Source organism: Malus sylvestris, chromosome 9, assembly GCF_916048215.2.
Source record: "Malus sylvestris chromosome 9, drMalSylv7.2, whole genome shotgun sequence".
Classification (NCBI taxonomy): domain Eukaryota; kingdom Viridiplantae; phylum Streptophyta; class Magnoliopsida; order Rosales; family Rosaceae; genus Malus; species Malus sylvestris.
This window is the reverse complement of record NC_062268.1, coordinates 20286571-20430749: the sequence shown is the minus strand read 5'-3', so window position 1 is coordinate 20430749 and position 144179 is coordinate 20286571. Positions and strand designations below refer to the sequence as shown.

Below are 144179 nucleotides of genomic sequence, written 5' to 3'. Positions count from 1 at the left end.
TGATGCAAATTCGTAGGGTTTTCTCACTCATACTTCCCAATGTTGTTTCTTGATGTTTTTAGGTGTTTTTAAGCTGTTTTGGTGTGTTTTAATGTGTTTTGATTCAAAAATCCGAAAATCCCATAAAAATTTGAAAATTTGTTTTAAAAAAACCCAAAAAGAGTTGTTTTTGTGTGGTTGTTTGTGTCTTAGGGTACCTTCCAACACAATGATGAGGATTCGGTTTTTAATTGCATGACTGTTAAAGAGAGTTATAAACATGGATGAAAGTTTGATTTACTCTTGGTTTATGCTTGGTTGTGGTTATAACTTATGAATTCACATGTAATCATAAAGAAAAAAAAATTAGTTTTTGTAACATGTTTGAAGGAAGGAACTCAAACTAACGCTACATCCCTGAGAGATTTGAGCCTAAACTTTATTTGGAGAGTTAAAATCTGTGCATTCTTGTTTTCTAAAGTCGTTGCATGATCTCATTATTCTTTGCTTGGTTGTTACTTAGAATGCGTTTCATCACTTTAGTTCCAAATGCTAGAACTCATGCCAATTTCATTCAAAACATTTCATTGAATTGCATAACACGTATTCAAGATGAAGTTGTAGTTATCACCATAGCCAAAAAGCCTTCATTCCATACATTTGTTTTTGTAGGTTTTAGCCCCGTTGAGCCTTGTTTAGCCTATATTGTTTGTTAACCCACATTATCCTTACCTAGCCTAGATTAGGACCATCTATACCCTTGTTCTTAAAGCATAATAAGCATGACTTAAAATGAATTCCTTTTGATTGAGGGTGTGCAGAAAACAAGTGTGGGGGAATGTGAGCCTTGTGTAGTATGTACCAAAGTCTTAAATGAGGCACGAGAAAAGAAAAAAAGAAAAGAAAAAGAAATTCGTAGCACAAAAGAAGAAAAAAAAAAAAGAAAGATGTTTGTGAAAAGTGTGAAAAAGAGTAAAAGAGCATGAAAATGAGCTCTAAGGTGTTGGTTGTTGAAGAAGGGGTCCAAAACATTGACTTTGACCCTAAGTGTTGCATGAATTTTCCCTTTGAGCTTAAAAAGTGATTTTTGCACCCAAAAGTGAATTCTAAGTGTCAATTTCATTGCTTTGCTTATTATTGTTTTAAGAACGTTTGTTTACCCGTCACCTTTCTTTGTTAACCAATATCCCCGCGCCCCGTTACAACCCTTAACTTCTATCTTGAGTGTTGTGTATTTCAATTTGTGGAGTTTGGGATTGGTATGAGCATATGGTGTCACTGGTTCTCGCGTCTAAGTAGTAGCATTCCTTTCATGAGATCATATGCATGCTTATTAATTCAGAAAAAGCTTTCCTTGTTATAACATATGTGAGCATTCGTTTTCATATTTACATCAATCTTCTCACATATAACTAGTATAGGGTGTGTAGTCAGAGAATCTGTGTGAAAATTGAGTGCATATCTAGTGAGGAATTGAGCAAATTCTCTAAGGCATGTTACTAAAGTCAAAATCATGTTTTAATTGGTTAAATGTGAACTAGTACGTGGTGACTATGATTAAGTGTGTGCTTAAGTGTAAAGATGGCTAAAATCTGTGGGAATGATGATTTTTAATATGTCATGTGCATTGGAAATCCCTGAGGCAAACGTTGGAAGGTTTAGGTTGTTTTTGTTTGTTTTGTTTCGTTTTGTTTTTCTTTTGTTTCTTTGTTTTGCTCGAGGACTAGCAAAAGCTAAGTGTGGGGGAATTTGATAGGAGCATATTTATGCGCCTTAGTTAGCTAGTTCTTATGCATTTTCGTTATGTTTTCTTAGTTAAAGTAGTCTTTTGAGCTACTTTCATGTGTTTTCAGGTTCAAAGGGCATATGACATAAAAGATGGCAAAATGGAGCTTAGATTGGAAAGTACATGCTTGGAACAAGGAATGGACGAGTTTGAAGGTTGAGGGAGCTTAAGAAATGAAGAAATGAAAGTAAAGAACAAAGAAGTCGGAATTGGCAACTAAAGTTTCTAAAGTTGGAAGTTTCTATTCTTGGAGGTTTCCATTTTCGAGAGTTTCTATTCTTGGCTTTGGGCTTTTGGATGACCCATCTTTGCCTCTTGGACCTATGCCGCACCTAACCCTAACCCTAGCCCACTTAATCAGCCGCACCTAGGCCTTGTTCACATGAAAAAAATCTGATTACTTACCCTAAGCCCATGCCGCACCTAATGTTCTAGAAACCCTAGTTTTTGGTGGATTTCCTAACCCTAGCCGCACCTAAACCCTAGCCCATTTGTCTAACCTGATTTCTTTAGGGTTTGGCTGCCTATATATATGTGTTTTACCTCCCTTGGCCGAAGATCACCTCCCATATTCATTCTACACGCCAAAACCCTAGTTCTAGTTCTTGCCGCAGCCTTCCATCCCCAAACTCCTAACTTTCTGCCCAAATTCAACCTTGCCGCAACCTTCCATTCAAATAACCATTCATCCACCATAGCCGCACCTTTCCACCACCATCACCACCTTGTGCAGCCACCATTGGAGGAGGAAGAAGGAGTGCCGTGCAGCCCAAAGGAGGAAGACACCTTGCACATGCAATCTGCCATTAGTGGAGTGTTTGGAGTTCTTTCTTTCTTTGTTTCTGTTTTCATGTTTAATTTAACTTGCTTTTCAATTATGTTAGACATGTGGAACTAATTTCTTTATAGTTAGAGGTGAATTTGAAGCCATGGACATATGTTTTATATGATTTGATTTCTTCCAATTATGATTTCAGAAATTGTGAATGTGATTTACTTATCTATTTGATTGATAACTTGTTTATGTATGTGGGTTGAGGGTCGACACTTAATTTGCATGCTTAAACTTGATGCTAGGGTATAAGGGAATTTCACCTAATCGTTATTAACTTATATTCATAAGTAGTGAAAGTCGCTAGTCACGATTGTGTTAAGTAAATCCTAGGCAAGAGTAACATGCGTATCCCATAGTTATGAATGCCTCGTCAATGCTTATGATGTCCATTGAACTTAATGATCTTTGATATGTGTCTCTATCATGCGTATTCCATAGTTAGGGTCCTTGATAAGAATAATTTGGTTGTAATGCGTATTCCATTCAATTCAATGAATCTAGGGAAATCTGAGAATTAATTGGTGCAATCTAGTTAATTTGGGGCATTGTCATTCATGATTTGTTGAAAGAGTAATTGGAGATTGAGTTGTATGCATATGTTCATGTGTGGATAAGGAACCCTCTAACTAGCTTCTCACCATTCTATTTAATCACAATCTGTTTTTCTTTACATTTGTTTTTAAAGTTTGAGTTTTAAAGTTTTAATTTCGTCAAAATCATTCCCCCATCTATTTTAAAGTGTTAGATTAGTTAGAAATCCATTTAGTTGTGTTTCTAAGTGTTTTGAGTCAAGTCATAGTCCAAATTCGTCCAAAGTAGTGTAGGTGCTCAAAACTGCCCAGAAAGTGGTTTTTAGGCAGTTTTGAGCCTTCTAGTTGCTGTTTTGAGTTTTTAGTTTGTTTAGGTGTTTTAAACCCTAGTTTTGCATTAATTGAGTCTAGTTTAGTGTTCTACATTATATTTTTATGTTCTTGAGTCAGTTTTACATTGATTAGCATCCCTAGTTAATCCCCGGTTAGAACGATCCCTATTTGCTCATATACTACAATTGTCATCCATAGGGTTTAATTTGTGTGTCAAGTTAATTTTCACATCAGATAGATCTTGTACGTCACTTACCCTCTCCTACTTCGGTTAGAGAGGTTCGTTCTTTTCTTGGTCATGCAGGTTTCTATCGTAGGTTCATCAAAGACTTCTCAAAAGTTACCCAACCTCTTTGTCGACTCCTACAAAAAGATGTGGCGTTTGATTTCAATGGGGAATGCACGGCATCATTCAACCAACTCAAGGAGTTGTTGACCACGGCACCAATCATTGTCCCACCTGATTGGAGCCTACCTTTTGAGCTTATGTGTGATGCGTCCGATTATGCTTTAGGGGCTGTTTTAGGACAAAGGAAAGACAAGAGGTCGCATGTCATCTACTATGACTCCCAAAGATAACAGACTACTTTCCAAATGTTCTGATGAGTTGGCTGTTAAGGATTCTCTGGCTCTCAGTGTGCAGTGTGCAGGTTCTGTGTCTAATATGGCCCAACGCCTATTTGCTCGAACCCGTCAAGTTGAATCATTGGCGGCTGAAGTGATGAGTCTCAAGCAGGAGATTAGAGGGCTCAAGCATGAGAATAAACAGTTGCACAGGCTCGCACATAACTATGCTACAAACATGAAGAGGAAGATTGACCAGATGCAGGAATCTGATGGTCAGATTTTACTGGATCATCAGAGATTTGTGGGTATGTTCCGTACCGTGTACTGAAGCTCCAAATGATCAACCTCCGATACCTCCTCCTTCTAGGGCTCCGCCGACTTCTGAGGCTCCACCAATTACTGAGACTTCTTCTAAGCAGCCTTTGTAAAGGCTCTATCTCTTGTATTTTTCTGCCTCCTATTCATTTTCAATGAATTTTAATGTAAAAATACCTTACATATCTGTCAATGTTTCAAAAATAAACCTACACCCAAAAATAATTAAATAAGCAACAAATAAAAATGACAATCATGGCAAAATAAAAATGCAGAAAAAGGAAGGTTTTTAGAAACGCAAAACTGATTGTGAAGCAATTCATAGATCTTCCTTATTTGAACACATGGGTTGCCTCCCAAGAAGCGTTTTCTTTAACGTCTTGCAGCCGGACGATACCTCATTTTAAACTCCATTAGGGCTCACAGCATGGAGGGGTATTTCCTCCACCATATGCTCCTCAAACAGGTTGTAATAGGGCTTCAAATGATGCCCATTCACCTTAAATTCATGACCGGTTTTCATGCTTTGGACTTGGACTGCACCATGGGTAAAAACATTAGTAATAAAAAATGGTCCAATCCACTTAGAGCGTAACTTATCGGGGAATAACCAAAGGCGAGAATCAAATAGGAGCACTTTCTGCCCCTTGGAAAATGTCTTTGTACAAAGCATCTTGTCGTGATATGCCTTGGTCTTATCCTTGTAAATCTGAGCATTCTCGTATGCCTCGTGCCTAATCTCCTCAAGTTCATTTAATTGGAGCTTTCTATGCACCTCGGCGGCATCTATATCCATGTTGAAGGTCTTTACAGCCCAATGTGCCTTGTGCTTTAACTCGACGAGCAAATGACATGGCTTACCATAGATGAGCCGAAAAGGGGACATGCCAAAGGGAGTTTTGTAGGCCGTACGATAAGCCCACAATGCATCGTCTAAGCGCAAGCTCCAATCCTTCCTTATTGGCCCCACAGTTTTCTCAAGGATTTGCTTGATCTCTCTGTTTGAAACCTCGGCTTGCCCATTGGTCTGAGGATGATAAGGTGTTAAAACCTTATGTGTAACGTTGTACTTTTTGAGCAAAGCCTCAATGGTTCAATTACAAAAGTGGGAGCCTCCATCATTAATGAGAACTCTAGGAATTCCAAACCTAGCAAAAATGTTATTTTTCACAAAATCTGTAACAACCTTAGAATCGTTAGTACGAGTGGCTTTTGCTTCCACCCATTTTGAAACGTAATGAACAGCTAGCAAGATATAACTGAAACCATAAGATGGAGGGAAAGGACCCATGAAATCAATACCCTAAACGTCAAAAATTTCAACAAAGGATAGGGGTTGCTGCGGTATTTGATCCTTGGTACCTATGTTTCCCATTCTTTGGCACCGATCACACGTTAGACAATAAGTTCTAGCATCTTTAAACAACGTGGGCCAATAAAATCCACATTCAAGAGCCTTTAATGCCGTTCTTTGAGTGCCAAAATGTCCACCACAAGCATAAGTGTGACAAAATCTTAGGATCGAAAGAAATTCACAATCATGCACACATCTACGGAAAATATGATCAGAGCAATACTTCCATAAATAGGGATCATCCCAAACATAGAAACGTGCATCTTTTCGAAGTTTACACATTGGTGCTTGGTGAGAGTGCTAGGAACTTGTTTAGACACTAAGTAATTCACTAGATCGGCATACCATGGTTCACTCACCTCAATGGACAGTAGCTGCTCATCGGGGAAAGTTTTAGGGATAGGCACGTCATGTTCATGCTCCTCATGGACCATTCGGCTTAAGTGGTCAGCCACCACATTCTCGCTTCCTTTCTTGTCTCGGATTTTGATGTCAGACTCTTGAAGAAGAAGCATCCAACGAATAAGCCTCGGTTTTGCTTCCTTCTTCATTAGTAAGTACTTTAAAGCTGCATGATCAGTATAAACAATCACTTTAGTTCCAATTAAGTAAGATCGAAATTTATCTAAAGCAAAGACAACAGCTAGAAGTTCTTTTTCCGTTGTTGAGTAGTTCAATTGGGCATCATTGAGAGTCCGAGAGGCATAGTATATAACATGCGGTTGCTTGTCTTTTCTTTGCCCCAAAACAGCGCCTAATGCATAGTCGGATGCATCACACATAAGCTCGAAATGAAGGCTCCAATCGGGAGGAAAAATGATAGGGGCCGAAGTGAGCTTCTCCTTGAGCTGCTTGAATGCTGATTCACACTCCTTATCAAACTGGAAGGGCACATCTTTTTGAAGCAATCGGCAAAGGGGGTTTGACATCTTGGAAAAATCCTTGATGAAATGCCTATAGAACCCTGCATGACCAAGAAATGAACGAACCTCTCTAACCGAAGTAGGATAAGGTAAGTGACGTACAAAGTCTATTTTTGATTTATCAACTTCAATTCCTTTTTCTGAAACAATATGGCCTAAAACTATACCTTGTTTAACCATAAAGTGGCATTTTTCCCAATTCAACACAAGGTTAGTTTTAACACATCGTTTCAAGATCAAGGTCAGATTATCCAAACAATTATCAAAAGACTCTCCAAATACACTAAAATCATCCATAAATACCTCAATTATCTTCTCAACATAATCGGAGAATATACTTGCCATACACCTTTGGAAAGTGGCAGGTGCGTTGCATAAGCCGAATGGCATGCGACGATAGGCAAAAGTTCCAAAGGGACATGTGAATGTGGTCTTCTCTTGGTCATCCGATGCTATTGCAATTTGGTTATATCTAGAATATCCATCAAGAAAACAATAAAATGCACGACTGGCTAACCTTTCAAGCATTTGGTCGATGAATGGCAAAGGAAAGTGATATTTCCTTGTTGTAGCGTTTAGCTTCCTATAGTCAATACAAACACGCCATCCGGTTTGAATTCGTGTAGGTACCAACTCATTCTCATCATTCTTGACAACGGTAACTCCAGATTTCTTGGGAATGACTTGAACTGGTGAAACCCAATGGCTATCGGAGATAGGATAGATCATGCCACAATCTAAGAGCTTGATTATTTCCTTCTTCACAACTTCCATCATAGGAGGGTTGAGACGGCGTTGAGCCTCTCGGGATGGTTTAGTCCCCTCTTCAAGAAGTATACGGTGCATGCAAGTGGTGGGGCTAATTCCCCTAATGTCGGCCAAGGTCCACCCTATGGCTGTTTTGTGCTCTCGTAGCACCCTCACAAGCTTTTCTTCCTCATGTGCCGTGAGACTTGAAGAAACAATGATGGGCAATGTCTCGTCATCTCCCAAAAACACATACTTCAAATGGTCCAGCAATGGCTTAAGTTCAAGAGTAGGTGCCTGAACAATAGAAGGTAACATTTTAGTAAAAACTAAACTTGAAATTGAGAGCGGAACCTTTCCATATTGTCGTGGAATTGACTCAAGGGCAGCCACAACCTCCACAACTTCCTCATTAAAGGGTACGGCATTGGGATCCCAAATCTGGCCGTGGGTTTGCATTGCCCCAAGTTCGCGGTTTTTGAATTCTATGCCCTTCGTAATGACTATTTCAAGGGCATCCTCATTCAATTCCTCCAGATACTCCTGCGCCAAAGAATCAATAACATCAATAGAAAAGCAAGAGTGATCATCAACGGGATATCTCATAGTTTCAGAAATATTAAAATCGATAACTTCCCCATCGAATTCCATCGTCAAAGTTCCTTTGAATACATCAATCTTTGTACGGGCTGTCTTCATGAATGGCCTACCAAGGAGAATCAGCAATGAGGTGGAATGGACTGAATCTTCCATGTCTAAAACGTAAAAATCAGCCGGAAAGATCAAATGGTTCACCTGCACTAAAACATCCTCCAAAACACCTTTTGGGTATGCGTTAGAACGATCAACCAATTGTATAATCACACCATCCTTTTTCAGTTCACCCAAGTTCATAGATGCATAAATAGAGTAAGGCATGACATTTATAGATGCACCTAAATCTAGCATTGCATTTTCAAATCGAGTATAGCCAATCATACAGGGAATCGTAAAACTTCCTGGGTCTTTGCATTTAGTGGGCAGTTTACGTTGCAATACAGCTGAAACATTTTCACTTACCTTAACTACCTCTTTGTTCGACATTCTTCTCTTGGTTGTGCACAACACTTTGAGAAATTTGGCATATTTCGGGACTTGCTTAATTGCATCCAAAAGTGGTATATTGACTTGAACTTTTCTAAACGTTTCCAAAATATCCTTTTCAACCTCTTTCTTCTTTGATTGCATAAACCTACGAGGAAAGGGTACATTTGGAGGAACAACGTTAGAATTAATCAAAATTGGAACTTCCTTACCTTTGTTGGCTGAATTGGATGGTTTAGGAGCATTTGGGGCCTGCGGCAAAAGTGTTTCCACCCTTTCCGTGGGGGTGCTTTGCTCCTTCTCTTCAATTATCAACTCTTCAACCTCATTGGAATGTGATTTGGAAGGTTGGGGATCAGATCCAACTTGTTTTCCACTTCGCAAACTCATGGCTTTGGCAGATTCGAATCCTACCTTCGGGTTGACAACGGTTGAACTAGGCAACTTACCTTGCTCCCTAAATTGTCCCACAAACTCCGCAATCTGCCCAATTTGCTTCTCCATTTGGTCCACCCTTTTGTCTTGGTTTTGCATTGCTTTGGCTTGATTTTCTTACCCCTGAGACAAATTGGTGAGTAACTTAAGAAGTGTCTCATTATCTAAAGATGTACCTGAGGTATTTTGGGCAGGTTGTTGTGGGGCTTGTGTTGGTGCGTATTGCTTGGTATAGAAGCGTAGAGGTTGCTGCCTAAAGCCTCCTTATTGTTGGGGTTGTTGGGGCTCCTTCCACCTGAAATTTGGATGGTCTCTCCAACCTGGATTGTACGTATTAGAATATGGATCGTTCCTTGGCTGGTTTTGGCCTTGAAATCCAATTGCATTGGCGCTTTCCCATCCACCATTTTCAATCAATTGAGGGCACTTTTCAGAGGCATGTCCTTGGATAGAACACACACCACATACACTTGGTTCTTTCATCCTCATTCCTTCAGCCATCTGAGACACAATGGAAGTAAGATTAGCTAATTGCGATTGGATGTCGGATGTGGAACTTACCTCATTCACTTGCTGCCGTGGGGTGTCCCTTTGACCAACGCCTTCATATTGTTGAGCATTCAATGCTCAGTTAGCAATTAAGGTCTTGGCAGCCATGGGTGTTTTGTCCACCAAAGCTCATCCCGTTGAGGCGTCTAGCATTTGGTGTTCAATTGGTAGAAGCCCTTCGTAGAAATATTGAAGAAGAAGCTTCTCCTTCATCTGGTACTGTGGACATGAAGCAACAAAGGTTTTAAAAGGCTCATAGTAAGTGGGAAATGATTCACCTTGATTTTGTTGAATGCCACTAATCCTTTTGCGTAGTAGAATGACTCGAGAAGTTGGGAAAAATTTCTCCAAAAATGCCCATTTCATACTCTCCCATGATGTGACAGTTCCGGGGGCTAGCTCATACAACCAATGTTTAGTCTTTTTTAAGAGAGAAAAGGGAAAAGCCTTCATTTTCAGAATGCTCCCATCAACGTTTACAGGGGTGATGCTCGAGCAAACAACCTCAAACTCTTTCAAGTGTTTATTAGGATCTTCCATGGACATCCCGTGGAACTTAGGAATGTGATGCAACAAACTTGATTTCAACTTGAACTCATCCGTCTTCCCTAGGGTAGCCATGGGGTATTGGATGCATAGGGGAGCAACATTGTCCAATCCTGAAGCGGAAAGCTCCTTGATTGTTCGATTGTCCACTGCCATGTTGGAATCTTCCTCTACAACCTGTGTCGTGGGCTCCTCTTGCTCTTCTACTTTGTCTTCTCCAAGATCTGGTGTAGGTTGAGATGGTTGGGGTTCTTGTTGATTCCTTGCTCGTCTCAAAGTTCGTTCAAAATCGTCGTCAAAGTCACGGATGTGCTTATGAATAGGTTGAGAACTTCGAGTCATAAACCACCTAAAACAAGAAAACAAGTAAAGTCATCGACTAGGAACAAAAACACATGAAAATAAACAAAAATAAATAACAAGGGATTAGCAAAATTTCTAATCCTCGGCAACGGCGCCAAAATTTGATGCGATGAAAGTTAAGCATTCAAATTAAACCCTCTTGTTGTCAAATTGTAGTAATAATGCAAGTAGGGATCGTTCTAAACCGGGGATTAGGAGGGCTTGCTAAAACCTCTAAACTAACTCAAAAACATAAAAACAAAGTTAAAAACGTTTGAATAGACTTAAAGAACTCAAAACAGGTTCACAAGACTCAAAATAACTTAAAGACACTCAAAACTGCCTAAAAACACAAACTAGGCAGTTTCTGACTCTAACACAACTTTGGACGAAATTTGGGTTTTGACTTGACTCAAAACACTCTATAACACAAACAAAACAAATTTTAAACACTTTGAAACAACAAAGTAAAGGGGGGATTTTGGTTTTGACGAATTCGAAACAAACAAACAACTTATAAAATTAGACAGATTGTAGAACGAATTTAAGAAATAAGATGATGGATAGATTAGTTAGAGGTCCGTTCTTCACACATGACACACTTGTATATGAATCGATTTCCAATTGCTTTTCAATAAACTATGATGCTCAACACCCCTGATTAACCGTGATGCACAAATTAACCCTCAGATTTTCCTTTACTCATTGAATTGGATGAATGCATGCGACAACCCAAATCATTCTCTAAAAGTCCCCTATATGAATGCATAATAGAGATACAATCAGGGATCACTACGTTCAATGAAAATCATAAGTGTTGACGAGGCAATTATAACTATGAATGCATGATACAATTGCCAAGAATTCAATTAACGCGATTGTGATAAACAACCTTCACTACTCATGAATATAAACTTGTAACGATTAGGTGAAACTCATTTATATTCTAGCATCTAATTCATGCATGAAAACTAAGTATGCATCCTTAATAAACATACAAGAATCAGTTATGAATAAAATAGATAATTGAATTGCAATCACAACTTATCAAATCACAATTGGAAGAAATCAATTCAAATCTCAAGCATGTTCATAGCTTCAAACTTCCCCCTAACTAAATAGGGGTTTAGCCACTCATAATTGCAACAAAATTAGAAAATAACAAACTAGACATTGAAAGCAAGAACGAAGTACACCTAAAACGCTTCAAAGCTCCAAGCTTGAAACGCCAAGGACCTTTGTTTTCACCACCTTGTTGTAGCACAAGTGTGTAGGATGTGTATGGATATATGGATGGAATGGATTTGCACGGCTAAGAGATGAAAGTGTATGGATTGGTGAGATGTAGTATGGCTAGATGAATGATGGAATGGATTTGCACGGCTAAGAGATGAAAGTGTATGGATTGGTGAGATGTAGTATGGCTAGATGAATGGATGGATGTCACTACAAGGAAATTGTGTTTGTGAATGAAGCTCTTTTGATGGATCAAGATTGTTCTTAGGAAGGGGAATGGTGGATGTATTTATAGGTTAAGGAGATGACCACTTCAATTCCTTGCATGTGCAGTTTGTATGGGTGTGTGATGTCCATTCCCTTTACATTTGCACACACATGACCTTCATCATTTCAACCACAAATCAACCCATTTTCTACCCATGTGTGTGTGTTTCCTTTGCCCATGTGTGTGTGTTTTTCCTTTACATTTGCACACACATATTCTTCATTATTTCAGCCAACAATCCACCCATTTTCTGCCCATGTCAAACTGTCCATGCCATGCCTTTCTCTTGGTGTGTGTGTTTTCCATGTTTCTTCCATGTGCCTTGTTCATCTTCTAGCTGTGCATTTCCACTTGCTCCAAAGCCAAATGAGTGCAATCATAACCCCATTTGCTGTTGAGTGTTGATGACAAAGCAAAACACAAAACAAGTGCCTTTACTTTCTCACTTTATTAGCCAAATCTGCTTAGCCCTTTTTCTGAACCTTTCAGTGTTACAATGCCCATAACTTCTTCTAGAAAAATGATATTAACAATCCGTAAATTGCTCCAGAAAATAGACATCCGTAGATTTCCAAGAATATAAGGTTCATTCTCTCATTCATTCTGATCTGTTCGTAACATGCTTCCAAAGTCAGCTAATCTGCACAGGCAGTTTTGACGAATTTGTTACTTAATAACTCACTTGTGCTACTTTTCTTTTGTTTGCTTGATAAATCACACAAAACACAAAAACATAGTAAATAGCTCAAAAATATAAGGAACTAACTAAGAAAAGACAAGTGAATTTTATGTAAAATATATATAAATATGAGCTTATCAAAGATTCATTTACATCTTTATGAGAAATCAAACGATTTGATCTTTTCTCTCATAAGACGCTTATAGCTCCCACTAGCTTGCTAAGAGTCATAAAGTTCAAACCATTCAACTGAGACGGTTTATAAATCCTTCTCGACTACTTTGGAGCTTGTGGTATAGGAACTAGGTTGTTATATTTGTTGATCACTGAAGGGAAATCTATGAGATTCTAGCATGGGATTTCATAATGACTATCATGCATATACAAATCAAATTTAATATACGAAAGCAGCGGAAGCATTTATAACAATTTATCAAAGCTATAGTCATGCAAATCCCCTTCAAGGTTCATAGGTTTATATATAATGCATCAAAACAAATTTTAGAATCAAGAACAAAGTGAAGGTTAGTCTTATACCTCTTGATCTAGACTTGAGACCAAGGATGGACCACCTCCAAGCCCTTTGCTCCTTGAAATCCTTGAGCCTAGCTTCCCTCCTTGCCTCCTCCACTTTGAAAGAATGAGTGCTCCTAGGTTCTCTTCAAGTTTCCAAAGTAGGAAACCTCTAAAGATCCTCACCCACTAGTATAGTGAGAAGGATGAAGGAATAACCAAAGGGGTGAAAGATTGTTAGCTAAATCACCCTCTTTGGTGGCCGGCCTTTGTTGTGATTTTAGAGAGATATTCTTTTGCCCCTTTATTGTTTTAACCACACAAAAAACCCTAATGAACAATATCTCATAAAGTTCCTTATATAGACAAAAGAAAACTTAGTCAACACTTGACTAAATATCTCACCCTTTCCACCTTAAAGTGGCCGGCCTCTTTGTTGTTTGTTTGGGCTTTGGGCTTTTATTATTTCAAGTCATCCAATGCTTGAATAAAAGCCCAATGGGTTTAGGCCCAATGGGCCCAATTAAACCCGAACGTTTCTTAAGCCCAAAACGATCTTTATCGCTTTTATGATTTCTTTAGACTTTCTAAATTAATCACAACAATTAATTAATCCAATTAATTATTTCCATCATCCATTAGTTACTCACTACAATAGTGTATTGGTGAACAATCTTTTAGGTTCTAATTAGCAAGGCAGTGAGGTGATTGGCACCAATCCAATTTAATTCAATCACTTAGTGAATTGAAACTTCATTTCAATTCACCTTTCTTCTTTGATGACTACATTTAATCATCTAGAAGAACTCACAAGCTATGAGTGACATCTAACCATATGTCATAGCTACCCAAGCTAATGTAGAAGTTTATTCGGAGAACCTATTCAGTTGGAATTACAATGTAATTCGATCCTTCTCTAATACAATACTCTCAATCACATCATTAGGGTATGGATATATTATGTCAAACCCCTAATGTGATTATTCCTTCTTATATGATTCAATTGAGTCGTATAGGAACGCTTTCCTTTATTACGCTCGATACTTCGGCCGAAGATTCCCGAATCATATCTTAGAGTATTCTTCCTCTCTTATCGAGGATTAGAGATTCCTTGTTGCGCATACACTTGCCTTCATGACTAAGTGGCTTAACCCCAATTATGCCATGGACACCCTCGAATGGGGAGACTTTGACATAATCAAAGGTTAAGTACTTAACCACAAGATAACGACGATGCCTCAGGTCTAAGGATCACTTACATCTTTCCAACCATTAGAGTTACTTGCTTGACATGTGAGTAGACCTCCATGCAAGTACTCTCGTTCGATTGTGTTCAGTGAACTCATTCCCCTAATGAGCACCTACATACTTGTCTTAGTGTCACAACACGAATGGGATGAGACTTTCCATCCTTCCAATTGAAGCAGACATAGTATGTACCGGTCTACGCATTGTCAGTATCCCTCCGACAATCCAACGACCTGGAACCTTTTAGACATAATGGTTATGTGAAGAAGGTATCTGTAGTCTAACATCATTAGATTACTTCTTCAATCGATCCATTGTCCATGGATACACTATTTAGGACATATTTCAATGATTGAGATAGTCCTAATTCGTGTCTTTGCCATTTGATGTATAAGATTCATCCATACATCGATTCATTTGTCCTGAAAGATTTCTTCCAAAGATTGACTTTCAGGGCATATTTCCAACAATCTCCCACTTGCACTAAAGTCAATCACTAGTGTATCTTATACATCTTGTCGAGAGAGTTTATGCTCGTAGGTTAACTTGGTTATGTATTAATCTCTTTTATATTTAAAAGGGATTTACTTATCAAATGTTTCCAAGACATTTGATGATGTCTCTTTAATGTGTTCGAATACTTTGATGAGACCTTGATTCCATGGCTTGAGCTATCGCCCCATTACGTCGTAGTACTCTACTAACGACCTTATGGTTTGGATTCAATCATGGGTTCTAAAAGAACCCCTTTCATTCAAAACACCTTTTTAAAGCAGTTTCTAAAACTATATATCTACATATATTTCGTTTGTATACTTTATACAAACTTTGCTCCAAGCTTGAGACCATTGTAGTACAATACTAACAATTCATTCATATGATTAGTACTTCATCCATTATGAAGTTCCATTTGTTAAAATGGCTTATTTTCACTTTGGTTAACAACCTAAGTGAATGCACGCTTCCAGAGTCCCACTCTGATGTTTCTTTCTCAAAGGCAATAATACTCTATCAGTTGCTTTGGTTCTGATCCTGGGATATAGTAATATCTTAAAGTGATAAACTCAGTGGTTTCTTCACCTTTGGATATCTACTTCACAAGTCAATACATGTGTCCCTTTTGTGATTTTATGACACATTCATTATAAGGGCTTTGAAAGTGATTTCCTATCACATAGGAAAATGCTTTCTTAAATCTTCAACATTTGAGATTTAATTCCCATATAACATTATTGAGATAGCCTTGCTATATCAGTAAGTCCAATTTCAAGTCTATACTTCAAAATTGACCGTGTCATGTTTGGTCATTTTCGAGTAACATCTATGTTTCATCAAGTCTATCAAATAGACTTTATTCACATCTTGTTGCTCAAATTATGACATCACTCCCACTGGCCTTGTTGTAACTTAGCATTCATTCAAAAATTAACAATTATATTTTCTTGATTTGAATGCATATTGCTCCCACTCAATTTAAATGAATCATACATAAAAGAATTCCTTCTCAAGCAATTCCATGAAATGTGTGACTTGCTTTATCAAATCTATTCATTTAAATTATATGGTGTCATACACCATATTTCAAGTTTTAGTCATACTAAGACCTTTAATGTAGTCATATAAGAATTATCTAAGTCTTTAGTGGAAGCATGGCTCCTACTAAGGATATAGAAACTCAACCATTCCTTCTAGGTGGTTGATATAATTCTTTATCAAAATTACATAGAGCAATATCGTTACATGAGATGTTGAATTTGGATTGTCTTGTTGTTAAATCATATATTGCGACTCATTTTGAAACTTATTCCCTTTTTGTTTCATCAACTTGTCCATATGCTTTGTTATTTAGCATGTTCTCATAAAAGAGAATGATGGACAACTCCCAACATATAACCATTTTATGCTAGGTTGACGAAACCAACATTCAAAGACTATTCTTTAAATGTTACACAACATAGAATTTTAACGTTTAAAGAGCTTGAGTCCTTTTAACAATTAAAATTACAAACTCTTAATAATAGTCAAGTACTATTATTCTTTAGACAACTATAATCCAATCACATTTAAGTTTATATCCATTTTCACACCTCCCACTATTTCTCATGACTTTAATGAGAAATCATTTCATACATTCAAAATGTATAAAAGTGGATTATATTGGTAGAAGACATTGTGTAGTAGCTTTAAAAAAACTTTTCAAGCTCATTTGTTTCATTCTTCACTAAGTTAATGTCTTGTTATTAAGTGACTAAAGTCTTTAAACCTTTTATAGATTTAGACACTTCTTTCTTGGTTTAATCACTAACACATTTGACATTTTTAAAACAATTTTAAGAATGCCCAATTAATTGTTCAAAACTACTAATTGAATCAAGAGTGATCTTGATCATTGTGTTTCAAGTGATAACCATATAAGAAACGTTTTCTTATTACTTATATCATTATAATGTGATCTTCCTTTTCTTCAAGAAAGGATTCTCTAGACTTTTGTCAATTCATATAGAACTCATAAGTAGACAATGTTGGAAATGTGCCCTAAAACCAATCATATGATGATACTTTACGGACATTTCAAATGTTAAACTAATCTAGTTTAACATATAAAGGGCAAAGATTATTGTTTGAGCCGTCTCATATAAATGTTATATGCTTAAACGATAAAGTCCAAGGAATATGTGATTGGGAGAATGCAATCTAATGAAGTTAGATTAATGAGACCATTCTTTCGTAGACACATCCTAAATGTTCCTGATCATAGGATTACCAATTGGGCATTGACAGTCCGTTAAGATCAGTACGTACTGTGTCTTCTCTCAGGGAGAGTGACTAGTCTCGAGTCATTGGTGTGTGTGACATCAAGACAAGTACGTAGGTGCTCAATAAGAGAATGAGTTCACTGAACGTGATCAACGAAGAGTTCTTATATTCCATGTCACATGAGAACTCATGGTTGGGATAATGCAAAGTAGTCCTTTGACCTGAGGCATCACAGTTGTCTTGTGGTTAAGTCCTTAATCTTTGATTATGTCTAATTCACCCCCTAGGGGTGTCACGGCATCGTTGGGGTTAAGCCACTTAGCTATGGAGACAAGTAAATGCGCAACAAGGGATCTCTAACCTTCAAACAGTTGAGGGAGAATACTCTATGATATGATTTGGAATCTCTGGCCAGAGTATGAATGAGATTGGGGAATGCGTTCCAAATCACATTCAAGGAAATCATATAAGCAAATGAATCACATTGGATAGTAGACATGAATAAATAAACTATCATACCAAACAATGTGGTCAAGAGTATTAGATTAGAGAAGGACCGTATTGCATTTGTAATCCCGAACTGAATAGGTTCTCTAACCTCTTCTGATTAGCTTGGGTAACCATGACATGCTGCTAGGCGTCAACCATGGTTTGTGGAAGCCCTATACGTGTATAACCACTAAAGGGAGAATTGAAAATTGTTTCAATTCACAATCGATGTAAAATTGTTTTAATCGCCCACTGCCTCGCTAAAAGGAACCTAATGGATCGCACACCGTAAAAGGTAGAGATTGGAGATTAAACGGAAATGAGTAAGAATGATTAAATGGTTTAATCATTTAATTTATGGCAAGGATTAATTAATATGTTAATTAATCAAACGAATAAGTTCGTTAAAGACCTCGGGATAGTTTTGGACCTTAAGGCCCAATGGGCTTCGAACGTCAAGCCCATTGACTTAAGTTGTATGACAACTTAATGAATAAAGATTCACAAAGGCCCAAAAGCCCAAAATTCCCAAGGTAGGCCGGCCATGAAGATGAATTGGGGTTGTTTGGTTATTTAGGTCACTTAAAGAAGTGACTATATAAATGACTTTATAACAAAATATTCATTAATGTGATTAAGGGTTTATTTTGGGTGAAAATGGGTGAGAATTGTCTCTCCATTTTCTCTCTAAAGAAGCTAACACCTTGGAGGGTACATCTAGCAATCCTACTACTCCAAGGTCACTCATTTCTTCTACAATCAAACCTTGGTGAAGAGACTTAGAGGTTCTCAATTTTGGGAACTTAGAGAACCTATTCTTCCATCCAAATCCATGGATCTAAGAAGCAAGGAATGAAGGCCCTATCTCTTTGGGTGATTAGCCTTTGCTTATGCAAAGAGGAATCTACAAAGGTATTAATTTCAACTCACTTTGTTTTGAGTTGATTATTGGTTCACCAATCTACTAGGCTTTGAATTTCATGGTAATGTTTTGTTTTTGAGTGCATGCAAGCATGATTCCGCCTTTTAATTGTTAATTGCATGCTATATGATGTTGCTCAAATGAACATGTTTTTCAAAATAAATCCTTCAAGTGGTATCAGAGCCTAGGTCTAGTAGTTGGTGAATCCTTTTGGGTTTTGTAGTTCATAAGTTTATGATTTAAAAGTTGTAATTGTTACAAGCTTTATTCTTGCTTCTTTGAATGTAAATTTTGTTTGAAAATTTGCCATCTCAAATGTTGTAGATGTAGTTCATATGAGGATGAATATTGGAGCTAAAATTTGGTGCCATGATTTTGGGAATTTTCGGCCAAATCCAAAGGGTGATTTTTTGGGTTCATGTTTGTCTTGTTAAAATGGTTTTAAGGTGACTTTTGGAACCCCTAAGTACCCTAGGATGTTAGCCTCATTTTGAATGATGAAAATTTGAGTTTTATGGCTTGAAAACATTCATGGAGCTCTTATGGGTTTTCATGGATGTTCTTCATTGTTCTTGATGTTCTTGCCAAGAACAAAAAGGTTTTGTGTTTTGATTCAAAGTTTTGAATATTTCATAAAGTTTATGTTATATGTTTTTCAAATGATTTATCATGTATTTAAAGTGTTAAATATTTGAATAAATGATGATGGAAACATCAATCATCAAAACATATATTAATTTTATGAAAGTATTTAAAGTGTTAAATATTTGAATAAATGATGATGGAAACATCAATCATCAAAACATATATTAATTTTATGAAAGTATTTAAAGTGTTAAATATTTGTATAAATGATGATGGAAACATCAATCATCAAAACATATATTAATTTTATGAAAGGTGAAAGCACTACTTGATTGTTTTTGACAAAACTAATAAATCAAAACACCCACCACTCATTTTTATCCCTAAAAACCGGCCACCCTAATAAAATAGGGTATTTTTGGGGCTTTTATGCAATTACATAAAGTTTTGATACTTTTGTGTATTTGTACTTTGACCCGAAAGTTTACGTTTTGACGTTAAGGCCTAAAAACGCTAAAGGACAAATTGTTTTGCTCCTTTAATGAAGTTTTTGAATTTATTTAAATTTTGGGTTCTAGCTGTATTTACATGAAGTAGTGACTTTTGTGTTTTTACAAAGTGACCCCAAAAGTTTATGTTTTCGCAATATGGCCCAAAAAGTTGTGGTTATTGCATGATGGCCCAAATAGGATGAGAACAAAATTGTTTTGTCTCTTTAAATGAGAATTGGATTTTCATTTTGTTTAGCTCCACTTAAATCAATTTTATGGATACAAAAACCAAATGAAAATGTTGCATTCAATTAATTAGTTAAAACGTTAATTAATTAAAGGATGATTATGAACCTAAGCCTAATATAATTGAGCTATGTGAAAGGCGTTTCAAATTTGTTTGAACCATGGGAATGTGTAGATTAGATTTTGGTTGTAATTTGATTTGATCAAATGTTGTAAAAGGGCATAAGTCCTTCTTTACTTTAAGGTAATTTGTTTTATGCAAATGTTGTAATGAGCATAAGCTCATCCTTTACTTTGAAGTATTTCTTTCTTGCTTTATATGATATGCATGAAAATGAAGTAATTGGGTCCAACGCCCCTAAGACAACACGCCTTAATGTGATTAAACGCGTAACTAAAATCAATCTCCATCCCTAGACCGAGATTCAACACAAGGCTCGTGTTGAATCTAAACAAAGGTTCATAGTCATCCTAAGGCCCTAAGGCAACTATATAGTCCATCAAATGAATGCAAACCTAATGTTAGTAGTAACATATACTCTTGCTTTAAAAACCGTTTTAAAAGTATAGTGAGAGTATTATGTACAACTAAAACAATCATATGGACCAATAGTTGTAATAGGACCAAAATAGTTTTAATAGAGATTAAAATGTATGTTTATATGTGATGAGACCTAAAACCCTCAACCAAACTATTATTAAGTTGATAAGCGTGAGAGTGCTTAGAACACTCTTTCGTGGCCTTCCACCGTGGTGGGCTTCAATCGTTTGTGACTCGTACAATGTATTCGTCCAGTTCTGGGGTTGCAAAGTATGTGCTTACATTCAGGAGAAGCCTATAAACATATGATGAAGTGAAAGGTAGGCAACGAGTGTGGCCAATATGGAGTTCTTCTGAGGCCATTCTTGAACCCCTACTTGAACTAGCATGGTGGGAATGACTTAACTAAGTGCAATGGTGCCAATATGGAGTTCTTCTGAGGCATCATTCTCTAGAGGCCAAACAAGATGGGTACTTGCATTAGTTGCAAATGAGTAAGCGTACTCTCTCATTATTATTGTTGCTAGCCAATATGGAGTTCTTCTGAGGTGGGCTTGGTAATAGTGAGCCTCCCATAACCTACTAAGAGTTTCATCCAAAACTCTCGAATTCCAATGAGGGATATGGAATTTGCCAAAAATAGTGGGTGATGCTATTTGATTTAAAGACCCGAATCAAATGGCTTAAAATCAATCAATTTATATACGTTATGTATTTGTTTACCAATATATTTGCAAACGCTATCCAACACTTGACAAATAAAAGCCGAACGTTTAGTTTACGGACTTGGTACTACAAAACCATAGATTGTCTTTAATGGCTTGTAAATGTACCTAAGTAGTCTCATCCTCACAATCTTCCTATTGATAATGTATCATTAGAAGAATATGTTAGAAAAGGTCTATCATAGAGAGGACAACACTTTTAATGTCATAATTCTTCAATTACAAATTGTTGTATGAAGAAATAAGAGTTGCTTTGAACAACCCTTAGTCAATACAAACACTTAGTGCTTATTTCTTTGTTAATTGAACAAAGAACTTGAGAAGTAAGCACAAGGGCATGGACACTTTATGTGCCATGATTCTTCACTTACAAATTGTTGAATGAAGAAATGAGAGTTGCCTTGTACAACTCTTGAAAGTTTGTAATTATGTTTAGAACATAATGGTTGGTTGACAAAAATAGTCCATTAACATGGACTTATGATGATTTTGAATCATTGAGTGTTGAAGTGTTAAACCACTTAACGAGACGGAAACTAGGCAAGGACTTCACCTTAGTTTCCCTATCCTAATGGTTCACTAAGTTTATGGTAAACTATGTAGTGAACAATAACCACATACTCTCCAAATTGTTTGATGTGTATAACACAATTGAAAAAGGTTTCAAGAGAGATAGTGGGAGTTTAGGGACCATGACTAATGTAGTCAAAGGTGAAAGTCAAATAAAGAAGATAAATAACTCCAAGGGAACAAACTTTCTTTATGAAAGGATGGACATTGGAAGGGGTATTTGCAAGAAATGTCTTGCAAGTGTCAAGAACACACCTTTCGAAGGTGTTGTAAATTGTTCTTGAATAGTTCAAAACAGTTGGTTCTTCTACTTGAATGTATGATTCCGTATTAGTAACTATGTTTTACAAATCGTTGTAAAAGTGTGACTAATAAGAAGTAGAAGATATATGAGAGAAGAAAAGGTGCTTCACATACGGAACGTGAATAAGATATAGATCTCTGCGAAAGCAGATAGTACTTACTTCCTCATATGAACTACCAAAGAAATTGGATTATAGTAATCTAATTGATTGTCTCTATAGTAGAGATGATATGGTAGTGTTAACTGTTTAGAATATAATGATGCTTAAAACCCAAAAGGTTGCAAGGTAGTGACTAATCCCAACTAAATTGTGATACCTCTAAAACATAAGTTACGAGTTGGTGAAACAAGGATGCTTTGGATCGATAGATCCGGATCCAATACCTTCTTGTTAAAATTGTATAGAGACGAAATGTTCGAATCTTTATTCTTTTGGAAAGAAGAAAGAATCACAAAGTTGTTGAGGTTAATTCACTTAGATGTTAGTGGCACTTGTCCACAACATAATACTACTCATGTTATATGACATTCACCGAAGATCACTCTCGGTTGGACTATAGTTTATTTTGAATAAACACAAGTCCGAATACTTTGCAAAAGGTTTCAAAGAATTCAAGAAATGTAAATAGATGAGTAAGATATCTAAAGTATTTACCTCCTTAGATTTGATCCAAGGAAAGGTAACACTTTAGATAAGTTTCCTTGAAAGATATCAAGGAAAATAGCATCATAAGATAATGTATTTCTCCATTAGGAGAAGAACGAACTCGAATAAGATTTAGTTCGTTTAATGTTATCTATTACCCATATATAGGATATATACTTCTAAAACAATATGATTGTCAATGAGAAGATCTTCCAATATTTTCATGACTCCATAAGATGTAGTTGGAAAAGAAAGACAAATCTTAAGCATGTTAAAGATTTGGGGTTGTGTGCTAATAAGCAATATTCGTTTGATAACAATCTTGTAGGATATCCTTAAAATAACTTTTGGATATCGCTTCTATAAACCAACTAACAAATGTTGTTTTGGTTGGGAAGTTCATTGTAATCCTACAATGTGATTTGCCTAAGAGCAAATGAACGAGAGATAGAACTCAAAGAATGGTTCTTTGAGAGACAAGGAAGTAATCAACAAATATAACAACCTAGTTCCTATACCACAAGCTCCAAGGTAGTCGATAAGAATGAAAATCCTTATGACTACATTGAGTGCATATACGATATATACTCAAGGAAATGGTAAAGTACCATTTGACTCGAAATAATGAAACCTTCATAGCTAATTGGTAGCTTAAGGTAACTACAATCAAAGAGAATGGTTGACTTTGAAGAAACCATCTTTGAGATAGGCTTGGTTTCAATTAATTCGAAGATTGCTAGCTACAACTAAAATGGTGATTCAATGTTTTGACATAATATGGGTTTCCAAAACCATTATTAAGATAGTCTTGATAATATATGTCCAAAACTATAAATCACAAGACATGTAAGTTGTAGAGATCCATCCATCATGGATCTTAGCAAGTTAGTGGGAGCTATTTGCATTTTATGAGGAAAAAGGTTCAAATCGTTTGATTTCTCATCAAGATGTAAATAAATCTTTTGTTTACGAGTTTTACAAAAGATTAGTGGGAGTTAATCATGTTCCTAAAATTTAAGTATATATGATATATTAATTTTGGAAATGAAAAGAATACTTCTTCGTTAAAGTTATGACTTTAATACATTATATGAAGATAGAATGTATATGGGAGATATAGTCTACATACATGGGATGGAAATCTATAATGATATATTTCATGATATAATTGGATTATATCAATCCCTAATAATAGACAATGGATGCTAGGAAGTTTCTCATATGATGATAAACTTCAATAAGAAGGACGATTCTAGTGAGACTAGCAAGTTGCCCTTCTCAAAGGGAACGTACCCTTTGACTCCCATAGAAATAATGCGTAAATTGAATCCTTTATGCATAAGCAGAAAGGTGATTTATGTATTTCATATTGTATGAAAAAATTGATATGAGTTGTACCTAGAACGGTACAAGACGATATCAGTGCAAGCCCAGGATCAGAACCGTGGCAACTGTCAAGTGAGTCCTTAAGTATTTAAGAAATACTAAAGGATAGATTCCTCAAAGAATGAGGAAGAATTAGAGTAACGTAATGGAAGCGTAAATGTATTAGATTATGAATCTAATCCATCATTGGATGTTTCTTCATTATGAATGAAGAGATAAACAAATATCTCTTTATTATGACTAAAGAGATATTTGGATGGAAACATTAAAGTAATGACTTTAGTGTGTTCCATTATGAATGCAAGATATATTGCCATATAGAAGTTTACAACAATGTTGTTTGGATGGGAAAGTTCATTTATGAACTCTCTATTCGATTCCAACCAGAAAGTGTATGACACTAATGGGGCGATAGCTCAAGCCTGGGAATCAAGGTCTCATCAAGATCCGAACACAAATGAGAGACTGAACCACATGATTGAGAATCATGTATAATGGTGACGTCGTTATTCTCAAGGTTGCTTCTGTGGATAACACATATAGATATCCACTGTCTAAGGCCTACTATTCAGCCATTTATGAAATGACTACAGAAGAGGTATCATCAAGATGACCTAGCTGATTGGCTCTAGTGCAAGTGGGAGATTGTTGGAAATGTGCCCTAAAACCAATCATATGATGATACTTTACGGACATTTCAAATGTTAAACTAATCTAGTTTAACATATAAAGGGCAAAGATTATTGTTTGAGCCGTCTCATATAAATGTTATATGCTTAAACGATAAAGTCCAAGGAATATGTGATTGGGAGAATGCAATCTAATGAAGTTAGATTAATGAGACCATTCTTTCGTAGACACATCCTAAATGTTCCTGATCATAGGATTACCAATTGGGCATTGACAGTCCGTTAAGATCAGTACGTACTGTGTCTTCTCTCAGGGAGAGTGACTAGTCTCGAGTCATTGGTGTGTGTGACATCAAGACAAGTACGTAGGTGCTCAATAAGAGAATGAGTTCACTGAACGTGATCAACGAAGAGTTCTTATATTCCATGTCACATGAGAACTCATGGTTGGGATAATGCAAAGTAGTCCTTTGACCTGAGGCATCACAGTTGTCTTGTGGTTAAGTCCTTAATCTTTGATTATGTCTAATTCACCCCCTAGGGGTGTCACGGCATCGTTGGGGTTAAGCCACTTAGCTATGGAGACAAGTAAATGCGCAACAAGGGATCTCTAACCTTCAAACAGTTGAGGGAGAATACTCTATGATATGATTTGGAATCTCTGGCCAGAGTATGAATGAGATTGGGGAATGCGTTCCAAATCACATTCAAGGAAATCATATAAGCAAATGAATCACATTGGATAGTAGACATGAATAAATAAACTATCATACCAAACAATGTGGTCAAGAGTATTAGATTAGAGAAGGACCGTATTGCATTTGTAATCCCGAACTGAATAGGTTCTCTAACCTCTTCTGATTAGCTTGGGTAACCATGACATGCTGCTAGGCGTCAACCATGGTTTGTGGAAGCCCTATACGTGTATAACCACTAAAGGGAGAATTGAAAATTGTTTCAATTCACAATCGATGTAAAATTGTTTTAATCGCCCACTGCCTCGCTAAAAGGAACCTAATGGATCGCACACCGTAAAAGGTAGAGATTGGAGATTAAACGGAAATGAGTAAGAATGATTAAATGGTTTAATCATTTAATTTATGGCAAGGATTAATTAATATGTTAATTAATCAAACGAATAAGTTCGTTAAAGACCTCGGGATAGTTTTGGACCTTAAGGCCCAATGGGCTTCGAACGTCAAGCCCATTGACTTAAGTTGTATGACAACTTAATGAATAAAGATTCACAAAGGCCCAAAAGCCCAAAATTCCCAAGGTAGGCCGGCCATGAAGATGAATTGGGGTTGTTTGGTTATTTAGGTCACTTAAAGAAGTGACTATATAAATGACTTTATAACAAAATATTCATTAATGTGATTAAGGGTTTATTTTGGGTGAAAATGGGTGAGAATTGTCTCTCCATTTTCTCTCTAAAGAAGCTAACACCTTGGAGGGTACATCTAGCAATCCTACTACTCCAAGGTCACTCATTTCTTCTACAATCAAACCTTGGTGAAGAGACTTAGAGGTTCTCAATTTTGGGAACTTAGAGAACCTATTCTTCCATCCAAATCCATGGATCTAAGAAGCAAGGAATGAAGGCCCTATCTCTTTGGGTGATTAGCCTTTGCTTATGCAAAGAGGAATCTACAAAGGTATTAATTTCAACTCACTTTGTTTTGAGTTGATTATTGGTTCACCAATCTACTAGGCTTTGAATTTCATGGTAATGTTTTGTTTTTGAGTGCATGCAAGCATGATTCCGCCTTTTAATTGTTAATTGCATGCTATATGATGTTGCTCAAATGAACATGTTTTTCAAAATAAATCCTTCAGACAAATGGAACCAAATCTAAAGATTCATTGTATCCTTTTATGTCCTACATGTGAGATCTATCCATGATTGATAAATCTAAAGTTTGGTTTATCACATTATAATTAAGTGATATAACTCTTGTATCTCATCTAGGATACAACAAGACAATTTTCAATTCATAACACTACTTTAAGGAAATAGTATATTAAAAAGGCATACTTCACATTACATTAATATGATAGTTCAAACATTCATAATGTTTAATACAAAAAAGTATTAGCTCTATACATTTAGAGACTAATATAAATACCTTTATACATTTAGGCACTATATAGTGGTCTTCCATCACATGAAGCCACATAATAAGTTCTTATCAAAATAAGAAAGTTTAAAGACAATCTTTAATGCCTAACAAACTTCCTAAGTAGTGAGCAAAAAATATAGTGGCCGAACCCTTCACCACGTTTTCCTTGCTTGTTCATCTTCTACTTGGCTTCTCCACCTATATACAATTATACAAGTGATTAGCTCTTTATATCAAATATAAATATTTAGAAGATCTAACATTTAGAATTGAAGATAAGAACATAAACCATACCTTGTGGCTTGTCCTTAAGACTTGCAAGGTATAACCTGCAATTCCTCCTCCAATGCCCTTCCTTTCCACAGTGGTGGCAAGTCCCTTTGGGCTCATTTGCCTTCTTTTTCCTCACTCCTCCTTTCGGCTTAGGAGTGGGGGACTTCTTCTCCTTCCCTTTGCCTTTGCCTTGCGGCACGGCCTTGGAAGAGGATGGCTTATTGTAGGCTACTGCAGCAGTCCCTACAACATTCTCTTTCTTCATAGTCTTCTCGGCAGTTACTAACATATTTAGTAACTCAGAGAGAGAACTATCCATCTTATTCATATTGTAGTTCATTACGAACTGCGCAAATGAATCAGAAAGAGAAGCCAATACGAAGTCCTGGGCCAATTCCCCGTCAAGTGGAGTACCAAGGTTCTCCAATTGTTCAATGAATCCTATCATCTTCAGTACATGTTGGTGTACTGGAGCCCCCTTGACCATCTTGGTCTTTATAAGCTCACAGACAGTGCTAAAGCGACGGTTGCGCGTCCCTTCGCCATATAACTCCGTAAGATGGAGTATTATGGAAAATGCACTGTCCATGCCCTCGTGCTGTCTCTGTAGCTCCTCATTCATGGAAGCCAACAAATAGCACTTGGCTTGTATATCATCCTCAACGTGCTTGTCATACTTAGCACGTTCATCCTCAGTAGCCTCAGGGCTAAGAGGTATGTGAGGTGGAGCCTTGTCTAGTACGTAAACAATCTTCTCCAATGTTAGGAGAATCTTGACATTACGATACCACGATGGGAAATTGTGCCCTTCAAGGCAATGTTTGTCGAGTATTTTCGCGAGTGTGCTTCCAACCATATCTATATACATAAACAAATAAAATAATTTGATTGATTGTTGATTAAGTCAAACGATTCGGGTCTTTAAACCGAATGACACCACCCACCATTTTTGGAAAATTCCATATCCCCCATAATGGAATCCGGAAGATTTCAAAGAAAGCTCCTAGCGGGTTATGGGAGGCTCACTATTACCAAGCCCACCTCACGATTATACGATGTTGGCTAGCAAAAATAATAATGAGAGGGTACGCTTACCCATTCACAACAACCTCTTGTGATTACCCATCCTTTTGGCCTCTAGAGAACAATGCCTCACGATTATACGATGTTGGCACCATTTCTCTTAGTTAAGTTCTTTCCCACCATGCCGGTTTAGATAGGGGTTCAAGCATGACCTCACGATTATACGATGTTGGCCACACTCGTTGCCTACCTTCACCTCATCAAATGTTTTAAATAAACTCCTCCTGAATATAAGCATGCACTTTGTCACTTCCCCATTATAGGGTGAAGGCGGTGTACAAGTCATAAACGCTTGGAGCCTACCACGGTGGAAGGCCACGAAAAAGTGTTCTAAGCACTCTTACGTTTACAACTTAATATGATTGTTGTTTGAGGGATTTTTAAGGTCTCATCATTTTATTTATTTAATCACAATCAAATAAATTGTCCTATTATAACTACTAGTCCAAAGTTAATGAAATTAGTAGCATATGATATCCCCACTATTCGTTTTCATAAAACAAATCAATATCAAAACATTTTTCAAAATATTGGAGATATATATAACTACTAATTGTATTCATTATTGTTTAGTACCGTATGATACTCCCACTATTTGTTTTGAGAAAAACAAATCAATATCAAAAACGAATTTTTCAAATATTGGAAGTAACTACTACTACTAAGGTTTTTGCATTCCTTTGAAATTGGACTTTATAGTTACCTTAGGCTCTTGGATGACCATGGACTTATTAGGTTATTGCAACAACGAGCCATCATTGTTGAATATAAACTCGGGGAGATTGTGTCAATTTAATTACGTGCTTATCAATCCAATTAAAACCATTTTCATTGAGCCATTAGAAATGAAAGACAATCATTCATTGCTAATTAGGGCATTTGACCCTTTTTAATCTTTAATCTCATGTCAAAACCCACTTTTAGTTATGTCTCCTTTACCAATAGTTAAAGAAACTCTAGTCTAGCACTAGAGGGAATCCACTAACAAATAGAGATTAAGAAGCAATAAGAATTACAAACCGATTTGTACAAATTCCTATAAATTACATATACTAAAAGGGGAGAGAAAGATTAACGTCAAACGTGACAAGGTCCAATTAAACAGTAATTAAAACACATTCCCAAGGTTCAAACAATTTGATTTTAGCGCCTTATCTCATAGCTCAATTATCGTTTAAGGCATAAGTCCATAGTCACCCATTTTATAACTACTTAAACACATTTAAATAAACATAATGGAATGCAACATAAACATTTAGATTTAGTGCATATGGGCATAATATAATTATGAGTTTAAACAACTAACAAAATTAAAATCAAATATTTTAACTTTCTAGTTAGTAGGGGCCTAAATGTAAATATGAAAAGTTAGGGGTAAAACCGTAAATATTTCAAAGTAAATATCAATTTTTCAAAGATTACAAAATAGCCCCACAAGTGGATAAATCCACTAGGGAGGCCGGCCACATTAAGGGGATGGGAGTTCTCTTACACAATCTTACACAAATGCATTAAAAGCCACATTATGTAAGAAAAATTAAATTTTGCTTGTCACTTGGTTTTGCCATTAAAACTTAGGTGAGATGGGTGATGGAAATCCTCCTAGTCAAGTCTAGGGTTTTATAAGTTTTTAATATGGTTATGGATGGTAAGAACATCATCCAAAACCATAAAACCATGCATGAAAACCAATTAAAACCATTTTCACCCAAAACTAAACCATGAACACCAAGAACAAAACCATGAACACAATTTCAAGATTTGTACATTCTTGGTGATTTTTCAAACCCAAAAACAAAAGTGACAAGAACTTTTCTTTTAAGCTTTAAAAGGATGTGTGAGTGGTTTACAATAAAACACAAACACAACCCAAAACCACCCCCAAAACCGTGCCTACCCTTAGCAACAAAACCCCAAATTTTGTTCATGACTTATTCTTCATTCATGCATACAAAACAACTTTTACATGCATATCTTTTTCAACTCTTGATTTATATTTTTCAACCATTGAAAAACAAAAGACAAACATACTTTTAAATGAAGAAATAATTTGTCAAACTAGTTTTAAACTCATTTTTCATTCATGCATACAAAACATCTTTTGCATACATATCTTTCTCAACTTTTGACTAACATTTTTCAACTATTGAAAAACAAAAGATAAACATACTTTGAATGAAACAATAATATGTCATACATAACATTAATACCCATATGCATAAAATCCAAAAGGACACATTATACATAAACCATTGGCTCTGATACCACTTGAAGGGAAATCTATGAGATTCTAGCATGGGATTTCATAATGACTATCATGCATATACAAATCAAATTTAATATACGAAAGCAGCGGAAGCATTTATAACAATTTATCAAAGCTATAGTCATGCAAATCCCCTTCAAGGTTCATAGGTTTATATATAATGCATCAAAACAAATTTTAGAATCAAGAACAAAGTGAAGGTTAGTCTTATACCTCTTGATCTAGACTTGAGACCAAGGATGGACCACCTCCAAGCCCTTTGCTCCTTGAAATCCTTGAGCCTAGCTTCCCTCCTTGCCTCCTCCACTTTGAAAGAATGAGTGCTCCTAGGTTCTCTTCAAGTTTCCAAAGTAGGAAACCTCTAAAGATCCTCACCCACTAGTATAGTGAGAAGGATGAAGGAATAACCAAAGGGGTGAAAGATTGTTAGCTAAATCATCCTCTTTGGTGGCCGGCCTTTGTTGTGATTTTAGAGAGATATTCTTTTGCCTCTTTATTGTTTTAATCACACAAAAAACCCTAATGAACAATATCTCATAAAGTTCCTTATATAGACAAAAGAAAACTTAGTCAACACTTGACTAAATATCTCACCCTTTCCACCTTAAAGTGGCCGGCCTCTTTGTTGTTTGTTTGGGCTTTGGGCTTTTATTATTTCAAGTCATCCAATGCTTGAATAAAAGCCCAATGGGTTTAGGCCCAATGGGCCCAATTAAACCCGAACGTTTCTTAAGCCCAAAACGATCTTTATCGCTTTTATGATTTCTTTAGACTTTCTAAATTAATCACAACAATTAATTAATCCAATTAATTATTTCCATCATCCATTAGTTACTCACTACAATAGTGTATTGGTGAACAATCTTTTAGGTTCTAATTAGCAAGGCAGTGAGGTGATTGGCACCAATCCAATTTAATTCAATCACTTAGTGAATTGAAACTTCATTTCAATTCACCTTTCTTCTTTGATGACTACATTTAATCATCTAGAAGAACTCACAAGCTATGAGTGACATCTAACCATATGTCATAGCTACTCAAGCTAATGTAGAAGTTTATTCGGAGAACCTATTCAGTTGGAATTACAATGTAATTCGATCCTTCTCTAATACAATATTCTCAATCACATCATTAGGGTATGGATATATTATGTCAAACCCCTAATGTGATTATTCCTTCTTATATGATTCAATTGAGTCGTATAGGAACGCTTTCCTTTATTACGCTCGATACTTCGGCCGAAGATTCCCGAATCATATCTTAGAGTATTCTTCCTCTCTTATCGAGGATTAGAGATTCCTTGTTGCGCATACACTTGCCTTCATGACTAAGTGGCTTAACCCCAATTATGCCGTGGACACCCTCGAATGGGGAGACTTTGACATAATCAAAGATTAAGTACCTAACCACAAGACAACGACGATGCCTCAGGTCTAAGGATCACTTACATCTTTCCAACCATTAGAGTTACTTGCTTGACATGTGAGTAGACCTCCATGCAAGTACTCTCGTTCGATTGTGTTCAGTGAACTCATTCCCCTAATGAGCACCTACATACTTGTCTTAGTGTCACAACACGAATGGGATGAGACTTTCCATCCTTCCAATTGAAGCAGACATAGTATGTACCGGTCTACGCATTGTCAGTATCCCTCCGACAATCCAACGACCAGGAACCTTATAGACATAATGGTTATGTGAAGAAGGTCTCTGTAGTCTAACATCATTAGATTACTTCTTCAATCGATCCATTGTCCATGGATACACTATTTAGGACATATTTCGTTGATTGAGATAGTCCTAATTCGTGTCTTTGCCATTTGATGTATAAGATTCATCCATACATCGATTCATTTGTCCTGAAAGATTTCTTCCAAAGATTGACTTTCAGGGCATATTTCCAACAATCACTATCTTGTTTCTCAAAGAACCCATTCTTTGAGTTCTATCCCTCGTTTATTTGCTCTATCTTAGGCAAATCCTAGTGTAGGATTACAATGAACTACCCAACAAACAACATTTGTTAGTTGGTTTATAGAAGTGATATCCAAATGTTAATTTAAGGATACCCACAAGATAATTCTTAAACAAATATTGCTTATTAGCACACAACCCCAAATCTTAACATGATTAAGATTTGTCTTTCTTTCCAACTACATCCTATGGAGTCATGAAAATTTTGGAAGATCTTCTAATTGACAATCATATTGTCTTATAAGTATATATCCTATATATGGGTAATTGATAACATCCAACGAACTAAATCTTATTCGAGTTCGTTCTTTTCTCAATGGAGAAGTCCATTATCTTATGATGCTTCTTTCCTTGATATTTTTCAAGGAAACTGTTCTAAAGTGTTATCTTTCCTTGGATCAAATCTAAGGAGGTAAATACTTTAGACATCTTACTCATCAACTTACATTTCTTGAATTCTTTGAAACCTTTTGCAAAGTATTCGGACTTGTGTTTATTCAAAAATAAACTATAGTCCAACCGAGAGTGATCTTCGGTGAATGTCATACAACATGAGTAGTATTATGTTGTGGACAAGTGCCACGAACATCTAAGTGAATTAACCTCAATAACTTTGTGATTCTTTCTTCCTTTCCAAAAGAATAAAGATTCAAACATTTTGCCTCTATACAATTTTAACAAGAAGGCATTGGATCCGGATCTAACGATCCAAAGCATCCATCTATGACCAACTCGTAATTTATGTTTTAGAGGTATCACAACTCAGTTGGGATTAGTCACCACCTTGCAACCTTTTGGGTTTTAAGCATCGTTATATTCTAAACAGTTAACACTACCATATCATCTCTACTATAGGGATAATCAATTAGATTACAATAATCTAATCATTCATTAATAAAGAACAATGTTTTGTCAAACAAAACATTTATCCATTTCTCATACGGAATTAAGTTCCTTTATTCAATTGGAATGTAAAGACAATTTTTGTTTTTCCATTTTCTTTGGTAGTTCATATGAGGAAGTAAGTACTAACTGCTTTCGCAGAGATCTACATTTGATTCACGTTCCGAATGTGAAGCACTTTCTCTTCTCTCATTAATCTTCTACTTCTTATTAGCCACACTTTTACAACGATTGTAAAACATAGTTACTAATACGGAATCAAGCATTCAAGTAGAAGAACCAACTGTTTTGAACTTTTCAAGAACAATTTACAACACCTTCGAAAGGTGTGTTCTTGACACTTGCAAGACATTTCTTGCAAATACCCCTTCCAATGTCCATCCTTTCATAAAGAAAGTTTGTTCCCTTGGAGTTATTTTCCCTTCTTCATTTGACTTCTCCTTTGACTACAATAGTCATGGTCTCTAAACTCCCACTGTCTCTCTTGAAACTTATTTCAATTGTGTTATACACATCAAACGATTTGGAGAGCATGTGGTTATTGTTCACTATACAGTTTACAAGAAACTTAGTGAACCATTTGCATAGGGACACAAAGGTGAAGTCCTTGCCTAGTTTCCGTCTCGTGAAGTGGTTTAACACTTCAACATTCAATGATTCAAAATCATAATAAGTCCATGTTGATGGACTATTTTTGTCAACCAACCATTATGTTCTAAACATAATTACAAACTTTCAAGAGTTGTTCAAGGCAACTCTCATTTCTTCATACAACAATTTGTAAGTGAAGAATCATGGCACATAAAGTGTCCATGCCCTTGTGCTTACTTCTCAAGTTCTTTGTCCATTTAACAAAGAAACAAGCACTAGTGTTTGCATTAACTAAGGGTTGTTCAAAGCAACTCTTATTTCTTCATACAACGATTTGTAAGTGAAGAACTATAACACTAAAATTGTCCTTGTCTTTATGCTAATCTTCGTAAGTTCCTTTGTTTATGCTAATCTTCGTAAGTTCCTTTGTTCATATAACGAAGGAATAAGCATTGGTTGTTTGTGTTGTCCTCTTCATGATAGACTTATCTAACATGTTCTTCCAATGATACATTACCAATAGGAAGATTTGGAGGATGAGACTACTTAGGTACATATACAATCCATTTAAGACAATCTTTGGGATTGTGGTACCAACTCCGGAAACTAAAGCATTCGGCTTTTCTTTGTCAAGTTTTGGATAGAGTTTGCAAATATATCGGTAATTAAATACATAATGAATATAAATTGATTGATTTTAAGCCATTTGATCCAAATCTTTAAATCAAATAGCACCGCCCACTATTTTTGGCAAATTCCATATCCCTCATTGGAATTCGAGAGTTTTGGAGGAAACTCTTAGTAGGGTATGGGAGACTCACTATTACCAAGCCCACTTCACAATGATATGATGTTGGCTAGCATTAATAATAATGAGAGAGTACGCTTACTCATTTGCATCTCTTGCAAGTACCCATCTTATTTGGCCTCTAGAGAATGAAGCCTCACAATGATATGATGTTGGCTCCATTGCACTTAGTTAAGTCATTCCCACCATGCAAGTTCGAGTAGGGGTTCAAGAACAACCTCACAATGATATGATGTTGGCTATTCTCGTTGCCTACTTTCACAACATCATGTATGCATATAGAACTCCTCCTCTTTGTACTCCCTCATGATAGGGTGAAGCTGGTGTACGAGTCACAAATGATCGGAGCCTACCACGGTAGAAGGCCACGAAAGAGTGTTCAAAGCACTCTCACGCTTATCAACTTAATAATTGTTTGGTTGAGGGTTTTAGGTCTCATCATATAAAAACATACATTTTAATCTTATTAAAACAATTTGGTCCTATTACAACTATTGGTCCATGTGATTGATTTAGTAGTATATAATACTCCCATAATACTCCTACTAAGCTTGTAAAACGGTTTTTAAAGCAAGAGTATATGGTACTACTAACATAAGGTTTGCATTCATTGGTGGACTATATAGTTGCCATAGGGCCTTAGGATGACTATGAACCTTTGATTAGATCCAACACGAGCCTAGTGTTGAATCTCGGTCTAGGGATGGTGATTGATTTTAGTTACGCATTTAATCATATTAAGGCGTGTTTTTCCTATTGGGCGTTGGACCCAACTACTCCAATTTCATGCATATCAAATAAAACAAGAAAATGAGTACTTCAAAGTAAAGAAGAGCTTATGCTCTTTTACAACATTTGATCAAAACAAATTACTTTAAAGTAAAGAAGAGCTTATGTTCTTTTACAACATTTGATCATATCAAATTACAACCAAAATCTAATCTACACATTCCCATGGTTCAAACAAATTTGAGACGGCCCTTCACATAGCTCAATTATCGTAGGCTTAGGTTCATAATCACCCTTTAATTAATTAACGCTTTAACTAATTAAACTTGTATGCAACATTGTCATTTGGTTTTTGTATCCATATAATTGATTTAAATGGAGCTAAATGAAATGAAAATCCAATTCTCATTTAAAGAGACAAAACCATTTTGTTCTCAACCTAATTTGGGCCAAAATGCAATAACCACAACTTTTGGGCTATGTTGCAAAACTTAAACTTTTGAGCTCATTTTGTAAAAACACAAAAGTCCACTACTTCATGTAATTACAACTAGAACCCAAAAATTTCAACAAATTGAAAAACTTCATTAAAGGAACAAAACAATTTGTCCTTTAATGATTTTGGGCCTTTACGTAAAAATGCAAACTTTTGGGTCAAACTACAAATACACAAAAGTATCAAAACTTTATGTAATTGCATAAAAGCCCCAAAAGTACCCTACTTGTAGGGTGGCCGGTTTTGGAGTAGTGTGAAGCCATAAAATTTTTGAAAATTTTTCAACAAAGTCATAAAGCCATGCAAGTGGAAATGGGTTGGTGGGAAACATGTGTGTAAGAAAAAATATCAATTATGTACATTAATTCAAACACTCTATCAACATTTCCATCACCTTTTAAAATAAATGTCTTGTTGATAGAAAAGTCACACCAACCAATACAAAACAAAGACTTTATGAAATTAACTAAAACTTTGAATCAAAACACCAAACCTTTTGTTCTTGGTAAGAACATCAAGAACAATGAAGAACATCCATGAAAATCCATAAGAGTTCCATGAACATTTTCACTCAATAAAACTCAAATTTTCACTACTCAAAATGGGGTTAACATCCTAGGGTACTTAGGGGTTCCAAAAGTCACCTTAAAACACTTTTAACAAGACAAACATGAACCCAAAAAATCACCCTTTGGATTTGGCCGAATTTCCCCAAAAACATGGCACCAAATTTTAGCTCCAAAATTCATGCTCATATGAACTACATCTACAACATTTGAGATGGCAAATTTTCTAACAAAATTTACATTCAAAGAAGCAAGAATATAGCTTGTAATAATTACAACATTCAAATCATAAACTATGAAAATACAAAACCCAAAAGGATTCACCAACTACTAGACCTAGGCTCTGATACCACTTGAAAGAAATTTTGTGAAAAACATGTTCATTTGAGAAACATCTATAGCATGCAATTAACAATTAAAGGCGGAATCATGCTTGTATGCACTCAAAAACAAAACATTACCCATGAAATTCAAAGCCTAGTAGTTAGGTGAACCATGACTCAACTCAAAACAAAGTGAGTTGAGAAATTTATACCTTTGTTGATTCCTCTTTGCATAAGCAAAGGATAATCACCCAAGAGATAAGGCCTTCATTCCTTGCTTCTTAACTCCATGGATTTGGATGGAAGAATTGGTTTCTCCAAGTTCTCAAAGTTGAGAACCTCTAAGTCTCCACACCAAGGAAAGATTGATGAAGAAATGAGTGACCTAGAGGAAGTAAGATTGCTGGCTATTTTCCTCTAGGGTGGCCGGCCTCTTAGAGAGCAAAGAGAGTTTTTTGTTCTCATCTTTTCTCCCAAAAGAAACCCTAAATGAATTTTGGCTATAAAGTCATATTTATACCTACATTCATTGGAGTGGCAAACTTGTAATAAGTCCAAAACCCACTCCTTTATTAATATGGCCGGCAATAGGGTTTTATTGGGCTATTTGGGCCTTTGTGAATTATTAGTCATTAAGTTGTCAAACAACTTAAGTCAATGGGCTTGACATTCAAAGCCCATTGGGCCTTGAGGCCCAAAACTAACCCAAGGTCTTTAACGAACTTTATTCATTTGATTAATTAATCCTTGCCATAAATAATTAAACCATTTAATTATCCTTACCCATCTCCGTTGTTTCTTCAATCTCTACCTTACACGGTGTACGATCCATTAGGTTCCTTTTAACGAGGCAGTGGGCAATTAGAACTCTTTCAAATCGATTGTGAATTGAAACTTGCTTTCAATTCTCCCTTTAGTGATTATACACGTTTAGGGCTTCCACAAACCATGAGTGACACCTAGCAGTATGTCATGGTTACCCAAGATAATCAGAAGAGGTGGAGAACCTATTCAGTTTAGGATTACAATGCAATACGGTCTTTCTCTAATACAATACTCTTGGCCACATTGTTTGGTTTGATAGTTTATTCATGTCTACTATCCAATGTGATTCATTTACTTATATGATTACCTTGAATGTGATTTGGAACGACTTCCTAAATCTCATTCATACTATGGCCAGAGATTCTTAATCATATCATAGAGTATTCTCCCTCAAATGGTTTGAAGGTTGGAGATCCCTTGTTGCGAATTCACTTGCCTCCATGGTTAAGTGGCTTAACCCCAACTATGCCGTGGACACCCTCTGATGGGGTGACTTTGACATAGTCAAAGATCAAGGACCTAACCACAAGACAACTATGATGCCTCAGGTCAAAGGACTACTTTGCATTATCCCAACTATGAGTTCTCATGTAACATGAGTATGAGAACTCATCGTTGATCGTGTTCAGTGGACTCATTCTCAATTGAGCACCTACATGCTTGTCTTGGTGTCAATCACACCAATGACTCGAGACCAGTCACTCTCCTTGAGAGAAGACACAGCACGTACTGATCTTAACAGACTGTCAATGCCCAATTGGCAATCCTATGATCAGGAACGTTTAAGATATGTATACGAAAGAGAATGGTCTCATTAATCTAACTTGTTTAAATTACATATTCCTTAGACTTATCGTTTAAGCATATAACATTTATATGAGAAGGCTTAAAACAATAATCTTTGCCCTTGATATTAAACTAGATTAGTTTAACATGTGAAATGTCCGTAAAGTATCATCATATGATTGGTTTTAGGGCACATTTCCAACATCCACATGCTTCCTTGTATCCTTCTCACTTGCCCTATCTGTTCCTCAGGCAAACGTAGTATCTTCTCAGGAAGCATAAGATGTTAAAGATGAGTACTCGAGAGCAATGCCAGGTAAGTAATCAAGTAAGGGGTTCCAGGTGGTCAGTTCCTAACTGGAAGCTTGATTCTAAGTGCTGACTGATTGCTCTCTTTCTCCTTATCTTGCAAGTAAGAACAAGGCCAAAGGAAAAGACAGGGAAAAAGCATGATATGGGATACTCTTGCTTTTAACCCTGATGATATGAGATATTCTTGCTCTGGTGTAGCTTGTTTGCAGAAGTATTATCGGAGGGAAAGAAAGCTGAGTATTTCGAGAGGCTTTGTTGGGAGTGCCCTCTCAGATATGAGGAAAGGCTGAGCATTTTTGCAAGTCTGCATGTCCGTTGAGGATGGAGGTCGACATATATAGGAGCTTCCCTAACAACAAATAGTAATGTTATTCCTTTACCCTGCTTGGTCATAGCACTGTAGTGGGAGCTGCCAGCTTCACGTGTTTTAACTCTGTCAGAGCACTTTGAAAAAGTGGTCTGTGGTATCTGGAAAGCTAATGTTGCGTGTGAAGATTACAGACAAGCTTTATCCAAGGAGATCTGGCTCTCGAAGTTGAGAAAGAGGTGCCTCTTCAGTTTTTGGACAAGCAATCATGTCGGGGATCTGGCTTTCGAGATTCGGAGAACGGTGCCTCTTCGATTTTTGAGAAAGCAATCTTGCTGGGAGTCTGGCTCTCGAGATTCAGAGAACGGTGTCTCTTCGATTTTTGAGAACGTAATCATGTTGGGAGTCTGGCTCTTGAGATTCGGAGGACGGTGCCTCTTCGATTTTGGAGCAAGCAATCTTGTTGGGAGTGTTTTCTCGAATGTGAGTAAAGGTTGGGCATGTTTGCTAGTCTACCTTGCCATGGAGCACAGAGGTTGACACACAGGGACTTTCCAATTATCCAGCAGTGGTGCTGTTCCTTTACCCTTGTGGGTAATAATATGGTAGCTAGACCTTCAAAATTTATATGTCTAAACTTTGTTAGTGCTGTTTCTTTGCTATTCTTTTACCCTTCTTGGTCATAGCGATGTAGTGGAAGCTGCAAGCTTCATGTGTCTAAACTTTGTCAGAGATCTTTGGCAAAGTTATCTATGGTACCCATGAGCTGATCTTGCGTGTGGAAAGTGGATGATTGAACAGTAAGATTCATGTGCTTTCTACTTCACCAGAAATCTTCGACAGCCCGTAATTTCCGCAAAGCTGAGTGTGCATGTGACAGGTGCTGACAAGGCTGAAAAAGCAGGTGCCTATTCGATTTCTGAGATTGGCCCTCGTGGTCTCTAAGCAGCCCAACTTTTGAGAAAGCAAGCGCCTCTTCGATTTCTGAGATTGGCCTTCGTGGTCTTTGAGTAGCCCAGCTTTTGAGAAAGCAAACGCGTCTTCGATTTCTGAGATCGGCCCTCGTGGTCTCTTAGCAGCCCAGCTTTTGAGAAAGCAAACACCTCTTCGATTTCTGAGCAGGCACCTCTTCGATTTCTGAGCAGGCACCTCTTCGATTTCTGAAGCTCCGTTGAGTGTAGATTTTTATAGAGGCTGGCATTAAGTTCCAAAGTACACTTGAATCTCCACCAGTAGAAGCTCCTTTCTTGCACATCTAAGATCTTGATTTGTCCGACCTCTTCTCTCTTCAACACCTTTGAAAATGTATGGCCGCTCCGACCATCGTTTTGACTTGAACCTTGTTGAAGAGGTAGCCACGCCTTCTCCAGACAACATATGGCGCCCATCCTTCTTATCCCCTACTGGTTCTCTTACCGTTAGGGATTCCGTGATGAAGAATGATATAACCGCTATGGTGGTGGCCAGGAACCTTCTCACTCCCAAAGATAACAGACTACTTTCCAAACGGTCTAATGAGTTAACTGTTAAGGATTTTATGGCTCTCAGTGTTCAATGTGCAGGTTCTGTGTCTAATATGGCCCAACGCCTATTTTCTCAAACCCGCAAAGTTGAATCATTGGCGGCTGAAGTGATGAGTCTCAAACAGGAGATTAGAGGGCTCAAGCATGAGAATAAGCAGTTGCACCGGCTGCACATGACTATGCTACAAACATGAAGAGGAAGCTTGACCAAATGAAGGAATCTGATGGTTAGATTTTCCTTGATCATCAGAGGTTTGTGGGTTTGTTCCAAAGGTATTTATTGCCTTCATCTTCTGGGGCTGTACCACGTAATGAAGCTCTAAATGATCAACCTCTGATGCCTCCTCCTTCTAGGGTTCTGTCCAGTACTGAGGCTCCGAATGATCCCCCTCCGGTGCCTTCTCTTTCTAGGGCTCTACTAACTGCTGAGACTTCTCCTAAGCAACCTTTGTGAAGGCACCCTCTTGTTTGTTTATTTTGACTCATGTATATGTACATATTTGTAACTTATCGGAGATATCAATAAATAAGCTTTGCTTCATTTCAATGTATTGTGTTAAATATACCAAAGCCTTCTTCACTAAGTTCTTTGAATTTTTCTTTTGTTGAAGCTTGTATGTTGAAGCTTTGTGAGTGGAGCATGTAGGTTGAGGTAGTATTCCCTTAATTTCCCGAGTAAGGAAAACTTCTCGGTTGGAAACTTGAAAAATCCAAGTCACTGAGTGGGGTCGGCTATATGAATCTTAGAACGCCATTGTGCTCGGTCATGTGTCGTGTCCTCCGTTAGATCCAAGTACTCTAAGTCTTTTCTTAGAGTCTCTTCCAAAGTTTTCCTAGGTCTTCCTCTACCCCTTCGGGCCTGAACCTCTATCCCGTAGTCGCATCTTCTAACCGGAGCGTCAGTAGGCCTTCTTTGCACATGTCCAAACCACCGTAACCGATTTTCTCTCAGCTTTCCTTCAATTTTGGCTACTCCTACTTTACCTCGGATATCCTCATTCCTAATCTTATCCTTTCTCGTGTGCCCACACATCCAACGAAGCATCCTCATCTCCGCTATACCCATTTTGTGTACGTGTTGATGCTTCACCGCCTAACATTCTGTGCCATACAGCATCGCCGGCCTTATTGCAGTCCTATAAAATTTTCCCTTGAGCTTCAGTGGCATACGGCAGTCACACAACACGCCGGATGCACTCTTCCACTTCATCCATCCAGCTTGTATTCTATGGTTGAGATCTCCATCTAATTCTCCGTTCTTTTGCAAGATAAATCCTAGGTAGCGAAAACGGTCGCTCTTTGGTATTTCCTGATCTCCAATCCTCACCCCTAACTCATTTTGGCCTCCATTTGCACTAAACTTGCACTCCATATATTCTGTCTTTGATCGGCTTAGGCGAAGACCTTTAGATTCCAACACTTCTCTCCAAAGGTTAAGCTTCGCATTTACCCCTTCCTGAGTTTCATCTATCAACACTATATCGTCTGCGAAAAGCATACACCAAGGAATATCATCTTGAATATGTCTTGTTAACTCATCCATTACCAACGCAAAAAGGTAAGGACTTAAGGATGAGCCTTGATGTAATCCTACAGTTATGGGGAAGCTTTCGGTTTGTCCTTCATGAGTTCTTACGGCAGTCTTTGCTCCTTCATACATATCCTTTATAGCTTGGATATATGCTACTCGTACTCCTTTCTTCTCTAAAATCCTCCAAAGAATGTCTCTTGGGACCCTATCATACGCTTTTTCCAAATCTATAAAGACCATGTGTAAATCATTTTTCCCATCTCTATATATTTCCATCAATCTTCGTAAGAGATAGATTGTCTCCATGGTTGAGCGCCCTGGCATGAACCCGAATTAGTTGTCTGAAACCCGTGTCTCTTGCCTCAATCTATGCTCAATGACTCTCTCCCAGAGCTTCATTGTATGACTCATTAGCTTAATACCCTTATAGTTCATGCAATTTTGTACGTCGCCCTTATTCTTGTAGATAGGCACCAAAGTGCTCTTTCGCCACTCATTTGGCATGTTCTCCGTTTTCAAAATCCTATTGAAAAGGTCAGTGAGCCATGCTATACCTGTCTCTCCTAAAACTTTCCACACTTTGATTGGTATATCGTCTGGGCCCACTGCTTTTCTATGCTTCATCTTCTTCAAAGCTACAACCACTTCTTCCTTCCTGATTCGACGATAAAAGGAGTAGTTTCTACACTCTTCTGAGTTACTCAACTCCCCTAAAGAAGTACTCATTTCATGTCCTTCATTGAAAAGATTATGAAAATAACCTCTCCATCTGTCTTTGACTGCGTTCTCTGTAGCAAGAACCTTTCCATCCTCATCCTTGATGCACCTCACTTGGTTTAGGTCCCTTGTCTTCTTTTCCCTTTCTCTAGCTAGTTTATAGATATCCAACTCTCCTTCTTTGGTATCTAGTCACTTATACATATCGTCATAAGCCGCTAACTTAGCTTCTCTCACAGCTTTCTTCGCCTCTTGCTTCGCTCTTCTATACCTTTCACCATTTTCATCGGTCTTATCCTTGTATAAGGCTTTACAACATTCATTCTTAGCCTTCACCTTTGTTTGTACCTCCTTATTCCACCACCAAGATTCCTTTTGGTGTGGAGCAAAGCCCTTGGACTCTCCTAATACCTCTTTTGCTACTTTTTGGATACAACTAGCCATGGAATCCCACCTTTGGCTAGCTTCCCCTCTCTATCCCACATACACTGGGTGATTACTTTCTCTTTGAAAATGGCTTATTTTTCTCCTTTTAGATTCCACCATCTAGTCCTTGGGCACTTCCAAGTCTTGTTCTTTTTCTCACTCTTTTGATATGTACATACATCACCAACAAGCGATGTTGATTAGCCAAGCTCTCTCCCGGTATAACTTTGCAATCCTTACAAGTTATACGATCCCCTTTCCTCATTATAAGAAAATCTATTTGTGTTTTTGACGACCCACTCTTGTAAGTGATCACATGTTCTTCTCTCTTCTTAAAGAATGTGTTGGCTAAGAAGAGATCATATGCCATTGCAAAATCCAAGATAGCTTCCCCATCCTCATTTCTCTCCCCAAAACCATGGCCACCATGAAAACCTCCATAGTTGCCTGTCTCCCTGCCCACGTGTCCATTTAAATCTCCTCCTATAAATAACTTCTCCGTCTGAGCAATTCCTTGCACCAAGTCTCCAAGGTCTTCCTAAAATTTCTCCTTCGAACTCGTATCCAACCCTACTTGAGGTGCGTACGCACTAATCACATTGATGAGTTCTTGTCCTATTACAATCTTGATTGCCATGATTCTATCTCCTACCCTCTTGACATCTATAACATCTTGTGTCAAGGTCTTGTCCACGATGATGCCAACACCGTTTCTCGTTCTATTTGAGCCCGAATACCAAAGCTTAAACCCTGAGTTTTCTAGATCATTTGCCTTAAGACCAACCCACTTAGTTTCTTGTAGGCACATAATATTTATCCTTCTCCTCACCATAACTTCCACTACTTCCATTGATTTTCCCGTTAAGGTTCATATATTCCACGTTCCTAAACGCATTCTACTCTCTTGAACTCTACCCTTCTGTCCTAGCTTCTTCACCCTCCCCCGTCTAATAGGATCAAAGTACTTCTTTTGTGTCCTGTGTAAAGTTGATAGGAGCATATGCTCCCAAACAACTTTGAGTGGAGTCGTTCAAAAAGAAGTTTCTATGGCCCCCTTACTCATTTAACACTGCATCCGGGTGCCGATGGAGATACAACGACCCTTGCTCACTTATCACTGTGCTCAGGCCACACAGTGCGCCACTTACGGGTGACGCCCTAGCTTTAGCGCGACTTCGTTCTGGATTCATTTTCATAAGGATTCGACGTAATCGAGGAGTGCCGGCTGTCAACTACCTGATGCCCTCCCCCTCCTCCTTTATCCGGGCTTAGGACCGGCAATGTAGGATAAACTTACACAGGCGGAGTTAAAACCACTCATATTACTCCAAGAAGAAAATCAGGAACTACAACAAACAATAAAGAAGATGACGTTATCCAAAGGCAAATAGATAACTGCCCATTTGTTACTATAAAACTACCAAAGTGTAGTCAGTGTTGCTCATAAACTGAAGAAATATATAGGTTACAGAACAGAAGAAACTTGTGAATCTAGATACAACTAAGGCTGCACACCATCATTTTGGATCTTTACCAACACATGCATTATTTTTTGCACAGAAATTTATTATTTACATAGTGAACCAAGAAATTATTCTTGGAGTAGCATAGTGAAGTAAATATCTTTCATAACTATTTAAAGCATTACGGTCCTTTGGTATTCTTTTAACATTTAATGAAACACACAGTGAGATCAAACAAATATACAGGTTCACACCTCCAAATTGGAATGGCAATCCATGGTCACCACAAATACAGCATCAAGACCTCTAAGCTCTCGTAATTTTTCCCTAAAGTTGCCCCCCAACTTCCTTACTGCACCAGTGGTTTCTGAAAGTTCAGGCCAAAAGCCTGAGATCCTGACTAAATAATGCATAAAAATATGTATCATAACCAGAAAACCATAAGCTTCAATAGACTCAGACCTTCAAGAGAGATAATAGATAAGCAAGCTTTCTCCATAGTCAGCAAAGCTATCCATTTTGGGCATAACTCCGGATTTTCCATTTCTCCTTCATCCGCACAACTCAGTTCAGTAGCAACAATTCCTAATTTTATTACAAAATTAAAAGGGCAAGAATTGCAAAGATTACCCACCTTTGTCGCTCACATCACTGTCCACCTCGCTTGCAATCATCTCTAGGGTTTTAACAGAAGAAAAAGATGGATGCAATCAAATCAGAAAATCTCCAAATTCTACATTTTCTTGGACTGGAAAATAAAATTAAAACTGCAAGAAGCAGTAATCTTCGAATCCGAACCTCAAATTCAAACTTTTCTTGTAATTCAAAAATTAAAAAAAAAGGGAAATGAAATTGTTTACCTTGAGCATGATAAAGTTTGTTTGTTTAGATGTTTTGGTTGATAGTTTGGATCGGTTTCTTAGGGTTAGAATAGCAGAGAATGGAGAGGATTTGGACATGTGATTGACGGCTTCAAAGGCTATGTAAGAAATGTAGCAGCCATAACTTCATTAAGTAGAGGAAATCTTGTAGGGTATGGTGCATTGCCATGACTGCTTGCTTAAGGTAGTGATTGACAAGAGACTTGAACAACTCTTTTATCCTTACTACTCCAAATTAAATCCTAGCCCTTCATTTGAGTTTTAAGTGATCTAATCTGGAATGTACATTTGTCACTCACACACTTACACATACATTTAAACTGAAAAAAAATAGCAGTTGGAGGCTAAAACCCTTTCTTCTTCTTTCTTCTTCGATGCAGATAGAAGCCATGCTCGGGAGCTCCGTGCTGCCTTCGATCCTTCAACTTCAGAAGTTGTTTAGCTTCCAACACTCCCTTCTAAACTGCCTTTGGGAGTCATTCCAAGCAATCCCCTTAAGTAATTGAATCTCTCATTCGATAATGCTTTTGTGAAAATATATGCAATTTTATCTTCTGCATTGCAATAGATTAGCTTGATTGTGTTGTCCAGCAATGCCTCTCTCATGAAATGATATCTTCTTTTGATGTGCTTTGTTCTTTGATGAAATACTAGGTTTTTGGTCATGGCAATTGCAGAGGTGTTGTCACATAGAAGTGTGGCTTCAACCTACAATTCACCAAAGTCTAAATATAAACCTTAGCCAAATAGCTTGGGCCGTTGCTTTTGATGCACTCACGTACTCTGCCTCAACTATGGACAATGCAACACTGTGTTGCTTCATAAAAGCCCATGAAAAAACCCTTGAACCAAAGGTGAAAGCATAGCCCGATGTGCTTCTACTATCATCTTCACTGCCACCCCAGTCACTGTCACAAAATCGAATTAGGATAGGTTGACTTCCCCATTTCATACTTGATGCTATAATCAAGTGTTCCTTGCACATATTTTAGAACTCTCTTTGTTGTCCCTATGTGTATCTTGCTAGGATTCTGCATAAACCTAGAGAGTAGGCATGCTGAGAACATTAGATTCGGCCTTGTTGCGGTTAGGTATAATAGACTCCAACAATGCTTTTGTAGAGACTAGCATCCACAGGTTCACTTCCATCATCCTTCTTAAGCTTCTCATTTGCAATTAGAGGTGTAGATACCAGTTTGCAACCCTTCAAACCAAACCTTTCAAGCAAGGTTTTAGCATACTTCCTTTGATGAATGAAGATGTTGTTTGCCTCTTGAATTACCCCAATGCCAAGAAAATGATGCAAGAGGCCTAGGTCAATCATACCTCTTCATCATTTCTTCTTTGAACTCTTCAATCATTGCAGTATCATTTCCAGTGTAGACAACATTATCCACATAGATTGAGACAATGAGTGTCTTGTTAAATAAGAATCAATCTCACTATACCAACCCCTTAGAGCTTGTTTTAGGCCATAGAGTGCATTCATTAGCTTGTACACCTTATTTAGAAATGCTTCACTTATGAACCCTTGAGATTGTTCCACAAACACCTCCTCCTCTAGCACTCCATTTAGAAATGCAAATTTGACATCCAATTGATACAGCTTCCAACGCTTCTTGGCTGCTAGGGCTATCGAGGTCCTTATGGTGTCTAATCTTGCTACTAGTGCAAAGGTTTCATTGAAGTTTACACCAAGCTTCTGTGAGTAGCCTTTAGCTACCAATCTTGCCTTGTTCTTCTGCACATAACCATCTAGGTTTAGCTTCACTTTGTACACCCATTTCACTCCAATCACAGGCTTATCACTTAGTCGATTTACAAGTTCCCAAGTGTTATTATTCTCTATCATTTCAAGCTCTTCCTTCATTGTTCTCTTCTAAGCTTTGTCTTTCTCAGCTTCTTCATATGTTTATGGTTCCACTACACAGTAATTACATGTAGCATATATCTCATCCAAGCTTCTCAACCTCACTAGAGTTGAACTTGGAGTTGTTATCCATGATTGACTCAATTGTGGACTCATGTTTGCTTGATGTGGAGTCCCTTGTGTGTCACCATTCTCTATGGTTTCTTCTTGAATTGAGGTCTCCATAGGCTCTCATGTTTGCCCATTGTTGAGGTTAAGTTGTAGAGAGACACTGTCTTTCTCTGCTACACTTGTTTCCCAATTCCATGTTGAGTCTTCATCAAAGATAACATCCCTTGACAGGATTATCTTCTGAGCTGACAGATTATAAACTCTGTACCCTTTCTCATTGGTACCATAACCCACAAAAACACCCTTGTTGCTTGATTTCTCCAACTTGTGTCTTAGTTGGTGGGGAATGTGAGTGTAGCACACTGAGCCAAACACTTCAAATGGAGTCTTCTTGTCCAATGCTTTAGTAGGGCACCTATTCAATAAGTACACTGAGGTGTTCACAACTTCACCCCAAAATGTATAGGGCATGTTCTTCTCATGCATCATAGACTTAGCCATTTTGACTATAGTCCTATTCTTCCTTTCTGCAATGCCATTATGTTGTGGTGAATATGCCACTGTGAGTTGCTTCTCCAATCCCACATCTTCACATAATGCATTGAACTCAAGAGAGGTGTACTCTCCTCCCCTATCACTTCTTAGTCTTTTGATTTGGTATCCACTTTGCAATTCCACCATTGCCTTGAAATTCTTGAATATTATGAATACCTCAGACTTAAACCTCATGAAGTACACCCAACACATTCGTGAGTAGTCATCAATGAAGGTTAGGAAATACCTGTTTCCACTGATTGTTGTTGTTTCCATTGGTCCACACACATCCGTGTGAATCAATTCAAGTAGCTTTGTTGCCTTCCAAGCCTTTCCAACTTTAAATGAATCTCTATGATGCTTTCCAAACACACACCCTTCACAAGTTTCACTACATTGATCCAACTTTGGTATACCTTGTACCATTTCATGCTTTTGTAGATTTTCTAAACTTGTCATGTTTAAGTGACCAGCTTCTTGTGCCGTAGCTTCATAAAACTTGTCACACTTGCTTTCCTTGCCACCTCTTCTAGGTACTTCAACATAAGTGGAAAGCTTCTGTTTTTCACTTCCACTCTAGTCACTAGGTTTGATATGGACCTGTCATCATAAATCTCGACCACAGTTCCCCCAAAGAGTAGGAAAAACCATGCTTCATCATTTGACCCACACTAAGTAGATTCTCATCCAATCCAGGCACTAGCATCACCTCCCTTATGCATCTTCTTCCTTTCTTGGTGTTATTTTGACAATGTTTCCATCTCCCATTTTCATTTTTCCTGTAAAGTTTGTGTCAATGTCAATGAGTAATGACTCATGTACAGTCATGTGATTACTGCAGCCACTGTCAATGTATCACACTTCAGTGTTTTTCTCCACTTGGTTTGCAAAGTTCACTTGCTGCACATTCTTTGATCTGCAATCCCTCATGATGTGCCCGAACTGGTTTCATTTGTGACATCAAAACTTGTCCTTAAACCAACACTCCCCAAAATGGAATTTTTCATAGTGCTTGCATTGCTGCTTAGTTCTTGGAACTTCATTTAAGTTGCTGCCTTGGTTAGGCCTAGGGTTTTGATACCCCTTTCCTTCCTCTTTTTTTTTTTTTTTGTTACCCTTCCACTGTGGTTTTCATTTGCTTGCATTAGCTTGACTACTAGATCCAACATATAGTGGTTGAAATGCTTTCTCAGTGGCAAAATCTGCATGCCTCTCGAGCCTTTGGTGACAAGCTCTTAAGGGTGCCATTACATCTTGCACACTAAGAGTTTCAATGTCTTTGGTTTCTTCAATGACACTTATTATTGAATCATAGGGCTTAGTCAAACCGATCAACAGTTTCTGGACAACTCTCTCATTAGGAAATTCCTCACCATGTGTTTTCATCTTATTTACAACATCAAATAGCCTAGTAAAGTAATATTTCAACAGCTCATTTTCCCTTATTCTTGTATACTCGAAATCTCTTATAAGGGATTGAAGTTTTACCTTTCTAACTTTGGTGTCTTCTTTGTACTCTTGCTGTAAAACTTCCCAAGCTCCCTTTGAGTTGTGTGTCTTCCTATAAAGCATCGACCTTCATCTCAAGTAGTTCATACCCGTGTTGAACCATATCCCATATATCATAGGACTTGAAAATGGTTGTCATTCTTATTCTCCAAAAATCATAGTTCTCCCCATTAAAGACTGGAGCTTTTAGCTCACTGCTACTGCTTGATCCTTTCATTTGCAGGGTTGTTTGTTGATTGTTGTTGTTGAGGACACTATGTAGGTGCTCCTAAAGATCTCAACTTGCACAGATTATGCCCAGAAAGTTGTAAGATCATAAACTAAGCTCTGAGGCCATGATAAAGTTTGTTTGTTTAGATGTTTTGGTTGATAGTTTGGATCGGTTTCTTAGGGTTAGAATAATAGAGAATGAAGATGACTTAGAGATGTGATTGACAGCTTCAAAGGCTGTGTAAGAAATGCAGCAGCCATAACTTCATTAAGTAGAGGAAATCTTGTAGGGTATGGTGCATTGCCATGACCCATACTTGCTTAAGGGAGTGATTGACAAGAGACTTAAACAACTCGTTTATCATTACTACTCCAGATTAAATCCTAGCCCTTTATTTGGGTTTTAAGTGATGTAATCTGGAATGTACATTTGTCACTCACACACTTACGCATACATTTAAACTGAAAAAACTAGCCGTTGAAGGCTAAAACCCTTTCTTCTTCTTTTTTCTTCGATACAAATAGAAGCCATGCTCGGGAGCTCCTTGCTACCTTCGATCCTTCGACTTCAGAAGTTGGTTAGCTTCCAACAGGGCATAGAGGGCTTCCTACAACCAATTGTCAAGACTTGTGTTTGATCTACATACATGTCAAGAATAAAATTTAAAACTTTATTACATAAATAAATAAGCAACCAAGAATGGCAAAAAAAAAATCATCAATAAAGGAGCAAAACAATAAGTAAAATAGCCTTCTAACATCCTTATCACACAAATATGGAAGCAACAAAGCATGGAGAAACAATCTAGCGACAGAGGGATATTCAAAGGATGTAAAGCACGACTAAAACCCAATCTTGCTAAGAAGAAAACAGCAGCAAAGAATGAAGAAACACATAAATGAGCACAGTGCAACCCCCTAAGTAATAAAGACACAAACCTGACCCTAAAAATGTACGAAACAGTCCACTAAACAGACCAATCTTCCAAACACCCAACTAAACAGTTTATAAACATCCATTACAATTTTATTAAAAAAAAAAAAAATTGTCAATCACAGTTTTAACAAAGCAAATGGGAAACCAAACAATAAACAATGATTTTTGAACATTCTTTTACCTGTTGAATCAGAGGACAAAAATGAAAACCCAATTTCTCCTATACCTCCCTCAGACATCCTCTCTTCACCAACCTCGTGGGGTAACCCGTTAACCCCAAAAAATGCACGACATGCTCTCGGCCCTCTCTCCTTCTCCCTGTCTATCTGTCTCTCAAAAAGTGGGAAAAAATCTCTAAATATCTCTCCCACTCAATTGAAACCATGTTTTCTGCCCCCTCTCTCACTCTTCATCCTTGTCTAAAAAATTCAACAAAATCCCTAAATCTCTCTCCCACCCAGTTGAAACCCCTAGCTTCCGCCTCTCTCCAACCTGTCAGTCCCTCTGCCCCCCTTCTCTCCTCCCCCAATGACCTTATGACGGATGCATCACCTATAGCCACACCCACCAGCCCCTGAGCCAAAATTCCCGGCGATCCTCTCCCTCTAACACGACAACCCTCCCGTCCCCTTTTCGTTTCTCTCCATGAGTGAAAGATCACATCTAGCCCAAATACCCAATAGCCTTTCTGAAGCCTAGCACCAAAAGACCTAAAACCCTTTCTGAAGCCCAGTGGCAATTTTGCAAATAACGTTAAATAAGGAGGAAGAAAGACTCAGTGGCACTTTCGTAAATAAAATGAAATCGAGGCAAAATTGCACACTGCCGTTCCCCCTTCTACTTTAGACTAAAGTAATGCATTTAGGAAGATAAATTTGGTAAATTTTAACTAGAAGGATGGGGTTTAGGTTTACTTCCCAATTTTGTTGACCTAAGTGTGATATATTCTCTGATTGTGACTTTCTTTGGGCAATAGTTTGTTTTGAGGAAGATTTTGATGTTGGGTTTGCTGTTTTCGTGTTTTTTTAAAACGAAATGCTAATTTGGAGCTAGTTTAGTTCTATGAAGGAGAAGAAGTTGTTGGTTAGATTTAGAATCTAGAAAGGAAAAAGAATAATGGGGGTGTAAGGAGCTTAATCCCGAAATGGCAAAACTGGTGGTTTCGAACTAGGAACTAGAGTCTTTTTGGGTTATCTTCTTTGAGGTTGTTTTGTTGTTAATCTTGAGTTCATGTTGAAATGGATGACATCGAAGACGACGCAAGGTATCTTCTAAACCTGTATGGTGGGATCACCAGCAGAGCTATGGTTCTTCGCAACGCCAAAAGCTCCCTGCTCGTGGTGGTGTTCCATATCCTAGGCCAGTCGGTACTGACTATGCCTATGATGAGGAGGAAGATGAGACTGATGATGATGAAGAATTGGGTGAGGAAGAAGAAGATAACAATGGTCAAAATGGCTATCCTTCTGTTCATAAAGGTGTTGGGGATGATGATCACGAGGATGATAGTGATGATGAATAGGGTGAGGATGATGAAGAGGATTATAAGATGATGGATGATGATGATTTGAAAACGCACCCAAAGAAGTGTAAGTTAAAGAGTTTGATTTCAAGTTATGAATTTGCTCCTCGTTTGCCAGTTCCTCATCCTCTTGCTGCTACACCTTCTGCTCCAAGACATTCAATTGGTGGTCAGAATAGGCTTATAGATTGGATTGAATGTGAGACTTTTGTGTTACAAGATGCTTGGGGTGACCCGTTCCTTCAACGTGGAAAAAAAGTCTTTGCTCTGAGGAGTGGCAAGAGGTTGCAGAGAAAGTATCAGAGGTGTCCAAGATTGAAAGGATAGACACACAATGTCGCAATCGGTTGGATACGTTGAAGAAAAAGTACAAGAAGGAGAAGGCCAAGTTCACAAAGTCTGGTGGTGCCACTAGTAAGTGGGTTTACTTCACAAAGATGGATATGTTGATGTCATCACTACAACAGCAAACCGGCCTCTCTTATTGTTTAGACTCAGGGGAGTAATGTTTTCATGAACCCTAAAGTGTATTTAAACCGTGCAAATGGGTTGGATGAGATGAGGAATAGTCCAGGAAATTCTAAATCAGCTGAGGGAGGGAACGACGATTCAGATGGGCTACCACCCAAGAAGAGGATGTATGGAAGGGAGAATGATGATCGGGGTTCCTTTAGATTGCTTGCTGATTTCATTCAAAAGTTTAGCGACATATATGAAAAGATTCAAAATAGTAAAAGGAAATAGATGGCGGAACTAGAGAAGAAGAGGATGGATTTCCACAAAGACTTGAAACTGCAAAAGAAGCAAATTATGAAGAGAGTGCATGCTGAGATAGCGAAAATACAGCAGGGCGATGACACGGAGAATGATAACTCTGTCGAAAATGCTAGCGGGTAATATCGGTATCTATCTGTAATATTAATGGGTTATATTAACTGCAAGTTGTTGTTGTATCAATTGGGGAAGATGTTATCCCCTTTCTATTTCTTTTAAGGAAATAAGTTGTTGATTTTGTATCATATATGGTAATTAGAAATTAAATATTTCGAATTACTACTGGGTTGCCTCCTTTGTTTCCCTTTTATTCCAGTTTGAGTTGGAAATCATGGGATTGGAGTAATATGATAAGGGCCTATCGAAAAACAATTTTGTTTTTAACTTTTAGTTTTCATTCGTCTTATAGATACATGGGAGAAAGAGTGTCTGTGAAAAAATGAGAAAGGAACGTATATGTAATGATGTGAAAATTTGAAAACAACCCATTTTCGCGTGTTTGTTTTCATATAGCATCTTTTAGTTCTCCTTTTCACCACCTCCCTTCATCCTTCTCTATTCTTCATTTCTCCCAACTATTTCTTTATATCTTTAGCACAGAAAATGAAAACTAAAAACTAAATGGTTATTAAAGATGAAAATTAAGGAGTAAGCGATGTTTGAAAGGCCTGTTTTTCTAACACTCATCGGGCACCCAGCTGCACTCTATGCTTGTGAGAGCACAAAAAATTCTAAATATTTAGTTAGGAGTATAGATAGCTTGAATACGAAAAATTGCAAATACTCGGTTTGGAACGTTAGATGGCTTGATGAGGAGCATCAAAATTGCTACCCTTTTCAGCTGTAATGAGCTAAATTTGTCCAGCTCCTGTATAAGTAACATGAGGCCGTGCAGATTATGAAGCCAAACCGCAACCCTCATTCAGGTCGTAGTAGCTTTTGAATGTGGTTTTCTTTCCACTTCCTGATAGTAGGCCGGCATCTTTTCCAATTTCGGTATAAGAGGAAGTTCTATAACACGTCATCTTTATAATGACCAATAGTTTTTTCCTTTCTTTACCAAGTTCCAACCTCGACGATACTAAAACTCTAGAGGATGCAATGCTGCTAAGCTGTCAATTAATAGGGTGTATGACCTGCGTAAGAATTAGTCACTCATGAGTGAGTTCACACTTTGCTTGTTCTTAAGAAAGTCTCCAACCATCCTAAATCCGAAACAATCATTAAAACTGGCTGTATGCAGAGTGCAAGTGCCTCGACACTAAACTATAAGAACAATTTTACTAGTGAAAGAAGAGAAAGTAATATCATACCAAGTCCCATTGAGGAAGACTTATAAACATCATCGACCTTGCCAACCGCTTCAAGAATTGATGAGTAAGTAATGAGATCATATTCAAATCATTTCGAATCCCTTTCATCAGTTTTGCAGCCTCTTCGAGCAAACCAGCTCGGCTTAGACGACCAAGAATAGTGTTATAAGTAACTCATCCAGTTCAATCTTAGAATGCTTCGTTTTGGAAAACTTTTCCAAATCCTGATTTGGACCACCCGTCCTAGCCAAGCCGTTAAAAATGATATTATGTGAGTTTAGGTCGAGAATGCAGTCGTTTTCTTCCATGACTTTAAGCAAGGAATGTGCTTCATCTATCATATCAGCCCTCATGATCCCTGAGATGAGTGCATTATAAGCATACACGTCTGAAGTGCATTCGATTTTCTTCATCTCGTAAAAAAGATCCAAAGCGTCATCAAGACGCCCACATTTCCCAAAATGTTTAATCATCACACCATACACCCTAGCACTTGAACGACCTCAGTTTTCTTTCAATTCTTGGAATAACTCATTTGTAGCTTCGTACAACTTTGCTCTTCCAAGATTGTTAATCAAGCTGCAATAGGCACTTGGACAAGGAGGAAAACCCTTTTCATCCATCTATTCGAGAAGCAACAAAGTGTTCTCCACTCTATTTGTTTTTCAAAATCCATCAATAAGAATTGAATAGGTAAACGAACTGGGAACAATGCCATTAACTTTCATCTTCTCAAACCATGTAGCTGCCTCAGAAGCTGGAGATCTAGATTCGAATAACGCTTTGATTACAATGTTATAGGTCACCACATTAGGTGTGCAATGCAAAGATGACATCTCGTTGAACATCTTAATAACATCTTCTATATGACCTTCCTTTCCCAAAATGTTTATCAAATTGTTCATGAGCACAACATCAGGCTTACAACACTTCTCTCATAAGGTTTTTGTATATAGCATAAGCATCGCCTACCCTCCTCGCTCTGCCAAGCCCCTTCATCAATTCCGTATAAGTAAAAACAGTAGGCGGACACCCATTCTCTTTCATATCCCGAGCTAGGCTTCAAGCTTGCTCAACCGTCCCTAACTTGAAAAAAATTGCCAATAAGGTAGTGTAAATCTTTGCAGTTGGATGTAAACCATTATCCTTCATCTCATCAAACAACCTAATGGCGGAATCATCATGACCCAATTTCTCTAATGCGGATATCAGTGCACTGTATGTAACCCTCGTTACACATCTCATTGTAGAGCTCATGGACCTTGTCATGATGCCCTTCTTGCATCAGCATTAAGAGCATGGAGTTGTAAGTATTTGCAGTTGATTTGAACTTGTGGCCTTTGATCTAGTAGAAGACAGATGGTGCGTTGTTCACCATCTTAGCCCTGCCCAAGATTCTTATGATTTCCGATAGTTTAGCCGGCTCAATAACACGTGCACTCCGAGCCATTTCTTAGATGGTTCTCCATATTTCACCAAACGTACCAGCCTCTTTCAAGTAGTGGATCAACGCCATGTAGGTGGTTGAATCATGTTGGAAATTCCTTCTTTTCCCAGCCCACTTGAAAAACTGAACTTTAACATTCACTTCCACTGTTCCACATCAATCATGAGGACCGTGAGAACCAATCGTTGATCCACTCTAAGCTTCAGAACTTCCAGCGCCTTTTCTACATCAGGTCCCCAGTTGAAAATTTTCAAAATCTTTATGAAACTCGCATCTAACATCCTAACTGAAGGGTCCTTCCTTGACATGTTTCTACTCATAGGAAAGTTTGCTCTAGGCAACTAGAACATTTTAACTATCTCACTTTTTGCTTAATCACAACACAGAAATAGGTTATCACACAACATTCAGTACGAATATTCAATCAAAACCCAATTGCACCAAAGTTCGAATCCCCCTCCTCGTATTTTAGATGAATTTAGAGTAGATTATTCTGACGTTTGTATAAAAAAAATCGAAGAAACAAAACACAGAAACAGGTTATCACACAACATTCAGGAAGTATATTCAATCAAAACCAGTTGCACCAAAGTTCAAAGCCTCCCCCCTCTCATATTTTAGATGAATTTATAGTAGATTATTCTATCGTTTGTATAAAAAAGAAATTAAAAAAAAACAAAACCCAATTGCTAATATAGCAAAATCTTATCAACCAAATCAAAAACACAAACAACAAAGAAAAACAAGTTGCAGAAAATTAAAAAGGAAGCAAATGCTTCACATAAAATTAAGCTCAAATGGAAGCATAGACAATGTAGATTACCTATTTGATTAATTCTGCCAGAGAGATGAGCAGAGGTTGATATGCATCGTGTTTGGGTTAATATTTGAACATTGGACCTAGATGATGGAAAGCCCAAGGATGCCAACAAAATGGGACTTGCCCGAAGCACAGATACAAGCCACATGCTTACCACTAAAGTGACAAGTGATGAAGACTATCCTACTACCAGCCAAAGAACATTTTCTAGTGGCATTCCAAGTAAAAAGATGATGGATGACTCAGTACCCTTTAGATGATTTCGGGTAAGAGCAATGTTACAGCAGTCGAGCTAATGTGCCTATAAGAGGAAGAAAAGGCCCCATAGATAAGGACACTCAACTAATCAAACAAACAAACATACAAACTCTGCTCTCAAGCTAGATTTGCATTCAAAAGCTGAAATCAACCCAAATTAAGTCCTTTTAAGCAACAAGCTATCTCTTGTCTAGTTTAGAGCTCTGTTATCTCCCTCAGTGGTGTAGTATCGATTCCCTTGTGTAAACTTGTTTACCATCCATCCCTTTTTAGCATATAAACCTTGTAATTTTAAAGAGAAGTAACTGCAAAAAGTTCAACCTTGCTATACAAGGTGAAATCTTGCCCGAAGCTCTTTGTTTGTTTTCTAAGTTAATAGATCTATTACTTAATGCACTCTCCAGTATGTCTTCAAGTCATATCCATCTGTTTTACTACTTTAAGAATCTCATTTGTATCTGGATCCGTTTAGTATAATGGATATGTTATCATTAAAAGCAATCTATGACCGCTTAAGGGGCTCTGGACTCCCTTTATTCGAACATATAAGATCATGAAAGAAAAAGAACTTAATGTAGACTTAACCCATCTGCGACAATCCTTTGATAACAAGAAGTCAGAGTAACTTGGGGCGCATGTAATCGACTTAAAACACTCTTGTTCTACATCTGCTATACTAAGATAGCAGTGGCACGCCTAGAACTCAGTTAGTTTTGATTGCGAGCCTCAAGGCCTACACCTAAGGCCCCACAAAGGCACTTTTTAGAACTAACTTTATCCTCTTCTTATAGCACATCAACAAGAGCCCGACTACACATCCAAAGTGTCAATCCCTTGGGGAGTTGTGCTGTGGTCCGAGGATCCTTCTCTAGAGAAATCTTCGCCCGACCACATCGCTCCAAAGCAAACAAATTTGCAACCAATTTTACTATAATGCACGATGTTTTGCAACCGAATTTACACCTCCAGATCAGAGTGGATGATTCCACTCATGCTTCGTCTATAATAATGTTGTTCTGGACGGCCTTCAAACGAAAATCTTGAGACAGAAGCTGCTGTTTCAGAGTTATAGTGAAGTAGCAATCGCGCCGGTGTCGTTTGAACAACGACAAGAGAAGGACAGAGGAGGTAGGAAGGAGTGAAAGCAGATATCAGAAGAGATAGGAGAGGGAAAACCCCAAGACAAGACAATGGGAACTATCGTTGCTGTTGTTGTTGCTGCCGCTCTCTAGTCTCTAATTACTTTTAATGTGATTTCAATAGTGTTATGCAACGGTATATCACTACCACTAGACCTGTAAACGGGTCGGGTTTATTGGGTTTGGGTCGAGTTGAACCCGACCCGTTAATTTAACGGGTCACCCGAACCCAACCCGTTAAGCTAACGAGTCACCCGAACCTAACCCCGTTAAGCCTAATAAGTCACCCGTTTCACCCGTTAACACCCATTAACAATATTCTGATTTGTGGACTCAACACAAATGGGAAATCCTGTAAAGAACTCGTATACAGTTGCTTTTAGTTTTAGTTTAGCTGATCTCAATCATTTCACTCGTCAATGTCATCACTTCCAACCTGCTTCCTAGCTTTCCACCATCTCTCCCTACTATCGCTGCTCCAGAAACCATATCTCCTTACTCACCCCTTATACATTTTTGTAATAGTCTTAACGATTAACGAAATCCAACTCGTACTGTGATGGAAATTTAAGAATCAGAGAAAAATAAATCAACTTTCCCACATCCATATTTAAAAGCTACGAAATTCTAATAAAAAGTACGAAATCTACAAAATCTACGAAACCAAGAACCAAAGCAGGAGAAACCGATAAACAATCGGAACCCATTCATCAAACCTGACAAACTAAGGATACCCAGAAACTAAAACGATGAATTATTGAGAAATGTAGAAAAATCGGAACCCATTCTTCTAACTTACCGGAGAGAGGGTGGCAGAACTTAGTGAACGGCAGCCAACTTTGAGGAAGAAGATGAGGGAGAGAACGGCGCCACTCAGTCGGGTTCAAACGTGAGAGAACACAGAGAGCTAAGTTTTCTATTCCAACTATAAAATTACACAAAAGTCCTTCTTAACTGGTGTTAACGGGTGCTAACGGGTTTCGCGGGTTGACCCAAAATGATCCGTTACTTAACGGGTGACTAACGGGTTGGCCCGTTAACAACCCAACCCGTTAAGCACTCACCCAAATACTAGTTTTAACGGGTCGGGTCGGGTTCAAAATGCCAGCCCTAACTACCACCACCACTATATTATCCACCATCTCACCATCACCACCCTTTGGACCACCATATTTGACACCACCACCTCCCACCACCGTTGTCATACTACCATATCCTCCACTGCCATCCCCCTAGCCACCATAGCCTGCCACCACCATATCCACCATCTCAGCATGGCCACCATATCCGCCACCACCATCACCACCCCTCGTATTATCTACTGCCATAGCCCCACCACCATGGTCATCACCACTTCCATCGTCTCACCATTGTAGCCACCACCACTGTCACCATCTCGCACCATCACCAAATTCACCCATTATCCTCTACATGACCGCTACCACCTCCACCATCCCTACATCTCAACCACTATTTTTACAACCATCCCTTATAATAGTTGTTAATACAACCACCATCTACCGTTGTAACAGTTTAGTCTCTTAATGATCGTTCCCGCTCTATAGGTAGCCCTGTCCCTATTATAGCAGCGTAATCACCAACTTCTGATTAAACCTACTTGTAACGGTGGATCTTATCTCTATTAGAAAGATAATTCAGATACAAAATGTAGTTTTACTAGCATCCACCGCGTGCTCCATCTTCGAAGTTCCTGTTACAATTCTCATCTCGCCACTCAGTACTACAAAAATCATCTTTGCCGGTGAGAACGGAAATCGAAAAGCCAGTCTCAGACCTAAACCCACACTTCCACCGGGCGACAATGAAAGCGCACTGAATGTTGCATCGACGAAGAACCTTGACGCATATATTTGTATAACAACAAAATGCTACTATAAAATTCAAAGCCTGTCCTCAAGAGCATCAATGCAAAATTCGTAGAACAAAATCGAGCAATTTTGGAGATAAGTTCAAAGATACAGGAAGAAAGAGTATCAATGACATATGTAAAACAAGATTAGAATGAAAACGTATCGGTCTCCATCCCATCATAAGGGGGGAAAGAGACCCCGAGGGTAAAATTTCTCTTAAAAAAATCCGGAATTCTAGAGACCGATTGTACCAATAATTAAAAACTGACAGACCACAAGCAGATAAAAGGCTTTACACCTACAGGTATATCATCCATTTAGCACACCACGGGCCTCTCCCTCTCCGTCCAAACCGTGTTTTAAGGCTCAAAATGAAAGTGTATTATGCTAACGAATCAAATCCTGACCATAAGAACAACCGAAACGCTATAAGAACCATAGAAAGGCGGATACTCTACAGAACTACGCAGAACCTTGTGGAGCTTCTGGCTTGTCGGTTTCCATTGGTTCTGTAGTAGCCTGTGGGGCCTCATTGTCGCCATCAGCAGGATTCTCCATGGGACCGGGATTGGCATCTGCATCTCCGCCCTGAGGTTGCTCACTTCCCTGAGGAGGTGGGGTTGGTGGAGTTTCAGGAGCAGCTGGCTTGGCTGGTGCTGGTTTGGGTTTCGTCATTATCGGTCTGCAGAACCTGTCAACAAAAGTGGATATAAGAAAAGGTTACCACTGTCAGATATCTCAAAGGCTTCCAAAAGACTTTATGAATAAGCAAATAGGTTCTTGTTGTCTAAGACAACCAGTTCGTCAACTAAACAAATTTATCAATGCAAGAAATAGTACCTGTCAACTGCTTCAGCCTTCCGTCTCACATCAGCTGATAAGAGTACTGGGTTGGCATATTTGGGGAGCAGATCCTGTTGCTGCTTTTTCTCTCTTAACCAGGCCTCAGCTTCAACACACTCGTTCAATACCTAAACAACACGAAAAGAATATTGTGAGTTGAAAAGGTGGAGACTGGGGAAGGGGAAGACAGCTCATCGAGTCCCTTACCTTCTGTTTATCGGCCAGATCAATGTGTTCAAATTTTGCATCATTTGATGCTGCAGCTTCTCTGTAACTATTGACACAGTAAGCAAGTTGATCAATCACTGTTCCCCTCTCCGCATGCTCCTTGACTCGATCTTCAATGGGGTCACCTTGCTGGAATTTGAAAAATTCACCAATGCTCAAAAGAATCAAAACCAACGACATCAAGTTGGACAAGAGAAAATAGAGAACTTCGCACCAAAACACATTAAAAAGAAGAAAATCCTCACCTTCTTCAGCTCCTCAAGTTTGGCAATGTAAACTCCTTTGGTTTCGTCTTCACCATCTTCATACAGCCAGTCCTCCACCTCCTGAAGTCTAGCAATAAACGTTTCCCTCTCAGATTCAGTGACAAATTCATGATACTTGTCATTGAGCTGGCAATACAAAAGAGAAATTTAGAAAAAAAAAAATGGCAAAATAAAAAGGAAAATGTGTCACGAACATACAAGCAAACTACCTTGTTTCTCATGTCATAGACGTATGCCTCTACAGCATTTTTCTTGTCTTTTGTTTCTTCCATAACACGGTCTTGTAAGGCCATTTCAAACTCCTTCTCAATTGCCTTCTGCACTTCATTTGGTGGCATCCCTCCATAAACTAGCTCTGTCACAGGAATGTTTGTTTTCCTTACCTTTATCTTTTTAGCATCAGCCTGCATTGCAAAAACCAAGACATTAAGAGCACAGAACCCACAAATAGAACCAAATAAAACCACTGATAGCATTTGACCATTCCAAAACTGAATTTTTAAACAACACTTAGTACTGTCCATCATCCCTTATCTTCTCTGTGGTGACATTAAATGTAGATTATATGAGTTAAAGATTATGATGACTTTTGACAACGCTTCCCTGTAGTTAACGTGATTGAACATGAAAAGAATGATCACGGAAAAGCTTAGCACAAGTGGACTATATCAAAGCAAAGCGTAGAAAGTTAGGCATAAGTCATTCATTTCCCTAGTCCCACATATAGCTGACTCAAATTGAGTAGCTAAACACTATTTGCCCCCCCCCCCCCCCAAAAAAAAATGTTGCGGTCCAGGAATATAACAAATGGAAAAAACACATGAATCATGAAAACTGACCTTCGCATCAGTTTCCATTTGCACAGGCTTTTCCCCGGACTCGGGAACAACATTTTCAGCACCTGGAGCATCAGCAGTGTCCTTAGCATCTTGCATGCTCACATCAGTCTCTTTGGTACTTGGGGGAGCCACATCACTGGGTGCCTCATCAGTCTCCATCTTAGCAGCCTCCTTTGTTTGCTCTTTTGTGACAGGAACCTCAATTTCTTCTTCTTCCAAAAGCTACAGCATGTGAAGAAAAACAAATAGAATTAGAAAGATAATCAACCAAAGACATCTTGAAGCACAAAATGCTTTTAACAATCTTACAGTTGCTGAGTCTACAGACACAATCCCATGCAGATTTAGGCGAGCTTTGACCTTTAGTTTTGCTCGCTCACTTTTAACAGACTGGAAAGGACCAATCTGCACATGTATAGTGTAGTAGAATGTTAGGAAATATCTGGCAGATGACCTAATAGCGTTGAGAGAAATTAGAGCGCAAAAGTTTAAGATCCAATATTCAATCTGCCACTCACCGTATATGTGCTGATTTTTGCATGTGCCTGCAAATCACTATCATCAGCATACTGCACATCAACTGAAAAAGTACCCGATCTGAAAAATGTAAGGGCCTTGATACTTGGGATAGGATTTCCCTTGGGGAAAACAAGGGTATTTTGGTTGTTCTCAGCTGCTCCGTTCTGAGCGTCTGGACCAGAACCTTTCCAGGACAAGGAAATTGAAAATGGGAAGCTCTCATTAACCTTCATATTAAATGGGATAGCATTAGTTAATAACAAAACATAATTTTTTGCAAAAGCCAGCAGGTCAGACAATATACAGATTGATTCAACTAATGGAAACAAATTCACAGACAAAGCAAGAGTTAAACTCACCTGAAACTCTCTAACTTTGAATGTTGGACTAAGAATTGCACATTGCAAAGCACAACCCCTGGCAACGCACTCACTTGCATTCATAGTTCGCCTAGGCTCCTTTTTGAAGAAATCTGTCAATATCTTGATTATAGCAGGAACACGAGAGCCTGAACCGACAACCTCAACTGTGTGAATGTCCTCTATTGAAAGCTGTGCATCAAGAAGGGCCTTCTCCAAAGGTCCCTTCACACGTTCCAAAATAGGAATACTAATCAGCTCAAATTCATCCCGCTTAATAATTCCCCTAACATCCTTCTCTTCCATTAAACACTCTATATTCAAAGGTACCACAGGATTTGCACTAAGCATCTTCTTCAACTTCTCACAAGCGGTACGAAGGCGAAGGCAAGCCCTTGCATTCTGTAAAACATCAATTTTGTACTCTTCCTTGAATTTTGCTGCAAAGTGGTGGAACAGTACTTCATCAAAGTCCCTACCTCCCAAAGACTGGTCAAAGGAATGAGCCAATATTTTCAGCTGCCCTTTCTTGAAACCAGCAATGCAAACTTGCATGCTAGCATGCCCAACATCAACAAAGGCAACATTCAATTGGTCATTTTCTGGTAAATCCGTCTTGTAAATACCATAAGCCAAAGCAGTTGCTGTAGTTTCATGGAACAAGCGAAGAGGGTTCAATCCAGCAATTTTTGCTGCATCCATAACAGCTCTTCGTTGGAGATCAGTAAAATACACTGGAATCCCAATACAGCAATCGACAACAGCTGCATTGAGATTCTTCTCGGCTATGATTTTCAGATCAGAAAACAGCATTCCAAGAACTTGGGTAGGTGTAAATGTCTTTGCTTCTCCCAAATAACGGGCATGAATCAATGGATATCCATCAGGCCCTTCAGAAACAGCAAAAGGCAAGGACTTGATATCCCTCTGCAACACAGGATCAGAGAATTGCTTACCAATCAAGCGTTTAATCTGGGAAATTGTGTTCTTGGGGTTCATCAATGCGGAAGCAGCCCCAGCTGTCCCAATGAACCGCTGCTTCTCACCGAAACAAACAAGGGCCGGAGTTTCACGTTTGGACTCATCATTGAGCACAACGTCAATACCCCTCTGCCTGGCTACGGCCACAATGCCGCTCTCATTACCAAAATCAAACCCCACCACACTCATCCTTGCAGAATTTTAAGTCTGGAAAATAACTAAGACCCAAATTTAGTAAACAACCGAAACTAAAATTCCAAATCATGTAAGAATCCACATTCACTAAACAACTGAAACTGAAATTCCAAATCAAGCAAGAACCCACATACACTAAACAACTGAAACTCAATTCCAAATAAATAACACCAGTTCAAACAAAGCACAAGGGAAACTACCATTCAATCATAGAAACAACCAAAAATCGGACAATGAATATCTTCACCGTCCTCAAGGTGATTACAGTATCAGAAATAAATAATACAGTAGCTAAAGGAAACAGAAAAATAAGACCACAAATTACACCTCCGCAAATCTTGGACAAAAACCCCTGTCCCCATTCAAATTACATAACATACAAAACAATAATGTTTAAAAAAATTAAAAATAACCGATCCTAATTGCAAATTCCAACCAACGCTAATCACCCAAGCAGTCTGTATACCCCATGATTATCTAATTACCAGAATCTGCTCAAACTAATGTAATCATATATTCACCGAATCTAGCTCAATCCCAAATATAGACACCCCAAAAGATTTAAGCAAAAAATTGAATCGAAGCAGAAGGTGAGGTAGTTCAACACTTAAAACCCCACGGAGGCTAAACCCAGAGTAAAATGTCCAAATCGGGAAACAGTAAAATCTACATCAGATCTAACAACATTTTTACATAGAGATCTGATTCGATGCAAAGTCTAGGGTTTTAGGGAGTGTACCGTACCTCGAGGGAGATCCACAGAGAGTCTGAGGACGCGAGGAGCGAGAGGGAGGAGAGAGAGAGAGAGAGAGCTTCGGTAGGGTTTCTCGAAGCCTCTGCGGGAACGCTTTTGTGGAGAAACAGAGGAGGTTGCGAGACAAAGAGCTTCCGTAGGGTTTCTCGAAGCCTCTGCGGGAACGCTTTTGTGGAGAAACAGAAAAGGTTGCGAGAGAGAGAGAGAGAGGGGAGAAGAAGAAGAGATGCTCAACTTAATGAGTTTTTTTTTTTTTTTTTTTTAAGAATACTAATGAAAAAGTTTTGAAAAAAAATTTAACGATAAGGACCAAATAAATGATAAAGTGAATTGTATTATGATTGACTTTTTAGTATAAAAATGAGGTTTTTCGTTAAAGTAAACGGTACTAGAAGTTTTGCGTTAAAATTCCTTTTTTTTTTTTTTCGTTTGTATAACTTTCGCATGTTATATATTTTTTATTGTAGGAAGAAATCTTAGATTAATTAGTCAATATCGTGTATTGATATTTACTTTCTTGTTTAGTTGTTAATTAGCCTTATTTGTAGGCAATAGAATCGGATAGTATCATGGTGGTTTTTGTATAAAGTTGTAATTCTTTTTTAATGAATATATACGGAAATTCATTCCTTAAATCTAAGCTTCTTATGATGGTATCAGAGTGAACGATATCTGGGAAAATAAAAAACAAAGAAACAAACACAAACCCTAGCAAACATAGCCATGGGCGACAAACCAGACAAGTCAATCTCTTTAGGCATGACTTCGCATCAAAAGTGGGAAAATCCCAATCACCCACTTTACCTCCACCACTCGAATCAACTTGGTGCAATACTTGTGCCATAGCCTATTGTGGAAGATAACTAAGGTACATGGGCTCAATCCATGACCATAGCCTTGACGGTCAAAAACAAATTAGGGCTTGTTGATGGAGCGATCAAGAAGCCAAGTGAAGAACACTTTGAAGAATTACAACAATGGAATCGATGCAACAACTTGGTGAAAATGTGGTTGCTTGGTTCCATGTCAAAGGAAATCTCTGGAAGCGTCATGCACTGCAAGGATGCACGGCAGATGTGGCTTAACCTGCAAGAAAGGTTTTATCATGTGAACATTGTCCAATTATTTCACATAGAAAACGAGATTCACGACTACATACAAGGCAATATGACGGTAAGTTCGTATTTCACCAAACTGAAAAGCCTTTGGGATGAACGAGACGTGCTTTGTTCTATCCCGACTTGTGGCTGTGACACGAAGAAAGAGATCACCTCCTACATTGAAACCTAGAAGACGATGAAGTTTCTCATGGGTTTGATCGAATCTTACTCTACCATTCGCAGCAATACTCTTCTTCTTGAGCCTTTGCCCACTATAAACAAGGCTTATTCACTTGTCCTTTGCCATGAGAGGCAAACCGAAGTTTGAAAAGGAAAGAGCATTGCCCAACCAAAAGCTATTGTGTTCGTTGTGAAGGGTGCTGGTTGAGAGAATGAATCCGAAGAAGGTGGTCTACGATGTGGAAAGTGCAACAAGACGAACCACAGCACAAAGAACTGTCGTACCCATCTTAAATGGACTTTCTGCAGGTGGAAAGGCCATTCATATGAGTATTGCCGCAAAAGAAAATCAGCCACAAAAATCGAACCAAGTCGTTCTTCCAAGGGAAATCAAGTTGTCGTGACCAACAAGGAGGTGATGTCCAATTTTCCATTATCTGAAAAAGATTGCAAACAAATCCTCCAAATGTTGAATAAGAACATATCATCTTTTGCCAATCACGCTGGTAATTCCTCACATCACGAAGACCTTTCAGGTAAAGCTTTTTCATTTATACATCATGGCAAGAAAAATGTTTGGATCTTGGATAGTGGTGCTACAGATCACATAGTTTGCAGTCCCGACTCCTTTACGTCCTCAAGGCCCATTAAAAATCACACCGTTGAGTTACTCAATGGATCCATTGCCACAGTCACTCATGTTGGCCAAGTTATTTTTTCTCCTAACCTTATTCTTGACAACGTCCTTTGTGTTCCACTTTTTAAGTTAAATTTAATCTCTATTAGCAAATTAACCTATGATTCCCTCTCCATTATGATTTTCTTAAACCATTTTTGTGTTATACAGGACTTATTCTTGGGGAAGATGATTGGGATGGGAATTGAATGGGAGGGACTCTACTATCTTGATCCACCAAAGAAATGAACATGCAATGCCGTCTAAACCACTCATTCCAGCTTTTGGCATCAACGCCTAGGACACCCATCTCATAAAGTTACCATGTTACTTCCTTTTGTCTCCAATAAAACTTGTGGCATAAGTCAATGTTTAATTTTCCCTTTGGCTAAACAAACAAGGTTTCCTTTTTCTTTAAGTTCCATGTCTACCACATCATGTTTTGAATTGATACATGTTGACATTTGGGGTGGTTACCAAGTGTCTTCTCTTTTCGGTGCCAAGTACTTCCTTACCATTGTTGATGATCATACTAGGTGCACATGGATCAATTTGCTGAAACATAAGTCTGACACCAAGGGGCTTCTCACCCAATTCATTCATATGGTTGAAACACAATTCAACACTAAAGTCAAAATGGTTCGTAGTGATAATGGTCCCGAGTTTAAACTTGACACGTTTTATGCCTTAGAAGGAATCATCCATCAAACTAGTTGTGTCAACACACCACAACAAAATGGTTTCATTGAACGCAAGCATAGACATTTGCTTAATGTTGCTCAAGCATTGCTTTTCCAAGCTCATTTACCTAAACAATTTTTGGGGGACGCAATCCTTGCTTCGGCATATCTATTAATCGCACACCAACACCCATTCTTCATGGGCAAACACCATATGAAAAGTTGTTTCAAAAACCACCCAAATACTCACACATACGGGTCTTTGGTTGTGTTTGTTTTGCATCCACTCATGCACAAAAACCTTCCAAGTTTGATCCCCGTGCGCGTCATTGTATTTTTCTAGGGTATCTTTATGGTCAAAAAGGTTATAAACTATTTGATCTTCATCTTCAAAAAGTGTTTGTCTCCAGGGGCGTCATTTTCTTCGAAGACCAATTCCCTTATCAACACTTAGACAATTCCGCTGCCTTTACCACTCCACCTCACCCTCCTGCCTCCTTGCTCCACTTTGACATGGATCATTTCTTTGCATCGTCTCAACCTCTCTCTTCCTCCAATGATCCCTTCACCTTCAGATGCTACTCATACCTCATCTCCCATGTCTTCCCTACCTTCACTTTCCAATCCTCTCTTAGATGATACCACCACCCCACCTCCATGCCTTTACCTCCAGATCCCACAGCACCCTCGCCTACACTTACCCTACCCCCACCCCGCCGCGATACCCGACCCATAAAACCCTTATCCTTTTTGCATGACTTTCACGTCAAGGCCTATCTCCCTTCAAAGACTGCTCCCGCATCTTCAACGAACGTGGTTAAGTCAGGTACCTCTCATCCCCTCGCTACTCATTTATCCTATGATCATCTCTTACCCACATATAAAGCATATACTGTTAATCTCACCCTCTTTAAGGAACCTACTAGCTTTTCCTAGGCTGTCCAAGATCCACATTGGCATGCTGCCATGCAACATGAGCTTGCTGCCCTCCATGCAAATAACACATGGACGTTCATGCCTTTCCCTCCTCATAAAGGCCCCATTGGATGCAAGTGAGTTTATAAGGTGAAGCTCAAACCCGATGGGACAATCGAACGATACAAGGCACGTCTTGTTGCAAATGGGTACAGTTAAATCGAGGGGGTTGATTACCATGACACTTTTGCTCCCGTGGCTAAGTTGACCACAGTCTATGTCCTCCTCAGTGTTGCAGCCTTGCAAGGTTAACACCTTTATCAACTAGACGTGAACAATGTTTTTTTAAATGGTGACTTGGAAGAGGATGTTTACATGACTTTGCCTCCTGGTTTCGAATGAAAGAGGGAGACTCGAGTATGCAAGTTGCACAAATTTCTTTACGGTTTATAGCAAGCTTCGAGGCAATGGTTCATCAAATTATCCAATGCTCTTAAGGTTACTGGGTTTGAACAATCTTTGTCTGATTACTCATTGTTCGTTTGAAGTCGTCAAGGTATATTCACTGCTTTACTGGTCTATGTTGACGACGTAATATTGGCAAGGAACGATTTACATGAAATTGAAAAGACTAAACAGTTTCTCTCTCACCATTTTAAACTGAAAGACCTGGGGGTGCTCAAGTATTTCTTGGGGATAGAAGTTGCACGATCAAAGCATGGAATCACTCTATGTCAACACAAATATGCGCAAAAGATATTGGATGATGTTGGGTTTTTAAGCGTGAAACCTTCCCGGTTTCCCTTAGACCAAAATTTGGCCCTCACACAAATGGAAGGATGGTTATTGGACGATCCTTCCTTATATAGAAGACTTGTGGGTAGATTGATATATTTGACAATCACAATACCAGACTTGGCCAATGCCATGCATGTGTTAAGTTAGTTCATGGAGAATCCTTAGCAACCACATCTTGATGCCACACACAAAGTACTAAAATACATTAAACAGGCACTTGGGCAAGGTAATTTCTTTCCTTCCACAAGATCATTACAGTTACGAGCATTTTGTGATGCTGATTAGGCTAGATGCAAAGATACTAGACAATGGATAACGGGTTATTGTGTTTTACTTGGCCAAGCACCAATTTCGTGGAAAACTAATAAGCAAACCACTGTATATCGCTCTAGCGTAGAAGCCGAATACTGTTATATGGCCACTACATATTGTGAGATTACATGGCTGAGAAATGTCTTAAAGGATTTGGAAGTAAATCATCAACAACCGGTTTCATTGTTTTGCGACAATCAAGCCTCCATACACATTGCTTCAAATCCTGTTTTTCATGAACGAACAAAGCACATAGAGATTGATTGTCACCTAGTGCGAGAGAAGGTTCAAAGAGGAATGATACGTACAACCTACATACAGATAGGTGATCAGCAAGCTGACATATTCACCAAACCATTGAGTTCGACATAGTTTGAAATGTTGCTCAACAAGTTGACTGCCATTAACATACACTCTAACTTGAGGGGGAATGTAAGGAAGGAATCTCAGATTAATTATTCAATATCGTGTATTGATATTTACTTTCTTGTTTAGTTGTTAATTAGCCTTATTTATAGGCAATAAAATATGATAGTATCATGGTAGTCTTTGTATAAAGTTGTAATTCTTGTTTGATGAATATATACAGAAATTCATTCCTCAAATCTATGCTTCTTATGATTTAATTAAATTGAATTGAATTTATTTTTTAATGTTAGGAATTGGTGTTAGGTTTTATAGCGTGTGAGGTCAAATGGTGCTAGAGGCGTTCGGTGAGAGACTTGTTCTTCTAGAAAGATCTTTTGGACTTGCAAAATGAGAGAGTGAGAGAGAGGCAGAGTATACTTTATGTATCTGTTGTGGGAAGTGTGATGTATGCACATACTTATACAAGATTAGACATCAGTTTTGTAGTTGAATCCAAGATGGATGCACAAAGCCCCCTCACCTGAACATATATAGTAAAGCACTCTAACTAACTTAGATCATTAATGTTTAATTGAATACAAGGCCCCCTTCTCATGTGCAGGCTACCCCATCCTTTATAATGGCTTGATGTGAATTTAGAACGACCACAACGAAGAATACAAATCAGCAGAAAAGTGGAGAGCAGACAAGTATCTCTTGCCTACTTGGTTCTCCCTATCATCTCTATGAGTGAAAATCAACATAGATGAGAGTTGGAAATAAAACTCAAGGGTGTCAAGAGCCAGCATTATGGAAACTTCATTGCTCAAGTTTTAATTTCGTTCATGTCATTTAATATATATTAGAATGGGTCACACGCGCATTGCCAGAGGTTTGAAAACTGTATTAAATACTGTGTTTGAAAGATGCAAAAATGGTATCACAAAACATTAACATTATTGAGAACATAGAGGTTGGAAAAGGTTTATAGATGAAATGTTTAATTTGTACAATTTAAACATAAAAGTTTGAAAGCTTTTTTTTTTTTTTACAGACATACACAAAATATTACAACCGTCCACTGCACTTTAGTAGTTGCATTCACTAGTGTAAACAAAGGTTCGTACAAAGACCACACAAGCTCAATTCCTAGATCCCTATCTACGGACCAATTTTACCTTTGTGCAACCTTTCTTTAAGCGAGATAGATTCCTTCGGTCTTCACGAAGTGGCAGCTCCTCCTGAGCTCTTCACCTTATGAAATCAAAATAGTGTTGTCTTCAGTCTTCACAAGATGATAGCTCTTCCTGAACTCTTCACCTTGTGGCACTAAAACCAACACACAAACTATGCATATGATGATATGACAAAGATATGCAAATCTGGATTCGATGTCTAGTCAGTTCACCAATCAAACACTTTAAAAATGAAATTGATGAGAATCCAAAATAGGTTAGTTCACAGATTTGAAACTTGGAAAAATTGACCTAAAACAAAAATCAAAATCACAAAAACAATGCTACCCTAATATGCAATGATGTGGGTATTTAGCGCATGAGTGTGATTTTGTAGCTAGGGTTTTCAAGTAAAAACATAAGAGGTAGCTCAAAACTAAAATCAACTTTTTTCTAAAAGTGTAAAACTCCTAGCCAAAACAAAAGAGCATATAAAATGAATTTAAGCAAGCAATTCAAAGATAGGTTTAGAAATATTCAATGAAGAACATTGCACATAAAATATGCTTGATGCTCCTAGGAGATCTGAGGTAGAGATGAAAATAAAACTCTAAAAAAGTTTTCCAATCTCAAATTCCCAACAGCAAATGAGCCCTAGAATGACTTTATAAAGATGGCTGAGTGTCAGACAAAGAGAGGGGATGAAAAGTCACGTGTCATGTGTAAAATCAATATAGAAATACCTAGGGCTGAAAATCCATTTTTGGGAAAAAAGTGTTAGATGGCCTATGTGGGCTGTCTTAATTTGTATGCCTAGACAACTGGATAACAGACGAAATTTTTTACTAGACAACTGCACTACACAAAAGGAATCTAGAAAAATAAGCTTGATATGCAAATGCAAATGTATGAGTATCGCCCGAAGGCAGGTCAGTCGCCCGTAGGCAGATCAGTCGCCCGTAGGCAGATCATACGCCTATGGGCATAACATAGTGACCACTAGATAAACATAAAAATCATTGAACATAATCTTTCCAGAATATAAGTATATATATCTCAACAGAGCTTAGTAGCTCAAACATCATATCTTAAATCATCTTCATAGTATATAATCATCCATCATATATACCACAAAGAACGTAAATTCGATAAATCATGAAATATCATAAAGCGTAAAACCAATTTAATCATAAACATTTCATAAAACGTGATATGAGCATATTTATGCGACTTAGTTAGTTTGTTTTCTTACATTTTCATAGTTGGTTTGTGTTTATTATAGTGATTTAAGCTATTTTCGTTTGTTTGTAGATTTAATTGGCAAAGTTGGCAAGAAAGTGCATTTTGAAGCATTTTAGAGCAATTATGGGCCGGAATGGATTGCATGCATGTGGGGCACAAGGAATGGACATTTTTGAAGATCAAGTAAAGCTAGGAACGTGCTAAAGAGATGGAGAAATCAATTCAAGACTTGGAAGATGAATAGTCAGCTGCAAAGGCACCTAAAACCCTTCTAGAAGGCTGATATCTTCCCTTAAACACATGCCGCACCCACCTTTCAAGAAGCCCTAGAAAGGTGACGCCCCAAACCCTTCTAGAAGTCCCAATTTCTACCACAAAACATGTTCTTTCTAGAAGCCTAAAAAAGTGGTGCCTATTCTCTTTCTAGAAGCCTAAAAATCTGCCACAAACCCTAGTTCTTTTCCACCTTGGATTGGGCCAAGCCTTTTTCTACAAAACCCTAGCTTTTTCCCATCAGGATTTGTGAAAACCCAGCCTATAAATATAAGTTTTTCAGCCAAAATTCGACGCACACCCTTCTACCATTTAGAAACACCTCTCAGTCGCAACAATTCACCATTCTACATCATTCTCCGCCACCATACATCCTTGCCGTAGCCCTATTCAACCAAAAACATATTCCTGATCACAAAACTCATCTCATACACTTCATCCACCTTTGTGCCGCAGCAAGAAGAAAGAAGGGAGGCCTTTTGGATGTTTGAGCTTGATTGTTGGAGCATTCTAGGTGTAATTCATTCTATGTTTACAATGTTTATTTTTTTTTTCTTTCGTTTTGCTGTGAACATGAGTGGCTAAACCCCTATTTAGCTAGGGGGAGATTCGAAGCCATGAACATCCTTAAGATATGAATTGATTTCTTCCAATTGTGATTTGATAAGTTGTGAATGCAATTTAATTAACTGTTTTCTTCCAAACTGATTCTTGTATGTTAATTAGGGGTGCATACTTAGTTTTCATGCATGAATTTGATGCTAGAATATAAATGAGTTTCACCTAATCGTTACAAATTTATATTCATGAGTTGTAAAGGTTGCTACTCACAATTGCGTTAATTGAATTCTTGGCCAACGTATCATGCATTCACAGTTACGAATATCTTGTCAACACTTATGATTTTCATGGAACGTAAAGATCTTTGATTGTATCTCTATTATGCATTCATATAGGGGACTTTTGGAGAATGATTTGGGTTGTCGCATGCATTCATCCAATTCAATGAGTAAAGGAAAATCTGAGGGTTAATTAGTGCATCACGGTTAATCTAGGGTGTTGAGCTTCATAATTTATTGAAAAGCAATTGGAAATCGATTCATGTACAAGAGTGTCATGTGTGAAGAATGGACCTCTAGCTAATCCATCAACCATCTTATTTCTCAAATTCGTTTACAATCTGTTCTAAGTCTTTAGTTATTTGTTTTTGCTTTAAATTCGTCAAAACCAAATCCCCCTTTACTTTGTTGAGTCATATTAGTTAGAAATTGTTTTCGTTTGTGTTTTTAAGTGTTTTGAGTCAAAGTAAAACCAATTTTCGTCCAAATTTACTCCTAGTGTCTAGTTTGAGTCTAATTAGCTTGTTTTGTGCTGTTTGAGTCATTTGACTTGTTTTAGTGTATTAGAGTCTAGTTTTCCATTCTTTGAGTCTAGTTAAGTATTTTTAAGCCTAGTTTTGTGTTTTAAAGTTAGTTTAGCATAGATTAGCAATCTCTCGTAATCCTCGGTCCAGAACGATCCCTACTTATACATATACTACAATTGTCAAAAGAGGGTTTTAATTTGTGTGCTTATATATTTTCACATCAAAACGTAACCATTAAGTCATACTTTTCATGTATGCATTTCTAATAGTAAAATTATGCATTTTGGAAGGGGTCCACTTATAGATAATTCGTCGTCGAAAAGTCATGCAACTAGCGAAGACTGAAACGCTGCAATAAATACACCTAAGCACATAAAGGGTCCAATTAATAAAACTATACTCAAACGATTGAATTTCAAGAAAAGAACATCATAAACAGATTCAGGACGTCGAAAAACATGTGAGAGACCTCAGGTACCCCCATGCCCTGCCGTACAGGTCCTCACGCGCCATTTTAGGTCACCAGAAAAGTCGTCGACACCACCGTGGACGGTGGCGGAGCACAGTACCTCCAATAGAGGCACGAGTGCTCCACGAGCTGACCAAGGAAGGCACCCATGAGCACCCACGCGCAGGCCCACAAGCGACCTGGGATATTGGGATCCAACTAGGTTGGGCCAGATTCGAGTCTGGGTTTGGGCTTGGTTCCTGGGCTTAGGCCTAATGGGTTTCACAAAACATAGTTCATATCCTTTAAATGCGCAAAGTTAGGATATATGTGCGGATCCTATTAATTAGGCAATAATATTTCAAAGGTAGTTTAAGGTATTTACTAAACCTGCTCTTTATATATTCTTTTTACAAAGATTCTTACAATGCGCTGCATTTTTAGTTCTTTTCTTAACATGGACTGGTGTTACTATAAATTATTATCTTTTGTAACAATTTTCCATCTCATTTCATGCGGTTTATGCATTAGTTCCTTTATTTCCCTTTTTTTTTTTCAGAAGAAAGTGAGCTAAAGACACCAGTGCGGAGTAAAAACACAGAGGTACGAAGTTACGAATGTCTACTAGACTCCCTAAAAAAATCTATATTTAATATCTTTCCTTTTTATTTTGTTAATTATTTGTTATAAGGCTTAATTTTCTAAAGTGAGTTATTCATTGAACAAGAAGCACCTTAAACAAATGCAGCACCAAATCCCGTTTTGTCTCTCCTGAATGGCATTGGTATTTTTAGTTATGGTGTCCTTGGTGCGCTCTATGTATTGACTTGGTCAGAAAAGAAAGTCACTGATGCCATAGTCGAATCTGTAAGTCTCTATTCAATACCATAGAAAAAGCTTTTCTTTACATGCTGAGACAACACAGACATACCATAGATGCTAACGAGAGTCTAGTCTCTTTGAAAAGGAACTTTAAAATGTACAAAAAAATGTAATGCGTGTTTTAACTTGTTTCCCAATTTTGTGTTCTTAAATGCTTCCTTGAAAACGATCCTCACTCTGGTGGTCCCTTTTGCTTTCCTGGTTTCTCTATTTTATAGAAATGCATCCCGTTAATGTATGAGTCTCTGAGCTCGAAAGATCATACTCCTTTACTTTTGGGTTCTGTTCGTAAAAATACTTTTAGATGCTTTGTTTGATTTAACCCACATTTACTTTGGTTGAAAATGCACAGATGAAAACCAAGCTGAAAGAAAAGGAAGCTTCTTTTCATTGGGGAAGAGCTATGAATCTAAGTTACTAGGTGAACAGGAAGAATGGAGCAAGCAACTTACAAAGGCAAACAAAGAGCAAAATTCTTTAACAAGCGAACTAAGTTTGGCAAAAAGTACAATTGCAAGCTTAGGAAAAGAGTTACATGGTGAAAAGAAATTGATTGAGGAGCTTAAAATTCAAATTGACATTATTAAAACCAAAGCAGTCTTGCTAGTGATTAGCTGGGAATCAGAATGAATTGTGAGCTTTTTCACTGCCAAGTCTTTTGCCATTCGGAAGCCTGCTAATAGGGTATCGTATTCTGCTTCGTTGTTGGATACTTTGAAACCTAGACATCAAATTGTCTGGATGACAAGGACTACGCCTGCTCTTGAACCTTTGTAATTGGATGCGCTGTGGACATGCAAATACCAAAAGTCTCCATTGGGTGGAGCAGGCGCACCTAGGGCACGTTCTGCTACCTTCGGGGCGTCGTTGGGCCGCTCTGTTGCGTCATGAATGCGTGGTAGGGAGCCATGGAGCTAGGGCCATATTACATGCAGCAAGGGATGCTCAATTGCTGGTATTGGACCATTTTAGAGTTGAATTATAAAGCAAAGGTCGGCTGGGACTGTGTGACACGTAGTAGGAAGTGGTGTTGAACTGCTGGTACATGTTGCTCTATGTAGAATCTTTTGGGGCGACAAAGACAAAACTTGCTTTCAAGTGTGTCCTTCCAATGTTCGTCTGCCCTTAGCGTGTCTTTTGGGTCGAGTTGTTGAGTTCATAAAAAAACTTTGCATTCGCCAAGGTCTTACGCCTTTATCGTTGCGTGTCTGGATTGGGCGAAATACTGCGTCATAAGGATGACTGCATGCGTTTGAAGGTAAAACTTGAGCTTCCAGGTTACAACAACTATCGTCAAAGTTAGCTTTTGAATTTTTAATAACATCGAGGAGAGCTTTTGAACTGTAGAATACAGGTAGTCGGGCCCCCAGCTCTTCTCGCATGATGGTAGGGCTTAATGCTACTTTAGATACCGTCAAACATACGAATAAGTCCACCACTGCTTCCAGTTTGGATAGTAGGGAGGTGATGTCAGGTACTTCTTCAAGTCCTTGAATGTGTATTGGCGAGCCTTGTCCCAAAGTGCATGCTTCTCTGCCAGAGCGAAAAAGTCTGCCAGAGTTAAATCTTCTTTCATGATCAATTTTCCGAATAGCAGGTGGTCTGCTAGAAGTCCTTTTTGGAAGGTTGTTATAGCTATTGAGTCGTTGCATCCGACTATCCTTGCCTTCTCTGCTTTGAACCTCCTCACATAGTTGCAAAACGACTTCTTTGGGTTCTTCCTGACGTGGAACAAATGGTCAGACTTCTTTTTTTATTGAGCGATAGGATGAAAATTCTTTGGTGAAAACCAAAGAAAATTCATCGAAATTCCAAATGGATTGTGGCGGCAGGGTGTAGAACCAATCTTGCGCTTCACATTGTAGAGTGGTGGCGAATATCTTGCACATGAGATCATCGTTGTTTCGATAGAGGATCATTGTGCTTCGGTAGTGCTTTCAGTGTCTCTCCGGGTCTTCATCCCCTTTGAAAGATGTGAAATGTGGCATGCTGAACTCGCGTGAAGGCTCTGCCTGGTCGATCTCGTCGGTGAAAAGTAACCTGCTTATGTTGGTCATTTTCCGTCGTAGTGCCTCGTCGATGATCTTGTTGCATTGGAAATTACGCAATTGCTTGGTCAAGAGTCTCTCTACTTTTTCCTGAATTTGCCTTTGTTGAGGTAATGGAGCTTTCGACTGCCCCCAACTGTGACTTGTTGGTTTAGGCTACTTTTCCATATGTTGGCTCGTCTATGCCACGAATATGATGCGTGTAGCGCGTTCCTAGTAGGCAAGCGAGTTCTTCGCAGACTGCCGGTTAAACTTGAGCCGGATTGAGTGACTGCTTCTCTCAATTCGTCGTGCTACCTACTCCGTTGTGAGGTGGAGAATTCTCCTTGCGGGCTTAGCCGCGAATGAACACTTCTCCTGGAAAGTTGCTCATGTTGACTATTGGAGTATGACCCCAACTGTGAATGTATGCTCGTCTGTGGGCCTAGTCGAAATTGCACGCTCATTCGCGTTCTAAGACGGAAGTATATGCTATCTTGGAGGCCCAATCGGGAGTGTACACTGCCTGAACGCTTGGTTAGTGGCTGGTCAAGTGGCTGCTTGCCGAGACGCTGCTGCAAAGGTTCTTTGTCTGCCCTTGTCCTACTTCGGGACACCTCGTGTGGGACACGTTGCATCTCGGTGCGCTGCAAGAGTTGGTTCACCAAGGCCGTCTACTGTGCGAGGGCGTTCGTAAACTCTATGACTTGTCGAGACAAGTGTTGTTCTTCATTTGGGTTGGAATAGCTTGGAAGGAATGCATCTTCTTGAGCAGTGGAAGTGTGGTAGACTCCAGGCGCGAGATTTGAGTTGGGAAATGCCAAATCTGCAGAAAAATATGGTGAAAATGCTCCTGGTTGGATCGTCAATCTGGAAATTTGGAGCCGGGATAGTTGAACTAATCTTGGATCAATTTAGGCTGCTTGGAAGGCCACAAAAGTGGGCTGCTCAGAGAGAGCAGGCTGGCCATGAGAGTGGGCTGCTAGGCGGGAGCAGGCTGGGCCACGAGAGTGGGCTGCTCGATGGAAACATGTTGCTCAGAGTGTGATGCACACGGGTGCAAGGCTTTGGCTTGGCTTGGCAACGCGTTAAGTTCGCGTTGGGCTTGAAGTAACATGGCTTGGGCCATCACCTTGGTGTCTTGAGCCTTGGATGGCACGGCTCGGGCAGTGGTAGCGGTGCCATAGACCTCACCACGGGTAGTGGTGACCGTGGTGGCCACCGCGGTGGTTGCCATGGTGGAGCCTCGTAGCGATGGTGCCGCTCCTATGATCACATTTAGCCTCGTGGATTGTCGTGGTCCCATTTCTTGAATATTGGTATTTTCACTTGTGGAATTTTTTAAAATTCTAGCCATTGTATTTCTCTTTTACGTTTTATCAAAGAATATTTGCAAATAAAAATTTCTAATAATAAGAATGCACAAAAAATCTACAAATGGACAAGAAAATAGAAAAACCTTTTGATGCGGGAGTCTTCTACGAGTGTGTGACTCTTCTCTCAATCAAAGCACCATTTTGTGGATGCAAATTTCTTCCTCCTTGATCTTGGACAAAATTGCACCTACAAAACAATTAACACCTTTAGTTAAGGCCAAAAGCCTCACGCGCCCACGATGAATGGGGGGGCTTTAGCCGAAGAACCTCTGATGCCAAAGTTAGAATTTAGAAAGAAAAGTGTTTAAAGAGTTTTTGGAGTTTTGCAAGAGTGTGTACTTAGCTTTTTAGAGAAAATGGGGTTCAATATATAGAGCATGGCCGGCCCTCTTGAGAGAGAGAGTGGCCGGCCTTTTGGGTAATTTTTTAGTGTAATGGGTGATTTATTTGGCAATTAATGGATTAATTAGGTAATTAATCCATTAATTGGCCAATTAACACAATTTATAAGGTATGTTTTGAAGGTTATGAAATAATTACCTTGTGGACAATATAGGATAAGGATGGATGAAATAACTTTGGATTTGTTACCTATTTTCGGCACTCTTGGCTTGATTGACCAATGATTGTCCACTGCTCGCGCGTAGGAAATACAGTGCGCCTTGAGGGTAATTTTGTCCTCTTTTGTCAAAAAATCCACGTGTTGCCTTGTGATTATTTTTGGCTCTACATCTATCACTGTTACTCCAAGACATGGTGGTAGGAGGAAAAAGGCTGCCGAGTAAAGATGGTGAACTATTTTAATTGCGGTAATCTTCTTTTCCTGATTATTTTGAGTCTTCCTATACCATCATCCTTTGAAGCCAGTTGTTCTTCGACTCTCTTCCTCTTGGACTTCAAAAATTTTCCCCTATATCAAATGCATTATACAAGTAGGACGCTGAGGGACTAGTTAAAATGATTTTTATGTAACACAGATCTTGAGTCCGAATGTGATTCCCTTTTACACACATTTACTTTTGGGTTCTGTTCATAAAAATACTTTTAGATACTTTGTTTGATTTAACCCACATTTACTTTGGTTAAAAATGCATAGATGAAGACCAAGCTAAAAGAAAAGGAATCTTCTATTGTTTCATTGGGGAAGAGCTATGAATCTCAGTTACTAGGTGAACAGGAAGAATGGAGTAAGCAACTTGCAAAGGCAAAGGAAGAGCAAAATTCTTTAACAAGCGAACTGAGTTTGGCAAAAAGTACAATTGCAAGCTTAGGAAAGGAGTTAAATGGTGAAAAGAAATTGATTGAGGAGCTTAAAATTCAAATTGACAGTATTAAAACCAACCCTTCAAAGGCCGGAGAAGAAAAGGTAGTACTTGAAGAGAATTTGAAGGAAAAGCAAAACTCAATTGAAGTCCTACAGGGGATGATTGATTTGCTCAATTTAGAAATCAAGGATAAAGAAAACAATGTCTGAAGTCTTGGCTATTCCTTGCCGAAAAAGATTTGGAGTTGAGGGACTTGAAAGTTACCTACAATCAAAGGATGGATGAACTAACCAATGCACTTTCAGATAGTCAAATGTTGAAAGATGAACTCTTAAAAAATCAAAAGGAATTAGAATTGAAGAATTCCCCTCTCGATGAACTGAATGCAACAGTTAGTTCTTTAACTTCTGAATTAGATGATTCGAAGAGGGAGTTTCATCTATTCAGGAGGAATACAATAATCTGAAAACATCCTCCTGTAGAAAGGCGGATTTGGATGCTAAGCTTTTGGGAGAAAGGGAAGAGAAATTTCAACAGCTAAAGGAAAAGCTTGAACTTGCTCTGAGTGACACAAGTAGAAACAAAGAATTAATTGCTGATTTGACCCGAGAGAATGAAAACTTGAAGGAACTTCTGGATAGAGAACTGAAAATTGAAACGAATTTGAAACATGAACTCTAGAGCACTCAGGAAGCTCTTGCAAAATCAAGAAGTTAAGCTTCCAATATGGAAAATCAATTACAATACTCAAAAACTTTGTACACGAAACTTAAAGCTGAGATCTCTAGGGTTCGGGCCGAGTTTACTGGAGTTAGGGAATCACTACAGAGGACCCTTGATGAGGCTATGTTAAGTGGTGATGCGGTTGCTGGTGAGCTTTCTGCAGCAAAAGAACTTCTGAAAAAGACAAATTGTTGGAAATTTTGAGTAGAATTTCATTGTCCCACATTGCTCACCACCACAAGGTTTCCTTACTTTATAAGGTTTTGTCCCTTATAGAAAGTGATTGGAGTGATGGATCTTGGAGAATAAAATTAGGCTCACCCTTGGAGTTGGGCTTTGGATGTGCTTTAATTATCAATTAATTATATATTAATTATAATTCGTCAAAAGACCTTGTAAATAATTAGCAACCACCGGAAGAGGCTGAAGAGCTTGTCACTGTTACTCCAAGACGTGGTGGTAGGAGGAAAAAGGTTGCCGAGTAAAGATAGTCAACTATTTTAATTGCGGTAATCTTCTTTTCCGATTATTTTGAGTCTTCCTATACCATCATCCTTTGAAGCCAATTGTTCTTTGGCTCTCTTCCTCTTGGACTTCAAAAATTTTCGCCGATATCAAATGCATTATACAAGTAGGACATTGAGGGAGTAGTGAAAATGATTTGTATGTAACACAGATCTTGAGTCCAAATGTGATTCCCTTGTACACACATGTTCAGTGTATAGTATCGATCGTGGAGTTCAGTGGATTTATAGAAGATTCAATATTCAATATGTTCTTACAAGTTTCTGCATCTCTACTTGAGTATCTGTATGAATAGATTGTACTTGAGGACGAGGTTCTTGGATTATCCGTGTTTAACTTGAAAATCCCTACACAACCCTACTCATCCAATGCACGATTGTTTCTTTTCGTATTTCCTAATTTGACATTGTTGGAAATAAATGTATCAGTACTCCGGCACCAATTCAAATTCTTCATGCAGTCAGTCAGTGACTGCACAGCACACTCAGAAAAAGAGTTGTAGTCTAATTCACTCATGTCTCCGATTGTCCGTTCTATTAAGGTCCTACATTTATGCTTAGACCAGGCAGCTCAATGCCTCAAACCCCAGAAAATTTACAAACTGTTTCTGCTGCATTGTGATTGTGGAGATACGGAATTAAAATCCAATGGAAATAATTACATCCACAAATTGAACCATGTGAGAATAAAGTGGGTGGTGAATAAACTGAACATGCAGCTGCTATTTCCGTGAAACAAAAAATTAAGAATATCTACAAATGAAGTATTGGTGGGAGGCAAACCCGCGACCTTTTGATCCGAAGTCAAACGCGCTAATCCACTGCGCTATGCGGTCTTCTTTTCACTTGGTAACTCGTTTTTCTAATTTTTACTACAATCTGGTTCTAGTTTAAAAAAGATTTTACTTAATTGATTAATCAAATGAAAAAACATGTATAAACTAAACATTATGCCACCATACTTATTTAAGTTATTATACATTTTTTCATGGGAGTTTCGTTCCCACTTCAGGATTATCTCTTGTAAAACCATATAATTCAATTTCTCTAACTTTATTCTGTTAAGGTTAGAAACAAAACTAAGCAACCAAAATAAAATCATACAAGGGGTAGAAGTGATGGACGTCTTTCTTAGAACATCTCCAATGGAATGGAAAAGTTTCTATAATATAATCTTCAATTTGAGGACCATATAATAAGAAACTCTAAATCAAATTTGGACCGTTTATTTATAATAGAAAAAAAAAGGGAGCTCTATATAGAGAGACAATACTATATTTCAAGAAACTCTACTAGTTTTTAAGCATGTCAAGGAGAAACAAAAATATAAAAAGCAACTAAAGCTCATCCCAAAAACATGGAAACAATGTTTTAAAATATCAGTCATACCCTTAAAGCTTTAGGGCTAATAATATAACTCAGCCTTCATCACTCCAACAAAATTAATGTGCCATAAGCTTAATGGCACACCCCGATCCAAGAATCAAGGTGTGCTGGCCGTCACGTGAGCGTGACGTAACCAAAAGTGCGATGCAGAAGCAAAAGATATGAGAAATACGAAGGAATAAAAACCAACTACTAGCAGTAATATCCAACTAGCATGCTAAAGTGAGTTTAAGTGTGCAGTACACAATTTCAGAGCATAAATACTAGGTGCAGTCAAGTAGGAATATAATTAAATTACAACACCCACAGGTGAGTCCTACATGCAGGAAGTATGTCAGAACGCCGAAGAAAACCTCGTGAGCCACCAACTGCTAACTAGAACCTGGAGGGGTGCAAAACAAAATTGAGTGGGTCAGTAAAACCAAAGTTTTCCAAAACATTTCATTTAAAACATTTCTAACCCCTCACTGTAAAACCTGTATACTTTCCCAGAAAATAACATAAAAGCATAATATTTGTTCAAATCTCTCAAAACATTAATCTTTACCAAAATCCAGCGAGTATGCCATGCAATAATGTCAATGAAAGAATATGGATGCATCAATATAACAGGTGATATAATGAAACAACCGGAGACCCCGCAGTTGGTCTTGTATGGTTCATTCTATAGCTCAATATCCAACCCAGCCGGAGTCACCACGGTGACCTGTACGGCACTACTCTGCACATAAATCGGAACTACCTAAAGTAGTCTATACGATAAGAAAGGTGTAAGAATACGCTCTAGTGCTTCTCTCTTCAATCATCTGCGCGCATAATCTAAGGTCACCTACTAGTCGGAACCACCTCTAGTGATCTATACGACTAGCATGTCGGAACCTTCACATGGTCTGTACGACATGCACCTACTTGGATCCAAGGTGAGCGTGCGATGCGGTGAATAATATAAGAACTAACACCAGGGGTGCAGGTTATGAGCTCTCAACGCAATTCACATCATCAATGATTCACATGAATAACATAATACTCACCTGATACTCACCTGTGCGTCCACAGCACCAATTCACATATATATATATATATATATGCATCAATTATCAATTCATATTTCTCATAATATGCATGCATGGCATTTTAAAACATACTTCATTTAAACTCAATTTCTGGGAAAAATATCAATAGCATATAGGTATAAACAGAAATACTGCCCACTCACTGGTAAGTTGATGGGTCGTAACCCCCGTGACGTCCTTGGATGTGCTCATCCTTGGGATAGGTGTCACCTATATGCGAAACAACTATAAAAACGTTAATTGAAGCACATAATCGACAATTCGTAATAACTTCTCATACGGTGCTCAAATTGGGTATATGAATATACCACATCGACCTACTCGACGTCATGGACGTCGAGAAATTTTTAGAAAATTTTTCTGAGGCTGCACGCGCCCCCCACGCGCATCTCTTACCTCGGGCTCGCCAGACTAGTTTTTCCGGTGGCCGAAAAACTGGAGATTTTTCAATCTCCTTGTTCTCCGTCATTTCTCGACCATTTTCTTCGTATTTTATATCAAAATGAAGCCCTAAGCATGTAGTTTCACGTTACACTACTTTAAGGCTCTAAAAACTACGAAATCTCATCAGAGAAATTCCAAGAAAACCGGCCAATTTCGAACTCAATGATCCCGACGTCCAAAACCTTCAAACGAAGCACTCCGAGCTTCCTTGGGACCTTACTAAGCTCACTATAAGCTTAGAATTCCCTGAAAATCAACATATCACGAATGCATAAATAGTGACATAAAACTGGGGTTCGGGATTCACGTGATTTCGAACGTTTCTCGTTCTAAAACTAGTACCAAATGACTCAGGAGATCGAAAGGATGAAGAACCTTACCTTTTTAGCGTCGATCCGCGATGTTTAGAGGGAATTTGGTCTCGTCCGTATGGTTTCGAGAGGGAGAGAGTGACTGAAACGAAGAGGAGAGAGAGAGAGAGCACGGGGGAAAAGGAAAGGGGAGTCTTGTGTGTGTGTTATGTGGTCCACCCAAAAACAAGTCACAATATCATTCCCTAACCACACAAATTTACAACCCAATTTTAATCCAACTTAAATTATTTTCCAAAAGCTTATGAAATATGTGTATTTAGTCCAAATAATATGCCACACACACACATACCTTAATACCCGTCAAGGGTAATTCCGTCATTTCACGTCCTCGATATAAAGAATCCCGGGACCTGCTGTGACAATTAACCTATCTTCGACTATTTCTGCAAAATCAGTTTTGACATTATATGCAGAATTAGTTTGTATCATTATTACTAAAATCAGTCCAACCCATCCTTAGTTATTTTTGCAGAATCAGTTCAATCATTCATCGACCATTTTTGTGAATTCAACATGCCATCAACCATTTTTGCAGAATTAGTTCAACCCATTTTTTACTATTTTTGTATAATCAGTTCAACCCTTCCTCCTGCAATTCAACCTATCCTTGACCATTTTTGCAGAATCATTTCAACCCGTCCTCGACCTTTTTTGCAGAATCAGTTCAACCCATCATCGACCATTTTTGCTAAATTAGTTCAACCTGTCCTCTACCATTTTTGCATAATCAGTTCAATGTTTTTGCAGAATCAGTTCATCCCGTCATCGACCGCTTTTGCAGAATCAGTTCAACTTGTCCTCAACCATTTTTGCTGAATCAGTTCAACGTTTCTACAGAATCAGTTCAACCCGTCCTCGACCATTTTTGCAGAATCAATTCAACCCGTCATCGACATTTTTTTAGAATCACTACCCATCTTCGACCATTTTTGCAGCAGTTCAACCCGTCCTCGACCATTTTTGTAGAATCAGTTCAATCCATCTACGATAAATGACAATGTTAACAAAATTTCACTAATTCATCTTTTGGTTTATTAAGTCGTAGGTGTGTTCGATAAATTTTCATTTGCAAAATCCAGTTCTTGTACTTTTTTTTTTCATTTTACAAATTCGAATTTTTGATAGAATTTTTTTTCGTTAACAGAGATTGAAATAAAACAGTAGAATTTTTGGGGAGAGAAGCAAGGCAAAGGTCTTCTAATTCAAAATTTGTTTGATTTGAAACTCATTTTAAATTGGTCAATGGAAGGTTATCTATGATAAATCGTGTTTGATTTGAATATCATATACTATAAAGCAGCAAGAACATCCTTCAATCCAATTTCAAGGCACATTTAACTTGAAAAGGAAAAAAAGAAGGGAATTATACCCATCTAACAAATACGTAAAACTAGATGGGAACTATAATTGTCCAACTAGGAATGGGAATGGGATGGTAAATTGGGTAGAGGTCGTAGACCCACAAGTTCATTCATTCATTTGAATAATTAAATTGAATAATTAAATGGAACCAATATTTCTTGAAGAGAGAAAAGAGCAACGGTTGAAGAGATATAAGTGTGAAAAAGACTTTTCCACTATAAAGGGTAATTTTGTAACTTACACTCTAGAGAAAAAAAAAGGCAATGATATCATTTTTCACATGTATTAACTTTTATCTCTCTTTGAAATGTTTAAAAAGTGTTGTCTCAATATACAATTAAGTATTAAAAGTATACTCTCTGTGTAATTTTTCTTATTATAAACTTATTTGTTAAATTATAATTTATTTGATTTAAAATATTTAAAATGAAATAAAATTAAAAATTAAAAGAAAAATTATTCTCCTTCCAACTCTCCGACCTCCTCCCTAATATTTTTACCCCCTATCTTTTCTATATCACAAGCTTAATCATTTTTCAGATTGGAAGTGTTATTTCTTATATGTGTTATTTCTCATTGATTTGTATTTTCTGTAAAGAGAAAGGGTAATTATTTCTCATATGATTTTTCTTATGAATATTTTAAAAGAGATTGAATGAAATGTCCTTAATTGGCTAACATAAACAAACACGATGACACACCCCGTCCCGAATGAGGGCATGCTGGTCGTCACGTGAGAGTGACGTAACCATTTACACAGTTCAGAAGCTTTAAAAAATACAATTACTAAGATGAAACACCCGAGGGTGAGTCCTACTTTTATGAATTATGTCAGAGCACCGTTGGATTCCTCGTGGCCACCAAATCTCTACTATCTAGAACCTGGAGGGGCGCAAAACAAAATTGAGTGGGTCAGTAAAACAAAGTTTTTCGAAAACTTTTCATTTAAAACATTTCTAACCCCTCGCTGTAAAACCTGTATACTTTCCCAGAAAATAACATAATAGTATATAAACATATATATATAATCAAAAGCTCAAATCACAATCCTTCAACGCTTTTCAGAAAGAATATGCCATGCCATGCCATGCCATATGCCAAAATATAATATGAATGCATCAATATAAATCAGGTGAAATAATAAATCAACCGGAGACCCTACAGTGGTCCTATACGGCTGATTCTATAGCTCAATATCTCATCCAGCCGGAGTCACCAACTGTGACCTGTACGGCCCTGCCAGAGTCACCAACTGTGACCTGTACGGCACTACACTGCACATAAGTCAGAACTACTTATAGTAGTCTGTACGACTAAGATGGTGAAATAATACGCTCTAGTGCTTCTCTCATCAATCATCTGTGCACATAATCTAAGATCACCTACCAGTCGGAACCCCTTTAATGGTCTGTACGACTGGCATGTCGGAACCACCTTTAGTGGTCTGTACGACTAGCATCTACTTGGATCCAAGGTGAGCGTGTGATGCAAGGTGAATAACATAAGCACTAACACCAGGGGTGCAGGTTATGAGCTCTCAACACAATTCACATCATCAATGATTCACATGAACAACATAAACCTCACCTGATACTCACCTGTGCATCCACAGCACCAATTCACATATATACATCAAATACTAATGCATATATTTCATATAATATGCATGCATGGCATTTTAAAACATACTTTCATTTATTTTCAATTTCTGGGAAAAATCAATAGTATATAGGTAAATACAGAAAATACTGCCCACTCACCTGGAGTTCGCCCAACAACTCCCCAGCACCACACATCAAGGCGTCATGATGATCAGCGCCTAGAACGATAATCAAATCCAACCTCAGAATTCATATCGATAGAATATATAACTTATATAAGACACGTCACTACGTAGTTCGATCTGGAAGATCTGCAACTCAGATTTCAAATCCATAACTTCCAGAGGTCCACAATATACCTCTAGGACATCATCCTAAAATTTCATTACCATCCAACGGTCGAATCTCCGTCAATTTCGAAAACCAAGTGACGGTTAACATTCTATTTTATGAACTTACAACTCCAATTCCGAAAGATCCGTAAATCAGATTCCCAATCCGTAAGTTCCTATAATCCTCAAATATTACGTATTACAACATATCAAAGTTGGGTGACGATCCGACGGTTGGATCGTAAATTCACATTTTCACCTAACCACGAATCGAAACGAACTTAGGTTCAATTACTCAATTTACGTCCATCAATTATCAAAACTGAACCTAGACCCTTAAACACATGCTAAGAATGACATTGGCTGCCCATTGGCCACGCGCCGCCTCACGGGCCGCCGCGGGTGGCGGTCGGCCGCCCCGGCTCGCCGGAAAATCCAACTATTTCCAAAAATTCTCAAAAAATACAGAATCGAAGATCTCAATGAGTAGAGCAACTTTTATACCTGTGGCCAAGGCCAATTTGGCCTGGAAACACTTCAAATGCATCAAATTCCATGCGGACCCTAGAATTATGTGAGTTCCAATTCGACCTTCAAATCAACTCCACCGTCCAAATCAAAGCTTGGGCTTTGTTCCAGGTCCTAAGGGAATACTAATGGTGTTAGTAATTGAAAGAGAACATTTCAAGATTTGAAGAATTTGGACAAGAAGGTCGCGGCACCGGTGTGGGTGTTCTTCGCGAAATCATCCCGAAATTTCATTATTTTTGGGGTGAAACATGAAGAGGGAAGGCCTAGGTGTTGATTGGAAGTGGTACCTTGATCCAATTTGTGAGAAATCTGGTGAAAATCGCCGGAATTTGGTTGTGGGTGTCGCGGGTAAACGGGTTGGGGGAAAACCCGTTTTCTGATCTTCTCTCCTCCGCTTCTCGCCCTCTCTCCTGTCCTCCTTTCCTCCTTTCCTCTGTTCTGATTGGTCGGCTTCTCCCTCTCTCAATCCCTCCTAATGCCTTCTTCTCTCTTGTCCCGATTGGGCATTTCTGCCCAATCTCCTTCCTCTGTTTCTTCCTCTCACGTGCACACACACACACAAAAACCTTCTTTCACTTATATTTATTTATTTTTGTTTTCCTTATATCCAAGCCATCCATTTAATTCTTCATTAAATCTGGGCCATCCAAATTTTAATAATAAAATTTATAAAATGCCCAAACTTCAAACTTTAAAATCTTTTTCGTTATAACTCCAAATAACGAACCGTCAGCGCCCACACGCTCATAGCGACGAGTACTACGAGGATATGTTAAGAAAACAAATCTTAGATGGCACGACACAACGATTAACCTCGAATAATGCGCGTACCTCAACGGGCATTTTTGTAAAATCCTTTATTAAAACTTTAAAAATTCTTAAAATTAGGGACAGACTGTCACACACGATGACTAAATTAGCCAAATCGAAAACACGAGACTAAATTTGCCATATAGTTATAACACATGGACCATTTTGACATTTAAGCCTTTTAATTATTTATTTGTGACGACATAGTTAGTGTTATCGTCTAGCATTGTTCTTATTAACTATATGTGATTCTTGAAAATAGTGAGTTCAATGCCAATTTATTGGATGACCCTGATCGTATAACTAGTGTATTACTTTATCCAATTTCAAGTACAAACTCCAATTAATTTTGGTTCACTCATTATCGGCAAGTTTTTGATAGGCATGCAAGGATTTTTCTCAGAGTGTTCCTTGTTTCATTTTTTTATTATAATAAAAGAGTATCGAACATTTGACCTAGTTTTATTCTAACTCATTTTCCTACCATAAAATGGTTTTTTTCTCCTTTCTCCCAATAAATAATGTATATCATGATAGAACATTTGCAATTGTAGTGATTTTGGGAGTTTATGTTAGTAAACAATCATGCTAGTTTTGTTTTGTTCATTTCCTTCTTCAGAAAAAGTAATAGTTTGACAGCATTGCCTGCTGTAATGCAATGATAGCAAGTTTTATCATAATGAATTTTGAATTTTGCTATATTCTAAATGCAATAGTTAAGCTCATTGAAAAGTCAGGTTGGTAGTTACTATTTACTTTGTAGGTGAACCGATAAGAAAATGCCAAGTAGGAAAATCTTCAATTCCTATCACATAAGAGATGCTTTTGCACAAAACTACCAATGTGACTAGTAAGGGAGCACCTTCTCTTTGAATTGAATACAAGCAGCACCATTCTCAAAGAGAAACTGCAAATAATCAAGTAGTTAGTGAGCACTTCTATAAAGACTATGCACACAAAACTGCCAATGAATATGTCAAGTACATAGAGATAAGAGCGCACCAACTTTATCATGAGATACGAACAAAAGATGTAAGCCCACAAGAAAAAATTTGACATGATTAAAAGTATCACTAACATCTAGAAAACCCACAGTTAAGCCATCTCTTTATCAAACCTTGAGAAAATGACATTTTTTCCAAATTTCTGAAGTTGGCAAAAATTTCAAACCAAAAATGGGTAAAAATCAAAGGCATATTTGTCAATTTGCTTCCCAAACTTGTATAGAGCTGTCAATTCTCCCTTGAACTTTAATTTTAGCCGATTATCCCCCTGAACTTTTATAAATAGTCAATTCCCCTTGATGCTAGATTTTAAAAATTTTCATCCAACTTAACATCTATTTTCATCACGAGACAACACATGACAACTGTATTGGGGCAATAATGAAAAATTGGATGAAAATGTTTAAAATTTAACGCGAGGGAAAAATTGACTATTTATAAAATTTTAGGGGGTAATTGCCTGAAGTTAAAGTTCTAGGGGGAAATTGGCCAATTATAAAAGTTCAGTGGGAAATGAGCTAAAATTGAAATTCTGAGAAAAAATTAATAGCTCTATACAAGTTTGGAGACAAACCGACAAAAACCCCAAATCAAAATAAGACATGTACTCACAACTACAAGAAGCCCAAATCTGCAGGGCCCAGCCCACCTGAATACAACAGGAAGGCATCTGCATCGCAAGAAAAATAACGTACCAGGCAGTTAGGCGTGCCGCGTATAGATGCAGTGACCCTCTTTAATCCCCAATTCTTTTACTCCCTCTCTCTCTCTCTCTCTCTCTCTCTCTCTCTCTCTCTCTGCCTTCTTGTCTTTCCCTTCTTCCCATCTTAGTTTCCCCAAAAAAGACACAATTGATTGCAAATTTTTAGCAAATGTCGAGTTAAACCTCTTTAGGAAGCTTCAATTTGGCTTTCCACCCAACAAATTTATGGGGAAGTTTGGATTTTGAGGTAAGAGCTAAGGGTTTCATTCATTTCTTGTTTTTGAAACTCTTGGAATTTGAATTTAGCTCAAGAATCTTTAAAATTTGAATCGTGGGTTTGTTTTTGTTTTTAGATTTCATGCGTTTGGAAAGATAAATTTGTGAAATTTTAATTAGAAGGTTGATGGGGTTTAGGTTTACTTCCCAATTTTGTTGACCTAACTGTGTTATATATTCTCTGATTGTGATTTTCTTTGGGCAATAGGTTGTTTTGAGGAAGATTTTGATGTGGGGTTTGCTGTTTTCGTGTTTTTTTTAACGAAATGCTGATTTGGAGCTGGTTTAGTTCTATGAAGGAGGAGAAGTTTTTGGTTGGATTTAGAATCCAGAGGGGAAAAAGAATAATCGGGGTGTATGGAGCTTAATCCCGAAATGGAAAAACTGGTGGTTTCGAACTAGGAACTAGAGTCTTTCTAAGTTATCTTCTTTATGGTTGTTTTATTGTTAATCTTGAGTTCGTGTTGAAATGGATGACATCGAAAATGACGCAAGGTATCCTCCAAACCTGTATGGTGGGAATCACTAGCAGGGCTATGGTTCTTCGCAACGCCAAAAGCTTCCTGCTCGCGGTGGTGTTCCATATCCTAGGCCAATCGGTACTGACTATGCCGATGATGAGGAGGAAGATGAGACTGATGATGATGAAGAATTGGGTGAGGAAAAAGAAGATAACAATGGTCAAAATGGCTATCCTTCTGTTCATAAAGGTGTTGGGGATGATGATCACGAGGATGATAGTGATGATGAAGAGGATAAGGATGATGAAGAGGATAATAAGATGATGGTTAGAAGGCTAGATGATGATGATTTGAAAACTCACCCAAAGAAGCGTAAGTTAAAGAGTTTGATTTCAAGTTATGAATTTGATCCTCGTTTGCCAGCTCCTCCTCCTTTTGCCACTGCACCCTCTGCTCCAAGACAATCAATTGGTGGTCAAAATGCGCTTACAGATTGGATTGAACGTGAGACTTTGTGTTACTAGATGCTTGGGGTGACCAGTTCCTTCAATGTGGAAAAAAAGAGTCTTCGCTCTGAGGAGTGGCAAGAGGTTGCAGAGAAAGTATCAGAGGTGTTCAAGATTGAAAGGACAGCCACACAATGTCGCAATCAATTGGATAGGTTGAAGAAAAAGTACAAGAAGGAGAGGGCCAAGTTCGCAAAGTCTAGTGGTGCCACTAGTAAGTGGGTTTACTTCACAAAGATGGATATGTTTATGTCATCGTTACAACAGCAAGCCAGCCTCTCTTGTGGTTTGGACTCAGGGGAGTATGTTTTCATGAACCCTAAAGTGTATTTAAACCGTGCAAATGGGTTGGATGAGATGAGGGATAGTCCAGGGAATTCTGAATCAGCTGAGGGAGGGGATGACGATTCAGATGGGCTACCACCCAAGACAAGAAGGTATGGAAGGGAGAATGATGATCGGGGTTCCTTTAGATTGCTTGCTGATTCCATTCAAAAGTTCAGCAACATATATGAGAAGATTGAAAATAGTAAAAGGAAGCAAATGGTGGAACTAGAGAAGATGAGAATGGATTTCCACATAGACTTGAACTGCATAAGAGGCAGATTATGGAGATAGCGCAGGCTGAGATAGCAAAAATATTGCAGGACGATGACGAGGAGAATGATAACTCTGCCAAAAATGCTAGCGGGTAATATCGATATCTATCTGTAATATTAATGGGTTATGTTAACTGCAAGCTGTTGTTGTATCAATTGGGGAAGACGTTATCCCCTTTATATTTCTTTTGAGGAAATAAGTTGTTGATTTTGTATCAGATATGGTAATTAGAAATTAAATATTTCGAATTACTACTGGGTTGCCTCCTATTTTTCCCTTTTGTTCCAGTTTGAGTTAGGAAGCATGGGATTGGATAAGGGCCTATCAAATAACAATTTCGTTTTTAATTTTTAGTCATTAGTTTTCATTCGTAACTCCGCCGTGTAAGTTTATCTTACATTGCCGGTCCCAAGCCCGGATAAAGGAGGAGGGGGAGGGCGTCAGGTAGTCGACAACCGGCACTCCATGATCACGTCGAATCCTTATGAAAATGAATCCAGAAGGAAATCGCGCTAAAGCTAGGGCGTCACCCGTAAGTGGCGCGCTGTGTGGCCCGAGCACAGTGATAAGTGAGCAAGGGTCGCTGTATCTCCATCGGCACCCGGATGCAGTGTTAAATGAGCAAGGGGGCTATAGAAACTTCTTTTCGAACGACTCCACTCAAAGTTTTTTGGGAGCATATGCTCCTATCAACTTTACATGGGACACACAAAAGAAGTACTTTGATCCTATTAGACGGGGAAGGGTGAAGAAGCTAGGATAGAAGGGTAGAGTTCAAGAGAGCAAAATACGTTTAGGAACGTGGAATATAGGAACCTTGACGGGAAAATCTATGAAAGTAGTAGAAGTTATGGTGAGGAGAAGGATAAATATTATGTGCCTACAAGAAACTAAGTGGGTTGGTCGTAAGGCAAAGGATCTAGAAAACTCAGGGTTTAAACTATGGTATTCGGGCACAAATAGAACGAGAAACGGTGTTGGCATCATCGTGGACAAGACCTTGACACAAGATGTTGTAGATGTCAAGAGGGTAGGAGATAGAATCATGGCAATCAAGATTGTAATAGGACAAGAACTTATCAATGTGATTAGTGCGTACGCACCTCAAGTAGGGTTGGATACGAGTTCGAAGGAGAAATTTTGGGAAGACCTTGGAGACTTGGTGCAAGGAATTGCTTAGACGGAGAAGTTATTTATAGGAGGAGATTTAAATGGACACGTGGGCAGGGAGACAGGCAACTATGGAGGTTTTCATGGTGGCCATGGTTTTGGGGAGAGAAACGAGGATGGGGAAGCTATCTTGGATTTTGCAATGGCATATGATCTCTTCTTAGCCAACACCTTCTTTAAGAAGAGAGAAGAACATGTGATCACCTACAAGAGTGGGTCGTCAAAAACACAAATAGATTTTCTTCTAATGAGGAAAGGGGATCGTATAACTTGTAAGGATTGCAAAGTTATACCAGGAGAGAGCGTGGCTAATCAACATCGCTTGTTGGTGATGGATGTACATATCAAAAGAGTGAGGAAAAAGAACAAGACTTGGAAGTGCCCAAGGACTAGATGGTGGAATCTAAAAGAAGAAAAACAAGCAATTTTCAAAGAGAAAGTAATCACCCAGTGTGTGTGGGATAGAGAGGGGGAAGCTAACCAAAGTGGGATTCCATGGCTAGTTGTATCCGAAAAGTAGCAAAAGAGGTATTTGGAGAGTCCAAGGGCTTTGCCCCACACCAAAATGAATCTTGGTGGTGGAATGAGGAGGTACAAGCAAAGGTGAAGACTAAGAAGGAATGTTGTAAAGCCTTATACAAGGATAGGACCGATGAAAATGGTGAAAGGTATAGAAAAGCGAAGCAAGAGGCGAAGAAAGCTGTCAGAGAAGCTAAGTTAGCGGCTTATGACGATATGTATAAGCGACTAGACACCAAAGAAAGAGAGTTGGATATCTATAAACTAGCTAGAGCAAGGGAAAAGAAGACAATGGACCTAAACCAAGTGAGGTGCATCAAGGATGAGGATGGAAAGGTTCTTGCTACAGAGAACGCGGTTAAAGACAGATGGAAAGGTTATTTTCATAATCTTTTCAATGAAGGACATGAAATGAATGCTTCTTTAGGGGAGTTGAGTAACTCAGAAGAGTGTAGAAACTACTCTTTTTATCGTAGAATCCGGAAGGAAGAAGTGGTTGTAGCTTTGAAGAAGATGAAGCATAGAAAAGCAGTAGGCCCAGACAATATACCAATCGAAGTGTGGAAAGTTTTGGGAGAGACAGGTATAACATGGCTCACTGACCTTTTCAATAGGATTTTGAAAACGAAGAAGATGCCGAATGAGTGGCGAATGAGCACTTTGGTGCCTATCTACAAGAATAAGGGTGATGTACAAAATTGCATGAACTATAGGGGTATTAAGCTAATGAGTCATACAATGAAGCTCTGGGAGAGAGTCATTGAGCATAGATTGAGGCAAGAGACACGGGTTTCGGACAACCAATTCGGGTTCATGCCAGGGCGCTCAACCATGGAGGCAATCTATCTCTTACGAAGATTGATGGAAAGATATAGAGATGGGAAAAAGGATTTACACATGGTCTTTATAGATTTGGAAAAAGCGTATGATAGGGTCCCAAGAGACATTCTTTGAAGGATTTTAGAGAAGAAAGGAGTACGAGTAGCATATATCCAAGCTATACAGGATATGTATGAAGGAGCAAAGACTGTCGTAAGAACTCATGAAAGACAAACCGAAAGCTTTCCCATAACTGTAGGATTACATCAAGGCTCATCCTTAAGTCCTTACCTTTTTGCGTTGGTAATGGATGAGTTAATAGGACATATTCAAGGTGATATTCCTTGGTGTATGCCTTTCGCAGACGATATAGTGTTGATAGATGAAACTCAGGAAGGGGTAAATGCAAAGCTTAACCTTTGGAGAGAAGTGTTGGAATCTAAAGGTCTTCGCCTAAGCCGATCAAAGACAGAATATATGGAGTGCAAGTTCAGTGCAAATGGAGGCCAAAACGAGTTAGGGGTGAGGATCGGAGATCAAGAAATACCAAAGAGCGACCGTTTTCGTTACCTAGGATCTATCTTGCAAAAGAACGGAGAATTAGATGGAGATCTCAACCATAGAATACAAGCTGGATGGATGAAGTGGAAGAGTGCATCCGGCGTGTTGTGTGACCGCCGTATGCCACTGAAGCTCAAGGGAAAATTTTATAGGACGGCAATAAGGCCGGCGATGCTGTATGGCACAGAATGTTAGGCGGTGAAGCATCAACACGTACACAAAATGGGTGTAGCGGAGATGAGGATGCTTCGTTGGATGTGTGGGCACACGAGAAAGGATAAGATTAGGAATGAGGATATTCTGGGTAAAGTAGGAGTAGCCGAAATTGAAGGAAAGATGAGAGAAAATCGGTTACGGTGGTTTGGACATGTGCAAAGAAGGCCTACTGACGCTCCGATTAGAAGATGCGACTATGGGACAGAGGTTCAGGGCCGAAGGGGTAGAGGAAAACCTAGGAAAACTTTGGAAGAGACCCTAAGAAAAGACTTAGAGTACTTGGATCTAACGGAGGACATGACACAGGACAAAACACAACGGCATTCTAAGATTCATATAGCCGATCCCACTCAGTGACTTGGATTTTCCAAGTCTCTAACCGAGAAGTTTTCCTCACTCGGGAAATTAAGGGAACACTACCTCAACCTATATGCTCCACTCACAAAGCTTCAACATACAAGATTCAACAAAAGAAAATTCAAAGAACTTAGCAAAGAAGGCCTTGGTGTATTTAACACAATACGTTGAAATGAAGGAAAGCTTATTTATTGATATCCCCGATAAGTTACAAATATGTACATATACTTGAGTCAAAATAAACAAACAAGAGGGAGCCTTCACAAAGGTTGCTTAGGAGAAGTCTCAGCAGTCGGTAGAGCCCCAGAAAGAGAAGGCACCGGAGGGGGATCATTCGGAGCCTCAGTACTGGACAAAACCCTAAAAGAAAGAGGCATCAGAGGTTGATCATTTGGAGCTTCATTACGCAGTACAGCCCTAGAAGACGAAGGCAATAAATGCCTTTGGAACAAACCCACAAATCTCTGATGATCAAGTAAAACCTGACCATCAGATTCCTTCATCTGGTCAAGCTTCCTCTTCATGTTTGTAGCATAGTCATGTGCGAGCCGGTGCAACTGTTTATTCTCATGCTTGAGCCCTCTAATCTCCTGTTTGAGACTCATCACTTCAGCCGCCAATGATTCAACTTGGCGGGTTCGAGCAAATAGGCGTTGGGCCATATTAGACACAGAACCTGCACACTGAACACTGAGAGCCAGAGAATCCTTAACAGCCAACTCATCAGACCGTTTGGAAAGTAGTCTGTTATCTTTGGGAGTGAGAAGGTTCCTGGCCACTACCGCAGCGGTCATATCATTCTTCATCACGGAATCCCCAATGGTAAGAGGACCAGTAGGGGAGACGAAGGATGGGCGCCATATGTTGTCTGGAGAAGGCGGGGCTGCCTCTTCAACAAGGTTCAAGTCAAAATGACGGTCGGATGGGCCAGACATTTTCAAAGGTGTTGAAGAGAGAAGAGGTCGGACAAATCAAGATCTTAGAAGTGCAAGAATGGAGCTTCTACTAGTGGATATTCAAGTGTGCTTTGGAACTTAATGTCAGCCCCTATAAAAATCTGCACTCGACGAAGCTTCAGAAATCGAAGAGGCGCCTGCTGAGAAATCGAAGAGGCGTTTGCTTTCTCAAAAGTTGGGCTGCTCAAAGACCACGAAGGCCGATCTCAGAAATCGATGAGGCTTGCTTTCTCAAAAGCTGGGCTGCTCAGAGACCACGAGGGCCGATCTCAGAAATCGAAGAGGCACCTACTTTTCCAGCCTTGTCAGCACCTGTAACACGCACACTCAGCTTTGCGGAAATTATGGGCATTCTGTCGAAGATTTCTGGCGAAGTAGAAAGCACATGAATCGTATTGTTCAATCACCCACTTCCCACACGCAACAGCAGCTCATGGGTACCACAGATAACTTTGCCAAAGTTCTCTGACAAAGTTGAGACACGTGAAGCTTGCAGCTCCCACTACATCGCTATGACCAAGAAGGGTAAAATAATTGCAAAGAAACAACACTAACAAAGTTTAGACACATAAATTTTGAAGGTCTAGCTACCATATTATTACCCACAAGGGTAAAGGAACAGTACCACTGCTGGATAATTGGAAAGTCCCGGTGTGTCAACCTCTGTGCTTCGTGGCAAGGTAGACTAGCAAACATGCCCAACCTTTACTCACATTCGAGAAAACACTCCCAACAAGATTGCTTGCTCCAAAATCGAAGAGGCACCGCCCTCCGAATCTCGAGAGCCAGACTCCTAACATGATTACTTTCTCAAAAATCGAAGAGAGGGTAAAGGAACAGTACCACTGCTGGATAATTGGAAAGTCCCTGTGTGTCAACCTTTGTGCTTCGTGGCAAGGTAGACTAGCAAACATGCCCAACCTTTACTCACATTCGAGAAAACACTCCCAACAAGATTGCTTGCTCCAAAATCGAAGAGGCACCGCCCTCCGAATCTCGAGAGCCAGACTCCTAACATGATTACTTTCTCAAAAATCGAAGAGAGGGTAAAGGAACAGTACCACTGCTGGATAATTGGAAAGTCCCTGTGTGTCAACCTCTGTACTTCGTGGCAAGGTAGACTAGCAAACATGCCCAACCTTTACTCACATTCGAGAAAACACTCCCAACAAGATTGCTTGCTCCAAAATCGAAGAGGCACCGCCCTTCGAATCTCGAGAGCCAGACTCCCAACATGATTACTTTCTCAAAAATCGAAGAGAGGGTAAAGGAACAGTACCACTGCTGGATAAATGGAAAGTCCCTGTCTGTCAACCTCTGTGCTTCGTGGCAAGGTAGACTAGCAAACATGCCCAACCTTTACTCACATTCGAGAAAACACTCCCAACAAGATTGCTTGCTCCAAAATCGAAGAGGCACCGTCCTCCGAATCTCGAGAGCCAGACTCCCAACATGATTACTTTCTCAAAAATCGAAGAGACACCGCTCTCCGAATCTCGAGAGCCAAACCCCCAGCAGGATTGCTTTCTCAAAAATCGAAGAGGCATCGTTCTTCGAATCTCGAGAGCCAGATCCCCGATAGGATTGCTTGTTCGAAAACCGAAGAGGCACCACTTTCCCAACTTCAAGAGCTGGATCTCCTTGGATAAAGCTTGTTTGTAATCTTCACACGCAACATCAGCTTTCCAGATACCACAGACCACTTTTTCAAAGTGCTCTGACAGAGTTAAAACATGTGAAGCTGGCAGCTCCCACTACCGCGCTATGACCAAGCAGGGTAAAAGAATAGCATTATTACTTGATGTTAGGGAGACTCCTATATATGTCGACCTCCATCCCTAACGAACAGGCAGACCTGCAAAAATGCTCAACCCTTTCTCTTATCTGAGAGGGCACTCCCAACGAAGCCTTTCGAAATATTCAGCTTTCTTTCCCCCCGATAATACCTCTGTAAACAAGCTATACTAGAGCAAGAATATCTCATATCATCAGGGTTAAAAGCAAGAGTATCCCATATCATGCTTTTTCCCTGTCTTTTCCTTTGGCCTTGTTCTTACCTGCAAGACAAGGAGAAAGAGAGCAATCAGTCAGCACTTGGAATCAAGCTTCCAGCCAGGAACTGGCTACCTGGAACCCCTTACCTGATTACTTACCTGGCATTGCTCTCGAGTACTCATCTTCAACATCTTATGCTTCCAGGGAAGATACCGCATCTGCCTGAGGAACAGATAGGGCAAGTGAGAAGGATACAAGGAAGCATGTGGAGACAAGCGTAACAGCACACGTGCCGATACATCCACTACTCTGTCAAAAGCAAAAGTATCCCATATCAGCAGGGTCGAATGTACTCTAGATTTGATGGACTTGTTTTGACCCTCAAATTCTTCAGTTGGCCTTATACTCTGGAGGAAACCAGAAAACCCTCCAGCCCAGTTCAAGAATAAGCCTGTGGAAAGTTACTTCTTCAAAAGCAAAAGTATCCCATATCATCTCTTCTCATTTTTCTTCTCTTTATCCTTCATGTTGCCTGCAAGATAGGGAGAATGTGAACAATCAGCCGGAGCTCTGATTGCTTACCTTGTCTGTCACCTCTTTCAGCAGATCCCCTAGCTCGGCGACTTGGGGGACTCCTACTACATGGTTTGTATCGCGCTTGACCAAGCATGAAACTACAAGTAAGCTTCAAGTGAAATTGATACATTACCTTGTGCATCTCCACCAGTTAAAGATACCACCCCTGGATGGAGGAAGAGTACTTCCAGAGAAGATGCCACATCTACCTATGAGACAGATAAGGCAAGTCAAGACGATACCACACTCCGGTACTTAGAAGTTTCGTGGCTACAAGATCATTCTCTCACAATATTTCCTAATGTCATTTGTACTAAATCATTCACTTGTACTCACTAAAGGAGAGCTTGAACCTATGTACTTGTGTAAACCCTTCACAATTAATGAGAACTCCTCTATTCCGTGGACGTAGCCAATCTGGGTGAACCACGTACATCTTGTGTTTGCTTTCCTATCTCTATCCATTTATATACTTATCCACACTAATGACCGGAGCAATCTAGCGAAGATCACAAAAAGTGACCGTTTTCGCTACCCAGGATCTATCTTGCAAGAGAACGGAGAATTAGATGGAGATCTCAACCATAGAATACAAGCTGGATGGATGAAGTGTAAGAGTGCATCTGGCGTGTTGTGTGACCGTCGTAGGCCACTGAAGCTCAAGGGAAAATTTTATAGGACGGCAATAAGGCCAGCGATGTTGTATGGCACAGAATGTTGGGCGGTGAAGCATCAACACGTACACAAAATGGGTGTAGCGGAAATGAGGATGCTTCGTGGGATGTATGGGCACACGAGAAAGGATAAGATTGGGAATGAGGATATCCGAGGTAAAGTAGGAGTAGCCAAAATTGAAGGAAATATGAGAGAAAATCGGTTCCGGTGGTTTGGACATGTGCAAAGAAGGCCTACTGACGCTCCGGTTCGAAAATGTGACTACGGGACAGAGGTTCAGGGCCGAAGGGGTAGAGGAAGACCTAGGAAAACTTTGGAAGAGACCCTAAGAAAAGACTTGAGTACTTGGATCTAACGGAGGACATGACACAAAACCGAGCGCAATGGCGTTCTAGGATTCATATAGCCGACCCCACTTAGTGGGAAAAGGCTTTGTTGTTGTTGTTGTTGTTGTTGTAGTTTTCATTCGTGTTATAGATACATGGGAGAGAGAGTGACGGTGAAAAAAATATGAAAGGAACGTATATGTAATGATGCGATTTCATATAACATCTTTGAGTTCTCCCTTTCACCACCTCCCTTCATCCTTTTCTGTTCTTCATTTCTCCCATCTATTTCTTTTATACCTTTAGCACAAAAAATAAAAACTAAAAACTAAATGGTCATCAAAGACGAAAATTAAGGAGTAAGTGATGTTTGAAAGGCTTGTTTTTCTAACACTCCTTGGGCAGCCGGCTACACTCCACACTTGTGAGAGCACAAAAAATTGTAAATATTTAGTTGGGAGTGTAGATAGCTCAAATACGAAAAATTGCAAATACTCGGTTTGGAACGTTAGATGGCTTAATGAGGAGCATCAAAATTGCTACCCTTTTCAGCAGTAATGAGCTGAATTTGTCCAGCTCTTGGATAAGTAACATGAGGCTGTGCAGATTATGAAGCCAAACTGCAACCCTTATTCAGGTCGTAGTAGCTTTCGAATGCTGTTTTCTTTCCATTTCCTGATAGTAGGGTGGCATCTTTTCCAATTTCGGTACAAGAGGAAGTCCTATAACGCATCGTCTTTATAACGACCAGTAGTTTTTTCCTTTCTTTGCCAAGTTCCCAACCTCGACGATACTAAAAATCTATAGGATGCAATGCTGCTAAGCTGTCAATTAATAGGGTGTATGACCTGCGAAAGAATTAGTCACTCATGAGTGAGTTCACACTCTGCTTGTTCTTAAGAAAGTCTCCAACCATCCTAAATTCTAAACAATCATTAAAACCGGCTGTATGTAGTGCAAGTGCCTCGACACTAAACTATAAGAATAATTTTACTAGTGAAAGAAGAGAAAGTAATATCATACTGGGTCCCATTAAGGAAGACTTATGAATATCATCGACCTTGCCAACCGCCTCAAGAATTGATGAGTAAGTATTGAGATCATATTCAAATCCTGTCGAATCCCTTTCATCAGCTTTGCAACCTCTTCAAGCAAACCAGCTCAGCTTAGACAACCAAGAATAGTGTTATAAGTAACTGCATCCGGTTCAATCTTAGAATGCTTCGTTTTGGCAAACATTTCCAAAGCTTGATTTGGGCCACCCATCCTAGCCAAGCCGTTAAAAATGATATTATGTGAGTTTAGGTCGGGAATGCAGTCGTTTTCTTCCATGACTTTAAGCAAGGAATGTGCTTCATCTATCATATCAGTCCTCATCATCCCTGGCATGAGTGCATTATAAGCATACATGTCCGGAGTGCATCCGATTTTCTTCATCTCGGAAAAAAAAGATCCAAAGCATCATTAAGACATCCACATTTCCCAAAATGTTTAATCATCACACCATACACCCTAGCACTTGAACGAACTCAGTTTTCTTTCAATTCTTGGAATAACTCATTTGCAGCTTTGTATTGCTTTGCTTTTCCAAGACTGTTGATCAGGCTGCAATAGGCTGCTGGACAAAGAGGAAAACCCTTCTCATCCATCTCTTCGAGAAGCAACAAAGCGTTCTCAACCCTATTTGTTTTGCAAAATCCATCAATAAGAATTGAATAGGTAAACGAACTGGGAACAATGCCATTCACTTTCATCTTCTCAAACCATGTAGTTGCCTCCGAAGCTGGAGCTCTGGATTCGAATAACACTTTGATTACAGTGTTATAAGTCACCATATTAAGTGTGCAATGCAAAGATGACATCTCATTGAAAATCTTAATAGCATCTTCTATACGACCTTCCTTTCCCAAAATGTTTATCAAATTGTTCATGAGCACAACATCATGCTTACAACCCTTCTCTCAGAAGGTTTTTGTATATAGCATAAGCATCGCCTACCCTCCCCGCTTTGCCAAGCCCCTTTATCAATTCCACATAAGTAAAAACAGTAGGTGGACACCCCTTCTCTTTCATATCCTGAGGTAGGCTTCAAGCTTGCTCAACCTTCCCTAACTTGAAAAAAATTGCCAATAAGGTACTATAAATCTTTGCAGTTGGATGTAAACCATTATCCTTCATCTCATCAAACAACCTAATGGCAGAATCATCATGACCCAATTTCCCTAATGCGGATATCAGTGCATTGTATGTAACCGTGTCTGGGAAACAATTTCCCTCGTTACACATATCATTGTAGAGCTCATGGACCTTGTCATGAGGCCCTTCTTGCATCAACATTAAGATCATGGAGTTGTAAGTATTTGCAGTTGGTTTGAACTTGTGTCCTTTGGTAGAAGACAGATAGTGCCTTGTCACCATCTTAGCCCTGCCCAAGATTCTTATGATTTCGGATAGTTCAGCCAGCTCAATAACACCTGCACTCCGAGCCATTTCTTGGATGGTTCTCCACATTTCACCAAACATACCAGCCTCATCCAAGCAGTGAATCAACGCCATGTAGGTGGTTGAATCGTGTTGGAAATTCCTTCTCTTCCCAGCCCACTTGAAAAACTGAACCTTAACATTCACTTCCATTGTTCCACATCAATCATGAGGACCGCGAGAACCAATCGATGATCCACTCTAAGCTTCAGAACTTCCAGCGCCTTTTCTGCATCAAGTCCCCACTTGAAAATTTTCAAAATCTTAGTGAAACTTGCATCTAACATCCTAACTGAAGGGTTCTTCCTTGACATGTTTCCACTCATGGGAAAGTTTCGCTCTTCCCCAGTTGATGCTCCAGGCAACTGGAACATTTTAACTATCTCACTTTCTGCTTAATCACAACACAGAAACAGGTTATCACACAACATTCAGTAAGTATAATCAATCAAAACCCAGTTGCACCAAAGTTCGAATCCCCCTCCTCATATTTTAGATGAATTTAGAGTAAATTATTCTGACGTTTGTATAATAAAAAAATTAGAAGAAACAAAACATAGAAACAGGTTATCACACAACATTCAGGAAGTATATTCAATCAAAACCAGCTGCACCAAAGTTCAAATCCCCCCCCCCCATATTTTAAATGAATTTAGAGTAGGTTATTCTATCGTTTGTATAAAAAAAATTAAAAACAAAACCCAGGTGCTAATATAGCAAAATCTTATCAACCAAATAAAAAACACAAACAACAAAGAAAAACAAGACAATGCAGATTACTTGTATGATTAATTCTGCCAGAGATAAGAGCAGAGTGGATGATTCCACCCATGCTAACTAGTGCAATGATTCTTGTAAAATAATGTTGTTCCAGACGGCCTTCAAACGAAAATCTTGCGACAGGAGCTGCGGTTTCAGAGTTACAGGGAAGTAGCAATCGCGCCAGTGTTGTTTGAACAAGGACAAGAGAAGGACGAAGGAGGTAGGAAGGAGTGAAAGCAGATAACAGAAGAGACAGGAGAGGGAGAACCCCAAGACAAGACAATGGGAACTATCGCTGCTGTTGTTGTTGCTGCGGCTCTCTAGTCTCTAATTACTTTTAATGTGATTTCAATAGTGTTATGCAACGGTATATCACTACCACTAACACTATATTATCCACCGTCTCACCATCTCCACCCCTTGGACCACCATATTTGATACCACCACCTCCCACCACCGTTGTCGTACTACCATATCCTCAACCGCCATCCCCCTAGCCACCATAGCCCGCCACCACCATATCCACCATCTCAGCATGGCCACCATAACATGTACCTCCGCCACACCATCACCACCCCCCATATTATCTACTGCCATAACCCCACCACCATGGTCATCACCACTTCCATCGTCTCACCATTGTAGCCACCACCACTGTCACCATCTCGCACCATCACCAAATTCACCCATTATCCTCTACATGACCGCTACCACCTCCACCATCCCTACATCTCAACCACTATTTTTACAACCATCCTTTATAATCGTTGTTAATACAACCACCATCTACAGTTGTAACAGTTTAGTCTCTTAATGATCGCTCCCGCTCTATAGGTAGCCCTTTCCCTATTATAGCAGCGTAATCACCAACTTCTGATTAAACCTACTTGTAACGGTGGATCTTATCTCTATTAGAAAGATAATTCAGATACAAAATGTAGTTTTACTAGCATCCACTGCGTGCTCCATCTTCAAAGTTCCTGTTACAATTCTCATCTCGTCACTCAGCACTACAAAAATCATCTTTGCCGGTGAGAACGGAAATCGAAAAGCCAGTCTCAGACCTAAACCCACACTTCCACTGGGCGACAACGAAAGCGCACTGAATGTTGCACCGATGAAGAACCTTGACGCATATATTCGTATGCCAACAAAATGCTATTATAAAATTCAAAACCTGTCCTCAAGAGCATCAATGCAAAATTCGCAGAACAAAATCGAGCAATTTTGGAGATAAGTTCAAAGATATAGGAAGAAAGAGTATCAATGACATATGTAAAACAAGATTAGAATGAAAACGAATCGGTCTCCATCCCATCATAAGGGGGGAAAGAGACCCCGAGGGTAAAACTTCTCTTCAAAAAATCCGGAATTCTAGAGACCGATTGTACCAATAATTAAAAACTGACAGACCACAAGCAGATAAAAGGCTTTACACCTACAGGTATATCATCCATTTAGCACACCACGGGCCTCTCCCTCTCCGTCCAAACCATGTTTTAAGGCTCAAAATGGAAGTGTATTATGCTAAAGAATCAAATCCTGACCATAAGAACAACCGAAACGCCATAAGAACCATAGAAAGGCGGATACTCTACAGAACTACGCAGAACTTTGTGGAGCTTCTGGCTTGTCGGTTTCCATTGGTTCTGTAGTAGCCTGTGGGGCCTCATTGTCGCCATCAGCAGGATTCTCCATGGGGCCGGGATTGGCATCTGCATCTCCGCCCTGAGGTTGCTCACTTCCCTGAGGAGGTGGGGTTGGTGGAGTTTCAGGAGCAGCGGGCTTGGCTGGTGCTGGTTTGGGTTTCGTCATTATCGGTCTGCAGAACCTGTCAACAAAAGTGGATATAAGAAAAGGTTACCACTGTCAGATATCCCAAAGGCTTCCAAAAGACTTTATGAATAAGCAATAGGTTATTGTTGTCTAAGACAACCAGTTCGTCAACTAACCAAAGAAAACAAATTTATCAATGCAAGAAATAGTACCTGTCAACTGCTTCAGCCTTCCGTCTCACATCAGCTGATAAGAGTACTGGGTTGGCATATTTGGGGAGCAGATCCTGTTGCTGCTTTTTCTCTCTTAACCAGGCCTCGGCTTCAACACACTCATTCAATACCTAAACAACACAAAAAGAATATTGTGAGTTGAAAAGGTGGAGACTGGGGAAAGGGAAGACAGTTCATCGAGTCCCTTACCTTCTGTTTATCGGCCAGATCAATGTGTTCAAATTTTGCATCATTTGATGCTGCAGCTTCTCTGTAACTATTGACACAGTAAGCAAGTTGATCAACCACTGTTCCCCTCTCCGCATGCTCCTTGACTCGCTCTTCAATGGGGTCACCTTGCTGCAATTTGAAAAAATCACCGATGCTCAAAAGAATCAAAACCAACGACATCAAGTTGGACAAGAGAAAACAGAGAACTTCGCACCAAAACACATTAAAAAGAAGAAAATCCTCACCTTCTTCAGCTCCTCAAGTTTGGCAATGTAAACTCCTTTGGTTTCGTCTTCACCATCTTCATACAGCCAGTCCTCCACCTCCTGAAGTCTAGCAATAAACGCTTCCCTCTCAGATTCAGTAACAAATTCATGATACTTGTCATTGAGCTGGCAATACAAAAGAGAAATTTAGTAAAAAAAAAAAGTGGTAAAATAAAAAGGAAAATGTGTCACGAACATACAAGCAAACTACCTTGTTTCTCATGTCATAGACGTATGCCTCGACAGCATTTTTCTTGTCTTTTGTTTCTTCCATAACACGGTCTTGTAAGGCCATTTCAAACTCCTTCTCAATTGCCTTCTGCACTTCATTTGGTGGCATCCCTCCATAAACTAACTCTGTCACAGGAATGTTTGTTTTCCTTACCTTTATCTTTTTAGCATCAGCCTGCATTGCAAAAACCAAGACATTAAGAGTACAGAACCCACAAATAGAACCAAATAAAACCACTGATAGCATTTGACCATTCCAAAACTGAATTTTTAAACAACACTTGGTACAGTCCATCATCCTTTCTCTTCTCTGTAGTGACATTAAATGTAGATTATGAGTTAAAAGATTATGATGACTTTTGACAACCCTTCCCTATAGTTAACGTGATTGAACATGAAAAGAATGATCACGGAAAAGCTTAGCACAAGTGCACTATATCAAAGCATATAGCTGACTCAAATTGAGTAGCTAAGCACTATTGCCCCCCCCCCCAACAAAAAAAAAACAAATGTTGCGGTCCACGAAAATAACAAATGGAAAAAACACATGAATCATGACGACTGACCTTCGCATCAGTTTCCATTTGCGCAGGCTTTTCCCCGGACTCGGGAACAACATTTTCAGCACCTGGAGCATCAGCAGTGTCCTTAGAATCTTGCATGCTAACATCAGTCTCTTCGGTACTTGGGGGAGCCACATCACTGGGTGCCTCATCAGTCTCCATCTTAGCAGCCTCCTTTGTTTGCTCTTTTGTGACAGGAACCTCAATTTCTTCTTCTTCCAAAAGCTACAGCACGTGAAGAAAAACAAATAGAGTTAGAAAGATAATCAACCAAAGACATCAAGAAGCACAAAATGCTTTTAACAATCTTACAGTTGCTGAGTCTACAGACACAATCCCATGCAGATTTAGGCGAGCTTTGACCTTTAGTTTTGCTCGCTCACTTTTAACAGACGGGAAAGGACCAATCTGCACATGTATAGTGTAGTAGAATGTTAGGAAATATCTGGCAGATGACCTAATAGCGTTGACAGAAATTAGAGCGCACAAGTTTAAGATCCAATATTCAATCTGCCACTCACCGTATATGTGCTGATTTTTGCAGGTGCCTGCAAATCACTAACATCAGCATACTGCACATCAACTGAAAAAGTGCTCGATCTGTAAAATGTAAGGGCCTTGATACTTGGGATAGGATTTCCCTTGGGGAAAACAAGGGTATTTTGGTTGTTCTCAGCTGCTCCATTCTGAGCGTCGGGACCAGAACCTTTCCAGGACAAGGAAATTGAAAATGGGAAGCTCTCATTAACCTTCATATTAAATGGGATAGCATTAGTTAATAACAAAACATAATTTTTTGCAAAAGCCAGCAGGTCAGACAATATACAGATTGGTTCAACTAATGGAAACAAATTCACCGACAAAGCAAGAGTTAAACTCACCTGAAACTCTCTAACTTTGAATGTTGGACTAAGAATTGCACATTGCAAAGCACAACCCCTGGCAACGCACTCACTTGCATTCATAGTTCGCCTAGGCTCCTTTTTGAAGAAATCTGTCAATATCTTGATTATAGCAGGAACACGAGAGCCTGAACCAACAACCTCAACTGTGTGAATGTCCTCTATTGAAAGCTGTGCATCAAGAAGGGCCTTCTCCAAAGGTCCCTTCACACGTTCCAAAATAGGAATACTAATCTGCTCAAATTCATCCCGCTTAATAATTCCCCTAACATCCTTCTCTTCCATTAAACACTCTATATTCAAAGGTACCATAGGATTTGCACTAAGCATCTTCTTCAACTTCTCACAAGCGGTACGAAGGCGAAGGCAAGCCCTTGCATTCTGTAAAACATCAATTTTGTACTCTTCCTTGAATTTTGCTGCAAAGTGGTGGAACAGTACTTCATCAAAGTCCCTACCTCCCAAAGACTGGTCAAAGGAATGAGCCAATATTTTCAGCTGCCCTTTCTTAAAACCAGCAATGCAAACTTGCATGCTAGCATGCCCAATATCAACAAAGGCAACATTCAATTGGTCATTTTCTGGTAAATCCGTCTTGTAAATACCATAAGCCAAAGCAGTTGCTGTAGTTTCATGGAACAAGCGAAGAGGGTTCAATCCAGCAATTTTTGCTGCATCCATAACAGCTCTTCTTTGGAGATCAGTGAAATACACTGGAATCCCAATACAGCAATCGACAACAGCTGCATTGAGATTCTTCTCGGCTATGATTTTCAGATCAGAAAACAGCATTCCAAGAACTTGGGTAGGTGTAAATGTCTTTGCTTCTCCCAAATAATGGGCATGAATCAATGGATATCCATCAGGCCCTTCAGAAACAGCAAAAGGCAATGACTTGATATCCCTCTGCAACACAGGATCAGAGAATTGCTTACCAATCAAGCGTTTAATCTGGGAAATTGTGTTCTTGGGGTTCATCAATGCGGAAGCAGCCCCAGCTGTCCCAATGAACCGCTGCTTCTCACCGAAACAAACAAGGGCCGGAGTTTCACGTTTGGACTCATCATTGAGCACAACGTCAATACCCCTCTGCCTGGCTACGGCCACAATGCCGCTCTCATTGCCAAAATCAAACCCCACCACACTCATCCTTGCAGAATTTTAAGTCTGGAAAATAACTAAGACCCAAATTTAGTAAACAACCGAAACTAAAATTCCAAATCATGTAAGAATCCACATTCACTAAACAACTGAAACTGAAATTCCAAATCAAGCAAGAACCCACATACACTAAACAACTGAAACTCAATTCCAAATAAATAACACCAGTTCAAACAAAGCACAAGGGAAACTACCATTCAATCATAGAAACAACCAAAAATCGGATGATGAATATCTTCACCGTCCTCAAGGTGATTACAGTATCAGAAATAAATAATACAGTAGCTAAAGGAAACAGAAAAATAAGACCACAAATTACACCTCCGCAAATCTTGGATAAAAACCCCTGTCCCCATTCAAATTACATAACATACAAAACAATAATGTTTAAAAAAATTAAAAATAACCGATCCTAATTGCAAATTCCAACCAACGCTAATCACCCAAGCAGTCTATGTACCCCATGATTATCTAATTACCAGAATCTGCTCAAACTAATGTAATCATATATTCACCGAATCTAGCTCAAACCCAAATATAGACACCCCAAAAGATTTAAGCAAAAAATTGAATCGAAGCAGAAAGTGAGGCAGTTCAACACTTAAAACCTCACCGAGGCTAAATCCAGAGTAAAATATCCAAATCGGGAAACAGTAAAATCTACATCAGATCTAACAACATATTCACATAGACATCTGATCCGATGCAAAGTCTAGGGTTTTAGGGAGCGTACCGTACCTCGAGGGAGATCCACAGAGAGTCTGAGGATGCGAGGAGCGAGAGGGAGGAGAGAGAGAGAGAGAGCTTCGGTAGGGTTTCTCGAAGCCTCTGCGGGAACGCTTTTGTGGAGAAACAGAGAAGGTTGCGAGAGAGAGAGAGAGAGGGGGGGCGGGTTATTTTTTAATGTTGGGAATTGGTGTTGGTTTTTATAGCATCCGAGGTCAAGTGGTTCTAGAGGAGTCCGGTGAGAGACTTGTTCTTCTGGAAAGATCTTTTGGACTTGCGAAATGAGTGAGAAAGAGGTAGAGTATTCTTTATATATCTGTTGTGGGAAGTGTGATGTATGCACATACTAGTACCAGATCAGACATCAGTTTTGCAGTTGAAACCAAGATGGATGCACAAAGCCACCCCCCACCTTAACATATATAGTCAAGCTCTCTAAGTAACTCAGATCATTAACGTTCAATTGAATACAAGGCCCCCCTCACCTGTGCAGGTTACCCTATCCTTGATAATGGCTTGATGTGAATTTAGAACGACCGCAACGAAGAATATGAATGAGAAGAAAAGTGGAGAGCAGACAAGTATGTCCTGCCTACTTGGTTCTCCCTATTATCTCTATGAGTGAAAATCAACATAGATACGAGTTGGAAATAAAACTCAAGGGTGTCAAGAGCCGGCATTATGGAAACTTCATTGCTCAAGTTTTAATTTCGTTGATAGTGTGCATGTAAACCTCATGTCATTTAATATATTCTAGAATGGGTCACACGCGCGTTGCCAGAGGTTTGAAAACTGTATTAAACACTGTGTTTGAAAGATGTAAAAATGGTATCACATAACATTAACATTATTGAGAACATAGAGGTTGGAAAAGGTTTATAGATGAAATGTTTAATTTGTACAATTTAAACATAAAAGGTTGAAAGCTTTTTGCCACTAGTGTAAACAAAGGTTTGTACAAAGACCACCCAAGCTTAATTCTTAGATCCCTATCTACATAGCAGTTTTACCTTTGTGCAACCTTGCATTACACAAGATGGATTTCTTCGGTCTTCACGAAGTGGCAGCTCCTCCTAAGCTCTTCACCTTGTGACACCGAAATAGTGTTTTCTTCAGTCTTCACAAGATGACAGCTTTTCCTAAACTCTTCACCTTGTGGCACCGAAACCAACACACAAACTATGCATATGATGATATGACAATGATATGCAAATCTGGATTCGATGTCTATTCAGTTTCACCCGTCAAACACTTGAAAGATGAAACTGATGAGAATCCAAAACATGTCAGTTCACAGATTTGAAACTTGGAAAAACTTGACCTAAAACAAAAATCAAAATCACAAAAACAATGCTACCCTAATATGCAATGATGTGGGTATTTAGTGCATGAGTGTGATTTTGTAGTTAGGGTTTTCAAGTAAGAACACAAGAGGTAGCTCAAAGCTAAAATCAACTCTTTTCTAAAAATGTAAAACTTCTAGCCAAAACAAATGAGCATATAAAATGAATTTAAGCAAGCAATTCAAAGATAGGTTTAGAAATATTCAATGAAGAACATTACATAGAGAATATACTTGATGCTCCTAGGAGATCTGAGATGGAGATGAAAATAAAACTCTCAAAAACTTTTCCAATCTCAAAATCCCAACAACAAATGAACCCTAGAATGACTTTATAAAGATGGCTGAGTTTCAGACAAAGAGAGGGGATGAAAAGGCACGTGTGATGTGTAAAATCAATATGGAAAGATCTAGGGCTGAAAATCTATTTTTGGGAAAAAGTGTCAGATGGCCCATGTGGGCTGTCTTAATTTGTGTGCCTAGACAACTGGATAACATACAAATTTTTTTACTAGACAACTATACTAAACAAAAGGAATCTGGAAAAATAAGCTTGATATGCAAATGTATGATTCAAACATTTCGTAGTGTATAAGGCTGGTGCTTTGACAAGTTCAATCTCAATAGAAATCCCATATCAACATTGTATCCTAACTTTAAATTATGAGCATGTGTGGTAACATTTACAATTTTTGACAAGGGAAGCCAAATAATAGATCTAGACTTCACAATCTCCCCATTTGGCTTTCCTTGACAAAATACCCCAAGCCTATAACTAATTTCACTCAACACCCACACTCAAGAGAACATCAATCAACAGAAGAAGACCAAGTAACAACTCTTGACAAGAATAAGTGAAATTCATCATGGGTAAAAGGCTTGCAAGGGTAAGAAACACACAAAATTTTACTCCCCCATTTTGTCATGGCCAAGACCAAGGATTTAAAATGAATGATGTGCCAATTAAACAAAATAGATGATATGTCAATTGAGCTCATGAAAGAAATGTCCAATCACAAATGAAAAGCCAATAATGACATGCTCGACCCCAATATCCTCCAAACACCCGGGTAGGCACGTGCTGACCAACACCCAAATGTGACGAGTCATACTAATATGCATGAGAACCAATGAATACAAATAAGACTTATAAATTTAAATACAATGTATATGCAAATAAGGAATGAGTTCAGAGCATACAACTAATCTAGAACACTAAAGAGAAATAATATAAAATTGAATGAACAAAGGAATAGGTCATACACTGAGAGGACTCGAAGATGCCAATGCGGAGTGCCTTGACGCCGAGATTGTACGCCTCGATTCTATGTCCTGAGGGGGCACAAAATAGAAAAGGTGAGTGGACCAAGTTGATATATAAGTAATACTAACATAATTATTCACCAACGTACTAACCCCAGGTTCAAAAAACTTGTTTATCATAAAAAGTAATAGGTTTTCTGAAAACCCTAGCATGCCATAAAACCTTCAATAAAACATATATCGTATATAGGGTGCTAAATAGTGGTATCAGTATTGCCCAACGGCAGGTCAGTCGCCAGTAGGCATATCATACGCTCGTAGGCAGAACATACACTCGTAGGCAGAACATAGTGACCACTAGATAAGCACAAAAATCATTAAACATAATCTTTCCAGAATATAAGTATATATATCTCAACGGAGCTCAGTAGCTCAAACATCATATCTTAAATCATCTTCATAGTATATAGTCATCCATCACATATACCACAAAGAACGTATATTCGATAAAGCATGAAATATCAGAAAGCGTAAAACCAATTTACTCATAAACGTTTCATAAAACATAACCATTAAATCATGCTTTTCATGTATGTATTTCTAATAGTAAAATTATGCATTTTGGAAGGGGTTCGCTTACAGATACTTCGCTGTCGAAAAACCATGCAACTAGCGAAGACGGAAATGCCACAATAAATGCACATAAGCACATAAAGGGTCTAATTAATAAAACTATACTCAAACAATTGAATTTTGGGAAACAAATGTCATAAACTGACGTTGAAAAACATAAGGGGGACCTCAGGTACCCCCATGCCCCGCCGCACGGGCCTTCACGCCATTTTGGGTCGCCAAAAAAGTCGCCAGCATCGCCGTGGACGATGGTGGAGCACAGTACCTTTAGTGGAGGCGCGTGTGCTCCACGTACCAACCAAGGCAAGCACCCACGCACGGCCTGGGATCTTGGGATTCGACTGGGTTAGGTTGGATCCAGGTCTGGGTATGGGCTTGGGCCTAATGGGTTTCAAGGTTTAGTTTAGTAGGCTTGGGCTTCACAATTGGGCCTGGTTCCATGGCCCAAAGGCTGAGGTTCAATTTGGGTTTTCGGGCTTGGGTTCAACGGGCCGAAGGCTTGAGTTTGCACGACCCAAAGGCTTGGGTTCAAAAAGTTTGGGCCTAGAGTTTGGGCTTAAAGGTTTTGGGCTTGTAACTTGGCCCAATGAATTGGACTTGAGTTAGGCTCAGTGGGCAGAAGGCCCTGGTTTTGGGTTAAAGGGTTTAGGCTTGGGTTCATTAGGTCAAATGTCTGAGTTCAATGGGTCTGGGTTTAGGGTTACCGGGTTGGGTTGACTCAGTTTTCAGGCCGGATTCGCGAAGGAGGAAGCCGGAGCTTCCCGAGCTCCGTTCAACTTCAATACACAACCCTATGATACGATTTACCAACCAAAATGAAGCTTAATAAGTGTAGATTAGTATTTTACTTTTTGTTTCACAAGTGGTGGCCAGGGTTGGTCGGAAATCGGCTCAAAGGCCGTCTATCCTCGCCGGATATGGTTGTTGGGCTCTCTATGCTTCACAGAGGAAGAGGGAGAGAGAGAGAAAGAGAGAGAGAGAGAGAGAAAGCTCATCACAGTAGAGGTGGTGTCATCGTTTGTTGTGGTTCCTTGGGTGTGTGGTGCTCGGGGGAAAGAGATGCAGCGCAGGAAAGAGATGGAGAGAATGAGCCGTGAGAGAGAGCTTGGGGGAAAGCACAAAGAGAAAGAGAGAAAGTGAGGGAGAGAGAGAGATAGAGAGAGAGGGAGAATGTTTTGGGCTAGGGGACAAAATCAAGGGTGGGCCCCTTGGGCACACCAAACAAGAACCAAAAGCAAACTCAAAATGTCTCTCACGCATGAAATGTCCAAAATGCTCTCGTTCTAAAATTCGTAAATAAAAATTGAGATGACTTGTTACAAATAAGAACCAGTAACAAAGACATAACATCATAAAGAAGTTTAAGCACAAGGTACAATTCTCGGTACTAAAATATTAAAAGCATAAGAGCATGTCACTGTAATTGGTTCAATTCACCCATTTGTCAACAAAACTAAGAGTAGCACAACCACATATACAAAAAAAACAAGGAGTTTCAAATTACAACTTAAGCACAAATGTCTAATAACATAGCAAAAGAAATTGAACTCCCCCATAAAATGTGCTCTCCTAAAAAGCCACACTCACAAACTACGCTCTCCCATAAGCTAGAACTCCTCAGAATAGAACTCATCGTCAGAGGTATAGTCACCCAACCCAAAACTAACTCAAGATTAGCACAAACAAAGTTCAACTGAAGAGAGATTCAAGTACAACAAAGCCAAAATAAGTCAAGTTTGCCTATAAAAAAAATTGAACACCCCCATAATTAGCACTCTCCTAGACACAAACTATCTCATAAACCTAGAAGTTTACAGACTAAATGGTGGCTCCAGATTAGAAATATTCAAATTTGCAGCAAATACGCAATGCAAGGACAGTCAAAAGCGCATCAGATAATATATAGTAATACACCAAATGAGTACGCCCAAGCAAAGTGTAGCAACAAATAAGCACATGTAAGTGAATCAACTCCCCACAAAGGATGCATGTGATATAAATGAACTCTTTAGAAATGATGCTCTTTATACAACAAACTCCCCTAGAAACCAAGGCCACGACTTAAAACAAACACCAATAGTGAAAACCTTAAAAAATTTCACTTTTCTGATGGGGGATAGTGACTCACCAAAAAAGGAAGATGTCTAATTACAAACAGTTTTGTGCAAAAGCAAGAAACAATGTACCTAAACATATTTGTGCAAATACTTAAAAAGATAGGGAACATGATGACACCCTTAGACAAAGGAACAGTGGGGTCCTGATAAGCTTGACGGTGGCAGGCTTCTATGTCATAGCGATAAGTGAACAACTCAGAAGGGTGCATACTAGCAGTGGAGGTAAAAGTGAAACCCTAGAGATTTTAGAGAAGATAAATGCCTAGGATACCATGAAGAGATCTGAACAGTGGAAGGGACATAAATGGTTGAGATGTGGAGGTTAAAACCATAAGGATCATTGGCAGAAATACGTCAATATTTTTCACTTTTCTGACGAGAACCAGTGACTCGACAGAAGAGAAAATTGTCTATTTAAAAATTGTTTTATGCAAGAGCTCAAATTAAAGTATTTAACCAATTGGGACACCACACAGAAGCAAAAACGATTATAAAAGACAATCATAACCTTAGCACCAATAAACTACAGCTCACAAGACAAACCACAAAGGGAATGAATGAAGAATTAGTTTCAACATCTATGCTTCCAAAAGAGAGTAAACAAAATACTTGAATTAGAAACATGCAATGCAACTCTCAAAAGACAAATTTCAAGATTATACGTGGACAATAATACTAAGATTAACACTTGCTTATGATGCAACAACAATGTGTCAAGGTATAGGAAGAGGGATATATGATAGTCATCTTTAAATCATAGCTCCATGCCAGTAGACCCAAGGTTAATTCAAAGGCTAACCAAACTTTTAATAATCTATTAAGCTTAAGAAACAACACTTTCTACATAATATGAACAAAGGACAAGACTCGCAAAATGAAAGACATAAGCCTTGAAAGAGAAGTGAACTTTGATGTGGAACTTTGAGTGAGGCACCAATTTGAGATATGCTCAGGTCATTTGAATGAAGGTGAATTTTTTTATGAGACACCAGTTAATTTTTAGAAATTTGAATTATTGACCTGTAGAGGGGATCTTGAAGTACAACCTCATGACATTGCATGGAAGGCCAACTTGATGGGATTTTCCCATTTTTTATGATATGATTTCTTTTCGAAGACACCTTTCTCATAAACACTTTCCCATTTGAATTTTTTATTTGATTTGGAGAGAGGACAAAAAAAAGAAGAGAAATGACACATGGTCCAAATTATAGAATAAGTAAAGTCATTACAACTCAATCAAGACCAAAGTGAACTTAACCCTCAACTCAACTCTAGCTTTTTGTAAGGTAAGAAAAATGATTTTTCAGAGGCTATCTGAAGTAAAAAAGGGGAACGTTTGACATCACAATGAAAAATTCTACAAGGTTTATCCACAAATTACTGACAATGTATGATAGTTAAGAGATGGATACATAGAGCAAAACAGTATTATCTGATGAGTTGATAGACAAGACAGACTTAATCACAAAAACAAAACATGCTAGAAAAATTTAGAAGCATAATTATTCAACCTATTCAATTAATAGCACAGAGACCACTAGATCGTCGAAGATTTTTATGCATTCGATTATCCAAAGTACTTGTGAGAAGGTTAGCTAGCTGTTTTTCAACTGGTACTAAGATTAGAACATAAATTTTCTTTCCATAGACCCTCTAAAATGGTGAAATTGAGTTCCAAAAAGATTGATTGTTAAATGTTGGACAAGGTTCTCCAAAAATTTAATTTCACACACATGGTCACAGACTCACAATGAAAATGAATGACTAATTGTTTCACCCCAAGGTTATTGAACATATATAACAACCACAACACAAAAACACAAGTAAACATGACAAGATCACAATTTGCATTCATATAAGAAAGATAAACATACCTTTGCTTTTCAATACATCCAGTAGTTAAGATTATCATCACATTACCACGAAACACCATTATAGTTTGGCCATTGAGGATCATTTCAACTAAATAAGGAGTATTAGAAATTCCAATGAAGAAAACTTCCATGTGAAATATTACAAAGTGTTTTCTCGTGTTGCAAGATTCACACATATGGCATTCAAAGAAGAAAAATATGGCTGCCTTTTAAAACCATTGATTTATCAATTTCTTTGTTCCAATATGAGCACATGCCACCTTTAGGAATAATAAGAGAGCAACAATTTTCTTCTGATATTGGAACAACTAGCAAGTTCGTTCCATTTTTATCAATAACTATGCAACATGTCTTCAAGAAACATACTTCATCAGCAGCAACAACATTTAGCTGGCCAATGCTAAGAAAGCATGTTGTCGAACCAGCCACGTAATAAACATTTTCAAGCTGAAGAAGATCAGGAATCTTGACTATCCCCTTTCTAGCAATCTGAGCCGTGTATCCTTCACCAAACTCAAACTCATCGCTATTAACAGTGCAAAATACAGGAAGACATGAACACTCACTATCAAATTACCAAACATCTGGTTTTGGGATGTAAGAAGCACAATGAGCGACCAGACAATTATAAAAAACTCTTCAAAAATGACTTGGATGAAACTTGATTTTTGTCAAAGCTAGAAGAATCAACAAATTGAGCTATTAGTCTAGTCTAAGCTAGTCCAGCTTAATCCCTGAAGCTAGTCCAGTCCGAAACAGTCCGGTGCAACAAACACACCCTAAGTATTGTACTCATTAAATCTTGATTTTTTATATTTTTAAATATAAATTTAAGAGTTAAAATACTTGTACTTCAGAATATTCAAGAAAGTTCCAATTAAAAGTTGCCATGTGTGTAGGCATAAAGCTCTGTTTATAATTCTACACCTAGCTACCGTAGTTCATAAAATTTAACAAAGAAAGAAAATTCATCCCAATACTGCTTCATATTCTTGAAGACAAGAAAAAAAACAAAGTGCATGAAGTAAGAGCATCGATAATTCAAACTGAAAGATTAAAGATATTATTCCCAATTAATCAATAACATGTATATCATGCTTTTAAGGGGTAACTAAAGTTTAATAAGTTTGATTTGATGAAGTATATGATAAGTGATGCAGAGCACTCTTTTAATTTCTTTGTAATGCATTGCTTCAACTTCTCTTGTGTTCCTCTTTTGATGAAGTTTACGTTAACCAGAAATAAATAAATAAACCGTGAAGAAGAAGATGTATTACATTTTCATGGCTAAATGTGTGCTAAAAAAATTGTCAAGGTCCAATATTCCCAACATTGATGAGTAAATTTATGGGGTGTGCTATACATACATCTATTTTTATTTCTTACACGTCTCTTGTTAATTTATATTATTTGATATTCTTCAATTCATTCGATCCAACAACAGAAAATTAAGAGGGTGTGTGGGAAGTAAAAATAGGTGTGTAGATAGCATACTCCTAAATTTATCCAATGATGCGTTGCGCGAGTGTAACATCACGAAACTAGAAAAGCTTAGTAAGATGTAAAAACATATAACCAAATAACTACATATTTCATATATTACTTAACTTCAAAGCTAATACAGTAATTAGAAGCAAAAACTTCAGATAGACAGACAGACAGACAGTCAGACAGAGAAAGAAGCATAGCCAGCTGAATGAACCTGAAGAAATCAAACACCAAACCACATTTTGTAATTTCTCATAGGCATTAGCTAACACGCTGAGTGATCTGATTAAAACCCTACGAGGAACAGCAAACCTAGCAGAAAAAGACCTCGAAAGAACATCTGGATCTGCCCAAGCCGCCGAACCCTGATCAAAATTCTTCGAATACGTGTAAGGATCGTACGGAACATGCACGACCTGAGTCCTAGTCAAGCAATCAAATAGCTTCAATGTCCTCTTCTTCTCTTTCTTTATTCTTCTCCATAAAACTCTCCACCTCCTAATATTAATCGACATAATAATATAATATTCATCTTGGTTTGATCTGCACCAGTTGCTAGCTCATTGAGGCACACCATGCTCCCTGCAGACCCAATTTTGGCCTGGGTTTGGATATTTGAGATCGTTGAGTTGCACAAAATGTTAAGGTCCATGGCGAGAGAGGGAGAGAGAGAGAGAGATTTAGAGAGAGCTGAAACTAAATTAGTAGTGTCTTCGTGTTTTTATAGAAGGGTTTAAGTCCATGGTGATATCTGGTGGGCTATTTATAGTGCAGGGGAAATACCTTATGAGGATTTGTATCTAAAATGTTTTTTCTTTTGTGTTTGCAGTTAACAAGTATTTATTGTGTTGCCACATAAACAGAACTACCTTTTTTGCTCTGAGCATTGAAAACATAGTTTATAAACAGTGGAATACTGGATTAGTCACTAGTCAAGAATCATAGGGAAATACATATTTTGTATATTGGATTAGCCACTGGAAAAGGTCCAGCCCAATTGACCGGTCCCAACTCAATTCTACTTTTAAATCGGTTAAGCGGGTTCAAATGAGATAAAACTCTACATGAACTTAACTCGACCTTTTTCTTATAAGTTTCTAAGTAGGATTAGGTTGAGGTCTTGACAGCCTAAACCCATCTTGATTTGTAGCTTGAATTCTGATGTTATATTTTTATACTATTCTAATTCTACACATATTGAACTAAATTTTGGGAGAAAATAAGAAACAATGAAATGCTTTTGGCCTTAAGGTTTATATGTGCTTTAAAGTTTAAAAGTAAACATTATTTATGTTTTAAATCTTTCTTAATAACAACTTTAAGTTTGTAGATTGATTATATAATTTTAGTTGTTATTCTAGTAGATCATACTTTACTATGATAATTATTTTTATTAAAACAAGTTTATTTTAAATTTTGTAACATAATAAATTAGTTTGAGGATCAATAAAATTGGGCAACTCAAATTAACACAAGTTTACCTTTGGTGGGGTGGGGTTCACATTTTTTCCAACCAATGAAACCCTAGACTACAAATTATAAATGAAGAGGTGGGGTTGAGTTGATGCCAAACCTACCCAACTCGCGTGAATTGCAGCCCTATATTTGAGTCTTTTCTGTTGGTTGTGCATTTGTGTGGGCTGCTGGCCCAATAACTTTCAATACCGCCATGAAACCTTGCTGAAAATCGTTGGATACACTAGTAGAAAAAATTACTTGTGTGACAAAACTTTAGGCAACGAAGCAAATTTCGTCACCCAAGAAATATTTGCGCAACCAAAAATGTATTTCTTCGTGCAAACAGTATTTGTCATGCAAGACTTGGAAAAATTTGTGGTAAAATAAGGATTTAGTGCCAATAATTGCGCTGCAAATGAAACTATTGTGCGACGAAGCGCTTCATCGCCTAGGACAAAGTGCACAACAAATGTCTTTCAGACTTCGTCGTGCAAAGCCCCAGGAAGTTAGGTGGGACAATAAGAGCAGAAATTTATTCAGCAATGAAGAAGTGACTTGTTAAGACGAAGAACTTTGTCACGCAAGGGTTCACAAGATTTCAAATTAAAATCCCAGATCTGCACCATTCTTTCCTCATTTCCTCTCTTCCACATCTTCTTCCCCAAATCCCAAAGTTTCTTTCTCCCCCAAACTCCAAAACTTCCTTCTCCTCCAAATCCCAAATCTTCTTTCCTTTTTCCCACTTTCACCATCAACAATCAAAGGCATCAGCGATAAGTCTCTCTTTCTCCTAATTAAGAACATATTTTTTTAGGTAAATTTTAATAATTACATTTTGAATGTTCAATTTGTCTCATATTTTGTGAATTTGTGAATTTATGGAAATTTTGTGAGAGGGGGAAATGAGGCATGAAGGGGATGTGGAATCTATTTTCCACATGGGAGGGGGACAGGGTGAGTGTAAGGGATGGAGTTGCATGATTTTCTAGCTAATTAAAATAGTTGAAATTACAATTTTGTAGATGCTGCGTTTAGGAATTTCATCTAATTTCGTTGCTGCTCTAGCTGTTTCTCCAATGACTAGGCATCCTACAATGCACCGATTGTGTGAGGGAGAAGGATCCCAAATAGGTAATACTCAATTTGTATGACCTTTACAGTTGTTTTTTGTTGCAAAGGTTAATTGCATAATTAAAATAAAAGTTGATTATTATACTTGATTAGTTGGGAATTTTTTTTTTTAATTTTTAAGGGAGGTTATGCTAATTTTTGGTATAATTTTATGTTTGATTTTGAACAATTTTCTTTTTTCGCAGGGAAAAAAATTAGGAGATCTCACATGGTCAAACATATGATCAATGATCACCAGATGCGCATCAATTGTGATATCATGTGGAAAACAAATTATGAAAAGGAGGTGCACTCCAAGCTAGTGCACGCAAGGCCGGCCTTGATGGTAGTCCATGTAGGCGCCCGCCTAGGGCCCCCACTTGTAATTTCAGTTATGTGTGGGGACAATTGAATCTAATGTGAGGGCTAATGACCAAGTCACGAGTATTCTAAATGACGCTTATCCAATGCATCAACCAATGACAATGAATAAGTGGGAAATGATGTGCCTCCCACCATGGACAGTGAAACATTCTAGAAGTATAAAAGACTATTGAAAAGTACCAAGCAAGAATTGTTGTGATACCATGTCTTAATTTTTACGAATTTGTATTATTAAATGTGTGAATTTACCAAATTGCCCTTGTAGCATGAACATTGACTTTCATTGACCATCTCATCATGACGCATATGACTATTTTTCTTAATTTATTTATTTTTTACTCTTTGCCACGAACGCGTGGGCATGAATGGAATCAAATTTGGAGCTAGAACGTGGTTTTTACAATTTTTGAAACATCGAGGGTATTTCAGTGATTTCAGGTTTGGAAGATAATTCTCATTTCATCGTTAGTGGCCTTAATATGTGAGCCACTAGGACCCACTTCTACACCCTTGTCCCTCGACTCCCTTTTCTTCCTGTGTGATCCCCTTCCCATTTTCTGTCACTTCTCTCTCTAAACACTATTCTCTCATCTCTTTCCAAACTCTCCCTACACTTTCTGGACAAGCCTTCCTCGAGGGCACCACACCACAAACAAACAACACAGCAACACCAACGACACCACCACTTGCCCTCTAGGTGAACCCACGAACCCAGAACAAAGGAGGAAACCCCCTAAACCCCTTTCTTCCTGTCGACACCACTACTGTTCATCGAGTTTCTCCGGCGAGTTCTCGCCTTCTTCGGCGAAGGTAAGCCTCGAAACTTGTCCAAAACTTGTAGATCATGTCTTCGTGTATGTTTGGGAGTAGTTTTGAGAAGTTTTGGTAAAATTTGGACATAGGAAACTCACGAGGAAAGCCTCCCCAGTTTTCTGGCGATGACAGCCAGTTTACAGCCATTTTTTGGGCAACCCTGGCCACCACTCAGTCCCAACTTGGTATGAATCTCTTTTCCTTATGTCAAGCTTCATTATAGCTTTTGAAACATCGAAAATGGTTAAGAAACGAGCTCGAGAAGTCAAGCCCATAAACCAGCCAATTTTAGGCCTTGTGAGGAAGGTGAGTAGCCTACACTCACTAGTGCGTGAAGCTGCGCATGGTGAAATGGTGGTTGATGCGTGGAGCACACGCGCCTCCTCGAAGGTACTGTTCCAACCAACTTTCCGGTGGCTGAACTCGTCACATGGCTTTCTAGGCCGCCACCCCGTGGCGGTTCATGGCAACGGTGTGTGGGTGAACCCGAGGTCCCTCCTTAGGTTTTTCGACGTCCTGAATCTGAATACGACATCCGTTTTCTCAAATTCAATTGTCTTGATAGGGTTTACTAATTAGTCCTCTTTTGTGATTAGGTGTGTAGTTTGAGGTGGCCCCGTCCTCCCTTTTATTGAATGGCACTTTGGTAATGGAGTATCTGTGAGTGGGCCTTTTCTAAAATGCATGATTTTATTCCTAGAAATGCATACATGAAAAACATGATTTTATGACTACATTTTATGAAACGTTTATGAGTTATCGAATTTACGCTTTATGAAATATCATGCTTTTCTGTGCTTACTTAGCGGGTGTTCATACAATGTGCCTTCGGGCGGGTGATGTATTACTGAAAAGGTATACTGTAAACGACATGAGATGTCATAAGGAAGGATGGGTTAATGATGATGTTACAAGGAACCATGTAGACGGAAAGGCATGGAAATAATTCAATCAGATGTACCCGATTTTGCAACTGACTTATGCAACGTCAGATTGAGACTTGCTGCTGACGGAATTAATCCATTCGAAGTTCTAAATCACACCCAAAGAACTTGGTCGATGGTTGTAGTTCCTCATAATTTGCCACATTGGAAATGCATGAAAAAAGAATATGTGATGACTATTAATTACCAAAGATCTAGGAAAGTCCATTAATTTGCAGCCGTTGGTTAATGAATTAAAGGATTTGCAGGAAAATGATGTCTGTACATATAATAGTCTACTGGGAAGATGTTCACCTTGCAAGCAACAGTGATGTGGACTATAAATAATTTCCCCGCTTATGCAATGATTTTCGGTTGAAGCACAAAGGGTTATATAACATGCCCGGTAATTAACGACAACGTAATATCTTCTTGGCACACTAAAGAGGAATGTTATATGGGTCATTGTAAATGGTTGTCGTCAAATGACAAGTGGTGTGCGAACGATAAAGCCTTTGATAGCACAACATAGACTTGCCTAAGACCTAGAGAATGATTGAGAGATAAGATTTCGACTTAGTTGACCAATATGGAATTTGGTCCGTTTGGCAAAGTTGTAATTAGGCCTAGATAAACTATGCACCTGAACTGGATGCCTAAGACTATGTTATTTGAGCTCCCGTACTGGTTGAAGTTAAAAATAAGACACCACCTTGATGTGATTCTTATTGAAAAAAATGTGTGCGATACATTGGCAGGACAATTCTAGACATTGTGGAAATATTGAAGGACACAGTCAAATCTCGCCTCGATTTGAAATGAATGGGCATAAGGCGACCCTTGTGGACGAAGAGACGAGGTGAAAAAAATGAGAAGGGGCCATCCGTTTTTTATAGTTAAACATGGTGGAAAGAAGGAGTTTTTAAAGTTTCCTTTTCTTTTGCTGTAAAATTTCCAGATAAGTATGCTTCCAACATCTCATGTTGCGTGAACATAGAAGGTAGTAAATTTTTAGGACTAAAGAGCCATGACTGTCATGTGCTACTCCATCATCTTCTTCCGGTTGGTATTTGAAGCCTGTTGTCTCTTGATGTGGTGAAATCGATAATATTGTTATCAAGATTTTTTCCCATCGACTGCAAAGTTGTTGCATGTGTCGGAAGTTAAAAAGTTGGCAGACGACATTTTGCAAGTCATATGGAATTTTGAACAGATTTTTCTTCCAAATTTTTTTTACTAGTATGATTTAAGTGATGATACACTTGCTAGATGAGGCGTTGCTTGCTGGACCAGTCAACTATGAATGAATGTATCTAATAGAAAGATAACGCCCACTCATGTTTTTTTATTAATATTGAAAACGAAATGATTATCAAACGTCTCGGAAGCTCATACAAATCCTAAAGATAATTTTACCAAAATAGAATTCTTATGAAAATGTATTTATAAGATATAATCCGAATACTATTCGAATCCAATAGTAAAAATGTTGAAATTTTGCTACTTGTTTTATGTAACATTAATTTTGTTTTGTGAGGTCTAGGGTTTTGATCAATAAAACGGACTCATATAACATGAACAACCCAGTATGTAAATTTTGAGAGTAACAACGCCAAGAGACTCCTGAATTCGATGGACTCGGATAAACTAATAGGGCCCTTTTGAAGATATAGACCCACGAGGAACGCTCCCCTCTGTCTTTTTCTATTTTTTTTGCTCAACAAGAAGGGATGCTTCTTCTCCTTCATTGAGATTTGAGATTGGAGAAGTGCAAAGTGCAACTAAACTACCAGTCAATACAACAACCAGTCTACTTTCTAGTTTCTCCATCTATTCACTATTAATTTTCTAGCAAAATCCACACAAAAATTTCTTGTCACTTTTATTGCAACTTCTCTCTCTCTCTCTCTCTCTCTCTCAAAACCTTGTACAATTTTGATCAAGTAGTGCTCCAATGGCCAGGCCTGGCAACAAGATCATACAAGCCAAACTGGTGGGTATGTCTTACCCTTTCTCTTATTTCCAATTCTTTACTTGCTATATTTCTTTCTAATTTGATTTTTTTTTTTTAATTCGCTCTGTTCCCTTCAGCTACAATCTATCATTATTTGTTGATATGAAAAAGGCTAATCTGTGGAGAGATTTTTATGAGAATCTGCAAGGGTTCTAATAGCAATTGCTTAGCTCAAGAATCTAAATTTTATATGTTACCCGGAATACAAAATTTGATGTAAATTTTAGAGATATGCACTTTTTCCCAACTGCATACTGGAAATTTTCAACCCCACATAAGTTTGATGTACCTTCTGTGACCATCCAAATGAAGCTATTGGATATAAGGTATTCTGTATTCTACGGCTCCAATTTCCTAGTTGATTCAATGAAACTGTGGAGACCTCCCATAAAAATTAGAAAGCTTCCTTGTTCGAATGTTTGCAATGCGTCAGTTACTAGTTAAACATTAGCTGTGTTGGCTGTATCGGGATGTGGAGACCTCCCATAAAAATTAGAAAGCTTCCTTGTTCGAATGTTTGCAATGCTTCAGTTACTAGTTAAACATTAGCTGTGTTGGCTGTATCGGGATTTCTGAACAAAGCAGCATTTCTAAGTGTGCCATTTTGTTACTCTAGACCGCCTTTTAGTTTTAGGATCTGATCTTTCATCTGCATTTTTCTATAGTGATTTGGACGATTAGATTGGATATTGTAATCACATTTTTGGTACCGAACGAAGTGGAAAAATGTTAATTCTTATTTGTAGTTGTGTTTATTATGTAGTGCATAGACAATATTAGTTGAATCGTCTCACAAAGACACGGGTTATTTCTAAATTTCTTAAATGTTTCTTTTTTCAGGTACTTCTGGGGGACATGGGAACTGGGAAAACCAGTTTGGTGCTAAGATTTGTCAAAGGCCAGTTTTTCGATAACCAGGTATTTGTTGGCCTCCTGCTTTCGATATAATCTTTCGTTTTCCCAATTTATGTGTTGAACAATTGAGGACCTTGGTGCATGTCTTGATGCAGGAACCAACCATTGGAGCAGCTTTTTTCACTCAGATATTGTCTTTAAGTGAAGCCACTGTGAAGTTTGACATATGGGACACCGCAGGACAAGAACGATACCATAGCTTGGCTCCTATGTACTATCGTGGTGCAGCAGCAGCAGTAGTCGCGTATGACATCTCAAGCGCGGTACCTATGAATCACTTTTCACTTATAACAAAAGTTGCATTTGAAATATAATATCAACTTATATCACGTACTCAGTAACTCGGTAATAAATAATCAATGGGAGGGCACATTTTAGAACGCTGAATGCGTGCAGCCCTTCTCTCTCTCTCTCTCTCTCTGCTTGCAGATACTTCTGATTAGTTTGTGACTTTAAATCCAATATATCTATGTTGGCACGATATTCAGTTCAATACTGAGTTATAATATATTACAGTTATCTATGGTTCTCTGATTACTATTTTGCATTGTCCCCAGGATACATTTACTCGAGCCAAAAAATGGGTTCAAGAATTGCAGAGGCAAGGTAAGGACATGAAGATTGAACACTAGTGCTCTTATTGTGTTTTTCCATTCTAAACTCTGATTCCAATCTTAAAGACCATATAGTCGAATTACTAAAAATGATTTACCTCTTCTTGTCTTATGGTAATCATAATTATATAATCTTCAAAATATGCTTTTGTTAAAGAAAAAAACTTGTGTGTATTTTGCAAATATTTCATCAGATATGTGATATAAATTACTTCGTATACTAGAAGTGTTCCGATAGTTGCATATACCTCCTATATAGTTCCTATTCTCATCTGAATCTTTCGGGCAGTTTGTCACCTTTCATGGTCTACAATTGTGTTGTTTGTATTATTAATCTGCGGCAGGCCCAATACATCTCTTTCGCGTGCCCTCTGCTGTCAAAATTTTAATTGCTTTTCTCGGTCTGGCTAGTACAATTTGAAACAACTTGGTCTAGCTCTTGTATTGCATACATCTCTGTGTTTCCTATGTTATATGTTAAAGTAGTACGTCTGTTTTTGGATGAATATTTTGTTGCACTTCGAAAATGATTCGTTATCAGCATTGTGTGCTTATTTTGGAATGATCTCCGGCTGTTCTTGAGAGATGATGTATTATTTATTACATTTTTCAGGGAATTTAAACTTGGTGATGGCATTGGTTGGGAACAAGTGCGACTTGGAGGCGAAAAGGGAGGTCGAGAGTGAGGTATTTCCAACAGCTTCTCCACAATTTCCCTTTCTCCTACGCTTCCCATCTGCATGAATGTCTTAGGAATGCACATTAAATGTTTCGCTGTTTGTTCGATCGAAAGTTGTAAACAAATGATAGGTGACTGTTTGATTTTTCTGGTAATTGGGTTCCAGGAAGGGGAGCAATTTGCTCAAGAGAATGGGATGTTTTTCTTGGAAACATCAGCCAAAACCGCACAGAACATCAACGAGCTTTTCCATGAAATAGGTAAAATTTATATTTATTATCCGGAAGAAAGATATGTTTCTGTTATATTCAAGGTTATAAAAGATGCTAGGCGCTTGTCGGATGGTGGGCTGGAACCTAATGCCAAGGCGGATTTAAGTAAATTTATTATATATCGCATAAATAAGTGTTTGCTTATACTTAAAAAATACATAATTGCATTGTGAAACATAAATTGCAAAGTAGAACAACATATAGATTATAAAGTACTATAACATAATACAAAATGAAAGTGATCTCTTTTTTGTCTAAGTGAGAGTCGCAACCTAGTTGGGTGCCTAGTTTGGATGAGCTAGGCGGGCACCTAAGCCGGTCTAGGCGCCCTTTCTTAATTTTCAAACGCCTAGGGGTTAATCGGGACGGTGGCCAGCGGCCTGAGCCTAGGCGGCGCTAGGCAGAGATTTTTAGAACTGAGGTTATATTAGTGCCTAGGATAGCAGGATTATCACCTAGTTTTGTAGGGTTGTATTAATCGTAATTACTTGACGGTCTCCTAGTTAGAGTTTTTGCATTCTAACTTGCGTTCGGACAATGCTTAGAAAGTTGTTTTCCTTCGCACCTATGCAGCAAAGAGATTAGCAAGAGCTTGCCCCCCAAGGCCTGCTGGAGTGAATCTAAACAGCGTAACACGAGACAGAAGAAGAAAGGCGTTTTGCTGCTTGGGATAACTTGACGACATTTTTTGAGAAATCCCATTTTGCCTGTTACTCCCTTGGAGATTGTTTTCTTCAAAGTGCAAGTCGGAGTCTCAACAAATTGCTCACAGGAATCAAACATGTTATTGATTGAAAAATACATCTGTACATAAGATTTGTATACGTTCTGCAGAATACCAACGTTTGCCTTGACAATTGTATTCGTATGTGACCGATGTTCAACGAAAGCGTATGAAGCGTAGAGTGTAAGTTGTGTGCCCTTGACATTATAAAACTTTGGTTGGATGGATCAGCTCATCTGTAACCGTAAAGGCAGTTCTCATTCTTTTCCATCAGCTTGTGTGTGGTTTCTAACCATCTATGCATCTTTTTCCTAAAAAGGTTTATCTACCTCACCAACTATTTTAAAAAGGTGTCAAGATACTTGGTTGAGGATTACCTTCCAAACGGAAAATTTTGAGTCGTATCGCCTATCGAGATGATTTCGCATCAGCAGTTACTTACAAGTACATTTATAAAACATGGACGGTTGATCATGTGTCAATATGCTTGTCAATATTAAATGGAATGATTAGACGGAGTGTCCCAAACATGTGGAACGAGGACACCAAGTTGTGATACATGACATTGTATCATTGTCCAAAGCGCTACGATGACATTCCAAATAGTGTAGATAAGTCTTTCCCGCATAATAGAGAGTCTATACAAAAACAACACAACAAAGCCTTTTCCCACTAAGTGAGATCGGCTGTATAAATCCTAAAACGCCATTGTGCTCAGTTATGTGCCACGTCTTCCGTTAGATTCAAGTTCTCTAAGTCTTTTATTAGAGTCTCTTCCAAAGTCTTCCTAAATCTTCCTCTACCCCTTCGACCCTGAGCCTCTGTCTCATAATGCCCTAAACATTTGTCTCGTAATCGCAACTTCTAACCGAAGCGTCAGTAGGCTTTGGTTTCACATGTCCAAACCATCGTAATCGATCTTCTCTCATCTTTCCTTCAATTTCGGCTACTCCTACTTTAGCTCAGATATCCTCACTCCTAATTTTATCCTTTCTTGTGTGCCCACACATCCAACGAAGCATTCTCATTTCCGCTACATTCATTTTATGTACATGTTGATGCTTCACTGCATCAACATGTATCAACATGTACATAATAGAGAGTCTATACCAAAACAAAAGGAAAGCAACGAGAGAGAATTGTTTCTCAATTCTCAATATATATTGAAACAACTTTATGTATATGGTTTTGAGGGCTTTGTCCCATAAGAAAATTGCACAAGCTTACAAGTTACTAATAGATACAATTAAACATATAAGTAGGAAAAAAAATCATTTAAACAAAAATAAATGGGCATATTATAGATACAAACCTATTCTCTTACTGAGCTCTCACTTGGATTATGTGGTGATTTGGACCTCAAGCTTCTGTACATCTCTGAACAAGAATAGGCAAAATCCAACAACACCCCGAAGAGTTCTGGCAAGCGAGTTTTAAGACTTGCGATCGACTTCTCTCTCACCTGAAGGCATAACCGTTCATACGATTCCTCCTCCTCTTCTAACCTCTTCTTCACTGTCTCCACTGCAAACTGCTTTTCTGCAACCACATCACTTCGAGTGTGGCCTTCTGGCCTATCTGTATCTCCTTCGTCCGGTATGGTCTTGTGCATATTTTTATTGTACCAGTCTTCGAATTGTCTGGCCTTGCGGGAAAGTTCTTTCCTGGTGTCTTCACATTTCTCCTTCATTTTAATTTCTTCCTCTTGGTGAATCATAATAGTATTAATTACAGCAGCAAAGTTGTGTATCGCCATTCTTGCAACATCGTCTGGAAGTTTCTCTAGATGGTCATGCCAAGCAAGGAGGAGTTCCTGAATAGGGGGTCGTTGAATTCTTGGAGGGGAAGAAACCTTCTCCTTCAAGTTGCTCTCAATGGGGATGAGATTAAGTTTTAACCAATTGTTGAGGGCTTTTATGTACTCCTTTTGTTGACTCACAAGCTTCTCAAACTCACCATGCCACCCTTGCACAACACCAAACAGCTGTATTGTGCGCTCATGGTGGTGCTCGCTTGTATGCTTGGGACATTGGGAGATATCCAACGACCTGAGTGCTGTCACAATCTTCGATTGGGTCTCATGGTGAGCTCGCATTGTTCCCCACATACTAGCCATCCTGCAGTCCGTGAGTCATTTTAAGTGGTTTCAAATTTCATGTTTGAAGACGAAGCAGTATAACCGTTCAAGCACTAAAGATCTAAACTCCCAAAAGGTCAGTTCGGTGGTAAAGTCCATCAGTGCCAAGACACCATGTGTCTAGGCAGGGCAATGACCCCAAGTGTTAATAAACTAAAACAAAATAAAACCCTGAATGTTAATTAACCAAAACAAAATAAAAGAATCTCTTGGAGCAATAAGATCTAGAACACATTAGGATGGGTCAATATCTATAGGTTTCCTTCAAAATGTATAGGAACTAGATGCTTTTTAACAGGTCTTCACACCGAAGGGTAGCACCATCCACTCATAAGATGCGAAGAAAGGAAATCTTATGTTGAATGCTTTCCAACATGAAAAATATGAATCAATTCCAACTGATCAGCGTCCAAATTCAGAGGTTCTACATAACACACATAGCTTGTCAAATATGCCTGGGCAGATATAAAGACTCTAACATTCTGAATAGCAGTTCTTGCAACATTATCTGGAAGTTTCGCGGGAGAAAATATGTAGCTAAAGCTCATTATTTGCAATATCTACCTACAACTTATTATACCCCCATTAAACCATCTATCAAATCCCTAATCAGCCCAAACAATGTGCACAAGTAGACTATTGTTCTCTATCACCAAATGCAATAAATAAATTAAGATGTCGAAAAGCAGGAACTCAACAAAAAGTAAGATAACTGAAACAACAAAACTGCTCATAAATAAATGTAGTTATCAAGAAAAACTCACCCCTCGACAAGCTGAACAAGTTTTGGGTATAATTGTTCATCTCGTAAAGAGTTTATCTCTGATACTGTTGAATCCATGGACTGCATGTCAACAATGTACCTTGTATGCAGATGACTTACAGCTGCTTTTGCTTTCTCCAATGCTTCAGAGTTAGTACCTCGTTTCTTCAGCCTGTTCAGCGAGGTAACCTTCTTTTGGTACTCATATTTCATAAGCTCACCTGTCTATCCACAAACCAATCCCAAATAAGATTCAGTACACGATTAATGACTACTGACATCAGTGAAGAGCATTACTAAAGTTCAAAGGACCACAATACAGCCAAACCAAACGACAACAACGACAGATTCGCAAAGTTGTGTCGAACAATGTAGCATTCAATCAGCATATTGAAATCAGTGGAAGCAAAAAGGATTAAAGGGTGAATGCAAACGCAATGTAGCAGTTCCTTACACCATTTCCTATCACATTGAAAGAAAAATGAAAACGGAAACAATGGAGTTTTTGGAGTACCTTGACTTCATCGTATAGCTTTTTCTCCCAAGCCAACAACTTATCCAAGACGGTAGCGTGAGTTTCATGCTCTTCTGAGTCGAAATCATCCTTGCCGTCATCTACATTTGGCAATCCTCTAAAAGACCGATTCCATGTGATAACACGCATCACTCTAGCAGAGTGATCAATGTGCCCTGCAATTGTAATCACAGTAATTGCCAGCAAACATCAGAATCACACTTTTTCGGTCTGAAAACATCATAAGATTACTCGAACATAACATAACAAACCCAACAACAGAATCATAAGATTACCTCGATTATCAGCAAAATTGGAGTGATAGTGGAGCCGGGTGGCCTCCAACATCTTGGAAACGTCATGGGCACTCTCCGAAGCCTTGAGAAAATGGTCATCAAGTTCCATAAATATCTGCAGCATATTCACAGTCCCCTTTGGCACCGCCGCCTTCGCCTTCTTCAGGCTCTTTCCAGTGGACCCACCGGGAACCTCCTCCACCACCGGAGGCGGAGGCGCCGCTACAACCTCCTCAATTTTCGGACTCCTTTCCACCTCCTCCTCTTCGTCCTTCTCCACTCTCTTCGGACTTTCTTCGAACGCCTCCTCCTCTTCAATACTCTCTTCTCTCGTCGGCGGCCTTTTGTCATACACCTTTCGCTCAATCTCTTCGGCGTCGGCCAGCGTCGACGCCGGCATGTCCTCCACTGAGAAAAAGAAGTCATAAGGGCTGTCTCGATGCTGCGGCAGCGGCGGCACCGTCCGGCTCTCCACCGAAACCGGCGGTGCCGGAGATGACACTGGCGGTGGACCATCCAAATTGTGATCATTCTCCACAACCCCTCTCTTGCCCCGGCTGCCCCTGCTAGTCCTACGCATCAAGCTCTCGCTATTCTCAATCACCTCATCATCATCATCCTCGTCCCCCTCAATGATGGTCTTGGGCTTGGACTTGGGCCGGGGCTTGGGGTCAGGTTTGATTTCGGGCATGCTGGCGGCGCGCTGTAAAGGGGAGTTGGAGAAGCTAGGGAGCGGCGGAGGCGGCGGAGGAAAAGTATCTACAAAAGGAGGCGGGGCGGGGACGCCAACGGCGGCGGCGGAGGCTAAATTGGGCTGGTGGGACTGTAAATGGGGCGGGTGTGGGCCCACCACCTCGCCCTGGGCGTAGTCGCTTAAGGCGGCGCCGGTGTTCTTCAAGTAGATGGCGTAGGAGGAGTGGGCGGCGGCGAAGGCGTTACGGAAGGAGACCGCTTCTTTCATGAACAGCTTGCGATCTTTGCAGCGGGAGACCGCTTCTTCGTTCTCGATCTTGGACTGGGTGCAGCCCATGATTGGCTAGTCAGCTGAGATTGGGGAAATGGGCATGGAAGATCGAAGAAGATGCTGGTTTTTGAGGTGCAGAGAGAGCGAGGAGAGAGAGAGGAGAAAGAGAGAAAGAGTTTAAGGGGTGTAGCTCTCGGAGTGTTTCTTTTGAGTCAGCGTCTCCTCCCTCTCGGCTCCGGCTGTCTTTTTTGAGAAACAGAATAATATGAGAAAAAAGAGAAAAGGGGGACCACCGTGGGCAGGATTCGGCTCTCATACAACGGAAACGCTGTCGTTTTATCATGTATTTAATTTTATTTAATTTTGGGCTATTTTTATGATTTTTGTAATTATGGGTTATTAGTGTTAATTAATTAATAATGTGGGTTGTAGATGGTGATTTGGTGGTGAAGGTGAAGGAGGGAAAGGATCCAAAGAAGGGGAGGGGACAATGAAAGAGAAGTTGGGATTGGAGTTTGGAGTTTGGACTTTTGGGGATGGGGATGGGGATGGGGATGTGGATGTGGATGTAGAGATTAGCAGCTGAATAAACAAATCCTCTCCTAAATGATGGGTCAGCAGTGTCAACGTCAAACTTATAAATTAGACCAACAATGACAAATAAAAATGAGTTATTTTCGGGGCATGTTTTGTAGGGTTTGTTTTTAGTAGTCTCAACTATTTACTTGGTTTAAGTTTTTGTTCAATAGATAGACAAGTTGAGAAAAATAGTTTTTTTTTTTTTTTAATTTAATCATACGTTTCATTATATGAACTATTAAGTAGTCCGGCCTTTGAAGAATTTTTTTTTTTTTGTGATGTAAAGTATGAGTTTTTTCATCTTATACTTGAACACTCGCTATATGATCACCGAGGAAGGGTTTGTTTATTGTATGCATGAACATTTGAGTAACATTCTCATTCATCACATCTCTCGTTTTGAATATGTAAACAAATTCAGACAAAGCTTTATCTCATTAAGTGAGATCGACTGTATGAATTCCAAAAGATCATTGCGCTCGATGTTACGCCTTGTCTTCCATTAGCTCCAAGTACGCCATGTCTTTTTTTAAAGTTTTTTTTCCAAGTGTTCCTCTACGCCTTTTACCATGAGCCACTATCTCATAATCGTATTTTTAACTGGAGCATCTGTAAATCTTCAGTTCACATGTTCAAACCACCTTAGTCAATTTTCTCTCATCTAATCATGTATTTTCTCGTGTACCCACAAAGCCAACGAAGCATTATTTTCTCTGCCACCCTCATTTTTTGCACATGTTGATGCTTGACCGCCCAACATTCCATGCCATAAAGCATTGTTGGCCTTATTGCAGTCCTACAAAAAAATTCCTTGAACTTTAGTGGCATAGGACGGTTGCACAACACACTTGATGAACTTCTATGGTTGAAATCTTCATCCAATTCTCCCAACCTCACCCCTATCTCATTTGGAACCCCATACCCACTCAAGTTGCACTTTATATACTTTATTTTTGACCTACTTAGGTGATGACCTTTAGATTCCAACACTTCCCGCCAATGGTTAAGCTTCATATTTACTCCCTTTAGCGTTTCATCTATCAGCACTATATCATATTCGAAAAGCATACACCAAGGGATATCATATTGAATGCGCTTTTTCCAAATCTATAAAAATCATATGCAAATATTTTTGCATATGTTTATTTCGATCCATCAATCTTTGTAAGAGATAGATTGTCTTCATGGTTGAGCAACCTAGCATGAACCCAAATTGATTGTCTGAGATCCGTGTCTCTTGCCTCAATCTATACTCAATTACTCTCTCCCAAAGCTTCATTGTAGACTCATTCACTTAATACCCTATAGTTCATGCAATTTTATTTGTTGCCCTTATTCTTGTAGATAGGCGCCAAAGTGCTTTTTCTCCACTCATTTGGCATCTTCTTCGTTTCCAAAATCTTATTGAAAAGGATTGTGAGTCATGCTATACTCGTCTTTCACAGAACCTTTCACACTTCAATAAGTATATCACCAGGAACCATTGCTTTTCTATTCTTCTCCTTTTTCAAAGCCACAATCACTTACTCTTTCCTAATTTGGTGGTAGGAGGAATAATTTTTACACTCTTCCAAGTTAATTAACTCACCCAACAAAGTACTCCTCTCGTTTTCTTCATTGAAAAGGTTAAGAAAATAAGTAGGAGTGGAAACAAATACCGAATATTCCAAACCAAATTGCAAAAATCGCGAAACCGATCCCAAAAATTTCAGTACCCAATACCGATCCAATTCCAAACCGAAAATACTAAAAATTTCAATACCCAATACCGAACCGATCCTAAAATTTTGGTACGGGAATCAGTCTCACATTTTCATTCGTTCGGTAATCTCGAACCGAATCGAAATAAAAAAAAAATTATTTAATTTTAAATATATATTTGGAATTGTAACAGTCGTCAGATTTAGTTGAAATTTAATCTTAACCGTTAATACAAATTAAACCCTTAGAACTCAGTCACTCTCTCTCTCCGCTTCTCGACTCGACCTCACCTCAAACTTCAGCTCACCACCCTCTTCACTGATTTCTCTCTTCGTCTTTGAATCCAACCACACCCACATCACATAAGTGACTCACCTTTCTCTCGACTGACCTATCACCTTTTTGATCTCTCTCCCTCTCTCTTGACTTCTCATCATTCATTATGGATGAGCCTTCCTTCACGATACAGAGGCAGAGCCACGGCCATCGGTGCTGCTCACCTCTCTGATCTCTCTCTCTCTCTCTCTCTCTCTCTCGACTTCTTCATCCAGATTTCAGTGCACTATGCACCGATTCTCCCCCAAATCAGGTAAATTTTAAAATTAATTTAGGGGTCGAATTCTAGATTAGGGTTTGTGAAATTTAGCACTTGGAAGATACTGATATGGAGGTTGATGATTTATGGTTTATACAGTGCCTTTACTAAGCAGAGTAAAGAAAGAGATCGTTGAAACTTGAGCCTGAGGTTAATGATCCGGTATGTTACAAATCATCTCTCAAACTCAACTTTTTTTTGTCCATTATTTGATTTAGCATCTTGTTTGGTTACGGGAAATTAAGATTTGATGTTAATGTTGAGTATATATTTGGATGTGGATGAGGATATTTCAGATTGTATATATGATATATGTTCGATAATTACATCGAAAAATAAAGAAGAATTCTTGCATTTTTGTTGCTGATGTTGTTGAATTAGCATTGAAAAGAATTGTGCTTGGGTGAATTGGAGCCCTAGATTTTGTTATTTTGCGTAATAGTTGTGTTGAGTTTGTGTTGCCGAGTTCTTGTTTTGACGGTCATGAAGTAGAAGATATGTAAAGGGGGTTGAGAGGTCTAGTGTAGTCCAGTTGATGTTGCATTATGCTTAAACAATGATGTACATGGCACCGATGTTTTGATTCTTGGAAGTTGAAACTTTTGCTGAAACTTATGATGTTTTATGGTATCTTTATTGAAAATTTTAGTGTTAGTAGGTAATTGAAAACCTGTATACTTTATATGTTTGATAATATGTTCTTGGATAGATTTTTTCTCTCATTTCCTTCTTGTTTGCATAATCGCATTCGAAATTCTCCGGCTTCTGAGTCTTCATTGTTTATTATGTGGGTAAAGCAATTCATTTGTTTCGGTGAATTTTATAGTGTTGAGTTACACAGTGACTAGGTTGGATAAGTTATTCTTCATTTGTTGCATAAAAAGAGAATTGAAATTATTGTCATGATCTTGGTTGTGCCAATATAGTCTATAATACCACTGAATTTAAAGGAATTCGGGTTTGATGTCTTTTTGATTAGAAACTAGAAAGGCATATGTTACCTGACAAAAGTGAGGTTAGCATCTGTTACCTCATTCTTTGAATGCAAGCAAATCTTGTTGAAGAAGTATCTCTTTTGCATTGATCTGAGAAGGTTTAGGGAGTTGCAATAGATTTTGAATGTCCTTTTCTTCCTTGATCTGTTCTAACTGTGTGTATTTGAAAGTTTGTTGTAATGTGGTTAAGCAGGGTCAAATTGTGGTCACATAGAATTGCCTGTCATGCTTGTCCAATTCATATTTGAAATTTTAATGCTCATTTCTGTTCAATGGTTCCGTCTGTTACTTTAACTTACCTATTGACACTAGAAGGATTATCTGTATAGAATTGAGCTTAAGGAGATCGGTCCTCGGTTTGAATTGAGGCTTTTTAAGGTTAGTACTCTATCTTCATTGTTTCCTCTTAAGAATTCTCTTTAATTAATATGATTTGATTTGAGAATAGATATGATTTGATTTGAGAATTCTCCTTAATTGTTTCCTTAGTACTCTATCCAAATAGATATGATTGAGAATTCTCCTTAATTGTTTTCTCTTAAAAAATGCCATTTAGCATGCATAGATTTAAAATTTAATTTTGTGCTTACTTTGCACACATTGAATATGTTATTGCATTTGAATTGGATATGTGATTTATTGTATTGGAACTTGGATATATGCTGAAATGTGGTTGTGATATATTAATGTGCATTGTTATTATATTTGTTAGGATGGACAGGTCTAGTAGCCAATCTAGTACACCTATGGTCTCAGTATTAGGAAAACGAAAACAAATCCAACCTAGTGGTACCCTTCAACTAGGCACTCCTTCACCTCAAGATTATCTGCATGATGATTATTATGAAGATTGTTGGGATGATGATCTAGATGTGGAGAAGGATATTGCATTATAACAAGTAGAAGAACAAGGGGAGTAGGGGGAAGAGGAAGTAGAAGAAGTAGTGAGAGAATGGAACGATGCTAAGAGGGTAATTATCACCGATAATAATGGGGTGGAATCGTACATGGCTAGATGAAATCATTGCAAACTCTTAGTACCGGCACATCGTAGAATTCATAGGACGGCGGGAATTCTTAAGCATTTGAAGAAATGCTCATGTTATAGTCTATTTGAGAGTGTGGATCCGAACCAACCAACATTGACACAAGCGAGGATGGGAGGTGCAGTTGTCATTCACACTTTCAATCAAAAAAGACTTGATAGGAGATGTGCGAGGTGAATTATAATAGCGGAGATGCCTTTTAGGGAGGTCGATCAAGAGGATTTTTGAGCTTTTATTCGTGACTTGAATCCAAATTACAAACTTCCTAATAGGCATAAGGTGGCGGCAATGGTTTTGGAGTTGTTTTTCGAAGAGAAGGCAAAAATAAAAAGTGTGATTAAGGGGTTGAGAGTGAGTATCACAATCGATACTTGGACCTCGATTCAAAAGATAAACTAAATGGTCATCAGGGTCCATTTTTTGGACACTAATTGGGCATTGCATAAGAGGATCCTAAACTTTGTCCAAGTTACTTCTCACGTGACATTGGAAGATGTCTAGAGGTTTGCTTGAATTATTGGGGCATAGACAAGGTGTTTAGTATTACCATTGACAATGCTAGTGCAAATGACACGGATATTGCATACATAAAAAGAAGACTCAAGTCAAATGGTACTCTTTTACTCGAAAGGGCTCACTTGCACATGAGGTGCGCTTGTCACATCCTCAATTTGATAGTTAAGGATGGAATGGTGGAGCTTAGTTGTGAGATTGATGCTATAAAAAATTGTGTGAAGTTTATACACTCATCCCCGACAAGGTTGGAGTCTTTCAGGGAATATTGTGTCTTGTTGAGACTTGATAGGATGTCAAGTATCCCTTTTCATGTTGTCACAATGTGGAATGCCACCTATGAAATGGTTAATAGTGCTTTCAAGTTTAAAGAAGTGTTCTCTAAGATGGCCTTTGAGTGTGACTCTTTTATTGCTTACTTTAAAGAGGAGGTCTCGAAAGAGGTTGATGGGGTGACAACAAAGGCCAAGCAGGTGGTGAAGGGAAAATTATGAGTTTAACACATGGGATTTCTAAATGACTAGCATGCATATACAATTCAAAATTTATATACATGAGCAACGAAAACAATTTATCAAATATTATCAAAGCTATAGTCATGCAAATCCCCTTCAAGGTTCATAGGTTTATATATAATGCATTTAAAACATTCAAGTAAAGAACTAAGTGAAAGTTTAGATCTATACCTCTTGATCTTGATTTTAGACCAAGGATGGACCACCTCCAAGTCCTTTGCTACTTGAAGTCCTTGAGCCTAGCCTCCCTCCTTGCCTCCTCCACTTTGTTAGTATGAGTGCTCCAAGGTTCTCCTTTAGTCTCCAAAGGAGAAGACCTCTAAATATCCACACCCACTAGTGTAGTGAGATGGATGGAGGAATAACCAAAAGGGTGAAAGATTGTTAGCTAAAACACCCTCTAGGTGGCCGGCCTTTGTGGTTTTAGAGAGCTATTTTCTTTTGCCTCTTTGTTGTTCAAAAACACACAAAAACCCTAAGGATTAAAACTCTATAAAGTTCCTTATATAGACAAAAAGAAACCTAGTCAACAACTTGACTAAATATCTCTCCCTTTCCACTTGCAAGGGCCGGCCCCTTTGTGTTGGTTTGGGCTTTGGGATTTTATATATTTCTAGTCATCCAATGCTTGAATAAAAGCCCAATGGGTTTAGGCCCAATGGGCCCAATTAAACCCGAACGTTTCTTTAAGCCCAAAACGATCTTTTATTGCTTTTATGATTTCTTTAGACTTTCTAAATTAATCACAACACTTAATTAATCCAATTAATTATTTCCATCATCCATTAATTACTCACTACAAGAGTGTATCGGTGTACAATCATTTTAGGTTCTAATTAGCAAGGCAGTGAGGTGATTGACATCAATCCAATTGATTATATTTAATCCAATCACTTAGTGAATTAAAACTTCATTTTAATTCACCTTTCTTCTTTGATGATTACATTTAATCATCTAGAAGAACTCACAAGCTATGAGTGACATCTAACCATATGTCATAGCTACCCAAGCTAATGTAGAAGTTGTTCGGAGAACCTATTCAGTTGGAATTACAATGTAATTCGATCATTCTCTAAAACAATACTCTCAATCACATTACTAGGGTATGGATATATTATGTCAAACCCCTAATGTGATTATTCCTTCTTATATGATTCTATTGAGTCGTATAGGAACGCTTTCCTTTATTACGCTCGATACTTCGGCCGAAGATTCCCGAATCATATCTTAGAGTATTTTTCCTCTCTAATCGAGGATTAGAGATTCCTTGTTGCACATTCACTTGCCTTCATGACTAAGTGGCTTAACCCCAATTATGCCGTGGACATCCGCGAATGGGGTGACTTTGACATAATCAAAGATTAAGTACTTAGCCACAAGACAACGACGATGCCTCAGGTCAAAGGATTACTTACATTATTCCAACCATTAGAGTTACTTGCTTGACATGTGAGTAGACCTCCATGCAAGTACTCTCGTTCGATTGTGTTTAGTGAACTCATTCTCTTAATGAGCACCTACATACTTGTCTTAGTGTCACTACACAAATGGGATGAGACTTTCCATTCTTCCATTTGAAGCGGACACAGTATGTACCGGTCTAAGCATTGTCAGTGTCCCTCCGACAATCCAATGACCAGGAACCTTTTTGGACATAATGGTTATGTGAAGAAGGTCTCTGTAGTCTAACATCATTAGATTACTTCTTCAATCGATCCATTGTCCATGGATTCATTAATAAGGACATATATCGTTTATTGAGATAGTCCTAATTAGTATCTTTGCCATTTGATGTATAAGAGTCATCCATACATCGATTCATTTGTCCTGAAAGGTTTCTTCCAAAGATTGACTTTCAGGGCATATTTCCAACAGGTGGGTTATCTGAAGGTGGATGATTGGGAGAGGTCGGTGAGTTTTGCTTACTTTCTCAAAAAGTTTTATGATTCCACCTTGACATTGAGTGCAACCCTTACTCCAACGTCACACTTAATACTTAGCACGGTGATTGCTTTGCAAATGGAGATAGAAGAACACATTTTAAACACCTATAATGCCACTTTGCAAAGTCTGGCCTTAATGAAGCTCAAGTTTGACAAATATTGGGGTGACATTGAAAATGTGAACCCTATTCTCTTTGTATCCCAAGCACTTGACCCGAGGTACAAATTTGAAATGTTGGAGACAAATCTAGAAGAGCTTAGCTATGGATGAGACAAAATAAGGGAGGAGAAAGCAAGGGTTAAAAGCTATGTAATCGAGTTGTATAATGCATATAAGGAGAGAGTGGTCCTTATGTAAACACAAAAATTCTGTACCGAATGAAACGAGAACATGTGTACAAAGTATATTTGTATTGATTTGAATTTGTAGGTTACAATCTTTGTTTACAATTTTCCTCTGATTCAGTCTTCAAATTTGATGTAGATGCGTGATTGTTGATCCAAGGGTCACGATGACTTGATCTTGGACGAACGGTTGAACGATTGCTTCAAGTTTCAAGCTTGAAACCAAGGCATGGATGATCTTCACCTAAAGGGTGCGGTAAAGGGTAGTGTTTGATGTGGGATTTCATTGCTTCAAGGGTCTTGGCGACTTGATCTTGAAACGAACGTTGCTACAAGTTTATAAGCTTGCAACAAAGTCTTGAAGGAATCGGCACGAGTGCTTGTTGATTCTTCAAGGAAGAGTTAGGCTTTGGTCGAGAGAAAGATTCAGCTTTGGTTTAATGTTCTTTGAATAGAGCTTTGGCAACGTATTAGTCTTCAAAGGTTTGGCAGAGGTTCTTCTGTGTAGAGATTTTTCGACCTCTATGATTGTATGAAGACCTTGTATTTATAGGCTTCTCAAAGCTTGCCTTTGGGTGGATTTGGCCTTTATTTGTGTCTTGATTCGTTCATGGGAAAATTTAGGCATGTTTTGTATCTTAATTTCAGCCACTTTACTCATTTGGTCAAAATTATGAGGCCTTGTTGCCTATTTTGTGAGCAATCTTTAATTCTTGCTTGTTTTATGAAGATACCTTTTCTTTCCGATTTTGAGAGCAATTTGGGCCCTTTTGCCGAATTTAAGGGAGTTTTCTCCCTTTAGACGAATTTTGGGAATATTTTTTACTTCCGTTGCTCGATTTGTGCCACATGTCATTAATGACTTGTCCATTTGTGATGAGTCATATGCCACGTGGAGCTTTGTAATGCATCATTTGTATGCAACGAAATTTACATATCTACAAATGCCACCACTTCAAGGAACGTTGTAGGCATGTGCTTGCCACATGTAGGAAACGTGTTTTGAAGTCTTGCAATGTGAATGTTCTAACTCAAGGGTCATCGAGACTTGGTCTTGAATTAGTTTGCTTCTTCAAGGGCCGTAGAGGCGTATTTCTTGAATCGAGATGATGAATTCTGTTAAGGGCTGTTGAGGCTTGGTCTTGAATTGAAGTGGTAAATTTCGTCAAGGGCTGTCGAGCCGTATTTCTTGAACGAAACATTTCTTCAAGGGCCATTGAGGCTTGATCTTGAAAGAAACAACATTTTCCTTCAAGGGTCATTTGAGGCTTGATCTTGAAACAAATGACATTGTTTCTTCAAGGCGGCTTGATATTGAAAGAAATTTTTGAAAATGGATAAATCAGCACATATTTCTTGTGCGTATTGATTTTCCATAATTGTGACAAAATACATATGGCGCATTTTGACTTTTTTTTTTCCTATGGTTGCAGGAAAAAATGTTTTCCTTCCTCCAATATGAATCCCCTTCAATTTTGGTAACGAAGGTGACTTCCTTCAAAGTGTTGGAAAGCTTTTGTGATTTCCTTCAAGATTTTGGAAATATGTAATGCTTATCCTTGGGTGAGTAGGATGTGCATTTTTCACTTTCCCCTTCTTTTTTTCTTCCCTATGGCAAGGAGGACAATTTTTCTTCCTTTCCCTTTTGATCCCCACGACAAGGGGAAAATTTTTCTTTCCTCTTTTCTTTCCCCATGGTAAGGAAAGGGATTTTGTTTCTTGTTTTGAATTTCCCACGGCAAGGAGGAGTACTTTTTGCTTCCTCTTGTGATTTCCCACGGCAAGGGAGGGAATGATTTTTTATTTTTTTTGTTTCTTATTTTGATTTCAATAGCAAGAAAGGATTTTTCTTTCCCTTTTTTGATTTCTTACTCATTTTGATTCCCCACGACAAAGAGGCATTTCTCCTTTCCTTTTTTGTTTTGGGAAACATGTCATCTAACTTGCATGCCCAGTTTGAGGTTGATTTCTCTTCCGGATAATTCTGTAAAAATATGAGAAACGTATCTTTATCCCTTTTCTTTCCAGGCATATATCGCATGTCACTAGGAAAAATCAGGAAGGCCTTCAACTTTGCATTTTCCTACAGCTGTGCAATCCTGACGGGAAAGCAACTTTTGCAGGAATGATTTTGAAAAATGGAACGTTTGGCTTTAGGGAAAATTATGAAATTTGGATATAATGATCCTCATCCACTTAGCTTCCTTCTTTGATTGGCCTTGCATGGAAACTCTTCTGGAAAGTTAAATTATTACCAAAAACGTCCTGCCTGCGTAGATTGGCGAAAACTTGCCAATTTTTTTTTGCTTGGAATTTGCTTCCTTCTTTTGGTGGGAATGTATTTCCCTTATATCATTAGGATGCAATTAACCCCTATTTATAGGACAATTGGGTGTGCATTTTTTTTCACACGCACAATTGCTTGCCGTGGACTACCTTGAAGCTTTTGCCGTGGGTTTACTGTTATTGTCGTGCCCTTCTTGCTACTTAGAGCTTGTTGTAGTGCGTCACTTTTACCATGTGGGGTTGTGTAAAAGACTACAACATTTTTATGCTGTGTAGTGCTTTTTGGTCACAACTTTCCTCGGTGGTGACGTTGTTGTGCCTCTTGCCGATGCTTGAAGATTGTTGC

At 38.7% G+C, this 144179-nt stretch overlaps 4 protein-coding genes, 1 long non-coding RNA gene and 6 pseudogenes across 11 annotated transcripts; 4 read left to right on the top strand and 7 right to left on the bottom strand.

The window, feature by feature from the left end:
* Nucleotides 1–43170: 43170 nt before the first annotated feature.
* LOC126634040 (uncharacterized) lies at nucleotides 43171–44016 on the bottom strand (annotated as a pseudogene).
* A 430-nt stretch (nucleotides 44017–44446) lies between these two features.
* On the bottom strand, nucleotides 44447–45270 carry LOC126634042 (uncharacterized). Its single transcript, XR_007627165.1, has 3 exons — nucleotides 45216–45270; nucleotides 45044–45130; nucleotides 44447–44948 (listed from the first exon to the last, which is right to left on the bottom strand). It is a non-coding gene; the product is annotated as an uncharacterized LOC126634042 (long non-coding RNA).
* Nucleotides 45271–49599: 4329 nt separating this feature from the next.
* Nucleotides 49600–53210, top strand: LOC126634038 (trihelix transcription factor ENAP1-like; annotated as a pseudogene).
* A 985-nt stretch (nucleotides 53211–54195) lies between these two features.
* LOC126633871 (pentatricopeptide repeat-containing protein At3g16010-like) lies at nucleotides 54196–55997 on the bottom strand (annotated as a pseudogene).
* A 3847-nt stretch (nucleotides 55998–59844) lies between these two features.
* Nucleotides 59845–64981, bottom strand: LOC126634033 (heat shock 70 kDa protein 15-like). 3 transcript variants are annotated; one of them, XM_050304522.1, is made up of 10 exons: nucleotides 64743–64981; nucleotides 62832–64020; nucleotides 62472–62699; nucleotides 62263–62358; nucleotides 61954–62175; nucleotides 61324–61518; nucleotides 61094–61240; nucleotides 60828–60977; nucleotides 60618–60748; nucleotides 59845–60468 (listed from the first exon to the last, which is right to left on the bottom strand). In XM_050304522.1, the coding sequence occupies exons 2-10, from the start codon at nucleotides 63999–64001 to the stop codon at nucleotides 60240–60242; spliced, it is 2568 nt and encodes an 855-aa protein (XP_050160479.1). In that variant the 5' UTR covers nucleotides 64002–64020; nucleotides 64743–64981; the 3' UTR covers nucleotides 59845–60239. The 3 variants fall into 3 exon arrangements, with proteins under 3 accessions (XP_050160479.1, XP_050160478.1, XP_050160480.1); XM_050304521.1 differs by having other exon boundaries at nucleotides 62832–64030; nucleotides 64752–64981; XM_050304523.1 differs by having other exon boundaries at nucleotides 62832–64019; nucleotides 64752–64790.
* Nucleotides 59845–110176, bottom strand: LOC126634032 (heat shock 70 kDa protein 15-like). Of its 4 annotated transcripts, XM_050304520.1 has the most exons (11): nucleotides 110023–110172; nucleotides 108108–109295; nucleotides 107748–107975; nucleotides 107539–107634; nucleotides 107230–107451; nucleotides 106644–106838; nucleotides 106412–106558; nucleotides 106146–106295; nucleotides 105936–106066; nucleotides 105561–105778; nucleotides 59845–60250 (listed from the first exon to the last, which is right to left on the bottom strand). In XM_050304520.1, exons 2-11 carry the CDS (start codon nucleotides 109275–109277, stop codon nucleotides 60240–60242), a joined length of 2568 nt encoding a protein of 855 aa, XP_050160477.1. In that variant the 5' UTR covers nucleotides 109278–109295; nucleotides 110023–110172; the 3' UTR covers nucleotides 59845–60239. The 4 variants fall into 4 exon arrangements, with proteins under 4 accessions (XP_050160477.1, XP_050160476.1, XP_050160475.1 ...); XM_050304519.1 differs by lacking the exon at nucleotides 59845–60250 and having other exon boundaries at nucleotides 105234–105778; nucleotides 108108–109306; nucleotides 110028–110176; XM_050304518.1 differs by lacking the exon at nucleotides 59845–60250 and having other exon boundaries at nucleotides 105234–105778; nucleotides 110028–110175.
* LOC126582485 (MAR-binding filament-like protein 1-1) lies at nucleotides 68055–81032 on the top strand (annotated as a pseudogene).
* LOC126634037 (trihelix transcription factor ENAP1-like) lies at nucleotides 90717–92785 on the top strand (annotated as a pseudogene).
* Nucleotides 100903–104417, bottom strand: LOC126634036 (pentatricopeptide repeat-containing protein At3g16010-like; annotated as a pseudogene).
* A 14976-nt stretch (nucleotides 110177–125152) lies between the features above and the next one.
* LOC126634039 (ras-related protein RHN1-like) lies at nucleotides 125153–128911 on the top strand. 2 transcript variants are annotated; one of them, XM_050304526.1, is made up of 7 exons: nucleotides 125153–125420; nucleotides 126278–126355; nucleotides 126448–126615; nucleotides 126910–126958; nucleotides 127580–127653; nucleotides 127812–127905; nucleotides 128491–128911. In XM_050304526.1, the coding sequence occupies exons 2-7, from the start codon at nucleotides 126293–126295 to the stop codon at nucleotides 128589–128591; spliced, it is 549 nt and encodes a 182-aa protein (XP_050160483.1). In that variant the 5' UTR covers nucleotides 125153–125420; nucleotides 126278–126292; the 3' UTR covers nucleotides 128592–128911. The 2 variants fall into 2 exon arrangements, with proteins under 2 accessions (XP_050160483.1, XP_050160482.1); XM_050304525.1 differs by having other exon boundaries at nucleotides 125154–125416.
* An 851-nt stretch (nucleotides 128912–129762) lies between these two features.
* Nucleotides 129763–133574, bottom strand: LOC126634034 (protein ROLLING AND ERECT LEAF 2-like). Its single transcript, XM_050304524.1, has 4 exons — nucleotides 132352–133574; nucleotides 132056–132231; nucleotides 131543–131766; nucleotides 129763–130758 (listed from the first exon to the last, which is right to left on the bottom strand). Exons 1-4 carry the CDS (start codon nucleotides 133379–133381, stop codon nucleotides 129954–129956), a joined length of 2235 nt encoding a protein of 744 aa, XP_050160481.1. The 5' UTR covers nucleotides 133382–133574; the 3' UTR covers nucleotides 129763–129953.
* Nucleotides 133575–144179: the final 10605 nt, after the last annotated feature.

What these genes read in the sequence shown, in the direction of transcription:
- LOC126634033 (XM_050304522.1), bottom strand. Translation starts at nt 64,001, where the DNA reads ATGAGTGTGGTGGGGTTTGATTTTGGTAATGAGAGCGGCATTGTGGCC. An exon ending in TCAAAGTTAGAGAGTTTCAG is followed by an intron (nt 62,700 to 62,831) that starts GTGAGTTTAACT and finishes TTTAATATGAAG; the next exon opens with GTTAATGAGAGCTTCCCATT. An exon ending in ATCTGGCCGATAAACAGAAG is followed by an intron (nt 60,749 to 60,827) that starts GTAAGGGACTCG and finishes CGTGTTGTTTAG; the next exon opens with GTATTGAACGAGTGTGTTGA.
- LOC126634032 (XM_050304519.1), bottom strand. Translation starts at nt 109,277, where the DNA reads ATGAGTGTGGTGGGGTTTGATTTTGGCAATGAGAGCGGCATTGTGGCC. An exon ending in TCTATGACATGAGAAACAAG is followed by an intron (nt 106,559 to 106,643) that starts GTAGTTTGCTTG and finishes TTGTATTGCCAG; the next exon opens with CTCAATGACAAGTATCATGA. An exon ending in AAGGCTGAAGCAGTTGACAG is followed by an intron (nt 105,779 to 105,935) that starts GTACTATTTCTT and finishes TTTTGTTGACAG; the next exon opens with GTTCTGCAGACCGATAATGA.
- LOC126634039 (XM_050304525.1), top strand. Translation starts at nt 125,378, where the DNA reads ATGGCCAGGCCTGGCAACAAGATCATACAAGCCAAACTG. An exon ending in AGATCATACAAGCCAAACTG is followed by an intron (nt 125,417 to 126,277) that starts GTGGGTATGTCT and finishes TTCTTTTTTCAG; the next exon opens with GTACTTCTGGGGGACATGGG. An exon ending in AAAGGGAGGTCGAGAGTGAG is followed by an intron (nt 127,654 to 127,811) that starts GTATTTCCAACA and finishes ATTGGGTTCCAG; the next exon opens with GAAGGGGAGCAATTTGCTCA.
- LOC126634034 (XM_050304524.1), bottom strand. Translation starts at nt 133,381, where the DNA reads ATGGGCTGCACCCAGTCCAAGATCGAGAACGAAGAAGCGGTCTCCCGC. An exon ending in CAATTTTGCTGATAATCGAG is followed by an intron (nt 132,232 to 132,351) that starts GTAATCTTATGA and finishes TTACAATTGCAG; the next exon opens with GGCACATTGATCACTCTGCT. An exon ending in CTTGTTCAGCTTGTCGAGGG is followed by an intron (nt 130,759 to 131,542) that starts GTGAGTTTTTCT and finishes CACGGACTGCAG; the next exon opens with GATGGCTAGTATGTGGGGAA.